The sequence below is a fragment of the Rhipicephalus microplus genome, chromosome X, assembly GCF_043290135.1.
Source record: "Rhipicephalus microplus isolate Deutch F79 chromosome X, USDA_Rmic, whole genome shotgun sequence".
Classification (NCBI taxonomy): Eukaryota; Metazoa; Arthropoda; class Arachnida; order Ixodida; family Ixodidae; genus Rhipicephalus; species Rhipicephalus microplus.
In genome coordinates, this window is record NC_134710.1 from 69,292,096 (window position 1) to 69,436,274 (window position 144,179).

The window sequence follows — 144,179 nt, forward strand, 5'->3', positions numbered from 1 at the left end:
AACCGGATGTTCTAATTTTGCAGGAAACCCATGGTTTAGCTAAGCTACCGGGATATCAGGCGATCGGCCCCTCAACAGGTGATATTAGAACACTAACCACTCAAGTAAGGAAAGGACTCGTAGTAATCTGCCACGACACCCGCATCACAGAAATTGAGCATATACTTGTACAACTTGCCCCTACAAGAAAAAAATCTCTGAGCATATTTATTCTGAATTTGTACAGCAATCCCACACACATACGACAACGCTTCCTTCTTCTCTTAAAGAAGGCCGTAGAAATAGCGCGACTCAATCCACTCGTCATAGGTGGAGACTTTAACGCTCCACACAGTGCTTGGGGATACGGATACACAAGAGCCAAAGGAAAAACGCTATGACAGGATATTCAAAAAACAGGCTTAACTCTCATCACTGACCCCGACTCCCCTACGCGTATGGGAACTGGGCTTGCAAGAGACACCACTCCAGACTTAACGTTAGTTCGTAACGCGGGGACCGCTAAATGGAAAAACACATTCGATGATCTGGGGAGTGACCATCGAATATTAGAAATCAGGATAGAAACCATGGCTGCCGCAAAAATTCAGAGACAGATTAGATGGACTGAGTGGGGTAAGTTTCGGAAAGTCAAAAACGCGAAAAAACAAGACCCTATCAGCAATATAGAAGATTGGATCAAATATGTCAATAACGACGTCAGCGAGGCAACTAGAAGTATCACTTCAAGTCCACCCCTAGAGCAGATTGATAGCCGTCTCGCACACATGTGGGAGGCCAAGCAATCACTGCAGAATAGATGGCGGGGACAGAGGCACAACAGGCCCTTGCGCAAGCGCATAGCCAAGCTGAACAAACATATCGAAGAACATTGTAAGCAGCTAAGCAAACAGCAATGGGACCACGTTTGTAATAGTCTCGAGGGCCAAATGAATGCTGGTAAGACATGGCGCATGCTCAAACACCTGCTAGACCCAGATAACACCAAATCAGCACACAAGCAAACCTTGCGTAAACTGGTGCACCGGTATAACGGCAGTGAGGAGGACTTTATCGCTGAGGCTAGCAACACGTACATTCCCGCCATGCCTGTCATAGAGCACGGACCATATTCCGGAGGCCCGAACGAGCTCTTAGATGAGGAGTTCACTGTGGCTGAAATCAGGGCTGCGCTACAGAAGCTAAACACCAAATCTGCGCCGGGACCAGACGGGATCACTAACAGAACACTATGGAACCTTGACAACCAAGCCATAGAGAACATCACGCAATATATGAACGAGTGCTTGACCGAGGGCACTATACCGAAACAATGAAAAAAAGCGAAAGTAATCCTCATCCCCAAGCCCGGGAAACCCCCCATTCTATCGAATTTACGCCCCATATCACTAACATCTTGTGCTGGGAAGCTGATGGAACACGCTTTTCTAGACAGAATCAACACTTATCTAGAGGAGAACAAAAGCTACCCAGAGTCCATGTTGGGGTTCTGCACACGGCTCTCCATGCAAGACGCCATGCTGCAAATTAAGCAGCAGATTCTAGACAACAAAACAAAAGCTACCCGGGCGATCTTAAGATTAGACCTTAAAAAGCCTTCGACAAAGCATCGCATACGGCTATCTTACATCAGATCTGCCAATTAAGCTTAGGATCAAAAGCGTATAACTATGTCAAGGACTTCCTAGCAGACAGAATGGCATCCACCGTAATGGGAGAACTGAGATCTGAGGAAAGGCTTATGGGCAGTGCTGGTACCCCGCAGGGTTCGGTCATATCGCCAATGCTGTTTAATCTCATAATGATAGGACTCCCGGCGCGGCTGAACTCAATATACGGAATACATCATTCTATACATGCAGATGATATCCCCATCTGGGCGTGTGAAGGTAGTGACGGAGAGATAGAGGAGAGACTACAGGAGGCCGTCACCACTATTGAGGATTATCTTGAAGGTACTGGCCTCGAGTGCTCGCCAGATAAATCCGAACTCCTCCTCTATCGCCCCACACTTAAAGGCAGACCACCCAAGGGATACAACCGGGACCGTGCTTACGAAGAGATCCAAATTAACACCAAAAACGGCAGGACTATTCCTATAGTGCAACAAATCAGAGTCCTTGGACTCATCATCGAGTCTAATAGCACAAAAGGTGAAACCGTCAAGAGGTTAGTAACCAAAGTCACCAACGCAATACGGCTAATCAAGAGAGTCACCAACAAACACCACGGCATAAAAGAGGCTAACGTCATCAGGCTTATTTATTCATTCGTCATAAGTCACATTATATACATAGCGGCATATCTAAACTGGTATACAGCCGAAAAACTCAAAATCAACGCACTCATACGAAAGGCGTACAAACAAGCTTTGGGCCTTCCAGATAGCACTAGCAACAAAAAACTGTTTCAACTGGGCTTACATAACATTTTACAGGAGCCGATAGAAGCGCAACAGATTGCCCAGTTAGAGAAACTAGCCAGCACGTGCACAGGACGGTGTATCCTTGACAAGTTGGAGATAAATTACCATAGGCAACAAGAAAGCAAAGTGTCGGTTCTAAAGGTGATCAGGGAAAAGATCCAGGTCCCCAATCTGCCCAAAAACATGCACCCCGAATTTAACCAGGGCAGAAGAGAAAGCCACGCTAGAACTCTACTTAAGGCCTACGGCAGAGACAAGGAGGCGTTGTTCGTAGATGCAGCGGAGTACCCTAGTCACAAATCTTACGTTGCAGCAGTAATAAACACCGACCGCAAATGCGTAAACGCGTGCTCCATACGCTCGGATAATTCAGAAATCGCGGAAGAGGTGGCTATTGCACAGGCCATAATTTCCCCAAAGTGTAGGTATGTCATCAGCGACTCGCAGTCGGCAATCCGTAACTATGCACGAGGAAGAATATCTTCCGAGGCAGCCAACATACTCCTCCGCAAGGCAAATCTCACGTCATCCGAGGAATTCGAAGAAAGGTATATTATATGGTTCCCAGCCCACACCCCGTGTGCGTCCTTCATTCCCAACCTCAACAAGGAGGCTCACCGCGTAGCGCGAGGTCTCACTTACCGCACTCGCAATGGAGCTTCACATGAGGTACTGGGAGGAGATGAGTGGTGGAAGAGGGACAACATGTTTAGGTTCTGCGACATTATCCAATTCTACCAAAAGTCGAGGCGCAGATTTACACCACCTAGCTCCACAATAGACAGATCTCAGGAGGTTGACTGGAGGCGACTTCAAACTAGAACATTTCCCAACCCGAAGCACCTAAATCGCATCTACCCCGAACTATACCCAGATGACTCGTGTAAACTAGGTAGCATGAGACGCGCCACCCTAGAGCATATGTTATGGGAATGCACACAGATAAAGGACGCCAATGCAGTCTCCCCAGAACAGCTTGAGGCGCGGTGGAGAGCCGCGCTGATCAGCTCAGATCGGGCAGATCAAATATGGGCCATCCAGCGAGCACGAGAGGCAGCTGAGAGACAGGGTCTCTCCACCGCCCCTGGCGCGGCTCAGGCCCACGCCTCAATCCGCTAGTTAAATAAAGTTTGCTCACTCACTCACTACCCGTGATGCTACCGCTTGTCTCCCCCACTCCGCGCAGCGCTTCCGGATTGGACGCTGCCACGGTCGCCAGGGTGACGAAAACACGCTCCCTCCTTCCAAGGTCTCCCCGACTCCCTCCCTACTGTACCCTCTCTTCTCTTCCGCAATGTTTGACTTTTTGCGGCGGTCTCCACGTGCGCCCTCCCGCTCACACTCCCAACGTTCCGGCGCTCCGGGAACGCCGCCGGGAAACCGTGCTGACCGTGCTCCGTTCGCCGATTTTATGGTCGCGCGCCTAAAAACTCCGCGCTATAACCGGTATTCTTCTTCCCGCGCCTACGCAATAAACGGTAAGCCTATACAATGAGTTCTATGGGTGACATATCGGTGGTAAATAAAAACCAACGTTATAACCGGTCCCGCGCAAAAAGCGGTTACGTTATAAGTGGTCTGCACTTACTAGAAATTTTAAAAGCACAAATACAGCATCTGTAGAAAATAATAAGGCCCGTCGAGTCCCCACAACTCTTAACACAGGGTAAATAAGCGATTATTGCATAGCTGGTAAAATCACATTTATGGAGTGAAGTAGCCAGCTGCACTACAAAGCTCTTATGTTTTATGCTCATAATCTGCCAGCAGGGATAAAAGTGATCATAATTCAACAATGTCTAATTCGGCATGGTAAATAATTCAATATTCTGGCACACCCTTAGAATATTTCCAGTGTAGGAATTTTCATGATGCATATAACTTTTCCTGTTGGCTTTGCACGTTTTCTGCAAAAAGCTTCTGTGCCATGATCATAAAATGTTTTAACAAAGCCTTCATAGAAACTGTTCTACTCGTTCTAGACTAGTTTTTTTTACAAAGCAATTATAATGTTCATATATATTATTTTTCTACAAGCATATTTGTGTAACTAAGTGATTGATATATTAACCCCCATTCGGCCTATGACCACTTGGAGTGTAGAGACGGGTTGTTAAAAGTGAACTTACATGCTGTAGAGAGTGGACGGGAAAATCTGGGTTATTTTTGCTAAGTGCCAGAGCATGTCAGTTGATAACGAATATGAGATACGTATTGCAGGCTGGGGTTGTGACAAAAAGGCATGTAAACATGCCTTTTTGCCAGTACTAAAGCATCTCGTGTTGAGAAAAGAGTGATGCGTGTATTATTGACAAATCTGTTAAAACTTCCAAAGGTAGAAATGTTTTTTGAGCGATGTTTTGTGATGCTGCTTGATGTTAAAGGACCGTGACATAGCACATTGCCATACTGTGCAAGCATCCGATTTCTTACATATTTGCTGGCAAAGCAACAAATACAGATAGATGGAAGTTAACACGTCATATGTTTGTTGTCTTATGTGAATCTCAATTATTCCCTCACTGAAGCTATGCACCATCTTGCCAAGTTATATAACAAAGTTGAACTGTTGCAATGTATGTGGCATCATTGACACAAGCAAAAACAGGAATTATACTAAAGCTCTTGTGAAATCGCAGCCTGAAGATGACAACCAATTTACCTCTGTTGGGAAAACAAGTGCTGAAATTCGGGATGTCACTATTTGCATATGTTGTAAGTGCTTCAGTGGAGTCTTATGAACTTAAAATTGTAATGCTCCCATAAAAAAATTTTTCTCTCTCTACTGTGACCAATCTGGAAAAAAACTATGCAGATTAGTATAACTAAAATAGATCACAGTTGGGAAAAGTGATGTCTTGCCTGATATTATAAGTGAATGACACTATAAGTGAATTATATTATCATTGACTTGGAGGTGAAATATTGTATTCAATATGAACTTCAGCATGCTCTGCAGTGGTGTTGCTGTAGGGTGCACACCTCCGTACTGCTGTGGCAGCATTTGCCTGAACTAAAGCCTCTTGTATAAGGTCACCACAATATTGTACAGGAGTCCGACAGGTATGAACCAGTGCAGGGAACGCAAGCTGAAGTAGTCACTGGTCCTAAGCATGCACACCAGGTTTTAATTCCAGTGTGTCTGATAGCTCCAGTAGAGTACACATCACGACGCCTGGAGCCATCCCTGCGTGGCACCAGCTAGATCGACTGTGACAAGCGGTATACTTTTCCTTAAGACAACTGCATGGCGATTAGAAAAAGAAACTGTGCAAGTAACTATTTTCAAATAAATGTTAGGACTTAAGGTTGGGGGATTATAAAAATGTCTGATGGGCCATCTTGCAATGAACAAGCAACTTTTGTACATAGTCTCTCATCTGTTAGTGGAGTCTAAAAACATTGGCAGTACAAACTCATGGCTATGGAAATATGATGGCCAGGAAATGCCCGACTGAAATTTTGACCTACACCCTTCTTTCATGTCCTTCCTGGTGCTCTGGAGGTTTCGCACCGTAGGTACCAAGTCCTTGAGTGGGTACACCTGAAGGGCTTATGATTGAGCTCACTCTTACATCTGCTTTACCTAATGGCCAAACCTAGTGCTAGAGCTTGTTTGCCCAATAAAAATTGTTAAAAGAAAAGAGACTTCAAGTATTACACAAACAAATCTAGAGACTGAAAGATTGCCATGACATATCCTGTACAAAGACCTCACCTATACAGTCCGCTAATGAGCCCTAAATGGCCTTTGCAGTGTGCCTGATTAAACAAAAAAGCATGTAGTTCAATTGATGTTATTTTTTTAATCAGGAAGTTCAGCTTGGAGAAACTAGGTTGTCATCAATGACACTACATACACAGTGCATGAAACCAGTGAATATAAACTGCAATGCTGGCACCAGAAGCGTCAGCTGCATAATGGAATTCACCCTCCTGGAAGCCTCATTTGGCATCACTATTTACGCATTATAAACAAAGTATTTTGATAACTTCATGGCTTCTAATTCCTCAATTCACAAAATCCTACCTCATTCATGGCTTGCTGCAAACCCAATAATTATTCACCTATGAGATATGTTACGAAAAGTGACCAGCTCATTAAAGATATCTACTAGCCTTAGGGCTAACTTAATTAAATAGAGGCTTTATAGCACTGGGTTTATTAAGTACCCATTCTGTCAATAAAGTTCAAGCTTGACAACTTTACAGCCATCTTTTTAAGACTTTTGATGACTGGGAATGCAATGCATCTCGACACCTGATGACAGCCACTTGCCTAATTACCACCCCATATAACCCACAAGCCGCCCCTGTAAGATGCTTGAACATGTGCCATCATCTTAGGTTGCCATGAGTTTGCTGAAACCATGTTGCTCTTAGTTCTGGCACATCGGGCTTCTCAGAAATTAATTTATTTGCAAAGGTCAGCTTATTGTTTCATTTACAAACTGCACGTTTAATTTTCGACCATTCTTCAGGAGGTACTTCCTTTGATTACTGGAAAGAACTTAGTAAAGCGAACCACGAGTTACTACTTGTGAAATAATGTTTATGAAACAGGGATGGTCATCTCACATACTTAGCTCGAGTGCATATTTGCTTAATAATAATTTTCTATTTGGTCTTATATGCGACGGCAGGAAATGTGGAGTACCATTAGAGTCGGCTTAGACATTTAGCTCTTTTTTAGAGATGCCGTGCCACAATCTTGAATAGATTTTGCAATAAACTAGAAGTTCATTTTTTTGCAAACTGCTTGTCGCAAAATTATTTTCCAGGGTAAATTGATATGGACTTGTTACAAAGGCTGAAACCACGGCGATGCTATCCACCGTATTGCCATTAACGAGAAAGACCATGGTGCGTGTATACTTAGGGCACACACACGAGGGCTAATAAATGTGCTAAATTATCAGGACACCCAAGATTACTGCTCCACATCACTTCCGGTCAAGGATGCCAACTGGATGCCACCATTCATCTCCCTCGCTTGATTGGCGTCATCGCCTTCTGCTAGAATCCCCTCTGAGTCTCGTCGATACGTGGGAACTCGGCAGAGCATATCGTGCACTGGGTCCAGTTGAGCGTCACGTATGGCATATGGTTCTGAAAGAATACCCGGAGGTCATAGCTGTCGGTAACCACGTATCGAAATGCAGGCAGGGCTTCGACAAGGAACTGCAAAGCTTTTACTGTCAGACAGAGCACCTTCAGTGTGTGCTCGGTGCGGAGCACTAGGCGTTCAAGCCGCGGCAGCAAGCCATGTGAACAGCGGTTGACAAATGATGTCACAAGAAGGTCCGCATCGAGGCAGAGCGAAATGAGCCGCCTTGACGCCCCGAGCAGCGATTCTAATGTGGGAATCGCGATGTCCGCTCCCAGTCGCAGATTTACCAGTCCTGCGAACGATCCGGGAATGAGGTCGTCGGCGTCATTCTCGATGACTGAGCATTCGGGCATCGACAGGGTCTCCAGGCTTGGCCAGTGCTTGGCGACAGCGGCAAGACTGACATCCTTGAAGAACTTGAGTGACAGGTGCTTCAGTGGGACGTTTTTGAGTGTGTCCTCGACAGGCCCTTGGAACGAGCACATATGCAGCGTGCCTTGTGCGATAAACATCAGGGAGAGGTCGGTGAGCTGGTCAAAAACCCCGATTGCAGCGATAGTCTGACTGTGAGTTGTGGTAACCTGCGAGTAAGAAACGTACCAAGTCGAACTTGTTATAAGTTGATCACTATGTTTGGTAAACATGTTATTCTAGGCGCAATGCGTGACACACGAAGAAAGGACAGAAAAGATAAAAATGACGTGCCTCGGTCTCTTTGTCCTTTTCTCACGTTTCAAACATCATGCCAGAAATACAATGTTTAAGAAATGCACTAAGTAAAGCCCTCTTCTTCTAAAGAAAGTGTCATAAGTGCTTTAACAGAGCCATTCTCACATAAGTCAAGCATCAGTTGTACGGCACTATATATCTTCTGCTATTCAGAGCAGTAGTGACTCTTAAGTGAGATTTGGAAATTATGACAAACCGAAAAAACGAAGGGGACAGAACAAGCGCATGTCATTTTTTCTTTCGTTTGCCTTATAATTTGCACACCTAATTTTATAGTCACCTTTCACTAACTCTTCCCACAAGGGCTACATTTAAGAATGCACCAGTATTGTCCTTGTGCACGACTAATGGAAGCATTGCCCAGAGCTTTTTTTGGTGACAACAGGTGAAAGACGTTACCTTTGGTTCAAAGTACAACAAAATTTGCACAGACAGAGAAGTGGGAAGAGCACTGCATGCTGGCATCACATCGTGCTTTTTACAGTCAGTAACAACTTGAAGAAAAATGAAAGCTCTGCCCATACAACTGCAGGGTGACTGCGCTTCACCAGTGAAAGACAGTTGTGTTGGCTGGTTTCTGCTTCAACCATCAGTACATTTTCTTGGTTAATTTAACTACTATGCATATTAAGAGTTAAAGGTTTGTTTTTACTACCTAAAGCCTTATGTTTGCCTAAGCAGCGATGTCAGAATCTGTGATGTAATTTACAAGCACAGTCAAGCTTTTTACTTACAACAATCACTACCAATGAGTTTTTGTATGGCAAATTCAAGAATCTGTAACACTCAAGGAACGCTTGACATCACGAAAATCAGTAAGCGCTGTAAGAAGCAGCAATCGTGCTGTGGAGGTATTGTAATGGCTGTGGACGAAGCTGACATTTTTTCTTGAAGTGGTAACTTAGCATAAATGATGAGAATATCGAACAGGTGAACAAACAAGTCCAAATGGAAACACTGCTACACTAGAATGTAAACATTCGACAGAAGTCTGTCTGGTTGAGTATGAAACTGGGAGATGATTTAGGATCCAACCAAAAGTTTTGCAGAAAACCCGACGTTTCGAAACCGACTTGGTTCCTTCCTCAGGGGTGACTGCGGAGGCTACGTTGCAGCGGCGTCTTCAAAGCACTTGCGGGGTGGATAATGACCCCCCCCCTCTCTCTCTCTCTCTTGTTTCGCTGTGGAGCGAAGTCCGTGTGTATACACTGGGGGAAAGGTTCCGAGAGAGTGGTTGATGTTATGGGCTGTCCTGTGTATGTGCCACGACTCGAGTAACAACCTTCCCCTCCAGTTCGGCTCGCTTTCAACGATGGCCGTCGCTTCGAAATTTATCTGGTGATCCAACGTCTTGGCATGTTCGGTGACTGCGCTGCGCTCTCTGTAGAACTTCCACACATCGTTGGCGTGTTGCTTCAATCGTTCCGGTAAGTTTTTCGTCTCTCAGATATACGAAGAGGGGCACTCGGTGCACTGAATGTAGTAAACGACAACGGGGTTCCGGTCCGTTGTTGGCCGGTATTTCGGGTGGGGGAGGAGGGGGACCAGGGAACACGAAGGCACGTGCGCGATACGAACCCCTTCCTTCTTGAAGATCCGCACCAACACTGGCTGGTTTTCTGAACTAGCTGGTTCCCTGAACTAGCTGGTTCCCTGAACATATGGAACCGGTACGCATTACGGGGGGGGGGGGCTGCCCATTAAGGTTGATTGGGGTTTTCGTATCCCCTGTTGCTATGCGTGCCGGGTGGCGGCTTGAATGAAGTTTTTTGGGTATCCGTTTTTTCTGAGGTCCGCAATTACGCGGGCCTCTTCTTTCTTTCAGTCTGTGTCTTTCGAGCATAGGTTCCTAGCTCTCTCGAGCAGCGTGGTCACAACCGAGGCCTTGTGGCAGGCGGGGTGATAGAATCAAATTGAAAGTAGCGGCCAGTGTGCGTTGACTTCCCATGAATGAAGAACTCCAGGCCGTTGCGCTTTCTTGCCACCTGGACGTCGAGAAAGGGCAGGCAATGGTCGCTGTCACACTGGGTCGTCAATTGTATGGCTGGGTGCACGAAATTTAGGTGTAGTCTGAAGTTTTCAACTTGAGACGTCTTAATGACGCAAAAGCAATCGTCCATATAACGCAGAAAAAGCTTGGGTCACGGCGAGGAGGAGCTGGGTGCTTTCTCTTTTATGTACTCCATGATCAGGTTTGCCATCGTGACGGAGATGGAAGCTCCCACCGCGGTTCCACTATTCTGCCTGAAAATAGTTCCTTTGTAGGAGAAGTACTCCAGTAGACGGCAGAGCTCGTCAACCGCCAAAAATGTCCTTTCACTACGGCTTGCGTCTTCCTCAAGTGCAGAACGGGCAGCAGAGACAGCTAAGGAAACTGGCACGTTGGTAAACAATGAGGACGTAAAATAAGACCATGCTCTCGTCATCGTCGATGCTAACATCTGACGCTAGCTGCACGAAGTGGCTGGAGTCACGGACATGAGTTGGTGTCTTCCGGGTTAGTGGGGCAAAGATTCGGTGTAGAAGATTGGTAAGGGCTCGGCATGGGGACGAAGTAAAGTCTACAATAGGTCGCAGAGGCACGTCAGGGTTGTGAATTTTTGGTAGTCCATGAAAACTCGCTGCGAATCCGTTACGGCAGATTAGTAGCAGGTAAAGTGTTGTGAGATCCAGGTAATGCTTGAAAATGTCCACGAGTAGCTTGTTTAGATGCGTCTCGGTTTGCTTCATTGGGTCCTTTACTAGTTGTGTGTATGCGTTCCCTTCTAAAAGAGCTGGCACCTTCCGATCGTAGTCCCGCCGTCCAACACCACCGTCGAATTGCCCTTGTCGGCGAGCAAGATGACAATGCTTCGATCCAATCAGAGTTCCCGAAGTACCTGGTTCCCCTCCGTGGTCGATTTCTTTTTCCATTGTAACTGCAATTTTGAAAGGATCTTATTTCATTTAAGCCTAATTTCTCCTCTGGCGCCCGGCCTCACGCTTTGGATGGCTTTCTCAACAGCTGCGACAAGTTTCCGTAGACGGGGTGTCGTTGACATGTTATAGACATGTCCCTTTGCCAGGACAGAAGTTTGCCGATCAGTGAGTGGTCGAGATGAAATATTGGTGACAAACCTGGAATTTTGGATGCTTTGGGTGGAAGTCCGGTGGAACAGGTAGGAAAGTTTCCTATCCTGAGTGGTCTGGTGCTCTTTTTGCCGTCGATGCCGCAACGGAGCCCGCGAACGCTTCGACCTCAGACATCAACTCAGGGATGCGGTACTCAAGTTGACGCTTAGCGGAGAAAATGTCCAATTCTTTTTTCCGTAGAGAGGCGTTCATTTCATGAAGGCGGGCGTTGATCAGTCGTTGTTCCGTTCTCGTGACGACTTCCAAGCCTTCAGGGGTCGACGGGCTTCTTCAAACTTTTGGTTGGAGTCTAAATCATGTTACACTACTGTGAAGTTGATGCTGAAGCATCTAAATAACGTAACGAAACCTTAAGAAAGAAAATCATGGGAAGTGTCACCTCCATGCGCCGCAAGCTGGGGAAGAACTTCTTGGTTTGGAACACGTGCTCCGGCGTTATGTCCCAGACGGCACCAGTTGTGCCGTCGTATCGCTCTACGTCTGCCCCAAGTATGAGGCTCCACGACGTGTGCAGAGAGGGGCGTGCCGCCAGTAGCATGCTCGCCAGCGAATTGGCTGGGCTCAGGATCTCGTGCAAAGATGTCTGCAGCTCACACAGCTGTAGCAAAAAAAACAAAAAAAAACATGGGCAAGCGTTACGAACAACTGACTTTTACAGCAGAGATGTCTCAGTCATCCAAGTGCCACCACCGTTAAAGTAGTAGCCTTGCAAATCACAGACCGAAGGGAGGAGTGAATACGAAAATACAAAAAATTATAACTACAATAGTTATGACACTTGAGATTACTAAATTCCAGCCTGGGCTACACTCCTGGCACACAGCATGCAGAAAACCCTCATCGCTATCATAGAGGCTGCTTGATGGATCACTAATGCATTCGCCTTTATTTTCTTATATTCTCTTAGAGTGCAGTGTGCACATGTGGACGCGACTTGTTCTTTCGCAATAATTTGTACTATTTGTCAAAAAATAGGAAGATGCATTATGCGCAGGATGAACAGGACGTCCTGCATAGTTGATGCTTCTTTTGACCTCAACGTGTCATAATTACCACAGCTGTACATATTGGTGAAGTCACTACAATGTCCAACTTTGGCAAAGGGAGGTATTGAACTAGTTTTGCATAATTAAAATATAATGCAAGAGCTACTGGAACATAAAAAGTTAAAGAGGACACACGTTACAAAGTAGGCACTACAGGGGCAACATCCCACTTTGTAATGCTGCATTTTGCTTCGTAATGCTCAATAATAGTCGACTTGTCATTCAATATGCTGTGTTTCGAGATATGTTCCACAACTATAAAAGAATTGCAAATGCACATTTCACTTAAATTTCATTCTTCTTATGCATTACTGAAACATGACTGACAGCAGAATCATGATGTACTTAATTAGATGCTAATTACAATTATTGAAACTTGCACAACAGAATGCACTGCCTGCTTTCTTTTTTTCCCTGAAATGTAACAAATGCCTTGCAATATTGTTCTGTGAGTTTTACACACTTGCAGGTGAATGCATCTTAACTAGAACCTAAAGACATGTACCCTTATATACACTCTTACAGATGTGCTAACTTACTTGTGCTACCTGAAATCCCATGATAATGTTAATGCTACACTTGTCCAGTGTACCCCTTTCGATGCAATTGAAAAGCTACAGATGCATCGCAATGAAGGTGCCTTTCAAAAATTGACAATGTTCAAATGTGCAAACTCACGTAGGGACAATCGCCAAGCAGGCCACGAATAGTCGCCGCACTTAAAAACAAGTTGCGCGACCCCAACGCTGGCGTGCTACTGATGAGCCGGTTCAGTTGCGGATGAGCACCGCCAATGTCACGCCAGGCATCTCCCAGCATCTGTAGTCGCAGGTCATGATGCAGGACGAGCGTTTCCACAGAACGGAACAGATTGATCAGGGTGCTGACGAAGTCACGGTTACGGACGACCACGAGCGCCTTGACGTTGTACAGTAGAAGTCGCGCTGCTGCGCCCAACGGCAGGCACTCGTCGAACGAAGCACAGCCGAAAACAGGGCAGACACCACACGGTGGCCACTGAGGAAGCCACGGTTCTCGATGAATGCGTTGGCGGTAGTGGCGACGAGGTGGCCTTTGTCGCCGAGAGACAGGCCCTGCGGGAGTTTCGGTGTCGAAGATGCAGACGAGGAGGACAATGACGGTAGCCACCGTTTTTCCAGCTTGAGCACGACGTGGTCCTGGTGTCCGCAAACCTTGTCAAGGTCTTCCCCCAGGTCGCGGATTATCTCTCTGACAATCATGTTGAAGAAACTGCAGTAGAACACAGAGGCATGCAGGTGACATCAAAGAAAATGGTGATTAAAGGTACGCTCATTCTCCGGCAAGATCGAAAAGCATCTTTACTTTTGAATCGGCACTCAAAATAATAGAAAACACTCGAGTAGAAAGAACACAGGATTTGTCATGCGGCCTTCCTGCACAAGTTTCTTCTGTGATTTTTCCCCTCCGATTCAAATCTATGCATCAACTACATTTGGCCAGCTTTCTACTTTATTAGAGAAATTTCTTTATCATTATGAACCAAGTTAAATAGGTAGAGCATGCATAAAATGGGAAACATGTTACTTATGCTAAAATAGAAGCTCCATATGTATGAAAACAGGGCACGCATAAAACAAACACATGTGGTGATGCAGTCTTCAAACCTGCCAAGCATTTTTCTGCACCTGTGAAAGTCATGGTAACAACTAAGCGTGGCAAGTTGAATGCGGTCAGGTGTTCATTGCAGTAAAAAAAATTTTTTGGAGATTTACGTGTTACACCCCACACATAATCACGAGATGCATCGTTGTAATGAACTCTGCATGACTTTGACTGCCTGACGTTCTTCAACATGAACATAAATATAAGAACATCGGCGTTCTTGTGTGCCGAAATCTGGTCGGGAATCCAATCATCAGCCTTATCAAGAATCTCACTGCAAGCCATAGTTTATGGCCATATTTGCAGAATTCTACAATACGACGAAACTGAGCAATGACCAATACATGTTCTTCAGTTCCTGCCATCAGCGCCCCTATGGCTTCAGGCACAGAAGCAGAGAAACTGCCAGAACTTGCAAAACTATACAAATATAGAGCTTTTACAAAGATTCATAATTACGAAACGTCGGAAAAGAAGAAGAGCGAAAATCACATTAGTGAGGCAGCCTTCTTGCTTTTCTATGTCTACAACCACTAGCTGAATTTCATGCGTTTTTATATAATGACGCATGCGTTCTTGAGCTGCAGCTAACGAACAAAATGAAACAACCTAGAAGAAAAAGCTGCCCGCACCTTCCCGTTGGGGAAACTTGAGTAAATGCATCGCCGAGTGGGGGGGAGGGGGGTATCACGTGAATCTTGCGGGATCGGGTATGGTTTGAGTATGCTTAATTGTTCTTTCGTCTTTATTATTCTTATTTATTGAATGAAGGAGAAACGTTGCCTTCAACATGTGGCGAGATGCTGACGTTGGGTTGCGCCCACTGCTGGTTGAAGGTAATGTTGCTTCCATTGCATCTACTAGAGTCAAGCGAAAGCCAAGAAAAGACGCCCTTGACTTAATACAGAAGGCGCGACCCAGTGCCTACTGATACGTGGTGGCCAGTGAACGGTTGTGCAGCGTGAGCAGTCACTTTGTACAAGCAGACGCTGCCTGCGTCAGATTAGCGAGGCGCGGGGGGGGGGGGGGGCAGCAGCTGGCACGAGACGTGAGCATGCACAATGGGGGTGTTGACAACACTGCCGGCGCCGGATTTGCGACTAGGTGTGACTATGAAATGCCCTGCATTAGGAAGGATGACCAAAGAACAAACCTAAAGGTCGCGCGCTAAAGGGCGTACATTTCACATCCCGTAGTGAGAGGCTACTAGCGTAGTGAGAGGCTACTAGCGAAATTAAGCACCTGTGTGTGCGGTGTAGGCGGCAGCTTCTAACAGTTGTTGAGGTAGGAGAGTTAACAGAGGCGGCTGGATAGCGGGATTAGGGCTGAACTTAGGGCTGTTGGGTGCTCAGTCCGATAGTCGGCGGGAGATGACTAAGGAAGCTAGGAAAACCACGGGCGAGAGTGAGCTGGTGCAGTGCGAAGAATGCAAGTGCTGGTGCTACTTGGACGAGACGGAATTCTCGAGTTTGGCCGACGCGCAGAAGGCGAGCTTCGTGTGCATGCTGTGCGAGGCACTGAAGGCAGCCGTGCAGCGCATGGAGGCTAGCATCGACGGGCTTCAGGGGGAGCTTAAGGCGGAACGGGAGCAGAGGATAGAACTCTAAGAACAGCTAGGAGCATCGTGTGAGTGGGAGGAGGTTACCGCCAGCCTATTAGAGCAAATTAAGGGCGACCTTCGAAAGGAACGGGAAGGGCGGACCGACCTCGAGCAGCGGCTAAAGGACGGCCCCGAGCGGCGTAAGACGGAAGGCGTGGGTAGCGAAGAAGGCGACAGGCGGTAAGAAAGGTCAGGGGGTCGCAGTGTCTGGCCACAGCATGGAGGCTCCGAGAACAAACAGCTCGGTGGCACGGCAGTCATCGAGCAAGGAAGGAACACAGGACACGCGGCAGAGAGAGAAACAGGTTAAGCGAACAGGGGCGCCATCACAAACAGGAAGCCAGCGATTGGAGTGTAGAAGGGTCCTAGTGGTGGGAATTCAAACGTGGCTGGGGTTAGGGATGGCGTCCTCACGACAGTGAAGGAAGATGGGAGAGTGAAGGTGGAGGCCCAGTCAGAGAAGAGCATGATGTATGCACTGTCCAAAGCTCAGGAGGTTGTAGAGGACGGCATGGAGGGCGAAAATCTCGTCATTGTTCATGCTGGGCTCAATGATATGTTGAAGGGCAAGGATCAGAACCTTCAGAGACAGTTAGAGGATGGAATGCGCAAGCACCGAGAAGCCTCTGGGATTGTGCATGCGACCATATGCACAGTCCCAGAGGTCTGGGGGCAGTATCGTGGTATTGAAAGGAGGGTAGTGGAGGCCAACTGTGTGATCAAGGGTATGAGCCGGCAACTTAGATACAGCGTAATGGATGTGAACCAAGATGTGTACGAGCCTGGCGCTCGCCTGTTTGCACAGGATGTCATTTACTACAGTGGTGCGACGGGCAGGAGGGCCAGTAATAGGATGGGTCGTCAAGCCACAGCTTTTTTAGGAGGACCCAGAGCCCTGAGGCCAACACAGAGTAGCAAAAGACGGCTATAAAGGGGCACAAATATTCAAGCCACACGGAGTCCGTGGGAGAAGAAATCACCGTAAGCAGAAGGGCAGAGCTAAGTCAGATATAGGCTATATTACCATGCAGGGTGGCAGGAAATAGTTAAAGTGGGAAGAGATAGAAAAGCAGTTGAGGCAGGAGGAGCTGATGGTATATGGGGTTGTGGAGACACATCTTCGGGACATGGAGCAACCACCTTGCATTCCGGACTAAGTATGGGAAGATTGCAATAGAACAGAAGGCAGAAAAAATGGGAAGTGGAATTGGTGCATTAATACATAAACGTATGGGTTGGCAAAGAGTCAAGCAGGGATGCATGGAACATTTATGGTCAAGAGGGAAAGTAGCTCGGCAGATGACACTCCTTGATGAACAAAGCATTTCCTCGGAAAACTGAATAGAGTCGCAGCAGGCGGTGCGCTTTCATTTCCTGACCGTGTACGCGATGAAATATTTCAGAAGTAACTCTCTGCACAGCTAATCGTGCCACGTCGACCACGCCTGACGACGGGGACGCTTCGCTTCCCCTAGCTGTGTCAGTGCAATACATATCGTTTGGACTCTATTCAGTATCCCCAGATAACGCGTCGTTGTGCGCAGTCGACTAGGTACGCACCACTACAGAGATATTCCGTGCTTCGGCGGCACGAGTAACTGAGTCCGAACGATATGTCTTTTGCTGATACAGCTAGGGGAAGCGTAGCGTCCCCGTCGTCACACGTGGTCGACGAGGCACGATCAGCTGTGCAGAGAGCCTACTTTTTTCTTCGTTCAGCGAACTGGGAGCGCAGAGAAAACACAAAGGACGAAGCGAGGAACCACACAACACGAGCGCTCAACTAACAACTGATTTATTTTCCACATCGGAAGGACATATATAAACACAAAACGAACGTGCGTCTCAGGGAACACAGAAGCTCGTTGAAAAGTACACCTTACTCCCATTTAGCGTCACATTGCGTTTCGTGCAAGTGCCAACCTCTGTTTGAGAATACAATTGTTCTGTTCCGGCATCCTCATCAAACTACGCGCGAAATTTCTGAAGCCTATCACATTTCCAGAAATACGGACCAATGTATAAGTCATCCTTCCCTCTCACTACTTGACTGTGAATTCAGCTACCTAGATAACCCTTAGACATGTGCCTTGATTACACGCTTCGCATGCTGCCCTTGATTTCGTCATAATCTTTTTTTGACATGCGCATTTTGTGTTTATATATGTCCTTCCGATGTGGAAAATAAATCAGTTGTTAGTTGAGCGCTCGTGTTGTGTGGTTCCTCGCTTCGTCCTTTGTGTTTTCTCTGCGCTCCCAGTTCGCTGAACGAAGAAAATGAATTACCAACTGGCCCACATTTTGATCCTTTTGCAGAGAGCCTACTTCTGAGATATGATCGTAGGACACGATCAGAAAAGGGAAGCGCGCCACCTGCTGCGACTCTATTCAGTTTCTCCAGAAAATGCTTTCTTGTGCGCATTCGACTAGGTACGCACCGCTACAGAGATATTCCGGGCTTCGGCGACACGAGTGTGACGTATATTGAAGCGCGGCTCACAAATTCGCTTCCCCTTAAGCATTGATACGCGTCGTCCCTAATCCTGAGACACGATCTGTTTTTGAACAGCTGTGCACACAGCAACAGAAGGCTTGCAGACTTCTGCAACGACCAACAGATGGTCAAAATTTCGGGAGCCCTCCACTGAGACGTCCCGCATAACCATATCGGGACAACGATGGATGGATGGATGGATAGATGGATGGATGAATTGATGTGGATGTACCCTTTAGATCGGGCGGCGGCTGACGCCACCTAGCCGTAATACTTAGTGAACTAACTATTAGATTTATCTTTTTTTTCCTTTAAATAGTAAGGTTGAGGATTCGTACTTTGCAGTGAAGGGTTTCATTTTCACTCGTGCCTTGACTTTAGCCACCAATCAGATAACCTCTTTCTAGTTAATTCTACTTGCTTAAAGCCTATTTTGCCCTCCCTGTCTCTAAACCCCAGTGCTTTGAAAAACTCTGCGCCATCATCCTGAACTATAGGGTGGAGCCCTTTACAGAACATTATGAAGTGTTCAGCAGTTTCCTCCTCTTCTCCGCATGCACTGCATACCGTGTCTACCCCTTCGTAATTGGCCTGATATGTCTCGGTTCGCAATACTCCTGTCCTGGCCTCAAACAGTAGAGAACTACCCCGAGTATTATCATAGATCTTTCCCTTAGCAATTTCCTGCTTAAAAGTTCGATAGATCTTTAGTGCGGACTTCTTAATCATGCCAATTCTCCACATGTCAGTCTCAGTTTCCTTCACCTTCTTCTTAACAGATAGTTCTTTTTGGTTTGGCCCCCTACTGTTTTCTAAGTAGTTACCCATCAATTTTCTAGTTCGCTTCCTCCATTTTATATCGACATTATTCATGTACAAGTAGCTGAAAACCTTCCTAGCTCAACACGCCTCCCCCATTTCTCTCGAATCGCTTCTCAAATTTTATCTTGCTGCTAGCTTCCCTGCCCTCAAATCATGTCTATCCCATATCACCTTGTACTCCCTGATTTGGTGTATTCCCATGAGCTCGTAAAGCGAGCCTACCTATTCCACGTTGCTTAATATCTAATCTTGCTTGAACTTCTCATCTCATGCACAAGACCGCATTGCCAAACGTTAGCCCAGGAACCATGACCCCTTTCCATATTCCTCTCACAACATCATACCTATTGTAATTCCACAGTGCCCTATTTTTCATCACTGCTGCATTCCTCTTACCTTTAGTCGTCCCGCATATTTCGTGTTCCCTTATAGGTAATTGGTCCCATTGCTTATCTATGCGCCCAGATATTTGTATTTATTTGTTATCTCTAGCGTGACTTCCTGTATTCTAAGCTCACTACCTTCGCTATCATTAAAAATCATGACTGCTGATTTTTCCTTACTGCATCTAAAATCTAACTTATCTCCCTCATTACTGCAGATGTCCATCAATCTCTGCAAATTTTTCTTGTCGGCCATTAGCACTATATCATCTGCGTACATCAATGCTGGTAGTGCCTGTTCAATGAGTTTTCGTTGTTTGATGAAAGAGAGGTTGAAGCAAAGTCCACTTCCCTCTAATTTGTCCGCTAATCCTTGTAGGTACATCATGAATAACAAGGGTGACAGAGGACACCCCTGCCTAAGGCCCCGTTTTACCTCTGTGGGCTTGGATATCTGTTTTTCCCACTTTATAACTACCTTGCTACTTTTACAGATATCCTTTAAAAGATTACTGACTCCATCTTCCACACCTAGTGTGTCCAGTATTCCCCACAAGTCCTTTTGAACCACGCTATTGTACGCTTCCTTGATATCCAAAAATGCTCTCCAAAGGGGCCTGTGTTCATTTTCTGCTTTTTCGATGCACAGCGTCAGTGAGAACAGATTGTCTTGCAACCTCCTGTGTTTCCGAAACCCATTCTGCAGCTTCCCCAGCACCCCCTCATCTTCTATCCATGCCTGCAGTCTGCATCGCCAGCCTGTAGACCACTGATGTCACTGTTATAGGACGGTAGTGTTTTATGTCAGCTTTGTCCCCCTTTCCTTTATAGATCATGCTCATCCTGGTAAGTTTCTATCCATCGGGGACTTCACCATCGATTATTGTTTTGCTCACTGCCTCTCTCAAAGTCTGTTTAGATTTCAGACCCAATGTCTTTATCTGCATAATTGGAATGCCATCTGGGCCTGTGGATGTACTACTAGGAATCCTCTTCTCAGCACTTTCCCACTCTCATTGTGAAAATAGAGCCATTGCGCCACTTGATCCATCCTTGTCTATTGTGATGCCTAAGGCAATTCTTTGTTAAATTTTTTCTGTCACCCTTGTTCTTATATATTCAATAGCTTTGTCCCCTTCTAGCCTGGCACCTTGAGCTGTAGTTATAAACCTCTGCTCTAGCCTTGTCTCATTTTTTAGGGAGTTTAGATGTTTCCTAAATTTTCGCAGCTGCCTTTCTATCCTTTTTATGTACTTCTGCCAGCCACTGAGCTCCCTTTCTTCTAATCTTTTCCTTGATCAGAAGGGATTAGAAAGACGTCCCATTTTCTTTCAAACATCATCTGTCGGTTCACCCCGCTGCTTAGCATGTCTGTGTTCCCAAGAGGCTTCCTGACGTTTTGCTATGGCTCTCTTAACTTTCTCATCCCACCAACTCTTTGGTTTGTGTCTTCTTTTCCGGGGTGACTTGTCACGTGCCTTAGCAAGCTCTAGCTCAAGCAGTCTAATTAGATTCATGTATGTCCACACTGTTTTAATATCCTCAGTGATTACTTTCTCAATTTGTTTAGTAGCTATTTCTATTTGCCTTTCTGAATAAAAATTTTCCCGTAGTTGCTCATCTTGTCTCCTCCCCACTTTCACTGTTCTTCCAAAACTTAGCTCGACACGTTTGTGACCACTACCCTGACTTCTGGAGCCACATTCCTCTAAGTGCATTCTCCTGAGCCTATCATACATCTTATGTCACATCAGTGCATAATCTATCGTCGACTGCAGCCTTCCTACCTCCCATGTTATTTGCCCTTCACACTTCTCAGTACTGTTGCAAATGATGAAATCATGCCTTTCACACATATTCATGATCATTTTGCCTTTGGGTCAGTATACCCTTCTAGATCTTCTATATGCGCATTCATATCTTCTTGTATAATTATCTCGCACTCTCCTCCTAATTCCTCAATGTCCTTTGATATACACTCCACCTTTGCCTGGTTTTCCTCTCTGGGCTTTGCTCCGGTCCACAAGTACACCAATCCAAGAAGTGTCATCTGCCCAGCTACTTTCCCTCTTGACCATAAATGTTCCATGCATCCCTGCTTGCCTCTCTGCCAACCCATACTTTTATGTATGAATGCACCAATACCACCCCCCAATTTTTCTGCCTTCTGTTTTATTGCAATCTTCCCATACGTAGTCCGGATAGCAAGGTGGTGTCTCCATGTCCCGAAGATGTGTCTCCACAACCCCACATACCATCAGCTCCTCCTGCCTCAACTGCACTTCCATCTCTTCCCACTTTAACCTATTTTGCCCCCCTGCATGGTAATATAGCCTATGTCTGACTTAGCTCGGCCCTTGTGCTTACGTCGATTTGTTCTCCCACGGACTCCATGTGGCTTGAATATTTGTGCCCCTTTATAGCCGTCTTTGGCTACTCTGTGGTGTTTTAAGGGCTCTGGGTCCTCCTAAAAAGCTGTGGCTCGACGACCCATCCTATTACTGACCCTCCTGCCCGTCGCACCACTGTAGTGAATGCCATCCTGTGCAAAGGGGCGAGCGCCTGGCTTGTACACATCTTGGTTCACTTCCATTACGCATTATTCGAGTTGCCGGTTCAAACCCTTGATCACACAATTGGCCTACACTACCCTCCTTTCAATCCCACGAGACTGCACCCAGACCTCTGGGACTGCGCATATCGTCACATGCACAATCCTAGAAGCTTCTCGGAGCTTACGCATCCCATCCTCTGTCTCTGAAGGTTCTGATCCTTGCCCTTCAATACATCATTGAGTCCAGCATGAATAATGACAAGATTTTTCCCCTCCATGCTGTCCTCTACAACCTCTTGAGCTTTGGACAGTGGATCCACCATGCTCTTCACTGACTGGGCCTCCACCCTCACTCTCCCATCCTCCTTCACTCTTGTGAAGACGCCATCCCTAACCCTGGCCACGTTTGAGTTCCCACCACTAGGAACCTTCTACACTCCAATCGCTGGCTTCCTGTTTGTGATGGCGCCCCTGTTCACTTCACCTGTTTCTCTCTCTGCCGTGTGTCCTGTGTTCCTTCCTTGCTCGATGACTGCCGTGCCACCGAGCTGTTTGTTCTCGGAGCCTCCATGCTGTGGCCAGACACTGCGGCCCCCTGACCTCTCTTTCCGCCTGTCGCCTTCTTCGCTACCGACGCCTTCCGTCTCATGCCGCTGTGTGATGCCTTCCATCTCACGCCAAATATGTCAATATCTTAGTTTCCTGAGAAAACTGGTATCACAAGGACACGTATCAAGCAGCGTATATACATAATTTTTTTCGTATTTGACTTGTGGGGACATAGAATAAAACCCCCTTTTTATTCTCTAAACGCCAATGTAGCTAAGCGTCTACGTTTTCTCCAAACCCTACCAATATAGAGGCCGCCATCTTTAGGTCACTTTGGTGGGTGCCGTGCGTACGGCTTCACTCTTGGTGCACATCAACGTTTGCGCATTCGCACCCTCTGCCTCACAAAGTCATTTACCTGTGAAGTTATATTTTCGTTGAACAATTAAAACAATACTTTATGTGGTTTAAATGTTACTTTATTTTCTTTATGAGTTTATGACCTCAAATCGGGGATCTCGCAAGCAGTGCGTGCTGTGTGCAGCCACATGCTAATGAGAACAAAGAGGGGTGCAGAATGATCGAGCATTATTTTCATCGTGTAGCCCCTTCAAGTTACTGAGAAAATTATTTCCTACAGTTGCTTTTAATTGAATTAGATATGACTTCATGATTTCTAATATTATTTCCTTAAAAGACTCCTCATCAGCTCATTGTCACTGGGATTACTGTTCTGCTGTATAAATATTTCTAATCGAATCAAGGCAGTTTTGATTGAAAGTCTCCAACGTAGTAAAATTTAATTGCTTCTCGCCATTTTATAATTAGATTTACAATTATATTTGATCCTTATCAAATTCGTTTCTTGGCTAATCGCCCAGAGTGGGTGTGAGCCATACATTTAGGCCATCATCATCAAGTGTGGCTGTTGACGGGCGGTGGTCAAGAAGAAGAAAAAGAACTACTGCCACGGGTTTCAAGAAACTACTCACGATGAAGACGCGTGTCATCCTCTACGGCGTCGCGATTGGTATCATGCTGTGGGCTGTAACTCTTGCGATGTTGATCTTGCTCTTCGACAACTCCAACGTCCTAATACAGCGACTCCGAGGTAGGACGCGGCCTGGTTAATGACCAGGTGCCTAAAATACGTCCGCGTGCCGCCAGCTCGCCATCCAGCGTATCCAAGGCCGCAGCAGCGTTCTGTTCAATTGCCGTGCTTAAAAGATTGCTCGTGTTCCGGCTCACGTCTGAAGCAACAACGGCTGCTGTGAGGTCGAAGGACTTTGCGAGTGTGAGCAACGTCTCTCATCGGTCGAGCGATCCGGCTGCTGCTGATGTGGACAGCATACCGTTGGCTCTTTGCGCTAGGGATCGTGTCGCGGTGGCGCGAAGTGTTGGAGAAGGCAGTGTTTCTGATCATTTGACGATCAAGCCATCAAAGCCGCAATGTATCTTCGAATGGCATGCAGTGTGCGTCGCATGACGGCCACCATTTGCGAGGCGATGCTGATGTCGAACAGTATTCAAATTTCAGCGCTGATGCAACGAGAGTTACGAGACTGCTAGTGTTCAGACCTTCCAGTTTTGTTGCACGAATTAGAGTGTACTAGAATGACACGAATGCTTTCATTCCATAGTGTTTTGACAAGTGATCGCGTACTTCCATGGCTGCGTCGCTCACTGTTTTTGTAGTGAACTAACACTTCACAGCAAGAAAAGGTAGAACTTGACAGCAGGCTCGATTAGCTTTAGAAGTAATAAAGCTGATATGGTTCGTATGCCCATGTCGAAAATCACTGGTGAGGTGGCAAGCATGTGGTCGATAGCTCATGCCATACTCAGACGCGCCCCACATGGGCGCTCTCAATCTTATTGGTAGTTAAATAACGTTGTTTCTTTGTATTCCTTGCGTGCCAGAGCATAATAAATATGTATTGTTCAGTTAGGTCGTAAATTCTTTGCCGGAGCCCAAGATGCAGCAGACTTGTGCGTAGGCTTAGATTGCAAAAACATGCGCACACAAATATCTGATACTCATTCATAAATAACTGTTACGTTGCCCAAGGAGGCATTTGGTACTTAGTCTCATGGTGGTTTTCTCTTACGTCTTTCTAATGCGTGCGTAGATCCACAGATTCCCCCTCACTTCGCGACCACGGGCACCGTATCACCAGTGTACTTTGAATTCGCGCTGTTTGTGCGTAGACTCATCATCATCATCATCATGCTATTTATTCGGTAGTGTATAGGTACTGTTTCAACTCTGTTAAATCCAAGCCAATCCGCAGCTTGGTGTGTGCAGTGCGTATGTAATCTGCGTGTCGCGCTCCGAGCTTTTTTCGGGTGTTATTATTTCGGACAATTGCGTGTGAAGCGTGAATAGTTTAAAAATATTATTTCGGACAATTGCGTGTGAAGCGTGAATAGTTTAAAAGTAAGAAGGAATGCCGATAAGCTCACGCATTGTATCTACAAGTAGAAGTCTTCTTACTGCGCTCAGTGTCAACGAAGGAGGGCTGTAAGCGCTGAAGGGAGCAAGGTGAAGGGTTGGTGGCGTTGCAAATCTCAGTTGCCAGACTTTGGTAAGTACACATTTTGAGTAAAGTCAAGCGGCTAAGTTATCCCTGAAGGCGTGACACTTCAGAGCCCACACATTTGAGACTCTATGCCGTGAAAGCTCACGTTTGAATCCTGAGCCCACGGAGCAACAGCCAACGTTTCTAGACTAGGTAAGTTGCAAAACTCCCTGCGTCAGACTACTCGGCACACGGCGCTGGGACAGCTTCCGGTTTGGTGGCACTGGCGGCGCAACAAGCTTTCGCTAGCAGACGAAAACGCGTATTCGTCGTGGCAAGACGCCGTGGCAGCCGTTCTGAAAGAGTTTTGCCAACAGTATATTATCGAGATTTGTTCTGCTGCCGCAGAAACATAATACTGCGTAATACTTAGCGGTGTAAGGCAAAAATAGTATAATTATGGCTTTCTGAATAGCCCACAATAAACAATGCTTGATATATATAGCATAACATACACGAGTCTTTCGGTTAGTTGCTAGTTGGTGTACGTTCGCAATAGATTTTTACACGCGAACAACCCAATTACAATGTCTTGCATCGTCTCCTGTGGCTGTGTTTTTCGTGCTTGAAAATAAATTACAACTATATGGCACAATCCCGTGGCTTTTGTCTGGTTATGTAAACAGCTTTTCTTTTCATGTCAGTCACATCCTTTAGCAACTTAGACAGTCGAAAAGCTACGCGTGCGGCCATTATCTTGAGCATGTCTTCCCTCTGCTTTTTCTTGAGTTCCTCTAATGAAACCTGTTAACACAGCTTCAGGAAAAGCTTCGAGCAGAGACCGCACTTTGGGGTATGGGTGAGCCCTTCGTAGTCATTACTAACGAGTCTGCCTGCTGACGCACTGGGACAACATGAACACACTTTTAGCTTTTCTATGTCCCCCAGAAGTTCGGCCAATTGGGTGATGGTATCTGCATTGCCCGGCGACTTGGCCAAGCGATGGTGACGGCTGTTAATGGTGACTGTCATGTCTTCTGCGACGACAACACATTTCTCACACAAATGGTGCTTTTTTTTAGCACTAGAAGCACCACAAGACGGCTTGTCTCGTCATTCTCAACAACTTTCCACTAGCATGCAAACAAACGTTTTCTATGTCTTGAAGCAAAATGACGCCACTAGTTGACGGCATGTCGGGACTTATTTCACTGTCTTCGAACTCAGTGCTCGGAGATGGTCTATTCTTTTTCGCCGATGATATCCTGGAAAATACTCCACTTCTATCGGGCAGCTTTCGCTTCTTTGTCGCGGGCCCCGCGACAAAGGTAAGCGGGCAAATTCGGGAATATTCGTGGAACGCATCCTTCGACGAGGTCCCACTTTTCTCTTGCGATTTGTACCTTCTTACCATATGACGTGAGTCTTCAGGATGTCCTTTTCATGAAAGTGCATATCACACACACGTGAGGTGCTGAGGCAGTTTCTTATCCGCACGAGGAATAGCGTGGTCCCATACCTCTCGCTGCTCAGGTACACAGGGGCACAAAAGAAATGTCGTGGTCTCTTATTTCCTGTAGCTACTCTACAGCCGAAAACGCAACATCCGGGCATGATGAAAACACGCAACACATACAAAGCAGAACAGGGCGCTCTGAAGCACAAAACTGTTCACGCAGGAAGAAGCCTCCACAGATATCGACGCACTGCAACATGCACAGGCAATGGAGGTTACGGGAATGACACGAGCGATTATGCAGTGAGCGAATCCGGATGCGACAGTAGCGCCACATTTGTCGCTGGCAGCGGCGGCGCCGCGCAACACCGCTCAGTTTTTTAACTTACCTTGTTCTAGAAACGTTGGCAACAGCAAGGTGGCATTGCATATCTCAGTTGCCAGACTTTGCGGTGGTAGTGTCCAAACTGCCGCCAGATGTGGCATAGAAATTTGCCCCTGTAGTTGTGGCTTCCCCGTGAGAAACGGCCAACGTGGCACACGCGAACAAGTTCATCGCACATGCATTCGCGATATGCACGGCAGGCGACATGCACCACGGACGATACAAAGTTCTCACGGGGAAGTCACAACTACAGGGGCAAATTTCTATGCCACATCTGGCAGCAGTTTAGAAACCACCACCCCAAAGTCTGGCAACTGAGATATGCAACGCCACCCTGCTGTTGCTCCGTGGGCTCAGGATTCAAACGTGAGCTTTCGCGGCATACAGTCTCAAGTGTGTGGGTTCTTAAGTGCCACGCCTTCTGGGATGACTTAGCCGCTTGATTTTACTCAAAATGTGTATTTACCAAAGTCTGGCAACTGAGATTTGCAACGCCACCAACCCTTCACCTTGCTCCCTTCAGCGCTTACAGCCCTCCTTCGTTGACACTGAGCGCAGTAAGAAGACTTCTACTTGTAGATACAATGCGTGAGCTTAGCGGCATTCCTTCTTACTTTTAAACTATTCACGCTTCACATGCAATTGTCCGAAATAATAACACCCGAAAAAATATCGGAGCGCGACACGCAGATTACATACGCACTGCACACACCAAGCTGTGGATTGGCTTGGATTCGACAGAGTTGAAACAGTACCTATACACTACCGAATACACCTTTCCTTCTTCCGTGACCGAATAAATAACATCGTGATGATGATGAGTCTACGCACAAACATCGCGAATTCAAAGTACACTGGTGATACGGTGCCCGTGGTCGCGAAGTGAGGGGGAATCTGTGGATCTACGCACGCATTAGAAAGACGTAAGAGAAAACCACCATGAGACTAAGTACCAAATGCCTCCTTGGGCAACGTAACAGTTATTTATGAATGAGTATCAGATATTTGTGTGCGCATGTTTTTGCACTCTAAGCCTACGCACAAGTGTGCTGCATCTTGGGCTCCGGCAAAGAATTTACGACCTAACTGAACAATACATATTTATTATGCTCTGGCACGCAAGGAATAAAAAGAAACTACGTTATTTAACTACCAATAAGATTGAGAGCGCCCATGTGGGGCGCGTCTGAGTATGGCATGAGCTATCGACCACATGCTTGCCACCTCACCAGCGATTTTCGACATGGGCATACGTACCATATATCAGCTTTATTACTTCTAAAGCTAATCGAGCCTGCTGTCAAGTTCTACCTTTTGTTGCTGTGAAGTGTTAGTTCACTACAAAAACAGTGAGCGACGCAGACATGGAAGTACGCGATCACTTGTCAAAACACTGTGGAATGAAAGCATTTGTGTTATTCTCGTACACTCTAATTCGTGCAACAAAACTGGAAGGTCTGAACACTAGCAGTCTCGTAACTCTCGTTGCATCAGCGCTGAAATTTGAATACTGTTCGACATAAGCATCGCCTCGCAAATGGTGGCCGTTATGCGACGCACACTGCATGCCATTCGAAGATACATTGCGGCTTTGATGGCTTGATCGTCAAATGATCAGAAACACTGCCTTCTCCAATGCTTCGCGCCACCGCGACACGATCCCTAGCGCAAAGAGCCAACGGTATGCTGTCCACATCAGCAGCAGCCGGATTGCTCGACCGATGAGAGACGTTGCTCACACTCGCAGAGTCCTTCGACCTCACAGCAGCCGTTGTTGCTTCAGACGTGAGCCGCAACACGAGCAACGTTTTAAGCACGGCAATTGAACAGAACGCTGCTGCGGCCTTGGATACGCTGGATGGCGAGCTGGCGGCACGCGGAAGTATTTTAGGCACCTGGTCATTAACCAGGCCGCGTCCTACTTCGGAGTCGCTGTATTAGGATGCTGGAGTTGTCGAAGAGCAAGATGAACGTCGCAAGAGTTACAGCCCACAGCATGATACCAATCGCGACGCCGTAGAGGATGACACGCGTCTTCATCGTGAGTAATTTCTTGAAACCCGTAGCAGTAGTTCTTTTTCTTCTTCTTGACCACAGCACGTCAACAGCCACACTTGATGATGATGGCCTGAATGTATGGCTCACACCCACTCTGGGCGATTAGCCAAGAAACAAATTAGATAAGGATCAAATATAATTGTAAATCTAATTATAAAATGGCGAGAAGCAATTAAATTTTACTAAGTTGGAGACTTTCAATCAAAACTGCCTTGATTCGATTAGAAATATTTATACAGCAGAACAGTAATCCCAGTGACGATGAGCTAATGAGGAGTATTTTAAGAAAAGAATATTAGAAATCATGAAGTCCAATCTAATTCAATTAAAAGCCACTGTAGGAAATAATTTTCTCAGTAACTTGAAGGGGCTACATGATAAAAAATAATGCTCGATCATTCTGCACCCCTCTTTGTTCTCATTAGCATGTGGCTGCACACAGCACGCACTGCTTGCGAGATCCCTGATTCTTTTCAAGTTTCAAGTTTTATTATTTCCAAAAACAAGGTACAAACTCCAAGATATACAGACGAGGGTCCCAGAGCCAGAGACTTTAGTGGGACCCTCGGTTTGTCGATACAAATCGACGGTAAAATTTATACAGAGCAACAGAAAATTCATAGAATTGCCATGTTTCATTTCCCAAGTTTTCGTTATCGTCTCAAAACACCACACGATTCTCAGCGCAAAGCGCGCCTGCAGTTTTCGAGAAGGTTCCGGACTGTAGTAGATCATTTCGATAAGTTCACGCCCACTGTGCGAACGGTACAGATTGTTCTGGAACCTACGCCACCGCCAGCGATAACGCTAGAACATTCGACAGCAAGAGTATTAATGCCGACGCGCTTCGCCGCTTGTCAGTAGTTGATCGAAGGCCGACGCTCCGTTCGCCGCTATCAGTCCAAGACTGCTATCTGTGCAAGACTGCTGCTGTAATTGGACTTTCCGTTTACCGGGCACAGGTTCGCCCAAATAAACAGTTAAATCCCAACACGAAGTCTCCTGTCTTCGGCCACGTCACGACCCCGTGACACAATATACGGACATCAAAATGCACTTTTATATCACAAATCAGGTCATAAACTCCTAAAGAAAATAATGTAACATTTAAACCACATAATTTATTGTTTTAATTGTTCGACGAAAATATATCTTCACAGGCAAATGACTTTGTGAGGCAGCAGGTGCGAATGCGCAAACGTTGATGCGCACCAAGAGTGAAGCCGTACGCACGGCACCCACCAAAGTGACCCCAGGATGGCGGCCTTTATATTGGTAGGGTTTGGAGAAAACGTAAACGTTTAGCAACATTGGCGTTTAGAGAATAGAAAGGGCGCTTCATTCTATGTCCCCACAAGTCAAATACGGAAAGAAATATGTATATATGCTGCTTAATACGTGTCCTTGTGATACCAGTTTTCTCAGGAAACTTCAAGATATTGACATATTTTATGGGAGATCAAGTAATCAATACTCACGTCAATCATTAATCTTACTTTCATTGAGATCAGTGATTTCCTATTTTATAATTACGCTACCGTTTCTATTCACAGAGCGAAACGATACATTTAAGCAGACTTGAGTATATTTACATGCACACACATGCACCATACACAATGTATGCTTGAACTTCACCCTGAAAAACATTTCTGGCTACATAGATATGAACAATCCCTCGTTTATTGTTTTCGAAATAAAGGTTGTGTGTTTGTCGGCTCACTCTAGCCAGTGAGACGACTTTGCTAGAGCTTGCACTACAGCGTTCTTTCATTAAAAAGATAGTAAAAATATCCTCCTTGGTTGGGAGTACACAGGCAGACCATGAGGCAACGGAGGGGTCGAATGGAATGTGCCGATTGAAGAGCGATTGTGAGGTCCTCTCAGAAGCATGCCCCTTGTCCCCTACTCAAAAAAATCCTGCATCATTGACTCCTGTCGAAGCCAGATGTTATATATCAGATCTTCTAGAAAAAAGTCACTGGAACCGTGTTGCCAAAATACAGAAAAAATTGATATCCATGACGTCACACTTGGAACTTTTCCCAAGGGCTTGTTCTTTCTTAGACACATCCCAAGAGACAATTAGGCAATCAAAAGCACCACAGATATTACTTGTTTTTTTTATCTGTAGTGCAGTAGTTATGAAGCAAACTGAAATAAATTAAATTGAGCGAAAAACTCCCCTTCCCGTCGGTGGCATTCAAACGCAGGATGCTCAGGTCCGGTGCTCCACCAATTCAGCTACGAGGGAATGTATTTTTTTGTCAACTACATTAGCTGTCACAGATCATCAATTGTTCAAGTTAGCAAAGAAACATACCCTTCGAACGATTCTCTTTGTTTCATTCATATATACCAGGCATTGGGTGCACGTTAAAGAACCCCAGGTGGTCTAAATTTCCGGAGCCCTCCACTACGGCGTCTCTCATAATCATATAGTGGTTTTGGGACGTTAAACCCCACATATCAATCATCAATCATATATACCAGGCACTTCACCCAAGCAAACACGAAAGCGTGTTTGCGCATGGCCATTCAATGTGCAAACCAATTAATCTGGCATGCATGGGGGTCCACTGTCAAGGCAATCGATTTCATTTTACGAGTTAATCGACAGCGGGCTCAAGCATATGCTGCCAAGTGGTCGTGCCTTCTTTCCGTACCATTGTTGTGAGCACCTTCAGTTGTTAGTAGGCGTTTGTGGTGTTCCGACCTCCCTCTTGTGTCTTTGTTTGCGCATCTTGTTTTTTTTAGAGTGTATGCATACTAACTAGGTCAGCTATGTTATGGTAATGACTTAGATTAGCAAGCGATTCTTTACTGGTCAGCTGCCGCCTCTCGCAAAAATCGTGCGCCAAATGATGTCCACTGGGAAGAAGTATTCCACACTCGCCACCTGCGCTACAAACAGTGCAGACCTATACTTCCAAAGATTACATTATCAAAAGTACCAGGCAAAGTAAATAGAGAAGTGTTCGGATGTGTAATTTGAAGGTCATGGGTTCGGACTACTATAGCAACGGAAAGGGCAATTTTTCATCCACTATATTTCATTTTAGTTTAAGTCACAATCACTACACTACAACCAAAAGACTGCCTCTGCACTTCTCCTGGCCTAAATGTATGTTATATTCATTTGGTTACGACATTGAGGGATTCAGTATTGGCACAAAAACTGAAAATGACTCTTCGACAACATTTTTTTCTGCAAAAATCAATTTGCGATGGCGAATTGGGTGGAAATGCCGCTCTTGAGAAGGAGTTTGTTATTTGGGATGTATTTTGTCACAGAAAAGTAATTGTAGGAGTTCACCTAGTCACTGTGGCTCACATGCACGGTGGAGAATAGGCCAAAAACTAGGTGGTTTTATATATTTACAAGAACAATGTCATAGAATAGAAGCTGAGGTGCGAGATTTATGTAGAAATTCAAAGGTTGATTAGAAGAAATGAAATTGAAACGAAAATACAAACAAAAACACATTTTACATAGATATACAGTAAAAGCTTATTTATTCAGAAAATCAAATAATTTTGTTGTGTTTAATGGTCCTGAACAGCATGTGTATTGCTTTAATGGCATTAAGCTCTTGTTGATTTGGTTAGAAGTGGCCACAATCTCGTTGATTCAGAAGATTTCGAGGTTGCGTTGTGTGCTCGATATGTGAGACATTAAGGAATAAAAATCGGTTCTCTGGACAGCGGAAACAGCCGCGAGTTTCGAAGAAGCCTTGGTCCCCACCCACAACCATGTTGTTTGTACACAATGAGATATCGACTCACAGCAAGTTGCAGAATAAGACGCAGTATCCTGTCATGTTTACATTGGGAACAATATTGCAAATGACAGAAATTGGGGCATTTGCACTGCTCCTATGCAAACTAATCACTGAATTTATACATTCCTCAAGAAAATGAATGTTTATGTCATATAAGTTTAACGATTATTTTGTATACTTTATATAATTCGGTATTACGATAATTCAGACCATTTTTCTGGTCTTGTGAAGTATGAATAAACGAACTTTTACTGTATGCTCTTACAAGAAAGAGGTTGAGTATCTTGTCGTTTGTAACGGAGTTCACTTAAAAAAAAAAACAGACTTACCAAATTTCCCGTCATGAATGTTATGCCACAGTAATAGAGCACAAGGTTTTTATAACCTGGAAGTGCTAAGCACGTGGCCACTGATAACGCAATGAATTGAAAGCAAGGCAAGAGACTTGTCTTTTTTTAATTTTATAATTAAAGCAAACTTTTAACAAAATCATACTGTTCAGTGAAACCAGTACAAAGAGTATGGCTTGCCAGCAGTTAGAATGCTGACGATAACAAGGCGATGATGATAAAAAAAGTAACCTAAAAGCCACACTTGAGAGCAAGGGAACGAATTGTTTAACTTGCACGAGCAGGCTTTCTTCTGGCAACGCCTCACAGCGCGAACTTTGGTGGCAATGTTGATGGTAATGCAGAAATGTTTTGACAAAGCTACTACCAAAAAAAAAAAACACCAGTCAAACATATTGCATTAGGATTTCACAGAATAGTACATCCAAGATCAGGCATCATAGCATAAGCGGTGAAGCAGGAGCCTAGGCAATAGTTTGCCTTGAGGGAGGCCTGATCTTCCAATATGTACATATACTCGTGTACTAATTCCAACACCTCTCCCCCCCTCCTGACTGCGTTACGCCGTCAAGCAATGCAGCAGCATTTCAGTTAAATGGGCAAAACGTTGAGTGCGATAAGCCACAGCAAGTACCAAGAGCGTAGCGTTTGCTTGCTTATGTATATAAGCACATACAAATGCACACAGAAACATACATAAACTATGGTTAAAACACTCCCAAAAAAATTTCTGGCTAAGCCCCTGAAAAGAGCTGACTTAGCCTGCAGTTAGACTGGCTGGACAGTCCGATTTCGAATATCGGTAACTTCATAACATATGCATTATATTTGTAAAATAGCAATAACATCATAGCTTGAAAAAAAGCAGTAACAAGGCGCCCTTGCAACCATCATTTGAGATTTATGATGAGAGTTTATAAATGCCGAGAATCGTGACATGTTGGCAACACAGACACACTATCACTTATATTGGCACACAAAATTTTTAACAAGAAGACTCTCGCAAAGTCACAGTGCGGGCATTTCTAGCACAGCATCACAAACATAGGGTCAAGTTTCCCAATCCGTTGTCTGTGCTTAGAAGATGTCTAGCAGTATGCACCATCAGCAGTTTACGACAAGGTTCTTATGACTATGGTGAAACACACAAAAGCTTTCAATGTAAATGAACAAAAATGTATTGATTCTCGTTAACTGTAAGCAATGCTTGACGTCATTTTCGTTCAGCACCAAGAACCTGTGCAAGATCAAGAAAGTGTTACTATAATGGTCAGCAATGCTACCATAATACTGTGACTATGAAATGGTTCTAAAAACCTCTTTTGACCCACTGCGCTCAAGATCAACTAGAGAAACACAAAGTGTGGCCTGTGCAACCCCTTGCAAACAGGCAGACAATCTTAGAATGCGAAGCTTTGCCCTGGCCCCTCAGAAAGTTGAAGAGGAAGAGCACACCTGGTAATACAGCAGCAACTTTCTCGGAACGCGAATCCTGGAACGCATGGCACGTGGTGCGGCTAGTGCTGCAGCCGTGTACCGCCGTAGCAGATGACACAGCTCAACACTAAACCCCTCCTCAGGTGTGTGTGCATGCGCAGGCTCCTACTGGCGCGCTGTACGAAAATGACGTCGAGCATTGCTTACAGTTAACGAGAATCAATACATTTTTGTTCATTTACATGGAAAGCTTTCGTGTGTTTCACCATAGTCATAAGAACCTTGTCGTAAGCTGCTGACGGTGCATACTGCTAGACATCTTCTAAGCACAGACTCCGGATTGGGGAACTTGACCCTATGTTTGTGATGCTGTGCTAGAAATGCCCGCACTGTGATCATTTTTGAGGCAGCGGCTGTGGCAAGTGGTTCTTGGATCCCATTCTGATTGCTTCCTACTTGCTCTGCAGCTATCTGGATACAGCTGTCTTTAGGGCACGTGTGCGGCTCATCAACTGTCAAGTCCAGTGGCCTGTGAATCGCCTACATCTACGACGTCATCATTCGAAAGAGGGCGCCTACTACCGTGACGTCACAAGGATAAATAACGACGCTTCCCGTGGAAGTGCATCATTTTTGAAACAGCGGCTGTGGCAAGTGGTTCTTGGATCCCATTCTGATTGCTTCCTACTTGCTCTGCAGGTTGGTGTCCTTCTTTCTGCTCATGTTAGTGTGTTCTCTTTTACCGCAGCTGCTGCCTCCCACTGCGTGTTTATCTTAGTTTGTGTAATTGCTGTCATGCCAACCAACGCAGAATTGGCCAAAAAAAAATTGAAGCACTTGTCTTTGGTTCGCTCTAGTCTTGATACCCTTGCAAATGAACTAACAGCTAAAATTAAAGAAAAGCTAGCACAGGAAGGACTCGGGGAACATGCGTTCCTCAGTGATAGTGTTCAATTTCAGTGTGACAGTTTCGACTCTATCAAAACAAAGCAGGATGAATTGAAACTAGCTAACAAGGAACTAGTTGCGCAAAATGAGGCACTGACTAGAAGGGTTGCGGAGTTGGAGCAATACTCGAGGCTCAATAATGTTGAAATCAAGGGCGTTCCGGTCCCTCAGGGTGAGTGAGGACTGTGCGGCCATTGTGATGCAGATTGGCGAAGCTATTCAGTGTCCTGTCACGCCCAGCGACTTTGACACAGTTCATCGCATTTCAACGAAATCAGATGAACAGAACATTGTTGCACGGTTCTGCTGCCGTGAAAAGAAAAACGACTTCGTTCGTAAAGCGCGTAAGACCCGTCCGAACACTTCTGATGTTGGCTTCTCCGGTAGCTCAAGTAGGGGCAATCTATGCCAATGATCACCTGTCTCCAGAGAACGAAAGATTGTTTGCTAAGGCCCTAACTCTGAAAAAAGCGCACAAATGGCAATTTCTGTTGATAGACAATTGCCAGATCAAGGTGCAGAAGTGTGGTGATGGCAGAGTATATCGCATTATCACAGACAGTGATCTTAGCATCTTTTCATAGCCACTGAGTGCTACGCCCATTTTTGTGCTGAACACTCGTTCACTTTCATCTTATCATCATGGCTTTGCTATCCCCTGACGAGGCTAAACATATGCTAGATGATAGTAATCGCTCCTTGGTTCATTTCAACGCGCGTAGCCTTCCCAAAAATTCGGATAATATTTATAACTTTATAGATTCACTCGTGCATTCTTTCTCCATCATTTGCATCTCTGAAACATGGCTCTGCACTTATGACGTCAATCTGTTTGGCCCGTCATCGTACGCAGCTGAGTACTGTCACCGTTGTTCAGACAGCTATGGTGGTTCAGCAATATTTATCGCCCCAGATCTGTCCTACACCCGCCGACAAGATTTTTCCTTAGGCATCTCGCATTGCGAATCCGTGTGGATTGAATTAGATCATTCTTTTTTAAACGATAACAACGTTATTCTGGGGTGTATTTACCGTTCGCCTTCTTCGAATATGAGGAATGCCATTTCTCGCCTGGATACCATTCTGCATCAGTTATCATCTGAAGGCAAGCGCGTTGTCTTAGTTGGAGACATCAACATCAACTCGCTTAACACAGACAATTGTGCATGCACAGAATATAATGACTGCTTCAGAGGATACGGTTTTGAGTCTCTCATTTTATCTCCTACTAGATGTCCTATTTCTGGTGCTGCTTCATTGCTTGATCATGCCATCTGTAATTTCTCGCCCTCTCTCTCTGCAGGAGTAATTGATGTGAACATCACTGATCATTATCCCATATTGCTTGCTTTCAACGTCGTGAAGCCATTTGACCCACCCACGCGTGTTACTTCCGTACTTGACCAGGAATTGTTTTTCAATGCCATTATCAAAACTGGTTGGTCCAGTGTTACGTCCTTATGCAATGTAGACCAGGCATTCAACAAGTTTTCTTCCCTTTTCCTTAAAGCCGTAGAAGAATGTACTAAAACAGTCAAATGTAAAAAGAGGTACAAATATTCTAAGAACCCATGGTTATCTCAGCGACTGCTAAGAAGTATGCGCAAAAAAGATAACCTGTACAGAAAAGTCAAAACACAACCATTTAATACTGCTTTAGTTTCACGCTATAAAAAATATTCGAATGTTCTTTCGTGTCTCTTGAAAAAGGCCAAGAAAAAATATTATGACGACCAAATATCTAGAGAAAAACATTTAACACTGCTTTAGTTTCACGCTATAAAAATATTCGAATGTTCTTTCGTGTCTCTTGAAAAATGCCAAGAAAAAATATTATGACGACCAAATATCTAGAGAAAAAAACAACCCTAAAAGACAATGGCAACTTTTAAACGATTTTCTAAATGGATCAATACATAGTTCACCTTTGCAGAAAGTCATATATAAAGGCGTTACACATGATAACCCTGAAAGTGTTGCTGATGCTTTTAGTAATTATTTTTCCGAAATTTTTAGTGAAAAACATAGCAGTTCTTGCTGTAATCTACAATGTTCTAATAATTTTTTTCTTTTTCCCGTGAGCCCTGATGATGTTTCTTCAGCAATCAAGTCTCAAAGAAACCAGCCCTGGTATAGATAAAATCTCAGAACGACACTTAAAACTTGCAGTAGACATTATTTCTGAACCACTTTCTATAATTATAAACCTTGCGTTCAAGCATGGCAGTTTCCCTACTTCTCTAAAAATAGCTAAAGTCCTTCCGACTTTTAAAAAGGGTGACAAGCAATCTACTTCTAACTATCGCCCCATCTGTATTCTTTCTTCACCGAGCAAAGTCATCGAAAAACTATTAATAACTCGGCTAAACAAGTACCTTAATAAATTTAATATACTGAATCCCTGTCAATTTGGCTTTCACGCTGGAAGTTCTACAAACCTTGCTATTCTTTCCCTATAAGACTTCATCAAGCACTCCATAGACGCAAGATTTGTGGTGGGGTCAGTTTTTTTAGACTTCACAAAGGCATTCGATACCATTAATCATCTCATTTTATCCAAAAAACTCGAATCATACGGTATTACAGGTCCATCCCTCAAATTTTTAAACAGTTATCTCCTTAACAGAAAGTATACTGTTTACATATCGGGCTCATTTTCTTCTATTAAAACAACAAATCAAGGGGTTCCTCAAGGGTCATTACGGGGATCGTTACTTTTTTTACTTTACACTAATGACCTTCCTGACATTATACACATGGCTCACTGCATTTTATATGCTGATGATACTACTATTTCCATTGCTGATAGATGTATTGACGTCACACATAAATTAAATGCTGTACTTTGTAGCGTGTCAAAATGGTGCCAGGAAAATTTCTTAATTATTAATCTAAATAAATCTAAGTTTATGGTTTTTAGATCAGCTCAACGCAAGTTAACTTCCTCACCACAGCTCACAGTTTACTCTCATTTGATTAATATCGGCGACAGTGTATCTTTTCTGGGCGTTCACCTCGACGCTAACCTTAACTTCGCTCTACATATTGCTCACATTAGAAAAACGGCAGCATTCAGCATTCGTGCATTCCTCAAAGCTCGCTCATATTTTTCTCATAAAGCACTCCTTTCACTTTACTTCGTATTCAATAATTCTCATATCACTTATGGCATTCCATCATGGGAGAATACTTACCAGTGTCATCTTTCATCAGTACAACATCTACAAAATCGAGCTATTCGCGCTAATTTTAACTGTTCTCGCGCAGAAGCGCCGCTACCCTTCTTCAATGCAATAAAATCTTAAATGTTAGCTATCCATTCAGGTTTAATCTAATTATGTTGCTGCATAAACAAATAAGAAATCAACTTTCTGCTAATTTCATTGATCCTAAGATTTTAGTTAATACTAACACAAGCAGGTTTGCGGCTATAATAACATTTTACTTCCTATCATCTTCTGTTTTCTTTACTATCACCATATGGAATAATTTGCCCACTTCACTAAAATGCAAAGTTTCTTTAATTTCATTTAAAAACTCATTAAAAGAGCACCTGTTAAGTATTTGATCTATCTTCTTTGTGTTGTTTTATGCTGTATTATTTGTTTTTTGATTTCATGACTTTTTGTTTTCATTCTGCTTTGTATATTTTTGTTTCTACGATTCTAACAGCTGCTTGTGCTTTTATTATTTGTAATCCTCACCTAGGGTCGGTCCCGTTGCAGGCGTGTACTTCGGGACCCTCGTCTGTATATTTTACTCCCTGTAACATCCTTTTATGACATGATAATAAACTGATTGATTGATTGATTGACTACAGTCTAAATCACAATGTCACACGCTCTGACATTTCTCCGTAAGCGTGAAACAGGCTACATTGTGTGTGGAGCTGTTTCAATAATGACCAGCAGTGCCTCCACAACATTGTTGCTTATGCTCAATTGACAAAGATTATGTTTCTACCGTCCCCAATGAAGAAGAGGTAAAGATGCTTTTTCAGCTATGTGTTCTTTTTTCGTCGTCTCGATCCAGGGCATTGACAATGCGCCAAACCTCGTGCTGTGCAAAGTTCATCTTCAGGAATTCCGCCGCGCAGGTCGTGCACGAAGTCCACGTCAGTGCCACATGCGGGAAGTAGTTCTGCACGCACAATCTAATGCCGTAGCTGTCCGTGCTCAGGCGTTTGAGCCTCGGCATCCACCCGATCAGCCTGCGAACTTCCTCGGGTACTATGAACAGCGCCAACACCGACAAGTCCGTGAGGATGGTGAGCTGCTCCATGGCCGGATGGATCGGCCGCTGGTACGCGGGGGTCCTCGGCCCTCCGATGTATGCCGATGCGATCCACTCGGCGTCAAGGTAGAGGTCGGTGAGGCCCTTTGCAACGTTGAGGGGGGTGAAGAACGCTTCTTCCATGATGGAGTCACTCAGGGCAAGAGATTTCAGTTTCGCAAACGAGCCGGGTCAGATCGTCTCGTCGCCGATGTCGCAGCCCAAGAGAGAGGCATTCGATGTTTGGGCAGTGATTGTTGATGGTCGACAGACGCACGCCTTCGAAGTATTTGATCGTCAGGTGCGTCAGTGACAGTATTCGCAGTACATTGCTGAGGTGAGGGTCGAAGGGGCACCATCCATTTTGGGGGCCGTACATTATGGAAAGGCGCTTGAGCTGGGAGAACCTCGTTATGCAGGCGAGAACCTTCTGGGATGAAGTCGTCAGCTGCACCAGGTGTTAAACAAAAGATTGCATAGTTGAATATCTCCGAAGTACACATCGGGCTTATGAGTGGTGACAAAGAGCGAGGCTTTGGATTGATCTGCAGCCCTCGATCGTTAACTGACAACTGCCCTGTAGGATTCAATCCTGGTCGTGATGGTTGCATTCTGACAAAGAAAAAATGCTATATGAATGAACACTTAAATTTGAGAGCACGTTGAAGGACCCCTGGCATTAAAAATTTTTATTAGGACTTTTTTAATGTAATATGTAGTTTGTTGTCTGGTGATCCTTAAAATTGACTCGTAAATCTACTTGTGTATAGTATTATAGCTAGCAATATTAAAAAAAGACTAAAAAAGAAAAGTTTCTGTCAGCATTTGTCAATGTTTAAGAAAGTTTAAAACGCCCATATTATCAAGAGCAGTACTCTACTAACCGAATTATTCAGGAAAATACCGTATTTACTCTTGAATGAAAGCACTTTGTTTCTAAAAAAAATCAAAACAAAGTTGGGGGTGCGTTTAATATGCGCGGCAAATTTTATGATAACTTTTTCGAGATGACCAAAAAATGTAATAAAAAAGTTAGGTCGCCTAGCCTTTTGCAACTGACATACACGTACACTGTTTGGAAACAGCTTCTTTAAGACTTCACTGATCTTCAGTCGTTCATGGCGCTATCTTCTGCAAGTTGTACTTGCGTCACCCGCGCACACCATAAAATCGTTTTGTAGCTATCTTTACTCCCTTAGTTTAACCACAACAGTGGTATCTGCTGTGACCTCGAGGGACGCCCAGAAGCGTGCACTACAATGCACTTTGCCAACTTCGTGGCGACCTCGCATGACGACCGTGACGACCTTATTGACATTCTAGCAAGTAGCCAACATTGCAGCAAGCTAGCCCCGAAACATCAAAACAAACTGCCGATTACCAGATTAATAACAAAGTACGGCTGCCCCCTCGCTGTCCACATGAAAAGTTACAGAAGAAAAGGTAGCCTATATCTTGCGTTTCTTGAAGTATGCGCATATAATAAGCATGAAGAGCAAATTGCAACAGAAGGGAGGAATGGGGGGGGGGATACTACGATGTTGCGGAAATACAGTAAAAGCTCGTTATAATGAAGCAGGATATAATGAATTAATGAATATAACGAAGCAATTGTAACTCCCCTTGAAATTCCCATAGACACCAATGTATTTAAAACATCGTTTTAACGAAGCAAAACTTTTCCCACAATAGATTTACTACAATAGCTTTTCCCACAATAGATTTACTGATTGTTTTGGTATACATCAATTCAGTATCTTATAGTGCACAACGGTTTACGTCTCACCACGGCTGCGGTAATTAAAAACTCGCGTCTTGCGCTTTTCTAGAGCCGCCTGCAAACGCGTGTGGGAGTGAGTCTTCCTACCTCCCCTTTCCTCTGGAACTAATGAACTCGCCTGCGCAGCAACTCGCGCGATCGTGCGCGTGAGCCAGCCTCTCCTCTCCTGTAGAACTCGTTGACCCGCTCGCGCATCTGACCTTCTTCTATCCTTCATAGAGTTTCCTAAAATTATCTAGAAGGGACTCTGGCACTGCGATTGTTCACCGACCATGGGAATGATGGGTAGTACACACGTTTGCCTAGTCTTCGTACTTGCGGGCGGCAAATGGTATTTGCGGCTTCGTTTATTGCTGGTTACGGTTTTGTTTTGAAGGAAAGAACAAACCCTTTTGAGCTTTGTGACCCGATTCGAAATGGTAAGACTAAAGGAATAAGGTTGTGAAGCGCAAACGCTGAACATTTGCTAAAGTTTTTTTTTTTTTTTTGTGAAAAAACATCTTTAAGCCATATGAACACACACGAAGCCAGAAGCAGGCCAGAAGTACGAAAATTAGACAAATGTGTGTACTACCCACCATTCCCATGCTCGCTGAAGCTCCGCGCGTTGCAGCTCCCATAGACACTAGCACCAGAGTTCCCTCGAGTGTATATTAGGAAATTCTATGCTCTCCTTCAGCTACACGCTGAGGCCTCGCGTGCCGCCGGGGCATCGAAGCTTGTGGCTTTCTTCCTTGGCGTTCGCTATGTAAGAGCAACACCACCTCTATCAGTGACTGCCGCCAGACACGAGATGGACAACGGCAGCGGCAAACGTCAGCACAAAAATGTAACCATCGAGCAGAAGTCGGCAATGTTGAAAACCGTTGAATCTGGAGTCAAGAAAAAAAAGTGAACGAAGATTTTGGCGCTGTCGCCAGTGGGTGCCGCGGCCGACCAGGCTATGGACCAGACGCCGTGGGACGCTCTCTTTGAAAGGCGTTGTGCCTCACTGCGTCACTTTCTGCATGCACAACGGTGCCGATACTGACGTGGTTGTAACCGAAGAGTTATCATATGCGAAAATTGTGCCCGCGGTGACGGGCGTGCATGACGACAGTGACGAATGTGTGAACACCTTGAAGCCGAATGTTAGCGAACCCGACACCCACGCAAGCGCTGCATGCGACAGACCTGCTGGCCGCTTCTTTCGTGCAGACGATGTTGGCGAGGGTGGACTCGAAATAGCAGCTGAAAACGCAGTCATCCGCATCAGGAAGAGCCGGCAAAAGTCTGTGAAGGATTATGTTTCTTCGAAGTAATCTTCCAGCTGGTGTCCTCAATTTGGCAGAAATAAAGTGCATTGTTCTTTATTATATTGCTACTTTCTTGCCTTCCGATGGCCGTTTTTCTCTGTGCAGTGGGCTACTGTGGTATTTGTTGGTGAGTATACTTTTGCTTGCTGGCTAATTGTCGGTAGATATCGATATTGGCTATAACGAACTAATGCAGTGATCCCACTGAGGTCTGCCGATTTGGAGCAATTTTCGGAGCAGTCAAATTTTAGTTTTGGAGCCCTTTGGAGCTAATAATCAGGCAATTAGGAGCACCTTGAAGCAGGAAAATTTTACCTTTGGAGCATTTTGGAACAGGTAATCTTACTATTAGAAGCATTTTACAGCAGTAAAATTTTAGTTTTAGAGCAGGTAATCTTATTATTAGGAGCACTTTGGCATAGGTATATATTGATAATGGAGCACTTCTGAGAAGAAAGTACCTCAAACACTTCAACACTTTCGTGACCGCGAGAAATTTAGCTGTTCTAGAGTAGTCCAGCAAACTTTATTTTTTTTATGGCACGCAAAGTTACTGATGTTAATGTTTATGGTGTCAAATTGTACAGCTAGGAGTTATCTTTCAAACACGGTCAGTTTGAAACCACAAATCTATTAACAATAGTACGAAAAAAATCATCAAACGAAAAACATTGTAAATATGAACAGATAAATTTCCTAGAACCATCAACACTACTCCGAACAGCCTAAGCATTAAAAAATCAAAATATACATTTTAAGCACAAGGAGCACGCACAAATATCCTGTTAATATAAGTGCTGTAAATACAAAAGTTTTTGTGTACATAAAATAACACTACACGTAGTGTCTTTCATGCCAACATGCTAAGCAGTTTCGCGATGCGGTAAAATACAGGTTAGCTACGCATATTTAACAGAACACTTGCTTTTTGTTCAACTTTTTTTTGTTCATAGCATACTTTACAGTTCCTTTTTTTTTTTTTGAAGGCGCCGTTAGCCTTGAGGAGCGTTTCGTGTAGGAGCATCAAGATAGACTGTGGGACCTCCAACAACCGTCTCTCTCGCTCTACGTCGACTTCTGAAAAATATGCGTCAGACATATTTATTTGTGCTTTTCCATAGCTCTCCAATAACTTGGACAGTAAAAAACAAAAAGTCGACAACGCTCACGGAGCGCCGCGTGGCACTACGTAACGCAGTTCCAAGGTTCACTCCTAGCTGCCTACACGTTTGAAACTGCACTCTCTGCGCTGCCGCCGGCAAGTAGTTTCGCCCAAAGAAAGTGGACGCCCTGCAAACAAGAGCCCTAACCTTCAGAACACATCGAATCAGCTTACACTGACGCACATCGGCAATAACGCGACCCGAGCACAAAGGTAAACTCACCGGTGGACGACCACTGATGTTCCAAGGCGGTTTGACGAACTCTCGTCGTCCGCGCTGAAATCGGAAGTGTCAATGTCGTCCTCCGAGCCTGTGCTGTTGTCATCATTTGAATATTTCAGCCCAAATTCACGAGAATCCTCCGAAATTCGCCGTTTGAATCAAGCGGTCACAGGTGCACGGAAAGCCTTTTTAAATCACTACATGGTGAAAAAAAGAGAAACACAAAAACGAAACTGATAAACTGCTTTATCTTTTACACGTTGGATAGCGCAAGGGGTCCAAAAGCGTTCGAAACAGGGAAAATATTGAAATTGTAAACATCAAAAACATACCATCGATGAAGATAGGTGCGTTCACTAAAGTGCTAATATTACATGAATGCTGACCTAGAACAAAGGATCTTTTTAGATTGAAAAAGGCTTCAAAACTTACACGTCGTCCTTTTTACCATCTCAAGTTTATTAACAGCGGAGAAAATATTGGTAATACATTTATAAATTACATATTACTGAATTTTGTGCTGAAATCTCTGCACATGATGCCACAAATTTAACGCGCATTTTTTTTTTTTTTTTTTGCTCTAGCGATATTCGCTCAAAGTAATTTCCCGAGACTTAGTACGTTAAGTCTAGAGCAATCTCAGAAGTGAGTTTACATTGTTTTTAAAACTTAAGAGCTATGTAGGACCTAGTAAAAAAACGTCAAAATTTATAATGTCATGGGAACCGATCCATTATTGCAACTATGTGAAGCCACTCGAATTTTTTTTGCACGTTTTCTTGCTTACCGAGAGAGTTCTCGTGACAAACATGATGATGGTGGAATTATGAAAGCGCAATTTACTAATCTCGAGTCTCATTAATTCGAACACGCTTAATTTGAACTTTTGGTTAATTAGAACTGACGCTGTGGTCCCGTCAAACCTGTAATTGGCCCTGTATTTTGAAAACTCCCTGTAATCTGAATGCGCAAGCACTTGCGACGGTTAATTCGAACATACCACGCCCCGAAAATGTTCTCAGCGCCACGCCCAATCCAACGGAGGCACCTCCGACATCTAAACGCTGCGTGCGAAAAAGGAAAATAGGAAAAGGAAAGGCTGGAGCGGAATGTTGATGCGGGCAGTTTCGTGATCTTCGCTAGCTGTGTGCTTATCAGCTGTGATGTCTCTACACTCGCATCGTTAGTGAACCTTGCTGTGGCACATAGATAATTAAAACGAGTGGGGACGTGCCCTCCGCAGATAGAAAAAAAAAACCATACGGCACGCGGAAGTGGGCGAAAGGGGGGAGGAAGCGAGTTGAGGTGGCCGAGATGGGGCAAGCGTATTAATAACAAACGGAAGAGATTCAACGGGCAAGGAGGCGTCATGTGTCAGTTAGCAGGACTGCAGCGGATGAATGTAGAAGGTGCGCTTATTGTGCGTAAAGAAAGAATGCACATTTTGACGACTGAAGTTGGGGGTGCATTCCTCGTGCGGGTAAATACAATATAGAAGACGATCTTCCTCAGCTGCGGGGCATTTTGGTATAAGTTTGATGTTAAGAGCCTCAGGTACAGCAAGTTCACTAGTACTCAAACTACTAAAAAAAATACGCTTCAAAAGAAGAGAATGTCTGGGTGTGCTGCTTGTTCATCGTTTTTCATAACGGTGAAAACGTATGGTAAAAATTGAAATAAGGTGGGTCCTCTGGTATGTGTTTTTAGGGCATGACGTACAAAAAAATATGTGACATGAGTGCTAACGACAAAATGTTTATAGAAAAAAATGGCTGGTGTTAATAACAATAAGAATAATATGTGGGTTTTGACTTCCCAAAATCACGATATGACGACGAGAGATGTCATAGTGGAGGGCTCCGGAAATTTTTACTGCCTGGTGTTTTTCAACGTTCACTGCCATAGCACAGTACACATAATAAAAACGGGAAAGACCAACGAGCAAGGAGGCGCCACGTGTTCGTATGTGGGACTGCAGCAGATGGATGCAGAGGGTGTGTTTGGTACATGATAGAAAAAAGAATTCCAAATTTTGATGACTGAAATCGGGGGTGCATTTATTATGTGAGTGCGTTTATTATGCGAGTAGACACAGTAAACTAAAGATAGTATCAATAGCTCTGCATCACTAGAAGACGTACAAATTAACATTATAGAACTACCTTAGCTTTTTTACGACAAAGTGCTCAGCGCTTTGTAATGATTTATCAGACAATTGGCTGCAGTCATGAGTAGATAATTAACACGTTTATATGTAACTGATGCTCTGAGTACAGGTTGTGCAACTGAGGCACGATTTACCTGCAACCACTCCAGCTTCGGATTCCATTCGATCGCCTTCTCCATGCATGGCAGGGTGGTGCTGTGCATCGTGATGACATTTCGGCATGGTCGCCGTAGGTACGAGCCCAGTGTCAGCTCCCGACGGTCGCCGAACAGGGGTGGGAAATGCGGCGACCGCCTTTTAAAATCCTCCGCAACCCTCAGCATCTCATCCAGGGGTGCGTGGACTTCAGACAGGTGTGTGAGAGTATGATGCAATAAATAATTATGAAAAGGCTTTGGTATACACACGAATAGAGACAGCATCAACATGACCAAGTCAACAAGAATGATGCCCCATCTTCTCCAAATTACGCAGCAGCGGAGGGGACGAAGGAAACCCTGCTTAGGCCAATTTTGTAGCAGAAATTAATTTACGCAGCTCATGAACTGACTGATGGTATTCATTTACCATCACCAAGTCAGCTCTATTCATAAATATCAATTTGATGCCCAGGCCCTACTGGCACTGTGTGTACCTGAACAATACTATAATTGTTCTGGGTGATATCATACCTGTACTGCTGCTGATTGTTTGAAGACACTCCCATAAAAGCCGTAAACTGTAGACTGTGAATACAGTAGACTCTGAGTAAACAGAAATCTGTTAAATGAAAGGGCTGCTTGAATGGAACAACTTCCTCTGATATGATTGGTTTCCCACTTGATTGCTGCAACCCACTTCACCTCTCAGTAAATGGAACTGCTGTTAAATAGAACACATTTTCCCAGTCCCTTTAGGTTCCGTTTAATGAGTCTACTGTAGTTTGATTTGTTGTGCAGTCATGGTGATGGCACTGCGCGTTACTCAGTGGATGAAGATTCAATGTCACTATGTCATTGTCAGTAATGCTTTAAGCAAATCCTTCCAGATATGCGTGCTTGTGTACAACTCATTCACTCCGAGTGCGGCTCCCTAATAAGAGCTTTAAATTTTTGTTTTCACGCCACACAGCCGTTTCATACTTCGCTGGCACAGATGCCAAGAAGCGATCAACATGCCTCGCCTATTTCTTAGCAATGACCAAGCTTGGTGACGACTGTTTTAGTAGAGTAAAACTTCGTTAATTTAGAGTCTGTGGGACCATGAGAAATCTTTGAATGAAGCGGGTTTTCGTATTAACAGAACATAGAAAAAGTGGCATGCAAGGAACTTGAAATTATTCGAAGTAATCAGGGCTGGTTGTTAACTGTGCTGGCTAGTTCGCGGCCCCAAGGGATATGTTTTCCAGCAATACCTGGTCTAAATTTCGCTTCAAACACATGGAAGCAGTGGGCCTCACTGCTGCCACCGAAAAAAAAAGAGACGCTGACGTGATCAGCTAAAATGTGTGTCTGCAGAAAACAAGATATCTTTACTGCAACAAGGTAGTGAAACGAGGGCAGAATGTCACCAAGGCCAGCACGTCATGATGCAATTTTCAGCATATTCTTTATGGTAAAATAAATTAATATAGTAATGGCCAGTGTGGCGAAATTTGCGATGTGTTTTGGCTGGAAAACATAACCATTGAAACTTTCGTACCGAATGTACGAAGTGGACGTTGCAGGCAAGAACTGCATCAGCAGTGCAAGGGTGTAAATTGCTGGAGCAACCAGAAATTGGAGGTTCGCATACATCACGACTTACGTCAGAATGTCTTTTATTAATTTCGTTATATTCCCAGAGAGAATGGGTAAATTGGTTCCCCTTTAAAAAGTTGTCAGTTTTAAAGCACCCACATGGCTCATTATCGATACCGGGGCTTGGGTGGACCAGCCCATGTTTCGTAGAAGGCGTCAATGTGAAAGGTTGCTCTTATGCCAGGACAGTTTGTGAGCAGCATAAGCAGCGTGACGGGGCAGAAAAAGAACTCCTCGGCGCCGATGGCTGGTGTGGAGCCCCAGACCTGGACGAGGTGCGATGTGAGAGGCATGTGCGGAACTTGAGTCGTACTCTCCGTCTGCAGCACCAGGTCGTGGTACAGGATGAGCCGGGTGACCTTGGAGAACCAGTACACGAGGTCTACCAACCGGTCCCTGCGTGGCCCGAGTTTCTTTAAAAGGCGTAGCACTGGGCTGGATGCACAGCTGGGCCCTGGGGGCCAAAACTGGCTGCACTCTCTCGGTGCATGTAAAACACTGAGACGCTCTCACTGCAAGGTTGAACCCAATTTATTGACATTTGTAGTCCTTGAAGGCACACTAGCACCATTTAGAGACATCAAAAAAGCATCATTTTTATGTTTTGCTATGCATTATCCACACTCTCCGCACAATGAAGTCCGACAAAACGTCCGACAACACTGATTTTAAGGTTTTCATCGCTGAGCATCCGCAGGGCAGCTCCACTGCGATGGAAATCATCCCGATGTCCACATAATGAAATTTATTGTCTCGTGACCTATTATTATTTTACACAATTAGCAAAATAATTTCAATGTCAATAAACAGGTAAATATGACACTCAAGTCATCAAAGTTAATTGCGGTAACTGAATAATTAGCACCTGAAGAGCTTCACAATGACAAAAGGCCTCTTTTCGTCAGCGATCTATGAGCAATGCACGAGTCACCTTCGCTGGTCATTTTCAAAACAGATGCTGCGAAAAATTTGAAATGGCTGCCTAACTAAAAGAAATTGCCAAGCACGTGCCGTTATCCGTTAAGCAATACATGAACTTGCCTGAAAGCGAGTGAGCCTTTAAAATGTACAAGGGGGGATATTATCTCAAGTGGATAAGCCAGACTAATACGAAAAGGATACGGGTTAAAAGGTCACTAAAGCGAAACAAAGGATCAGTTTATATGGATAAACCACACTCTAAAATCACTAATGACATTATTTACCCATCATAGGCTTACCTAATAGTGAAGAAAACCGACGTGAAAGTTTGCTTATTAAATTTGCCACTAAAATTCTCATGTACGCCTGACTCCTGGATTTAAAAATATATATTTTATACTTTTGAGACAATGGCGTAAGGATTTTTCATAAAATTAAATGTGTTATGCCTCTAGCCCCCTGAGCAGATAATGTAGTATGGGGGGAAAGGTCGAAAGTTCCCAGCCCACTAACCCATGCATTTCTATGGAAGCGTGGCTTCGGAACTTTTGAACAGGACTGCACATTTTGACAGATTAGAAACTGAACTACGTAGGCCCTAGGAGAGGCCACCAAATCTATGACGGCGAGGTGATCGATGCGGGAATTCCAAGGTGGTGCTTCCACTGGCATTTTCATTTTAGCATTTTCTCGCTTACAAAACGTCTTCTTGCTGCAAGCATTGTATTTTAATATAGTGAAAGAATAACTTGCTAATACTTTAAAACAGTTCTTTTTAGTGTCCCTTCAAAAGAGGAAGTTGAACTTTACAAACAATTGAGAGTTTTAACATATCTAGTATGCACAACGGCGATAGTATATCACAGATACCGAGTGCTGGCAGCTATACCTTACAGTGCTTCAAAGAATCACAATGTTCTACAGACATATTCTATACTTCTGCAAGTGCTCCTAAAGAAAACACCCTTTACAAAGGCAACGTGTTCACGGTTGCACGATGGCCCAAAATGTCGACTGTGACATGACGCTGCTGAAAACAGCCAGAGCACACCACCTGGCCCAACCTGTATGAGGAACGGAAAAACTTCCCGTAATTTGCTGGCAGTTAGCTACGGGGCCAAAATGATGCTCACTCATTGACATGCACAAGTACAGATATTTCACCTCGCGAACCTATTTATCCGCATTCGCCTTTCTTTCCTCTCAATCATGTAGCGTTTTTCTTCCGGCCAGTTGGACCAATAAACCGAAACAACTGCTACAGTGATAACGCTGCCTTGCCCCCGCCTTCTATTTCTCACAGTTTCGCAATCTAAAACGTTATTTGCTGACCTGAAAGGACTTCGCACTGAATGTTGAATATTCACAGCATATGCCATCCTTACCATGGTTACCTATGAGACACAACAACGGGATTATGTGCACAGCACTAAAGTTGACATAGGACGGAGATTGAAGCAAAACCTGCTGATTAAACTTTACTATCTTAAAGGGGCCTTGAAACACCTTTTCAATTAACCATGGAATGAACTCTCTGGAAGAGCTTATTGTCTCACGAATTAAACGGCTCAAAAATTTAAAAAATCCATCTAGTGCGAGTAGAGTTAGAAAGATTCGTCACATGTAGCGATTGCATTCGCTTCTCTCGTCCCGACGGAAGCGCTGGAAGCTAAGCAGGAAGGCATGGCAGGCGCAAAAAAAAAAAAAAAAAAACTTCACGAGCACTTCTTGACCTTGAGTACTTTTTTCTTTTTCTTCGAATGCGCGGCTTTTTCAATGTGATCGTGCGCGCACGCGTGGACAAGTCGCGGCCTCCCGCGGCAATCGCTGTAACGACCGAGCGCGCCATGTTGAAATCAGCCAATGGTTGATAGATGGGCTTACAACGAGTGATTTTTGGGCTTATTCCGTCATTTGTCGAAAGAAGAAGGAGCAATGTTTAGCTGATAATTTATCGTGAATTCCAGGCCGGTGCTGCGCTGTAATATTTGGCTCGGGTATTGTCAGGAGCCTCTACTACCGATCGGCAGCGCTTTCTTACCATGCTCAAAAAGTGTTGCTGGGCCCCTTTAAGCACACGAACATATCCCCTTCGAGTGCAAATTATGATGCACTGTCTATTAATGAATCAAATTCACGTACACTGAAACCTCGTTATAACAAAGTTAGTTTTTACGCGAAATTATGTTTGCTATATCCAAAAACTCCTTATGAAGGTTTATTCGTAATACTATATCTATTGCAAGACTATTTTTCATTTACTTCTTCATAACCGATATTTCGTTGTATCCGCATTCGTTATATCGAGGTTTAAGTGTAGGATAATTCCAAGGCACACAGCATTAGATTCCAAGAAAGGAAATGAAGCAATGTGTTGTTTTGTATAAGTTCCCATAAATATTTGTAATTAGCATTTAATTAAATATTTATATATACTAGCAGTCAGGTTCTATTCTGACATAAAACAGTGAAAGGCTGTGTTGAAAATGTGTGCGCGGATATTTTGTGGCTGTGTTAATTTTGTGAAAGTAATACTTTTGATGTTGGTTCCGGAAGGTAGCACATTGAGCAACCATGGGAACATTGTAGTGCCTTCACCAAAACAATCGGTTAGTCACACAGAGCACACTGAGATCAAGTCAAGACATGTTGACTATAGAGGTTAGGTTGTCTAATGAGCAATGTATCTTGATCCCTTTTCGCCCCAAGTCGACACAACTAACGTAAACAAGATGGGTACACAGACGTAGCCACCGCTGCTAAAGGGCCTATACATACGCCCAAGTGAGTGAGCACTAGCACAACAGCCACACACGTTTATAATGATAACATGGGCCTACATTGTGAGACCGTAGTAAATCTGGCAAAGTTTCGCTGACAGTCGGCGCTTGTCTCTGTGATTTGTTTCTGACCACTTTTTCACTCCAACAGTTCCACATCTTGCTCCAATAATAACGTCCCACTGTGATAGGAGGACGACACCATGCACTGGCAATCCCAACTAAAGGGCTACAAAGTTTTGCGGCCGAGATAGCCTGTGAGATCGATTCCCGTGAACATGCGTATATCATCAGCAAACATCAACTGCGAATATAGCTTGGAAGGTATTTTGAATCAATTTTGAACTTTGTGTGAGCGATCGACTTCATCGCTCTACTGACATTCTCAAAGGGGGACCCTTGGGAACCCCCCAGTTCTCTCACGTTACCGCGCCATAGCAAGTTATGAAGGCCGCGGCGCACGAGTTGAACATTTTGTGTTTGATGACATTGCTGCCCCGTTTACTCTTTGAAAAGCATTCATGATGCGAACCGTGCAAAAGTGGGTCACAGTTCTGCGTGCTGACATGGTAGAGCATTTCACAAGCTAGGTGGTGAGTTTCACCCGGTGGCTCGTTGTACTTGAAACAGAAACTGGTAAGTGATAACAAGCCTGTAATTATTTATCTGTCATGTGCTGCAGAAAAAGAAGTGTATGACTAACAGGTTCCTAGGAACACTAGCAGCAAAAAAACGCTAGGCAAAAATTTTTGTGTCAGTATCCCTTAGGTACGACGATTGGGATCAAGTTTCTCAGCCATCGTTAACTCTCTTCTGCGGTTTGTGTACAGGAGCCAATCACAATAAAAAAATTCAGTCCGAACCAGGCCTGATCACGACGAAAAGTTCCTGTGTAACACCAATGTAAGAAGCCCGCACCACAGTGAGTGCAAGCTTACCTATTGTGCACGATAATCAGCTCCGGTGACTTGAAGACGACATCCCTCGCAGCAGCAAGGAATCCCTTTGTCGACTTCAGCTCAGGCAAACCGGAGAATAGCACCGTGGAATAGCACTGCTTGGCGAGGAAGCCTCGGCAGTTTGTAAGATCTTTTTGACACATTGTGAGTACAGATCGGCCGGTGTCCACCGTAAGAGGCTTAGGGACAGAGTGGCCGTTTGGCAGTGGCTCCTTCAGCTTCAAGACGATGAGATCCTCGCCATTAGTGAGCTTGTCAGGCTCACCGATGTTCTAGATGGCTTGGATCATGTCTTCCCCATAGCTCATGGCTGATAAGTTGGTGTCAAGTCTTTGTTGAGGGGCAGCTCTAGTTTTCTATTTGCTATGAGGAAAAAGAAAACATGCATAACGTTACATGAGTTATAGTACAAATTTTTTAAATGGGCAAAAAGTCTGTCCACGCTTCTTGCGAGACACAGCCTAACACTTATCAATCAACACATATCAATATGGTGCTAATGTTGCTCTCTAGATGTTGTAGCTCATATTTCTCAAAATGGCAAGAAAGTTTTGAACATTTAAATCTTGAACTTGGAGTAACATGTTCAAGGTGTTACAGAAACGCTGCTACTCGGTGCGCCACTGGCGAAACTGTATTGTCATATTGGGATCAAGTGGAATCGCTTCGACAGCACGGAGCCTTTGTGGTACAGTAGCCTGGTCATAGCACAAAAGTTCTTCGTGTAGAAATTTACAGTAATAGGTGATCTGAGGTCAGAACCCTTTCACCCCCCTATTTACGGACATACCGTCACGTGCAAAGCCACACAGTCATCAATGGCCAGCACTAGCAGAAGCGTAACCTGGGGCTACAACCTTAGTCGTTAAAATTGCTTCTTAGCTAAGTCTAGCTTGACCGACTTGTCCAACAAAAAGTCTTACTCCCAGAAAGACAAGCTGCACAATTATTTGGAGTGCGTCCCTATCGAGAAAATGGGGCCAAGCAACGCTTGATTTGTGTGAGACAGGCCAACTACTTTCTTTTTTTTTCTATTGCATTGCACAATGCCCCCTCCAATCTTGCTCTTATTGGAACGTCATTCCCGTGCTTAGCAGCACAACACTTCCGTTGCTACGGACTAGATAGATATGCGAGGTTTAACGTCCCAAAACCACCATATGATTATGAGAGACGCCGTAGTGGAGGGCTCCGGAAATTTCGACCACCTGGGGTTCTTTAACGTGCACCCAAATCTGGGCACACGGGCCTACAACATTTCCGCCTCCATCGGAAATGCAGCCGCCGCACCGTTGCTACGGACTACAGCGATGGTCATGCGTGAAACAATGAATTGCAATGATCAAATGTGGTAACGCGACAATACAAGTGACTCCCATATAACATTAGATTGCCACATCAGAAGGACTCGCTCACTGAATTTAGTGCCGACCGGTTGTGCCCCCGCGATCTCCGACGACAGCGCAGCTCTGGCTGAGCGACTCGCCCTCCACCATCTCCCGACGCCGTGAAGCTCTCGCTGAGTGGTGGCCCGTCCTCGCACTCCAGCGAGCGTGTCCATCTTTCATATCTTCTCCTTATTTCTGTATGTGGGTCTCTCTGTCCCAAACTCTATCCCTATCCCTTTTAATCTCTCCTGACCCCCATCCCTCGTGAGCCACTGTTGAGGTGTCGCATATGATGGAGACAGTTACGGGGCTCACTTTTATCTTCTTTTCTCTCTTTTAGGAATCACTTACACACATCAGAAAGGACAAATGGCCAGAAAGTCCACGACTAAGAAGGCCTCAATAGGATCTCGTAGCAAGTTACAGAAATACGGTACGCAAATACGGTAGGGCAGTACGGCAGCGCTCTTACTTTCACAATGCGTCCCCCGAACGACAGGTTCCTCGTAACCAATGCGTAGGCTGACAAGCTACAACGAGGCGTGACAACCCCATAGTAACTTTTTGAAAAGCTGTTGTGCTGTTGAGGTGCCTTCACTGTCAAAAGATCGATGACCGGAAAAGAAGGAACGGTAATACCGCTTCTGCTTTTTTGTAATACCGTACCGTATTTCCGTAGCTTGTTAAAGGGCCCTTAAAATTGGAAACGGCCCATACAACTGCACGTGATCAGCGAACCATCGAGGGCCTCATTTTTTAGTACTCCCACGTGTCCGTACACACCACGCTGCAGGGTTTTAAGCGAACCATGTCACCACCGTTACCACCAAAATCTCATAACTCATAGAAGCTTGAACTTACTCAGGCAAGGTTCCTTTTGGCGTTGCATAAGTTTCGCGTTGCAACAGGCCATGATGAGTGCGCGCGCGCGCATTGGATTGGCGATCGGCTAGTGGCCTCACCTCATAGAGCTAAAATTCAGACTCTTGGCTAGAAGGCACCATACTATAACCATATGACTATAACCACCATAACGCTGACTTTTTGGAAAGCTTGCTTTGTTTCCATCACTTTTCAAGAGGCGCTAAATATTTTAATTGAAAATATTCATAATATTGCAATATAAATCATACGCCAGTGTGTTCACCCGGTATAAACAAAGCAAAAGTGTGATGTTTATAATAAGGATACATTGATCATTTATGTGAATTGCTGCGTGCAAAAAAAAGGCGTTTTTAGTTTCATTACTAGATGACGCGACAATCGTCGTACAGTAGTAAATTGACGGGTAAATACTTGGAAAACAGCAGGGGGTCAAATCAAAAAGAACTATCGGTTAAGAAGAAGGTGAAGGAAACGAAGACTGACATGTGGAGAATTATGATTAAGAAGTCCGCACTAGAGATTTATCGAACTTTTGAGCAGGAAATCGCCAAGGAAAGGATCTATGATAATACACGGGGTAGTTCGCTACTGTTTGGGGCCAGGACGGGTCTACTGCGAACCAATACAAATCGGGCCAAATACGAAGGGGTAGACACAGTATGCAGTGTGTGTGGAGAGGGAGAGGAAACTGCCGAACACTTGATAATGTTCTGTAAAGGGCTTCACCCTATAGTTCAGGATGATGGCGCAGAGTTTTTCAAAGCACTGGGGTTTAGAAACAGGGAGGGCAAAATAGACTTTAAGTGGCTAGGACTAACTAGAAGGAGGTGATCTGACTAGTGGCTAAAGTCAAGACGCGAGTGAAAATTAAACCCTTCACTGAAACGTACCAGTTCTCAAGTTCACTATTTAAAGGAGAAAAAAAAGATAAATCTAGTTTTTGGTTCGCTAAGTATTACGGCTAGGTAGCGTTAGCCGCCGCCCGATCTAACGGGTACATCCCACGGAGCCTTCCTCCATGGGAGAGGCCATAACGCACGGAGGGGCCTCTCCTATATTTTTCCTTCCTCCATGCAATAATAGGTTGGCAAACTAGGATGGGTCGTCAAGCCACAGCGTTTCTAGGACGACCCTGAGGCCACACAGTGTAGCCAAAGACAGTTATGAAGGGGCACAAATATTCAAGCCACACGGAGTCCGTGGGAGAAGAAATCGACGTAAGCACAAGGGCCGAGCTAAGTCAGACATAGGCTATATCAACATGCGGGGTGGCAGGACTAGAGTAAAGTGGGAAGAGATAGAAGAGCAGTTGAGGCAGGAGGAGCTGATGGTATATGGGGTTGTGGAGACACACCTTCGGGACATGGAGCAACCACCTTGCAATCTGGACTACGTATGGGAATATTGCAATAGAATAGCAGGCAGCAAAAAGGGGGGTGGAATTGGTGCATTTATACATAAAAGTATTGGTTGGCGCAGAGTCAAGCAGGGATGCATGGAACATTTATGGTTAAGAGGGGAAGTAGCTGGGCAGATGACGCCGCTTGGTTTGGTGTGCTTGTGGATGGGAGAAAACATTAGAGGGGAAACCCAGGCAATGGTGGAGTGTATATCAAAGGACATTCAGGAATTAGGAGGAGAGTGGGAGATAATAATACTAGGAGATATGAATGTGCACATAGAAGATATAGATGGGTATACTGACCCAACCGGCAAAATGATCATGGATATGTGTGAAAGGCATGATTTCATCATGTGCAACAATACTATGAAGTGTGAAGGGCAAATAACATGAGAAGTAAGAAGGCTGCAGTCAACGATAGATTATGCCCTGATGTCACAAAGGATGTATGATAGGCTCAGGGGAATGCACATAGATGAATGTGGCTCCAGAAGTCTGGGTAGTGATCACAAACGTATCAAGCTAAGTTTTGGAAGAACAGTGAAAGTGGGAAGGAGACAAGATGAGCAACTACAGGAAAATTTTTATTCAGGAAGGCAAATAGAAATAGCTACTAAACAAATTGAGAAAGTAATCACTGAGGATACTAAAACAGTGTGGACATACAGGAATCTAATTAGACTGTTTGAGCTAGAGCTTGCTAAGGCACGTGACAAGTCACCCCAGAAAAGAAGACACAAACCAAAGAGTTGGTGGGTCGAGAATGTCAAGAGAGCCATAGCAAAACGTCAGGAAGCCTCTTGGGAACACAGACATGCTAAGCAGCGGGGTGAACCGACAGATGATGTTGAAAGAAAATGGGACATCTTTCTAAGCTCTAGAAGGGAAGCATCCCTCCTGATCAATGAAAAAATTAGAAAAAAGGGGGTCAGTGGCTGGCAGAAGTACATAAAAAAGATAAAAAGGCAGCTGCGAAATTTTGGAACCATCTAATCTCCCTAAGAAATGAGACTAGCCAAGAAAGCACCTTTTGTCCAGTGCCTACGAACAAACCTTAAAAATATGCGTTTTGCCCAACTCGGCACTTTAGTGGTCCCCCTCAACCCATCATATAAGGGCTCAATAGAGCACTACTTTGGGTTAGTTGGTACAAGCTTCATATATGTAGCAGAAACAAGGGGACACTCATGAAGGCACAAAAGTTGCACCTACCCGTTTCGAGAGATTTCTTTTTTTTTCTTTGACTTCCACAGCATACATCAAGCACCATAAAGGCACAGAGACCTCTGAAAAAACATTGTAGGTCTTACAGCTTGTGACTTGGTTCAAGACTGACTGTGCATTGACAGTTGATTCAAGGCGATTTGATACCATGGTAGATGAATGATTTCGTTGGAAAGGGCCGGATAATGGTATACATAACTTGTCAAAAAGAACCAAACATGCACCCTTATAATGAGGAAATATTGACATCAGTGCGACATTTGTTTATGTATGCCAGGCTCACTTGTGGTTGGATTGTAATTGTAGAATATGCAAATTTAGTTGTTTTGTGTTATAAAATATGTCATACGAAGATGTGCACTGCATTTTTCACTAGTTTGATGATACGTATGGCTTTTCCAGAATTGTAAGTTTGTCCCGTAGGAGTTGATCATAGTCCAAAATTTTTGAACAAGAAATGTGAAGGAAGTTTGCTTAAAAATTTAAAGTTCTTTAGCAACATTACGTCTAAATGCATACTTATAAGCATTCAACTAGTGTTTTGTGGAGTGATACAGGCATTTTTTTTTACAGTTGGATATCCAATTCAGATGGGCACTGTGCTTAGAAGCATCAAAATTCGAGATAATACAGCAATATAAACTGCAACTTTTCATTATATTTCTGGAGCTTTGGTGGTGAAAGGTCTATATTCTTCTGAAGCAAACAGTTTTCAATATCCAGTGTAAAAACATGCAGTTAGTTTGCTACATATGTAAGTGAAGTTTATTATTATTTTTATAAACCTGTGCAATTTCTTTGAAGCATCTGCTCTGGGGGTAGAAATAATCAAGGAGTAGCCCAAGGCTATGTCCTCAGGCTGCTCTTTCACAGACATATGAAAGACTTTCCACTTAATGTGTTGTCCAGTACAATATATGTCTTTTTGCAGATGGTGTCGCACCAATAACATTCAAAAGACAGCTCTACTCTCTAGCACGACCTCCTCCTAATACAAGAATGGAGCGGCAAATTGTGCCTGAATGTAAATAAGATGCTCCCCTGAGTTTTTTCATCAGTGTCATAATAATGTAGTGCATTCCTACCCCTAACTAAAAGTCACATTTTAGCTCAGTACAAGGCATCTGAATATCTAGGAGGGCATGCATCTAGTGACATGCCTTGGACTCATCATATTAATTAGTTAATGAATTCCTCCAATCGGTTATTTGGTAATTATCTATGCCAAAACTTGTCTTCAGCATCATCTTTATCCAAACTAGCTACATATTAGACCTCAATTAAATTCAAGCAAAAAATGACTGTACAATTGATAATAACCATCAAAGTAACGTAATTATTTCTCTGAAATAGAGGTCTAGAAAAAATGTATTAGATTCATTCTTGTGGAAGACATATGAAGTCTTTCATCTCTAATACCTAGATTGTCTTTTCTCTCGCACACCTCTCACTGCATATGTGCTCGACAACCGTTTCACTGCAGATTTTTAAATTCGTTACCCCAGAAAACTCTATCAATATTCCAGAGAATGCTTTTCTCGCCACATGCATGAATAAAATCGCTGCGAATCTGCCATGTGTCTATCAGTGTTCCATTTTTTGGCATAGTTCCCAACAATGTCATGTCCTTCTATCTGATAATGCCCTCATTACTAATATATTTCACATTTCAAATTTAGCTTTGAAGACCATCTGTAAATCAGCAAAATCTAACTCAACAAGCCATTCGTTCAGTGTGCCTGCCCCTCATGTAATGTTCCACATCAGAGTCTATGAGGTATCATGAATAAATAGGTGAATAAATGAACCGATATGCAGGTATGCAGGCACCACTTATATTAGGCAGGTACATATTATCCAACCTTGTGCCAGGGTAGGATGGCAAAACAAGATCAAGGTTGGGTGTACAGAATTTGATACAATGTCAGTTGTATTACCAGCTGTAATAATCAGACAGCAGTATGAATTGATGCCATTAGACCTTTTTAGAATAACTCTGCACCTTCCCATAAATCATAGTTCCTTACAAAATTTCCTCTAACGGAGACGTGCATGGCAACATATGGGAGGACAGATATGCCGGCCTCTCAAATCACTTGAACACCGGGCACATCAATCTTCGTTTGCAGCACATGCTGCATGTGTCTTACCCATAGTATTCTTTGTTCATGCTGCTTCATTTACGCATCTTTGAATGAACCCTAAACTACATACCTCCGATATTTTTTAACGATACGAGTAATAAACATGCAGATTGTGTGCAGGATACTCTCGCGATCAACGATTCTGCATGTGGCAGTGCTACGAGCCACTGGCGCGCCACAAATTCCAAGAAACAATTCCTCTTCCTCTCCTGCTGCCATTTGGGCCTCCGGGTGACGCTGATAACTTGATTATTTGATGCGCAGAACATTGATGGTGTGATTGGTCGAACAATTATAAGAGCCTACGACTTCCGTTTGGTTTGCAAGCAGCTCTCCGCGCTGCTTGCTGTTGTTCGTCGTGTTACCCACGTGCGTGCGCGCACTTCAGACTGCTGCCCGTAACACAGGGTCCATACCGGCACGATTCATATTAGCACCGTGGGCCAGCATGGCAGCAGTGACTAGCCAACAAGCATGCAGCTAGTTGACGGAGTCGACCGAGGGACGGAGTCTTGGCTACCGGCAGTGCGTCGGCAATGGCGTATGCCACGCGAGATTGAGAGAGACACTCGGCGAGAGAATACCAACGTAGGGTAGCGAAGGAAAGGGGAAGGAGTGACATCGCCGCGTTTCTACTATCAAATGCGTCTAACTCTGTCATTACGGCACCGTTTCGGAAAATTCTCACGGCTCCCGTGTTCGTGATACACTCATGCAGAACTTCCCCACTGCAACTGAATTTCGACCTCTGGGTGGTTTAGGGACTATTTAAAGCAACGCTTGTATTGGTGCACAAACGTTGAATAGGCTGGCATTTGGTGTACAACAAAAATCATCATAAAGAAAGTGCAAGAGCTCCCATTCTTCTCTTGTGCATGCTAATAAAAAAATGTGAACATGAAAACTCACGATCGAGCCTTATGAATCCAGATTGATTCCTATACAAGGAAAAAAGGAAACAAAAAAGTCGGAAGTTAAGATAGACAGAAAGAAAAGATATGCACTGAAGAGAGAGAGAGAGGGAAAAATAAACAGAAAGAGAGATACAGAGAAAGGGACAGGGAAAGAAGAAGACTCATTTTCAGAACCAACAGGCAGCACATACAACAGACTAGGCAGAGTTTCGGATATCTGTAGCACATTGTAATTGCTTGTCTTCTCGTCTTGACGACAAAGTCCGAAGCTAAGTCAGCGGCTGACTTATCTATATGCAGCTCACGATGCAGATTAGCCAGTGGTTGTGAAATGGGGTATATGGCGTCATTTGTAGAAAGAAAAGAGAGTCGATTTGTATGTATCTGAATTGTAATTTTAAGGCCGCATGCTGTACTATAATGCTCGTGTGTTCTCAAGACTCTCGAGTATACCGATCGACAGCATTTTCTGACTATGCTGAAAAGTGTCACAGGCCCCTTTAAATCTTTTCTTTCACTCAACACACTTTTCCCCTCAGGACACACCTGCGTATCATATATGGTTATTTGTGCGAAACCCTAAGTGCGGCAAATAAAATGAACATTGTGCCTAACCCAGAAAATGTGCGTGCACCTCATTAGGAAACACAACGACATAAAACCTATATGTTTTTGTTTAGAACAAATTATGGAATATATTTTGCTTGAAACATTATATACACATTCCAGCTGCACCTCTACATATGGTTGTCACTCACTGCTACTGATCGGATTCATAGGACTTTGTCTTCCACATAGAAGCTATGCCTAGCACATTCAGCTAATTCTGTACCATGCTCGTTGTCTGGTGATCGTTGTATATATGCACGTCTTGCGCTTCAAAGTTCTTGCTGCTCTTCCTGCACTTGGCAGTCACCTGATCATGACAGCTCCCTGGCACTTACTACTCACTCAGCAATTTCAATGAATTATTTGCATTAAGCATCCATGAAATCAAATGACACGACACACTTCCCACTTGGAGGAGATTCAATCAATTGTTTGAGGCATGTTTGAGAGCCCCTGAGAATTCACAACGTACTGCCCTCGCACACTTAGATGACATATATCTGTGCAACACATCTGCACACAATCTCAAACTTTCACATGGCTTAGATTACATTACTGGACATTGAAAAAAAGTTAGCGCCTCTTTCACGCATAAGGCGCATAATGAGTCACTGCAGAGTTGGTGAGCTTGGCTATATAGCTTTTACTCTTTCACCTCCCAACTGAATATTTGCTTGCTCCCTTTTTTTTTGCATCTGTTTCTTTTTAATTGCTAGCTCTCTCTTTTTTAATTATTTTATTATTTTTTCTCTATTTCTCTCCCTCTTTCAACTTTTTCAATCTCTACTTCTCCTCCATACTTTTCTTTACAGCCCTCCTGTTAAAATATGGTAATGATCCCAAACCCAGTTGGACTTCGAGGAAGCAGCCCGGAACCACGAGCAGTCGAACCAACTGAGCTCACGCCAGTACATCAGCGCTCCAGCTGTCTGCGTGGTGAGCTGCCGGAATTTCCCCTGCCAACAGAGCCTAGAGTGTCTCCAGCTGCCTCTGGAGAGAGTACCGAATGTCGTCTCCAACCGCTGCCGCACACGTCGTTTCGTCTCCAGTCGCTGCCACGCATGTCGTTGCGATGAGCCACGGATGTCCGACCCTTTTCATGGCGATCCTCATGAAGACACCGAGGATTGGCTGGAGGGTTTTGAGCGCGTAGCCAACTGCAACGGATGAACCGAAGAACGGAAGCTCCGACGTGTTTATTTCGCGTTGCAGGACAGCGCACGAACGTGGTTCGAAAACTATGAAGGTGCCATTCGGTCGTGGGATGATTTCCGATGGGCCCGGAGCTGCTGGCCATATACCCGAGTACAGACTGCAAAGAAAGAGCTGAAGCTGCCTTGCAAGCAAGAAACCAGCGCAACAATGAAAGCGTCGCAATGTATGTGGAAGACATGTGCCGGTTATTTCGCCGGTCTGATCAAAATATGAGCTAGGACAAGAAACTTCAGCACCTGATGCGTGGGGTGAAGCAGGAGATTTTCGCTGGTTTGTTCCGATGCCGCCCGCGGAACGTCGCTGAATTTCGCACCGAGGAGACAACGGTTGAAAAGAGTCTGCAACAGCGAGCGAGGCACGACAATCGAGATGTTAACGTCGCATCCGTAGACGCGGTGCCAGCAGTCTTCGGGAATGGCATCGACGTATTAATAGAGCTCATTCGATCGGTGGTTCGAGAAGAGCTCTAGAAGCTAAACGGCCACCCCTAAACGGTCTCGTCATTAGCGGAAGTTGTTCGGAAGGAGGTGAGACAGGCAGTCCGTGAGCAGCAGCCACAAAGCCAGCCTGTTCAAGCGTCGGTTCCGATGCAGCCCGCAGTCTCGTACGCCGAGGTGCTGAGAGGCGCCCCTGTACCTCCTTTCGTCGCCCCTGGACCTTATTTCACCGCAGCAAGCACGTATCTGCCAAAACCTCGAGTCACGCCGTCCCCAGCCGAGACGAGGATCCGAAAAGCTTATATACGGCGCACACCTGATCGAATTCCGCTTTGTTATCACTGCGGCGAAGCTGGCCATCTTTACCGGATGTGTGAATATCGCCGAGCTGGACTTCGTGGTTTTCCCGTAAACTCTGCCTGACCACGGAATGGGGAACGACGTTTTGAAATCGAGGAGTACTTGTCAATGTGTCAAGGTGCTCGCTTCTCACAGCAGCATCAGTCTCGGTCGACAGCGCCACTGAGGTATCGGTCACCAAGTCCGCGCCCATCTTCAAACTCTCCGAGGTAACTTACCCAAAGCCCGCTTCGGGAAAAATAGAAACGGCAACCTGGGGAGGTAAGTCCGCTGCCGACGCAAGAAAATAACCTCCAGTGCCGATTTCAAAATGTGATGATGGACACGAGAGTACGTGCGGAAACGGTAACGTTGCTTCTGATTTGTTGGTAATTATAGACGGCTACGAAACGACTGCTTTGGTAGACACAGGCGCAGACTATTCCGTCATGAGCAGGGGACTTGCCAGAATGCTGAAAATAGTGCTGACCCCTTGGATAGGACCACAAGTGCGAACCGCCGGGGTACACCTTATCGATCCGGCAGGCATGTGTACCTCTAGTGTCGGGATACGCGGCTTCACCTACGTCGTCAGCTTCATTTTCCTGTCGGAGTGTTCAAGAGATGCACTTATCGAAATGGACTTTTTGCAGGCCAATGGCGCAGTGATGAACTTACAGAAAACGTGCGTCTCGCTCTTGACGAAACACGCCATCGCGACATTCGAAAGTGAAAAACGATTCAATGCGCTCCAGATTGCAGGTGATGATGTAACAGTACCTGCAAGATCCATCTTAGTTGTCACCGTAAAAAAATATGTGTACAACGATTATGAAGGAATGGCAGAAAACAATACTGGGCTATTACTCGAGAAAAGGATCTGTGGAGCAAGAGGTATTGTACGACTGCGTGATGGGTGTACGAGTGTCTTCCTGACAAATTTCCGAAATGAGGTGCAGCATCTTGCGAAGGGAACTGTTGTTGGTCACTTGCACGATTACGTTCTGATTATGGATTTGAATTCTTCCGAGACTGCACCACTACACTCTGACGGTATAGATTCCATACTCCCATCTATCCACATTGAAGCAGCCCTATCACCGAACCAGAAACAAAAATCGAGAGCCTTATACGGGAATACGCCTCGTGTTTTTCCACGTCATCGAAAGTGCAAAGAACATCCATCACCAAACACCGCATCATAATCGATGAATCTGTTAGACCTATTTGCCAGCACCCGTGTCGAGTGTCACGAAAGAGCTAGAGAGAAGTCATCAGAGGACATGTTGAAGAAATGCTCAGGGACGACGTAATTCAACCGTCGGCCAGCCTATGGGCCTCACCTGTAGTGCTGGTGAAGAAAAAGGACCAGACCTTGCGCTTTTGCGTTGACTACCGAAAATTGAACGTCGTCACAAAGCGGGATGTCAATCCCCTTCCCAGGATCAATGACACCCTTGACAGACTACGAGACGTGAAATTTTTCTCCTCTCTAGACCTCAAGAGCGAATACTGGCAGATAGAGGTGGACGAACGAGATTGCGAGAAAACTGCTTTCGACACCCCAGAAGGGTTATACGAGTTCAAGGTACTCCCATTTGGCCTTTGTTCCGCACCCGCCACATTTCAGCGGATGATGGATACTGTGCTGTCCGGATTAAAATGGCAGTCCTGCCTTGTTTATATCGATGACGTCGTGATCTTTTTGGCCACCTTCGATCAGCATGTGGAACGACTACGGACTGTGCTCGAAGCGATTAGTTCAGCAGGGCTGACGATAAAACCCCAAAAGTGCCATTTTAGTTTTCATGAACTGCTTTTCCTCGGTCATGTGTTTAGCTCTTAAGGCATTCGACCTGACCCCGAAAAGACAGCAGCTGTAGAAAAGTTTCCTAGACCGACGGATAAAAGGGCTGTGAGATGATTCTTAGGACTTTGTGCCTATTACAGAAGATTCATCAAAGATTTTTCGAAAATTACGGAACCAATAACCCGACTGACTAAAGAAGACATGCATTTCACCTGGACAAACGAGCAAGAAGATGCGTTCAATGACCTACGACAGCGACTCCTAAACCACCCCGTCCTGGCACATTTCCACGAGGAAGCCGAAACAGAGATTTACACGTACGCAAGCAATTTGGGACTAGGCGCCGTCCTTGTGCAGCTCCAAAATGGAGAGGAAAGAGTGGTCGCATATGCTAGTCGCACTTTTTCGAGAGCTGAAATAAATTATTCGGCGACGGAAAAAGAATATCTGGTGGTAATATGGGCCATACAGAAATTCCGACCGTACTTATATGATAGACCATTTCGAGCAGTGAGCGACCATCACTCACTGTGCTGGCTCGCAGGCCTAAGGACCCTTCTGGGCGACTTCCTAGATGGAGCCTCAGGTTACAAAAATAGAATCTGCACCATTGGAAGATGGAGACGACTTTCCGTTTCTTGGAGTCGTCAGCACAGCAGACATGACTGAACATCAACAATCTGACACGCAGTTGCTTAAACTGATCAAGCATCTGGAAGGGCAACCCGTGCGCATTCCTCGAGTTTTCGTCCAGGGATTGTCCTCGTACCTGATGAGAAACAATGTTTTATACAAGAGAAACTTCGAGCACAGCAGTGAGAAATTCCTACTCATCATTCCTTCGGCCTTGCGACCCGAAATCCTGGTAGCCTGCCACGATGACCCAGCAGCAGGACACCTCGGAGTGAGTAGAACGTTGGCTCGCATCCGCACCAAGTACTACTGGCCAAAGTTACTGGATGCTGTACAGCATTATGTAAGGACATGTAGAGATTTCCAGAGACGCAAAACGCCTCCATTAAAACCTGCAGGATTTCTCCAACCAATCGAACCACCCGAATCTCTGTTTTAACAAGTAGGAATGGATCTACTTGGTTCATTTCCTACGTCATCAAAGGGCAACCGATGGATAGTAGTGGCGACCGACTACTTAACCCGGTATGCCGAGACAGCCTCTCTCACAAGGGGCACGGCTGTAGAAGTCGCTGAATTTTTCGTCACTAACATTGTACTACGGCATGGTGCCCCAAAGGTGGCTACCACGGATCGAGGAACATCATTCACAGCCAATCTGACGCAGTCCATTATTAAACTTACCCACACATGCCATAGGAAAACAATGGCTTACCACCCCCCAACGAATGGGCTGACCGAGCGACTCAACAGAACTCTAACCAATATGTTGTCCATTTACGTCGACTTGGAGCACCGTACGTGGGACAAGATACTGCCGTACGCCACTTTTGCTAATAATATTGCTATGCAGGAGACGACTAAAGTGACGCCATTCCAGCTAGTCTATGGTCGAATAGTTACCACACCATTAGATGCAATGCTGCCTGTAGGCGACAATACAGAGCACAAGCCTGACATCAGCGAATTCATTCAGCGAGCCGAAGAAGCACGGCAGTGTGCGCAACATCACATAAAACCACAACAACGCGTGGATGCAAACCGTTACAACCTTCGGCGGAGAGGAGTCGACTGCGCACCAGGCGACCGAGTTTGGATTTGGACTCCTGTGCGGACGCATGGCCTCTCCGAAAAGCTCATGCGCCGCTATTTCGGCCTTTACCGAGTCCTTCGTCGCGTCAGCTCCTTGAACTACGAGGTGTCACCGGAAGGACAAGTGAGCTCATCACCATGCCGAAGGAGCACAGAAATCGTGCATGTATTCAGAATGAAGCCATACTATGCCAGGCAATGAACATCGAACTATACACATCCAATCATGAGGAATACCTATTTGTCCAATGGAAACCACGTATTCAGACCATCTCAGCAATACTGCTTTTACGCATCGGGACGATGCGTTCTTTGAGGAGGGATAATGACGCAAGGCAGACGCAGTATTCAAACTACACGCGCTAGTTTGTGCGCCCCTTAAGAGAACAGCGTCCCTAAGATGAAACAAGAAAATTCCGTGACGGCGCGCGCCTCCTCAGCACGGGATTTTGATGAAAAAGAAGTGAAACCCTCGGAGATTCATCGCTTTTGCTGATCGCCTGTTAGAAACGCCGCTACATTTTCCTTTACTTTTCGAGCACAAGTTAGCCCCAATAAACAGTTATTCGTACACCATTTAGATTGTGCGCAACAATATATGCTATACTATAAAAGGCTAGGTTGTCTGCTAGCATTATTGAATAGCAGAGTGGTAACCTTTGCATTTGAATGTCCCAGCTCAAAAAAATTTTCTTGCCGAGAATTTCACTTTTTTTCTTACTTTCTGTCTGTTTCTTTCTTTTTTTTCTGTCTCACCTCTTCCCAGAGGGATAAAAACACCGCCATGATGGGCTGCGCGCGGGAGTACGAACACTAAGGGCACAGCCTTGTCAATGTATTTTTGAGGGGAGACGCCAATTTGCACAGCCCAAAGAGGACTATGGCGGCGCCCAGGGAGGCGTTTTTGAAAAGGTCTATTCTACCCATTCTCCTGCTCATCAGAATTATGACATGCTGCACTGGATGAATTGGCATGCCTGTTATGGGAGCGAAGCTGGAGAGGAAGAAGATGATAAAGGGACCATCGGCTGGTTGATGGTGATAGTTTTTTATCTCCAACACATGGCGAACTTCTAGCATAACAGATCTATAAAAGCTCTACTGTGCTGTAAAAAGAAATAACTCTCAAGCAGATACTTTGCTATTCTCTTGACATAGGCGAGGGCACAATGCATTTTCTCGACCTATCAGCATAGCAAAGTATCTCATATTACAGATCTGCATAGTAAATCTACCTGCATATTAAAGTACCTAAAGTGGCGTAGCTATCTGCAGGATAAAGTATCTGCACAGCGGGACATAGTAATAGTGTAGATAGCTAGGCCAGTTGGCTTTCACGCTGCTTGCTACCATGGGCATAATGTAGCTTATGCCATGCTGTGATAAGCGTCTCAGTGGGAGTGGCAACTGTGCAAAGTACCTTGAAGGTATGTTAAATGTTCCAAACAAAAGAGTATTTAATTTCACTATGGTTCTATTTTTACAACCTATTGGGCTCTGAAAAAAAGGTAGCCCTCACACGTAAGGTTAAAAACCACATATCTGTGATGAAATAAAAGTGCAATGTACATAGAGCCACAGAGATATGTTACATGTTCCGCCTGTAGTTTGCACATACTGCTATAGCAATCACTTTTATATTGGCATAAAGAGAAAGTAAAAATGTTTATTCATCTGCTTTTTTAAGGTGCAAAATATATGTCTCATGCAGAGGCTGCACTGACAAAATGGTGACAAAAAATATGGTAAAAAATTATTGCACATACACAGAAAATAGAAAAAAAAGAAAAAACTGCAAATGCGGAATGTTCTAAAGCACTACTGCCGCAACCAACATCATGTCTGACAACAAAATGTGCCCAACGAAATGGGGAGAGTCAAGATGGGTGGTGGCGTGGTGTATGATGAACCACTCACACCTAGCTCGATCATTTTTCGTTCACTCAGTATGCAAGAAAGTTTAAATAGAATAATGTATGGTTGATTGAATGTCAACTTTTTAGTCTATGCCAAAATACACTTGTATGATGTCAATATCTCTAGGTAATTGTTAGACTGACAAACGTATTGATTTTTACATTTATATTTACTAAGGAGACTGACAACTAACAAGCCAGAACGTGTATATGGATCTTTATGTATGCTGGGATACCCAGAATTGAATAAAATGCACTTTGAGATTAAAAATCGTAGCAGCTGCCCTGTGGTGCCGCTTGGTGGTGAAGCCTTAGTATTGAGTTTTGGAGTCATTAAATTGCCGTTGTTGCTTGCTGATGTGCATAAAACGAGGCCTAAAATTACAGTAGGTGTATAAAAGACATCCTCACCTTCTTTGCCTATTGCATTGTAAAAGGAGTTGATACTGAGAAGTGTTTTCTTCACGACATCCTAAAATTAGCATTTCACCATGGTGCGCATGCATACAGCATCACAAGTAATTTGGCGCATGCACTCCACCATGGCAGAACCCGGTGCAGGTACACTTAACAGCTGTTGGCCACTGTACGCAACATGTGCAGCATATATTAAGACTGCATCGGCAACAAACTTTGATTAAAGATGTTTCATTGCTTTTCCCTGTTTCAATTGCGTGATTAGACACTCTCACACTCTCAGTTGTAAGCTCTGAATCGCAACAAAATAAACAAGTACATTAAACATTGTTGATAGTCTTTTCAAGGTATGGGACTTCTAGAAATTTAAAAAGCACAAATACAGCATTTGTAGGAAATAATAAGGCCCGTAGAGTCCACACAACTCTTAACACAGAGTAAATAAGCGATAATTGCATAGCTGGTAAAATCACATTTATGGAGTGAAGTAGCCAGCTGCACTACATAAGCTCTCATGTTTTGTGCTCATAATCTGCCAGCAGGGATAGAAACGATCATACTTCAACAATATTTAATTTGGTATGGTAAATAATTCAATATTTTTGCACACCCTTAGAATATTTGCAGTGTAGGAATCTTCATGATGCATATAACTTTTCGTGTTGGCTTTACAAGTTTTCTGCAAAAAGCTTGTGTGCCATGATGATAAAATGTTTTAACAAAGCCTTCATAGAAACTGTTCTAATTGTTCTAGACTAGTTTTTTACAAAGTAATTGTAATATTCATATATATTCATTTTCTACAAGCATATTTGTGTAGCTATTTGATTGATATATTAACCCCTATTCGGCCTATGACCACTTGGAGTGTGGAGACAGGTTGTTAAAAGTGAACTTACAGGCTGTACAGAGTAGACGAAAAAATCTGGATTATTTTTGCGCGAGTGCCAGAGCATGTCAGTTGAAAATAAATATGAGATACATATTGCAGGCTGGGGCTGTGACTAAAGGCATGTGAACATGCCTTTTTGCCAGAACATGCCTTTTTGCCAGTACTAAAGCATTTCATGTTGAGAAAAGAGTGATGTATGTATTATTGACACATCTGTTAGAACTTCCAAAGGTAGAAATGTTTCTTGAACAATGTTTTGTGATGCTGCTTGATGTTAAAGGACTGTGACATAGCACATTGCCATACTGTGCAAGCGTCCGATTTCTTACATATTTGTTGGCAAAGCGACAAAAACAGATAGATGCAAATTAACACGTCATGTGTTTGTTGTCTTATGCGAGTCTCAATCATTCCCTCACCGAAGCTATGCACCATCTTGCCAAGTTATATACCAAAGTTAAACTATTGCAATGTATGTGGCATCATTGACACAAGCAACAACAGGAATTATGCTAAAGCTCTTGTAAAATCGCAGCCTGAAGATGACAACCAATTTACCTCTGTTGGGAAAAAAGTGCTAAAATTCGGGATGTCACTATTTGCATATGTTGTGAGTGCTTCAGTGGAGTCTTATGAACTTGAAATGGTGGTGCTCCCAAAAAGAAACTTTTCTCTCTCTACTGCGACCAACGTGGAAAAAGAACTATGCAGATTAGTATAAGTAAAATAGATCACAGTTGGGAAAAGTTATGTCGTGCCTGACACTATAAGTGAATGCAAGAGTACTTATATTAGCAGTGCTTTGGAAGTGAAATATTATATTCAATAGGAACTTCAGCTTGCTCTGCAGTGGTGTTGCTGTAGGGTGCACACCTCCGTACTGCTGTGGCAGCATTTGCTAGAACTAAAGCCTCTTCTATAGGGTCACCACATTCTTGTACAGGAGTCCGACAGGTAAGAACTATTGCAGGTAACGCGAGCTGAAGTGGTCACTGTTCCTAAGCGTGCACACCAGGTTTTAATTCCAGTGTGTCTGATAGCTCCAGTAGAGTACACATCACGACGCCTGGAGCCATCCCTGCGTGGCCCCAGCTAGATCGACTGTGACAAGCGGTATACTTTTATTGAGACAACTGCATGGGGATGAGAAAAGGACATTGTGCAAGGAAATATTTTCAAGTAAATGTTAGGACTTGCGGTGAGGGGATTATGCAAATGTCTGATAGGCCATCTTGGAATGAACAAGCAACTTTTGTACCTAGTCTCTCCTCTGTTAGTGGAGTCTGAAAAACATTTGCAGTACAAGTTCATGGCTACGGAAAGATGATGGCCAGGAGATGCCCTACTGAAATTTTGACCTACACCCTTTTTTCGTGCCCTTCCTGGTGCGCTGGAGGTTTTGCACCATAGGTACCAGATCCTTGAGTGGGTACACCTGAAGGGCTTATGATTGAGCTCACTCTTATGTCTGCTTTACCTAATGGCCAAACCTGGTGCTGGAGCTTGTTTGCCCAATAAAAATTGTTATAAGAAAAGAGGCTTCATGTATTACAAAAACAAAGCTAGAGACTGAAAGATTACCATGACATATCCTGTACAAAGACCTCACCTATGCAGTCCGCTAATGAGCCCCAAATGGCCTTTGTGGTGTGCCTTATTGAACAATAAAAAAGCATGTAGCTCAATTGATGTTATCTTTTTTTTTTAATTCAGGAAGTTCAGCTTGAAAAAACTGGGTTGTCATCAGTGATACTACATACACAGTGCATAAAACCAGTGAATATAAACTGCAATGATGGCACCAAAAGTGTCAGCTTCATAATGGAATTCACCCTCCTGGAAGCCTCATTTGGCATTACTCTCTATGCATTATAAACAAAGTATTTTGATAACTTCATTGCTTCTTATTCCTCAATTCATAAAATCCTACCTCATTCATGGCTTGCTGCGAACCCAGTAATTATTCACCTATGAGATATGTTACGAAAAGTGACCAGCTCATTTAAGATATCTACTAGCCTTAGGGTTAACTTAATTAAATAGAGGCTTTAATAAGCACTGGCTTTATTAAGTGCCCATCCTGTCAATAAAGTTCGAGCTTGACAACTTTATAGCCATCTTTTTAAGACTTTTGATGACTGGGAATGCAATGCATCTCGACACCTGATGACAGCCACTTGCCTAATTACCACCCCATCTAACCCACAAGCAGCCTCTGTAAGATGCTTGAACATGTACCATCATCTTGGGTTGCCATGAGTTTGCTGAAACCCTCTTGTTCTTAGTTCTGGCAGAGCGGGCTTCTCAGAAATCAATTTTTTTTTTTTGCAAAGGTCAGCTTATTGTTTCATTTACAAACTGCACGTTTAATTTTTAACCATTCTTCAGTGGGTATTTCTTTTGATTACTGGAAAGAACTTCATAAAGCAAACCACGAATTCCTACTTTTGAAATAATATTTATGTAACATGGATGGTCATCACACATACTTAGCTCGAGTGCATATTTGCTTAATAATCATTTTCTATTTGGAGCATATATGCATTGGCAAGCAATGTGGAGTACCATTAGAGTCGGCTTAGACATTAAGCTCTTTTCGAGAGATGCCATGCCACAATCTCGAATCGATTTTGCAATAAACTAGAAGTTCATTTTTTTGCAAACTGCTTGTCGCAAGATAATTTTCCAGGGTAAATTCACATGGAATCGTTGCAAAGGCTGAAGCCACGGCGATGCTATCCACTGTATCACCATTAATGAGACAGAAGATGGTGCATGTATAATTAAGGCACACTCAAGGACTAATGAACGTACTTAATTTCCATTTTGCACACACGCACGTGTTGTGCATTACCTCACTACACTGCATGCACTTCGCCGCATAACACGCCTGCGTTGCAGCAATGTTGACCAATTTTAGAAAATACGTTAAGGGGTCGGACATTTAAGCTAGACAATGCTCCCAGCAATGAATTTTCCTTTTCTTTTTTTATTTGTATACACCTACCTAAACAGACACTGCTTAGAAGACCGATTGCCATCATCGGCGACAACATAGGACGATGGCGTCGGGTGGACGCCTGATAATATCCCGTCGCCTCCACCTTGCACATACCGTATCTACCTCGCACAATTACGCAAAAGGAAGCTTCAAAGTAATTCACCCAAATGACAGTCCAACCGATACCGATCGACCCTCAGCAACACAAACAGCACACGTCCACGTACGCCGCAATACTACAGTTGTGCATGAAACAGGTATTCACAAATATCGCCTTTAATTCGCGCTCGTACGGCTCGTTATTATTGCTTACAGATTTGGCGGCAAACAGAGATATTTGGTGTTATCTACTGAGAACAGCGGTGAAGTTCTATTCGCCCATCAGTGTTTAAACACTGCGACTTCACAGTAACTACCAAAAGCGGCAGCAACTTGCACTTGAATCACTTTCTATACCACTCTCTTATGCAACGCGACTACGTTCCCTCGGGCAGAGGCGGTTCTCGCTATTGCAAACAGCTCATGGTCACAACCAACACCCACCACGGAGAAAAAAACAAACACGGCATACTGTTACTATACAGCTGTAACCACCATAGTGTTTCTAGCAAGCTAGTGAGAAACTGCACAACTTGAACCGTCGAAGAAGATCTTTAAGCTAAACCTTTCTACCGCTACCTATTATTACACTTCAAGCCAAGTCGGTTTTAAGCGGCTATATGGGTGACTGGAGCGCAACATGGAGGGAGGATCATGGTTTTCTACGTTGTTGCTTATGTAAATGTTCTTTTTTTTTCTTTTCCAGTAGAACATGCAACATTTCATTTATCAGTGTTTTCTATTGTATTTCTTCCGAACTCGTATTTTTTTGTATACTTAGAAGTTGTACATAGTTTTTTATAATTCATACTGTGTTTTAAGTCGTTGAGCAACACGCATTGTTTTGATGATTGCCAGAGTGCTGTTTCATTTTTTTGTGTGTGTATGTGCCCTGCCGATTTCTAGGTAAACCTGAAACTCTGATGTAATGTGCTAATTGGTATTATTTATTTCCTGAAGTTTGAAAATCGATGTCCAATTGTTTTCGTATTTGTGTTTTGTGGTTCTCTGATGCGGTGTACAAGGGGTAGGAGCCTCGTCAAGCTGCTAACATAGCAGCTTTTTGCTCCTATCCTTGCATTTTCTTTCCGCTATTTTGTAAATAAAATGCTCAATAAAGCTGAATCTGAAAGCTTTAGACATATCGCAACCTACATCTAAGCACACGTCCCGCCATTTCGTAGTGTGCAATGCAGCGCTGAATTTTACACTGCATCCTGCTACCAGTTCCGAGTCTACCATGGTCAGAACCTCGCAGGAGAGACCGGATTTATAGGCAAATGCCTGTTTTGTTCCTTGCGTTCCCATCGTGCCATTTTTATATATGAGCCTGAATTATAGGTTCAGATGGGCTTTTATGGTGTTTTCATAGTACCTATAAATGCCTTTTTTGGATATTTGTGCATAAATGCTTATAAGGGCCTATAAATGCCTATTTTGGATGTTTGTGCATAAATGCTTATAAGTGCCTATAAATGCCTATTCTCCAAATGAGCGCGTATATGAGCGCTATTCAAGCCCAAGTTTTGTTTTCGAGCATGGTGTGAAGCTGTTATTCATGTAAAAAAGGCAACATTGATATTTCTAAACACTATAAGGTTCAACAAAGACAAAGCTGACATGCTGCGAAGGATTGGAGGAGGAGCATGAGGAGTGCAAAAGACGCTATTTCAGCATCCCTAGGTGGAAGATCGTCTCGGTGTCTACAGGGGAAGGAGGAGAGAGAATTAAGGATGTGGTGAGAAAATAAAAGTGAGGTCTATGGCCGAGGACGTGGCGACCACCTTCTTCAAAAAGCTGTCATGTGCCCTGAAGGAACTGAAGAACCCCCTAAAAACCTGGGTGTTGCGGTGATAAAGGAAGAGCAGGTTTTTCTGGGCAGCCGCGGGTAGCTGGAGAACAAATGAAAAACCATGGAGGACCACTCATAGAATGCTCTTGATTAAATGGGGGCGAAGTTCGCCAAATTGTTACACTTTATACAGCGAAGCCTGAGACAGGCGCTGGCATGTTTACAATCAATGGTGTATTTAGCATGAATTCACCATAAGCTTGAATATGCTTGTTCTCTATGAGATCCCTTATTATATGTCCTTAAGTGACAAACATGAAAAACTACAGAACAGCACTTCAAGGTCTGTCCTATGCCATTACTCAAATATATATTATTATTATAAAAGCATTAAAAATTAAGCAATATAAGAAACTATAAGCAATATAAAAAATTAAGTTGAATGGGAATTACTATCATCGCGTCTAATTAGACTGCACTTAAAACTTATATGTCAAGGATTTCATGCTAAACTCACATTCGAAAGCGAATGTACCTAAACAGTCCTCTTCGCTCAATGGTAATTAAAATTTTAAAATGTCGTGACAGAATGAAATGGCTTATAAAGAAAATGAAGTGTGTTGTGTCAATGAAGGTGTATATTAAAAGGATACTTCTAGATTTCATGGCCAATCCCCCATAGTGGGTATGTGCCAGTGCGAAGGGGCAACAACAACAACAACAACAATGAAGGTGTGTTTTCTTTGACACTGTAACCCATCTTCTGCAGCGCCTTCAGGTAAAAAATGTGATGTGCATGCGGCTTTTGTTTTGTTTGTAATTTATTTTTTAAGTGTCTCTCTCTAGATGACATAATAGGTGGTAGTTATACACTATAAGTTCTTGCATGCCCAATGAAAAACATTCTACCATGGTGATTTTTCAAATTGCTTCGCTACGAGCCACAGAAGCATGATGCGAAGATGCAAACTTAAATTCCTTGCCTCTCGTCCCATGTAGCCATCGTGAGCCTTATTCCTTCCCTGTTTTCTTCGGTATCGGGGCTGGAGAATCACATGACACATACACACCAAGAACAACATGCATAAGCAAGGTCACGCACGCATGACGTGCCCCAGCCTACTCGTACGCGTACGACATCGATGTTGTGTCGTTTCGGCGTTCTCTGTTGTGTAGTTCCAGTTCCTGTGGGATGGATCAGTCAGTGCGTGTACTTTAGGAGAGGCTCGCAAAGATCGTGTATGCGTGGGAACTCGGCGGCGCATGTCGTGCACTGGGTCCAGTCGAGCGTCACGTATGGCATATGGTTCTGAAAGAATACCCGGAGGTCATAGCTGTCGGTAACCACGTATCGAAGTGCAGGCAGGGCTTCGACCAGGAACTGCAAAGCGTTTACTGTCAGATCGAGCACCTTCAGTGTTTTTCTTTCTTTCGTTTGCCTTATAATTTGCACACCTAACTTTAAAGTCACATTTCACTAACTCTAACCACAAGGGCTACTTTTAAGAACGAACCAGTATTGTCCTTGTGCACAACTAATGGCAGTATTGCCGAGAGCTTTTTTGGTGACAACAGGTGAAAGACGTTACCTTTGGTTCAAAGTACAACAAAATTTGCACAGACAGAGAAGTGGGAAGAGCACTGCATGCTGGCATCACATCGTGCTTTTTACAGTCAGTAACAACTTGAAGAAAAATGAAAGCTCTGCCCATACAACTGCAGGGTGACTGCGCTTCACCAGTGAAAGACAGTTGTGTTGGCTGGTTTCTGCTTCAACCATCAGTACATTTTCTTGGTTAATTTAACTACTATGCATATTAAGAGTTAAAGGTTTGTTTTTACTACCTAAAGCCTTATGTTTGCCTAAGCAGCGATGTCAGAATCTGTGATGTAATTTACAAGCACAGTCAAGCTTTTTACTTACAACAATCACTACCAATGAGTTTCTGTATGGCAAATTCAAGAATCTGTAACACTCAAGGAGCGCTTGACATCACGAAAATCAGTAAGCGCTGTAAGAAGCAGCAATCGTGCTGTGGAGGTATTGTAATGGCTGTGGACGAAGCTGACATTTTAGGGGCGAAGCTCCTTATAGCGGCACCCGTTCGTCCCCCGTAGTATGTAACATGTATAACATTTTGACCTCCAAGGTAGTGCCAGTGAGAGACTTCTTCTGTGCGTTGTTGAACAATAAAAAATAGTGCTCAATGTACATGTCAATGGCTGCTAATGGGGAATGAGAGACAGGCGTATTCGGCTTTTAGTTAACGCGCAGGCTGCGATCACCATTAGCAGCCATTGGCATGTACATTGAGCACTATCTGACAAGAAAGGGTTGCTACGTTATACTCGCTGGGTGTAACTTCCTTAGCTTTAGAAAGGTTTAGCGAGCGTTGAGCCGTAGTGCCATGAATACAATGAACTTGTATATACCATGAATGAACTCGAGGTGGTTAAAGGTGGGAAGTGGACCCGAAGCGCAAGCCCTAAGAAAGTGTGCGTGTGCCACCTCTCGTTTATTCCTTGCAATGTCCGCTGGATGGCGGTGCTTCTATATGGGGAATGTATGATGAAAAGATGCGAGATGGTGGTACTTAGAGTGTTGAATAGATGGACGAAAGGACACATAGACAGATGCATGGATGGACGCATGAACGGACGCAGGGGCGGCTGCATGGACGAACGCAGGGACGGACGCACGAACAGACGCATGCACGGACGGGCTGATGGACGCATAGACGGTCACACTGACGGACGCATGGACGGACGGAAACAAGAACGAATGGACGGACGAATTCTTCGCCCCACTCTCCATCATTCACTCCGTGGATATGCTGCCATTTTTTTTTCTTGAAGTTGTAACTTAGCATAAATGATGTGAATATCGAACAGGTGAACAAACAAGTTCAAATATAAACACTGCTACACTAGAATGTAAACATACGACAGAAGTCTGTCTGGTTGGGTATGAAACTGGGAGATGATTTAGACTCCAACCAAAAGTTTTGCAGAAAACCCGACGTTTCAAAACAGACTTGGTTCCTTTTTCAGGGGTGACTGCAGAGGCTACGTAGCAGCGGTGTCTTCAAAGCACTTGCGGGGTGGATAATGACCCCCCCCCCCTTTCTCTCTTGTTTTGCCGTGGAGCACAGTCCGTGTGTATACACTGGGGCAAGGGTTCCGAGAGAGCGGTTGATGTTACGGGCTGTCCTCTGTATGTGCCACAACTCGAGTACCAAACCTTCCCCTCCAGCTCGGCTGGCTTTCAAGGATGGCCGTCGCTTCGAAATTTATATGGTGATCCAACGTCTTGGCATGTTCGGCGACTGCGCTGCGCTCTCTGTAGAACTTCCGCACATAGTTGGCGTGTTGCTTCAGTCGTTCCGGTTTTTTGTCTCTCCGATATACTAAGAGGGGCACACGGCGCACGGAATTTCGAAAAATGATAACGGGGGTCCTGTCTATTGTTGGCCATTCCAGAGGAGGAGGCGGCCCAGTGTACACGAAGGCACGTGCGCAATACGAACCCCTTCCTTCTTGAAGATCCGCACAAACATCTCGCTGGTTCCCTGAACGTATGAAACCGATACGCGTTTCGGGGGGCTGCCCATTAAGGTTGATTGGGGTTTTTGTATCCTCTGTTGCTATGGGTGGCGGTTGGCGGCTCGAATGAAGTTTTTTGGGTATCCGTTTTTCCTGAGGTCCGCAATTACGCGGGCCTCTTCTTTCTTTCGCTCTGTGTCATTGGAGCATAAGTTCCTAGCTCTCTCGAGTAGCCTGGTCACAACTGAGGCCTTGTGGCAGGCGGGGTGAGAAGAATCAAATTGAAAGTAGCGGCCAGTGTGCGTTGGCTTCCTATGAACGGAGAACTCCAAGCCGTTGCGCTTTCTTGCCACCTGGACGTTGAGAAAGGGCAGGCAGTGGTCGCTTTCACACTCGTTCGTCAATTGTATGGCTGGGTGCACGGAATTTAGGGGTAGCCTGAAGTTTTCAACTTTAGACGTCCTAATGTCGCAAAAGCAATCGTCCATATAACGCAGAAAAAGCCTAGGTCACGGCGAGGAGCTGGGTGCTTTCTCGTCTATGTACTCCATGATCAGGTTTGCCATCGTGACGTAGATGGAAGCTCCCACAGCGGTTCCCCTGAAAATAGTTTCTTTGTAGGAGAAGTACGTACTGGACAGGCAGAACTCTAGTAGACGGCAGAGCTTGTCAACCGCCAAAGAAGTCCTTTCACTACGGCTCGCGTCCTCCTCAAGTGCAGAGTGGGCAGCGGAGACAGCTAAGGAAACTGGCACGTTGGTGAACAATGACGACGTCGAATAAGACCATGCTCTCGTCATGGTCGATGCTCACATCTGACGCTAGCTGCACGAAGTGGCTGGAGTCACGGACATGAGTTGGTGTCTTCCGGGTTAGTGGGGCGAAGATTCGGTGTAGAAAATTTGAAAGGGCTCGGCATGGGGAGGAAGTAAAGAAGTAGTCTACAATCGGTCGGAGGGGGACGTTAGGCTTGTGAATTTTCGGTAGTCCATAAAAACTCGGTGCAGATCCGTTACGGCAGATTAGTAGCAGGTAAACTGTTCTGAGATCCAGGTAATGCTTGAAAATGTCCGCGAGCGAGTAGCTTGTTCAGCTGTGTCTGTTTAACACTGTAATTTTGAAAAGATCCCAATTGAGTTAAGCCTAATTTCTTCTCTGGCGCCCGGCCTCATGCTTTGGACGGCTTTCTCTACAGCTGCGACAAGTTTCCGTAGACGGGGCGTCGTTGACATGTTATAGACATGTCCCTTTGCCAGGACAGAAGTTTCCCGATAAGTGAGTGGACGAGATGAAAGATTGGTGACAAACCAGGAATTTTGGACGCTTTGGGTGGAACTCTGGTGGAACAGGTAGAAGAGTTTCCTATCCTGAGTGGTTCGGTGCTTTTTTGCCGTTGATGCCGCAACGGAGCCCGCGAACGCTTTGACCTCAGACATCAACTCAGGGATGCGGTGCTCAAGTTGACGCTTAGCGAAGAAAAGGTCCAATTCTTTTTTCCGTAGAGAGGCATTAATTTCATGAAGGCGGGCGTTGATCAGTTGTTGTTCCGCTCTCGTGACAACTTCCAAGCCTTTAGGGGTCGACGGGCTTCTTCAAACTTTTGGTTGGAGTCTAAATCATGTTACACTACTGTGAAGTTGATGCTCAAGCATCTAAATAACGTAACGAGACCTTAAGAAAGAAAATCATGGGAAGTGTCACCTCCATGCGCTGCAAGCTGGGGAAGAACTTCTTGGTTTCGAACACGTGCTCCGGCGTTATGTCCCAGACGGCACCAGTTTTGCCGTCGTATCGCTCCACGTCTGCCCCAAGTATGAGGCTCCACGACGTGTGCAGAGAGGGGCGTGCCGCCAGTAGCATGCTCGCCAGCGAATTGGCTGGGCTCAGGATCTCGTGCAAAGATGTCTGAAGCTCACACAGCTGTAGCAAAAAAAAAACAAAAAACAAAAAAACATGGGCAAGCGTTACTAGCAACTGACTTTTACAGCAGAGATGTCTCAGTCTTCCAAGTGCCCCCACCGTTAAAGTAGTAGCCTTGCAAATCACAGACCGAAGGGAGGAGTGAATAGGAAAATACAAAGAAATTATAATTACAATAGTCATGACACTTGAGATTACTAAATTCCAGCCTGGGCTACACTCCTGGCACACAGCATGCAGAAAACCCTCATCGCTATCATAAAGGCTGCTTGATAGATCACTAATGCATTCGCCTTTATTTTCTTATATTCTCTTAGAGTGCAGTGTCCACATGTGGACGCGACTTCTGCTGTGGACGTCCTGTTCACACGTGGACAGGACGTCCTGCATAGTTGATGCTTCTTTTGACCTCAACGTGCCATAATTAATACAGCTGTACATATTGGTGAAGTCACTACAATGTGCAACTTTGGCAAAGGGAGGTATTGGGCTAGTTTTGCGTAATTAAAATATCATGCAAGAGTTACTGGAACATAAAAAGTTAAAGAGGACACACGTTACAAAGTAGGCACTACAAGGGCAACACCACACTTTGTAATGCTGCATTTTGCTTCATAATGCTCAATAATAATCGACTTGTCATTCAATATACTGTATTTCGAGATATGTTCCACAACTATAAATGAATTGCAAATGCACATTTCACTTAAATTTCATTCTTCTTATGCATTACTGAAACATGACTGACAGCACAATCATGATGTACTTAATTAGATGCTAATTACAATTATTGACACTTACACAACAGAATATACTGCCTGCTTTCTTTTTTTTCCTGAAATGTAACAAGTGCCTTGCAATATTGTTCTGCAAGTTTTACACACTTGCAGGTGAATGCATCATAACTAGAACCTAAAGACATGTACCCTTATATACACTCTTACAGATGTGCTAACTTACTTGTGCAACTTGAAATCCCATGATAATGTTAATGCTACACTTTGTACCCCATTCGATGCAATTCAAAACCTACAGATGCATCGCAATGAAGGTGCCTTTCAAAAATTGACAATGTGCAAATGTGGCAACTCACGTAGGGACAATCTACAAGCAGGCCACAAATAGTCGCGGCACATAAAAACAAGTTGCGCGACCCCAACGCTGGCGTGCTGCCGATGAGCCGCTTCAGTTGCGGATAAGTCCCGCCAATGTCACGCCAGGCAGCTCCCGGCATCTGTAGTCGCAGGTCATGATGCAGGACGAGCGTTTCCACAGAACGGAACAGATCGATCAGGGTGCGGACGAAGTCGCGGTTATGGACGACCACGAGCGTCTTGGCGTTGTACAGTACAAGTCCCGCAGCTGCGCCCAACGGCCGGCACTCGTCAAACGAAGCACAGCCGGAAAACAGGGCAGCCACCACACGGTGGTCACTGAGGAAGCCGTGGTTCTCGACGAATGCGTTGGCGGTAGTGGTGATGAGGTGGCCTTTGTCGTCGAGAGACAGACCCTGCGGGAGTTTTGTTGTCGAAGATGCAGACGAGGAGGACACTGACGGTAGCCACGGTTTTTCCAGCTTGAGCACAACGTGGTCCTTGCGTCTGCAAACCTTGTCAGGGTCTTCCCCCAGGTCGCGGATTACCTCTCTGGCAATCATGTTGAAGAAACTGCAGCAGAACAGAGAGGCATGGAGGTGACATCAAAGAAAATGCTGATCAAAGTTAGGCTCATTCTGCGGCAAGATCGAAAAGCATCTTTACTTTTGAATCGGCACTCGAAATAATAGAAAAACTTGAGTAGAAAGAACACAGGATTTGTCATGCGGCCTTCCTGCACAGGTTTCTTCTGTGATTTTTCCCCGCCAATTCAAATCTATGCATCAACTACTTTGGCCAGCTTTCTACTTTACTAGAGAAATATCTTTATCATTATGAGCCAAGTAAAGTTGATAGAGCATGCATAAAATGGGAAACATGTTACTTAAGCTAAAATAGAAGCTCCATATGTATGAAAAGAGGGCACGCATAAAACAAACACATGTGGTGATGCAGTCTTCAAACCTGCCAAGCATTTTTCTAAACAGTGAAAGTCATGGTAACAACTAAGCGTGGCAAGTTGAATGTGGTCAGATGTTCATAACAGTAAAAAAAATTTTTTTTTTGAGATTTACGTGTTACAACCCAAACATAATCACGAGATGCATCGTTGTAATGGACTCCGCATGACTTAGACTGCCTGACGTTCTTCAACATGAACATAAATATGAGAACATTGGCGCTCTTGTGTGCCGAAATCTGGTTGCGAATCCAATCATCAGCCTTATGAGGAATCTCACTGCAAGCGATAGTTTATGACCATATTTGTAGGATTCTACAATAAGACGAAACTGAGCAATGACCAATACATGTTCTTCAGTTCCTGCCATCAGCGCCAATATGGCTTCAGGCACAGAAGCAGAGAAACTGCCAGAACTTGAAAAACTATACAAATATAGAGCTTTTACAAAGATTCATAATTACGAAACGTCGGAAAAGAAGAAGAGCGAAAATCACATTAGTGAGGCAGCCTTCTTGCTTTTCTATGTCTACAACCACTAGCTGAATTTCATGCGTTTTTTATATGATGAAGCATGCGTTCTTGTGCTACAGCTAACGAACAAAATGGAACAACTAGAAGAAAAAGCTGCCCCCACCTTCCCAATGTGGAAACTTGAGTAAATGCAACGCCGAGTGGGGGGGTCGGGGGGGGTATCACGTGAATGTTGCGTGATCGGGTATGGTTTGAGTATGCTTAATTGTTCTTTCGTCTTAATTATTATTTATTGAATGAAGGAGAAGCGTTGCCTTCAACATGTGGTGGGATGCTGACATTGGGTTGCGCCCACTACTGGTTGAAGGTACTGTTGCTTCCATCGCATCTACTCGAGTCAAGCAAAGCGTCAAGTCAAGCAAAAGCCAAGAGGGGACGCTCTTGACTGAATACAGAAGGCGTGACCCAGTGCCTACAGATACAGGGTAGCCAGTGAACGGTTGTGCAGCGCGAGCAGTCGGTTTTTACAAGCAGACGCTGCCTGCGTAAGCTTAGCGAGGGGTGGGGGGGCAGCAGCTGGCACAAGACACGAGCACGCACAATGGGGGTGTTCACAACACCGCCACAACGCCAGAGTTGCGACTAGGTGCGACTATAAAATTCTCTGCATTAAAAACGATGACCAAAGAACAAACCTAAAGGTTGCGCCCTAGGGGGCATATATTTCACATCCCGTAGTGAGAGGCTACTAGCGAAATTGAGCACATGTGTGTGCGGTGTAGGCGGCAGCTTCTAACAGTTGTTGAGGTAGGAGAGTTAGCGGAGGGGGCTGGATAGCGGTATTAGGGCTGAACTTAGGGCTGTTGGCTGCTCGGTCCGATGGTCAGGCGGGAGATGGCTAAGGAGGCTAGGAAAACCACGGGCAAGAGTGAGCTGGTGCAGTGCGAAGAATGCAGGCACTGGTGCTACTTGACGAGACGGAATTCTCGAGTTTCGTTGACGCGCAGAAGGCGAGCGTCGTGTGCAGGCTGTGCGAGGCACTGAAGGAGGCCGTGCAGCGCATGGAGGCTAGCATCGACGGGCTTCAGGGGGAGCTTAGGGCGGAATGGGAGCAGAGGATGGAACTCTAAAAACAGCGGAGCGTCGTGTGAGCGGGAGGAGGTTACCACCAGCCTATTGAAGCAAATGAAGGGTGACCTTCGAAAAGGGCGGACCGTGCTCGAGCAGCAGGTAAATGACGGCCCCGAGCGGCATGAGACGGAAGGCGTGGGTAGCAGAGAAGGCGACAGGCGGGAAGAGAAGTCAGGGGGCTGCAGTGTCTGGCCACAGCATGGAGGCTCCAAGAACAAACAGCTCGGTGGCACGGCAGTCATGGAGCAAGGAAGGAACACAGGACCCACGGCAGAGAGCGAAACAGGTGAAGTGAACAGGGGCGCCATCACAAACAGGAAGCCAGTGATTGGAGCATAGAAGGTTCCTAGTGGTGGGAACTCAAACGTGGCCAGGGTTAGGGATGGCGTCTTCGCAAGAGTGAAGGAGGATGGGAGAGTGATGGTGGAGGCCCAGTCAGTGAAGAGCATGGTGGATCCACTGTCCAAAGCTCAGGAGGTTGTAGAGGACAGCATGGAGGGGAGAAATCTTGTCATTATTCATGCTGGACTCAATGATGTATTGAAGGGCAAGGATCAGAACCTTCAGAGACAGAGGATGGGATGCGTAAGCTCCGAGAAGCTTCTAGGAATGTGCATGTGACGATATGCGCAGTCCCAGAGGTCTGGGTGCAGTCTCGTGGGATTGAAAGGAGGGTAGTGGAGGCCAACTGTGTGATCAAGGGTATGAGCCGGCAACTCGGACACAGCGTAATGGAAGTGAACGAAGACGCGTACGAGCCTGGCGCTCGCCCCTTTGAACAGGATGGCATTCACTACAGTGGTGCGACGGGCAGGAGGGTTGGTAATAGGATGGGTCATCAAGCCACAGCTTTTTTAGGGGGACCCAGAGCCCTGAGGCCAACAGTGTAGCCAAAGACGGTTCTAAAGGGGCACAAATATTCAAGCCACACGGAGTCCGTGGGAGAAGAATTCGACGTAAGCACAAGGGCCGAGCTAAGTCAGACATAGGCTATATTAACATTCAGGGTGGCAGGAATAGGCTGAAGTGAGAAGAGATAGAAGAGCAGTTAAGGCAAGAGCAACTGATGGTATATGGGGTCGTGGAGACGCATCTTCGGGACATGAAGCAACCACCTTGAAATCAAGACTACGTATGGGAAGATTGCAATAGAGCAGAAAACAGCAAAAAGGGGGGTGGAATTGGTGCATTCATACATAAAAGTATGGGTTGGCAAAGAGTCAAGCAGGGATGCATGGAACATTAAAGGTTAAGAGGGAAAGTAGCTGGGCAGATGACACTCCGTTTTTTGAAGAACTTGCACATGAATGCGCACATAGAAGATATAGATGGGTATACCGACCCAACAGGCAAAATGATCATGCATATGTGTGAAAGGCATGATTTCATCATGTGCAACAATACTATAAAGTGTGAAGGGCAAATAACATGGGAGAGAGGAAGGCTGCAGTTGACAATAGATTATGCACTGATGTCACATAGAATTTATGATACGCTCAGGGGAATGCACATAGATAATGTGGCTCCAGAAGTCTGGGTAGTGATCACAAACGTATGAAGCTAAGTTTTGGAAGAGCAGTGAAAGTAGGAAGGAGACAAGATGAGCAACTACAGGAAAATTTTTATTCAGAAGGGCAAATAGAAATAGCTACTAAACAAATTGAGAAAGTAATCACTGAAGATACTAAAACAGTGTGGACATACATGAATCTAATTTGACTGCTTGAGCTAGAGCTTGCTAAGGCACGTGGCAAATCACCCCGCAAAAGAAGACACAAACCAAAGAGTTGGTGGCATGAGAAAGTTAAAAGAGCCATAGCAAAACATCAGGAAGACTCTAGGGAACACAGACATGCTAAGCAGCGGTGGTGAACCGACAGATGATGTTGAAAGAAAATGGGACATCTTTCTAAGCTGTAGAAGGGAAGCGTCCCTTCTGATCAATGAAAAGATTAGAAGAAAGGGGGCTCAGTGGCTCGCAGAAGTACATAGAAAAGATAGAAAGGCAGCTGCGAAATTTTGGAACCATCTAAACTCTCTAAGAAATTAGACAAGCCTAGAACAGAGGTTTATAACTACAGCTCAGGGTGCTAGGCTAGAAGGGGACGAAACTATTGAATATATAAGAACAAGGGTGATAAAAAAATTTGAACAAAGAAGTGCCTAATGCACTACAATAGACAAGGATGGATCAAGTGGCGCAATGGCTCCATTTTCACAACGAGAGTGGGAGGGAAGGGCTGAGAAGAGGGTTCCTAGTAGTACATCCACAGGCCCAGATGGCATTCCGATTAGGCTGATAAAGACATTGGGTCCGAAGTCTAAACAGACTTTGAGAGAGGCAGTGAGCAAAACAATAATTGATGGTGAAGACCCCGATAGATAGAAACTAGGCAGAATGAGCATGATCTATGAAGGAAAGGGGGACAAAGCTGACATAAAACACTACCGTCCTGGAACAGTGACATCAGTGGTCCACAGGCTGGCGATGCAGATTATAAAGGAAAGACTGCACGCATGGATAGAGGATGGGGGGGGGGGTGCTGGGAAAGCTGCAGAATGGGTTTTGAAACATAGGAGGTTGAAAGACAATCTTTTCTCACTGACTCAGTGCATCGAAATAGCAAAAAGGAAAACAGGCCCCTGTGGTTAGCATTTTTGGATATCAAGGGAGTGTACGATAGCGTGGTTCATGAGGACTTGTGGGAAATATTGGACACACTAGGTGTGGAAGATGGAGCCAGTAATCTTTTAAAAGATATCTATAAAAATAGCAAGGTAAGGAAAAACAGATGTCTAAGCCCACAGAGGTAAAACGGGGGCTTAGACTGGGGTCTCCTCTGTTCATGATGTACCTACAAGGATTAGGGGCTAAATTAGAGGGAAGTGGACTTGGCTTTAACCTCTCTTTTGTCAAACAAGGAAAACTCATTAAACAGGCACTACCAGCATTGATGTACGCAGATGATATAGTGCTAATGGCGGGCAACAACTAAGATTCGCAAAGATTGATAGACATCTGCGGTAATTATGGAGATAGGTTAGATATCAGATTCAGTAAGGAAAAAATCAGCAGTCATGATTTCTAATGATAATGAAGGTAGTGAGCTTAGGATACAAGTCACGCTAGAAATAACAGATAAATAAAAATATCTGGCCATATGGATAAGCAATGGGACTGAGTACCTGATGATTCGTGGGGTTTAACGTCCCAAAACCACTATATGATTATGAGAGACGCCGTAGTGGAGGGCTCCGGAAATTTCGACCACCTGGGGTTCTTTAATGTGCACCCAAATCTGAGTACACGTGCCTACAACATTTACGCCTCCATCGGAAATGCAGCCGCCACAGCCGGGATTTGATCCCGCGACCTGCGGGTCAGCAGCCGAGTACTTTAGCTACTAGGCCACCGTGGCGGGGCAGGGCACCGAGTACCTAAGGGAACACGAAATATACGTAACGGCTAAAGGTAACAGGAATGCAGCAGTGATGAAAAATATGGCACTGTGGAATTACAATATTCCTGGTCTGACGTTCGGCAATGCGGTCTTGTGCATGAGATCAGAAGTTCAAGCAAGATTAGAAATTAAGCAACGTGGAATAGGTAGGCTCGCTTTAGGAGCTCACGAGAATACACGAAATCAGGGAGCACAAGCTGATATGGGACGGACATAATTTGAGGGCAGGGAAGCTAGCAGCAAGATAAAATTTGAGAAGCGATTTGAGAGAAATGGGGGAGGAGTGGTGGGCTACACTGTAAACCAAATTACACCCATATAGGTGTTTTATAGTGTCTATAACTCACACCCCAACACCCCACGAAATAGGTGTATCAAGCAGGACCTACACCTATACCGTGGGCGGATTTCCGAATTTACACCCTATGGCACAAACATTTTGGGGGTGTAAAAGCGAATGTACACCCAAGTGGCCTTAAGGGAGTGAGGGTGTAGAAGCGAATGTACACCCAAGTAATCTTAAGGGCGTAAGGGTGTAATATCGCTATGACATCCTAACACCCTTAAAAAACAAAAGTAGTGTAGGGGTGTAATTCACCCAAACAGCGAAAAGGGTGTGGGGGTGTTCATGCTGAATAATGCCCCAACACCCATGCGAAAAATACCTTACTTCGAGTGTTACCCCTTCCCAGTAGGCCCCTGTAGAAGCACGTAAAAGCTTACCCTTTAGCTAGACCTTTCATGTGCAGATGTCCTATTGTAGTGGCTCCTGCCACCGTGTGGTAATCCTGGCCCTAGCGCAGCTTTTATGGTGCATATATGAAGCACGGCATATAAGGCTCTCACATTAAACATGTAATCGTAGCTGAATGCGAAGGCATCACTCAAAATGAGCTGTCACACATAACAGAACGTTCACAAAGTCATGCCATAGTGCAAAATGAAATCAAGCTTTATTTTATTAGACACAGAGCACATATAGGCTTCAGAGACAAATTGTACCTTAATCAAAAGCCTTTTTCAATTGTGCAGAGCAGAATGCCATTTGCTACAAAAGAAGACCGAAAATCAGACGTCAATGGTACGGCATGAAGCTCTACCGACCGATGCATGCATATCAAAGTACAACAGAAGAGCCTTTATTTGCACTTAAAAATAAAGAACTAATTTTAACACGCTTCAAGAAGCACAAAAGCACAGTGCAGTGAAGCATACAAACAGTAGAAGGAGTAGTGCAATGCAGCATGCCTTATTTCTCCAATATACTGAAATAATATATCAATGCACACTACAATTGCCTCCTTGATACACCACAGTTTGCATGTGTTGTGGCATGCCTTATGTATATTATGCAAGGCTAGTGGTATTCTAATGAATGCAATGACAAAACAGTCTTAAAATGGCATTTTCATTTCACAATAACCCTTGTGTGTTCAGACATTCACAATACTGGAGAAACAATAATACAGGAGTGAAAACAATAGGCAAAACTATAATAGCTTAACAGTGTCACTAGATACTAACCATGCAGAATAATTGATTTAAAGCTGTAAAATATGAAGCGCATCACATAATGTGTCCCCCTGAAACAATGCAACATCAAGGAACACAAAATGGACACACAAAAGCAGGGTGAAAGATTAACCACTTACAGCTAGCAGAGGTGGAGCAGCCAAGCTATCATCTGAAGCAATATTTTGGAGCATCATATCTTGCTTTTCCATAGAGAAAATTTAAATTTGGAGCAAGTTTCAGGAAAAACAAAACACAGCATTTTTTAGCCTGAAGTTCCAAATTTACAGCATTGATTGATATGAGCAGTTTAGCGTCCCAAAACCACCATATGGTTATGAGAAACGTCGTAGTGGAGGGCTCCAGAAATTTTGACCACCTGGGGTTCTTTAACGTGCATCAAAATCTGAGCACACGGGCCTACAGCATTTCTGCCTCCATCGGAAGTGCAGCCACAGCAGCCGTGATTCGATCCCGCGACCAGGGGGTCAGCAGCTGAGTACCATAGCCCCTAGACCACCACGGTGGGGCTCCAAATTTACGGTAGTACAACAAATTAGACTGAATCACACAAACGGAAAAAATATATGTAGAAATTATTTGATATCCGCTAAGTCATTCAAATTATACGAGAGCGCAGCTATTTCAATAAAAGCCCACAATGCGAACAATGCTAATCTTCCTATTTACGAACGCTCTTCGACTCGAATCTCGTCCTTCACTTGAACTAGCCGAGCACAGCGCTACCGCTTGTCTAAAAATGACGCTGCGTTTCTCGAGAATCGCTGCAGATTATCCCTGATATTGATTCACTTGCTCTGCCTAGAGACTGCACTGGAATCAATTTTCTCAAGTCAAGGTGAAGCATTTAGTGAAGGGACGTTCTAAAATTCGGGGGTAAAACTCACAGTAGTACTTGCCGAGCTTGTCAAACTGTTTGACAGGCTTCCCAGAAATTCCAGATATTCGTAAAGGAGGAGCTCAAGGGGGTGGCGAAATGAAGAAAGTGGCATACGATTTTATCGTCGCTTAAGGCTGCAAAAAACTCATAAATCACTCTGAAAGACGGCCAGCACTCATACTAGTACTCGTTGTTGAATGGCATCTGCATGGCAGAGTAATATAGGGAAAAAATATTTTGTGTCCTGTGACAGCGAGTATTAGTAGCCACTTCCAAATCATAAAGCACTTTTCCGCAGAGCGAAAGCGCACTCTGCCAAAAGCGACCTAAAAAGCGTTATGGTTGTCATAGAAAGGGGGGGAGAACTTTCTTTTAAACTGTTCTACTCTTTTCTTTTACTGTGAGGTTAGAATATAGTCAATTAAAAGTTATAATTACGGTTGGCGCATCTGTATTTGATTGTATGATGATGACCCCGCCTCGATGGTTTAGTCGCCAAGGTACTCAGCTGCATTTTTCATGCAGGCGGAAATGCTGTGGGCCCATTCCCTTAGATTTGGGTGCACAAGAACCCCAGTCGGCCGAAATATCTGGAGCCCTCCCCTAAAGCGCCTCATAATCAAATGGTGGCTTTAGGACATTAAACTGCACACATCAATCAATTGGATAATGACGCACAAACTTAAGTTGATTAATGAATTTTATGTTTCTTGATAAAATTAACAATACTAAGGAATAATTGAGGCTGCTTGGGCAATTCATAATGATTTTGTGCAAAATTAGGAAATTGTATCCAATTGACACAATTGGCGCGGCTGCTGTTCTCTTAAACATGCAAATATGAATACGAAAATAGGATGTGATATTGTGCTACACACATTAAACATGTGCTGTAAATAGACATGAATGCCTGAATTGAATAGTCAATTTCGCGATCAAACAACGACCGCACAAAGAAAACACATGGACAGGACAGGTCCTCACTAGCCACTGTTTGTACCATATATTCATAATATACCATATATTCATACACACAACCTTAAAAAGGTGGCGAGTCGGCATGAAGTACTGATGGAGTTTGTGCCCCTAACAAACTAGCAAAGTTGCGCCGGTGCATCGCTGGAAATCATGCTGAGCAGCTGAAAGGCTGTAAAAAGAAGCATGCGTGGCCATTCACGAAGTCTGCCACTGAAGTGGTTTACAAAATACCCCTATCCTGCAGAAAGAGACATGTTAGCCAGACGACGAGGCGCTGCGTCAATGATCGAACGAGGGAACACGCCCTTACGGCAAAGAATAACGACGGTGCCCGTTCAAGAGCGCAAGTCACTTCATCTGGATTCACACCCAGAGCAATTCCGAAGGGCTTTCACAAAAGAGACGGGGTATCAATTGCGTTAGCAAAACTTCACTCATCATGTATGAGCTGGAAGCACGGTATCTAGCGATCATGTGTCCTATAGCGCGATTAGGTAAGGGACGGCCCGAGTAGGTTGCACATGCGTTGACGAAAAGTGGGCTTATATCAGCCTGTTTCCTCAAGAAATAAACAATTGCAAATGAGTGCCCATCCCGTTTATGTGTTTTCTTTGTGTGGTCGTCATTTTGGGGCAATATTGACTAATATTTATTGCAAACATGCACCAACTATCCCAACAGCGAGTTCTACTAGATATGAATGCCGCTGCTGCACATGTAAACAACAATAGCACGTGCAGCCGCCTTAGCACTCCGAAAAAAAAGCAGCGTTATACAGTGCTTCAGATGAGGCACTTTCAATATATTTCTTGGTAAATAAGGAGCTTAATAAGCACAGGACCTTTTTCTGTGTTCATGACATGCTGTTAGGGTGATTTCATGCCAAATGCCCAGCCATTTTGACGACCATCTCAAATGCATTCGAAAAATATTGTGCTGATTAACTGTATTGAAAGCAGTGAAACAGTAGGATATTTCGGAGAGAAAAATGTTTGGTCACGTGGTTGCCTTCAGAACATTCCGGAATGTCATTTGGGTGTTGTTTGTGAAAAAAGTTATTTTAAAAGTACGTTCTATACCAAACTTGGTCTACATGTTGAGTAAAGGTTCTTGTGTAAGGTGTTTGAAGCTCAGTAATATTATTGCAATTATACTGACACATATGCTTCTAAAAATTAATCCAAAATGTGTTATGTTTGCAATTTTTTTATTGCAATACTGCAATTTGTATGAATATCTGAGTAGTGAATACTTACTCCACGCAAGGTATATCTTGAGAAAAAAATATTTGAGACCTCTCAAGCTGGTAAACTTTATGAGAAAAAAACATAAATTCTACAAAATCGTAATTTTTGTCCATATTGAGATGCGATTTACGCCATGTGGTGGCTAAACTAAAAATTACCTTTGTACATAAATTGAAAACAAATAAACAGTTCTTTTCATATACCATCATTACATTTTTTGTTTTAAGGAAGAAAATATGTTTTTAGAATTCCCATTGGCGCCTACCTTCCCATTTGGTCATATGACAGCTGCCGCCTTGAAACTCCCTATTTTCATCAATGGGAAAGTTCAAAACTTATTTTCTTCCTTAAAACAAAAATATGTGATAACAATTGGCATATGAAAATACCTTTTTTTTCCTTTTGATTTAGGTTTGAAGGTCATGTTTATTTGGACCACTCGACAGTGCAAATCGCGTCTCAACACAGACAAAAATGACGATTCTGCGAAATTTGTAATTTTTCTTGTAATGTTTAGCAGCTTAAGAGGTCTCAATATTATTTCCTCAAAATATATCTTTTGTGTAGTTGCACATACATGCACCATACGGCCTACCTTATCAACAACCGGTCATATAAGTGGACCCCAGATAACTAACTTGACAGCAGTTAAGAAAAATTGAGGGTACGCTAACACAGGAAGCACCAAGTTGTTGAATATAGAAGGCTTCACTAATCTCGTGCTCGCGCCGATTTTTCTATCTCCCGTGATCAAACACTTGTCAAGAATTGGCTGACAACAAGACTTATTACAATAGACTTATTACAACAAGACTTATCACAATAAATGATCAGTTGAGAGAGCATGCTAACTCTCTAAAAGGTTTTCTTCCTAGCCACTTGGCAGACCATTGTGATAAGTCTTGTTGTCAGCCAATTTTTGAAAAGTGTTTGATCATGGGGGGGATATAAAAATCGGTGCGATCACGAGATTAGTGAAGCCTTCCACATTCAACACCTTGTGCTTACTGTGTTAGCGTACCCTCAATTTTTCTTAACTGCTGTGAAGTTAGTTATCTGGGGTCCACTTATATGACCGGTTGTTGATAAGGTAGCCTGTATGGTGCATGTATGTGCGATTCTGCTTATGGTGCGTCGTTATACGCAGATTCTGTTTTCTATATATTGCAGTTGGTTTGCAATAAACTCTGGTTGTTTCTTCAGGGCTCAACTCGTTTCTTCTTTCTCTTCTTGTCGTTTGCGCTGTTAAGTACTTTCTTTGTCTACCATACAGCACTAACCAGCCGTATATAGCACTTTGTTAGTCTTGGAGGCGTATGTGCCAGTGAAATTGCACTAATATTACTGCGCTTCAAACACTTTACACATGAACTTGTACTTAACATGTAGACAAATTTAGGTATAGAAGCAAGGAGCAGTACTTTTAAAATAAAATTTTGCACAAACAAGAATAAAACGACATTCCGGTAAGTTCATAAGGCAACTACGTGACCAAAAATTTTTTCTTTCAGAAATATTTATTGTTTCACTGTTTCCAATGCAGTAAATCATCACAATTTTTTCGAATACATTTGAGATCATCGCTAAAATAGCTGGGATGTTTGGCGGGAAATGACCCATAAGTGAATCAACCTTTAAGCTGGAGACATCTAGGCTGTCTGCAGTTTATCATACAACTCTAACATTATGCATTATACACAGTTTTCTACACGCAGTGCTGTTAAGCTGATGGCAAACTGATACTCATATTGGAAAAATAAATAAGTATATAGGACACATAGCTTGAGATGAAGCCTTCCCATCAGAGGAATGTTCCTAAAATGTACAAGATAATTGGTGCACCCTATGAGTAGCGTCCACCACTGCTGAAACCCTTTGAGTGAGGTCGTGAGCCCGGAACAGCTGCTTTCATGTTGTGATGAAGAGTGCACTGCATTGTCAGCACCCAGTCCATCGTAGAAGATGTAGTGTGCTTTCCTTTCAACATTCTGCATGTAAGAGATGCACAACATTCAACTAAGCATTTAAAAAATACTGGGAACAATCAGAACCTCATTATGATGTATCATATAATAAAAAGCTACAGCTTCCCCCCTTTCAGCTTTACCACTATTCACTTTTACGTTTACAAGCATCTGTGCATATTAGTGTACGAATGCAAGTGCCATGTTTAAGTCTACACCATGGTGGTGGTGAAAAAGTGCTTCTCTCTTAAATCATGCACCTACCAAGAAGTCTGAAATATACTGGGATGCTCAAATTTCAGCGTTTTTACCAAGTTTTCTTGCTTAGCTAGAATACCTTAACCAATAGGCCACTACAATGGGTGATACAAAAAATTATATAAACCCTTTCAGACAGAAAAGTAGCAATATTTATCATTTACTTTGAAGGATCGTTTTGTAGACATGTACACATCACAGATGTACAATCTACTGTGTGAAACTAGTGTAAAACATCGAGCAAGCCCCAATCTGAAAGGATCAACTGCACTTATTAAATGACAACTGCTGCTGGAAACACAGCACTGTGTATTTGTGGAAGCTCACCTCTAAATATCTTCTCCAGTTACATAAATTTGTTGTACTGGATAATTTTATAATATGTCTTTCACAGGTTGCTTATTGGTCAACAAAATGATTACTTTAGGCCTTGAGTAAAACTGACTTCTCTCAAAATCAAAAAGACGTGCTAATCTTATTCTTCGAGTGCATGCGTAAGCAGCTCATTCGCAGTTGAATTTTTGTTAATTCATAAAAACAGCCATGCAACAGATAATGTATCACAAGTAAGTTAAATATATGCTAAATAAGCTCTGAACTGCTGGACTATAAATATGTATAATTAAAAAAAATGCACGACTTATTGGAGAAGTAGCTAACAGGTATATATGCATGGAGGGCTTATTAGTTAGATCAGTGTGTTTGCATTCGTAAGGATGAAACCTGCACAGACAAAATGCATGAAACAGACAAAAACTGTTAGGTCTGCCTGCTTTCATTTACAGCCACCTGTGTCGCCATCATTTCGTTTTTCGCGAGCGTGTTCTTCATTGGCTAACTATGCCTACACCATTATCATCTGTGCTGTATCAGCTTAACTGAAAGTTCTGTGTGGGTGTTTGTTGGTACACTTTGGCTAAGCTTTGATATGTAACCACAGCACCAAAACCCTACACCAAAATATACAGAAATATTCTATTCTACAATATTCTATGTGCCGCACTACAACGGTGCAAAAATGCAAAAAGATGTGTGCAATTGAGTGTGGCTGTGCAATCCCTTATTAAAGCACATCAATATTTATATATCCTGATTATCTACGATATACTAGTATAAATATAAACAAACCTAACAAGGCATAAAAAGCGCAAATCGCTGAACAAACAAGGTACATATAAATTCTTTGGTTAGCTGCACGATTTTTAACAAAACACATGTCACGCCACTGCAAAGCGCAGGCATCAAAGGGGTACTGATACAAATTTTAAGTATTTTTGAATTGTTGCTGTAAATAGCGTATTTACTCGCATTAAAAACGCACCCCTATCTTCAGTGATTGAAATCTGGATTTTTTTTCTCCCGCGTACTAAACGCGCCCCATTTGTCCGCTGCAGTCCCGCTAACTGACAACTGGCGCCTCCTTTACCGTTTATCTGCTTCGTTTTTTTTATTATTATTATTATGCCATTTCTTTCGCCCACCTCGGCTCGCTCACCCCCCCCCCCCCCTTTTTTTTTCCTCACCCGCTGCCGCATGCCGTAAGGTTTATCTGCGCGCCGCGGCACACCCCCCCCCCCCCGTTTTCTTTAACCATGCCCCACAGCGAGGTTCACGAACACTGCGACTGTTGAGACATCGCGGCTGATAAGCACCCAGCGAGCGAAGGTCACGAAGCTACCAAGAGACGGTCGCTTCCTGCAATTACGAGTATCGCGGGCAAATCGGGAGTTGGCAGGCAGGCACGCACTTCTGCACTTCGTTGTTCGCATGCACGAAAGCTTACCTTTTCAGCAATAGCACGAAATCCAAAAGCGTTCTCCATGTAGCTCCCTGCGTACACTCCGTTGATCGCTTGATCGGAAACACTCTGCTTGCGGCGTGCACAAGCTTCAACGAAAGCCGTTGACAGAGGACACGCACTCCGCCGCACCGAAGTTGTTCTGTACTTGCCGACACGCCACAGATTGCAGTGACACGTACTGCATCTACTGTAAGCGCGAGTTAAACTGTGCAAGCCGTGTATGTACGCGTCCTGGACAAAGCAAGTGAATAGTAAAATAATAAACCACCGGCAGCCTGCAGCAAACGCGCACACGACATGTTACCACGCAATTCAAAGTCTGCCTGTTGACGATGGCGATGCGCAGTTGCCCCGAGACCTCAAAAACGAAACCGAAACTCATAGCAGTATCGTTTTATGATATAATTTCTAAGCTATGTCAAGCCTCCAAGATATAGTGTAATCTTGTAATTACACGATATCTCGATATATCTTGACACTATAACTTAATCTTGATATAGTGTAATTTCATGCTTGACAACGTATTTGTTTGCTAACAGAGCTTCAAAGTCTTTTTTTTGCCACTGACGTGTTCAGGCGGCAAATGCGTAGCCTTCGTGATGTACATTTTTCTTTTCCCGGGTGAGGCGTTATTGCGGTGTTGTTTCGACATTTTAGAGTCAAAATTTGTTACTTGTGGAACATAGATATAAATAAAAAGTTAGGGAAGGGTGGCAATGAGGTTGTTCCATATTTGACACATCTCCCACCCTTTTTTATGTTCGTTAGAGGAGCTTTTTTTTAATTCAAAATTGGGCAAATCTAGAACCGAAACAAGCTCAACTAACGCTGCCTTGACATATACATGCTATCAACGTTCTTCTAGAACAGTAACTATTATAAATAATGTTTTAATATTACTATTTTACAGGAAAGGTGAACGTATGTATGAGCCAATTGAGTGTCATTGGAGCTACATTCGGGTCAGGGTTTGGCCCATTTCGCACAAAAAAAAATGAAAGCACCCAATTTGGTTTCTCAAGTATGCAACCACAGGCAAAAATGTACATGCGAATGGGTCAGGCCCTCTTTTTTTTTTCTTTTTCTATCCCCCTGCAGACATAAACCTTAGCAACACGCCCGCTGTGCTATTAGCTTCTTTTAAATAACACTCTGCCATTCAGCAAGAACCTGGGGACTATGCTTTTTTTCACCGACAAAGTATGAATGACGCTTGCTTTTATTTCAAGTCTTAAATTGTGTGTGAGCATAGCAATGTGCGATTATCAGTGCATTGTAACGCCACAGTAACAACTATCAATTACAATGCTGCAACTAAACAACTCTTCTCCATTCTTGTGGCACGGGTACATTGCGCTAGTGTTGTCTACGATCGTTCATGTGTATGTTAAGTGACACGCAAGCGTTCATATCAAGGAAATAAAAAAGAACAGTAAGTGCCCACAGAGTGGCACATCCGCTAAGCACGAGTTCACCCGTGCTTAGCGGATGTTCGCTCAGCTTGTCCTGCGGCGCTGCATGCGTGCACAGCAGCTGCACTAGAGTAAGCTTAGCCTGTTATTTGTAAACATGCCTAGTTCCACGGCAATGCGGATGCTGCAAACATTCAATTTGAACTCATCCATGTTCATAGATCTAAATATAACTCACTGAATAAATCAGGGACTTGTGTATTGATGCGAAATACTTCAGTGTAAGGAAATATGTGGACCCCCAAATAAAAAAATTGGCCCCGTATCTGCATGTTTCTGCAAATGTCGTCGAAAGACGACAGTCTTGCGTGTGGAGAGAGTGAACATGACATTTATTTGGTGTTCTGCGCAAGAAAATCGGTGAGTGGTATTCTGGAGGCACTGCGTTTGAGTGCCTCGAGCGTGCAGCGGAGGCGAACGAGCGCATCAAGTCACGTCACACATGAGACATGAGCGTCATCTGGTAGTTTTCTGAAAAAAACAAAGCGTATGGCTCTGATACGGGCGTGCGCGCCCGTCTCAGAGGTGATAAGGTGTAGAACGCAAGGCGACGGGTAGGTGAGACCATCATCTCGTCTTAGCAAAGCGTTGGAAACACTCCCCGTTCCGTGCAAGCGTTGCATGGTCGGCGCAGCGTGATAATCGCTACGGTCCTTCAAATTACTTATGTATGCTTTTTCTAGTAAAATACGCACATGCAGAATATATACGTGTTGTTATGGTGTCGCAGACATGCGCAATAATTGTTTTTATTTGACGATTGCACAAGCATGAACGCTCAATCTTGAGCAACATTGATGGGCGCTGCGGATGGGGTCGGCCGTTTCAAGTACCAGATGCCGTATAGAGTGAACAAACAGACAAATGCGCAGGCGGACAGACAGACAGACCAAAATGTTTGCGTCGAAGGTCCACAAGAAAGACTATCGTTTTGAATAAACCAGGAGCTCTGGTACGAAATACTTAGTGTGATTTCAAATGAGAAAGCGTGCACGATAGCCTGTCGAAAACTGTGTGTAATCGTTTCATGTTATGTTTAAGCGCAACATAATCTCTTTTACCGATGTCTCTGTGAGAATTAGGGAAGAATGGACATCAGCGGCAGCAAAATATTTTTAGTAAGAATCCCAAAAACGTAACTCATGAATTAAGTCGTTGAACATGTGAGAATTGTTCTGAATAATGTAAATAGGGGATGGTATAATAAATATAATACATAGCACGATATATTTTGGTGAATGACACGGGAAATGAAAACAAAGGCCGAAACATCGATATTTTCACCAGAACTTTGGCATGCGGTTTGATTGAATCCGTTGAGATGTGATATGTATTGATGCTCTAAACTATATGCATATATGATAGGTGTAACATTCAAGAAAACACCGTTGGGTGTAATTTGCGAACATACACCTATAGTACACCTAATTATGACAAATGGGTGTACAAAAGGTGGAATAGCAGAAGTTACACCCGTGCGGATAAGTTTGGCAGAAATAATAGGTGTAAGATGGGTGATTTATTGAAAAATCCACCCCTAAGGGTGTGAAATGATTTGCAGTGTAGGAAGGTTTTCGGGAACTTGTGTATGAAGAATGTCGATAGAAAATGAAGGAAGCGAACCAGAAAATTGATGGGTAAATACTTAGAAAACATTAGGGGGCCAAACCAAAAAGAATATCGGTTAAGAAGAAGGTGAAGGAAACTGAGATTGACATGTGGAGAATACGCATGTGAAGGAAACTGAGATTGACATGTGGAGAATTGGCATGATTAAGAAGTCCGCACTAAAGATCTATCGTACTTTTAAGAAGAAAATGGCCAAGGAAAGGCTCTATGATACTACTCGGGGTAGTTCTCTAGTGTTTGAGGCCAGGACAGAAGTATTGCGAACCAAGACATATCGGACCAAATACGAAGAGGTAGACACGGTATGCAGTGCATGCGGAGAGGAGGAGGAAACTGCCGAACACTTGATAATGTTCTGTAAAGGGCTTCACCCTATAGTTCAGGATGATCGCGCAGAGTTTTTCAAAGCACTGGGGTTTTGAGACATGGAGGACAAAATAGGCTTTAAGCGGGTAGAATCAACTACAAGGAGGTTATGTGATTGGTGGCTTGAGTCAAGGCACGAGTGAAAATTAAACCATTCACTGCAAAGTACCAGTCCTATAACTCACTATTTAAAGAAAAAAAAGAAGATAAATCTAGATAGTTCACTAAGTATCACGGCTAGGTGGCGTTGCCCGCCGCCCGATCTAACGGGTACAGCCCCATCAATCCATCCATCCATCCATCGTAGTCCCGATATGGTTATGCGGGACGCCGTAGTGGAGGGCTCCCGAAGTTGCGACCATTTGGCGGTCGTTGCAGAAGTCGGGAAGCCTTCTCTTGCTGTGTGCACAGCTGTGAAACTAAGAGATCGTGTCTCAGTATTAGGGACGACGCGTATCAATGCTTAAGGGGAAGCGAATAGGTGAGCTCCATTTCAGTATACCTCACACTCGTGTTGCCGAAGCACGGAATATCTCTGTAGCGGTGTATACCTAGTCCAATGCGCACAACAAAGTATTTTCTGGGGAAACTGAATAGAGTCGCAGCAGGCTGTGCGCTTCCCTTTTCTGATCGTGTCCAACGATCATATCTCAGAAGTAGGCTCTGTGCACAGCTGATCGTCCATGCGTGACGACTGGAACGCTACGCTTCCCCTAGCTGTGTCAGCACAAGACATATCGTTCGGACTCTATTCAGTTACTGGAGTCGCCAAAGCACGAAATATCTCTAGCGGTGCGTACCGAGTGGACTTTGCACAACGATGCATTCTCTGGGGAAATTGAATGGCTTCTTAGATAAGTCTAGCTTGACCGACTCGTCCAACAACAAGTCTTACTCAGAGAAAGGAAAGGTGCACAATTAATTAGTAGAACGTCCTTATTGAGAAAATGGGGCCATTCAACGCTTGATGTGTGTGTGACAGGCCTACTACTTTCTTTTTTTTTCTATTGCATTGCGCAATGACCCCTCCAATCTTGCTCCTAATGGACCGTCTTTCCCTTGCTTAGCAGCACAACACTTCCGTTGCTACGGACCACAGCGATGGTCATGCGTGAAACAATGAATCACAATGATCAAATGTGGAAACGCAACAATATAAGTGACTCCCATATAACATTAGGTTGCCACATCAGAAGGTCTCGCTCGCTGGATTCCGTGCCGACCGATTGTGTCCCCGCGATCTCCAACGACAGCTCAGCTCTGGCTGAGCGACTCGCCCACCACCATCTCCTGACGCCGTGAAGCTCTCGCTGAGTGGTGGCCCGTCCTCGCACTCCAGCGAGCGTGTCCATCTTTCATATCTTCTCCTTATTTCTGTATGTGGGTCTCTCTGTCCCAAACTCTATCCCTATCCCTTTTAATCTCTTCTGACCCCCATCCCTCGTGAGCCACTGTTGAGGTGTCGCATATGATGGAGACAGTTACGGGGACCACTTTTATCTTCTTTTCTCTCTTTTAAGAATCACTTACACACATCAGAAACGACAAATGGCCGGAAAGTCCACGACTAAGAAGGCCTCAATAGGATCTCGTAGCAAGTTACAGAAATACGGTACGCAAATACGGTAGGGCAGTACGCCAGCGCTCTTCCTTTCACAATGCGTCCCCCGGACGACAAGTTCCTCGTAACCAATTCGTAGGCTGACAAGCCACAACGAGGCGTGACAACCCCATAGTAACTTTTTGAAAAGCTTTTGTGCTGTGGAAGTGCTTTCACTGTCAAAAGATCGATGGCCAGAAAAGAAGGAAAGGTAATACCGCTTCTGCTTTTTTGAAATAACGTACTGTATTTCCGTAGCTTGTTAACAGGCCCTTAAACTTGGAAAACGGCCCATGCAACTGCACATGTGATCGGCGAACCATCGAGGGCCTCATTTTTCAGTACTCCCACGAGTCCGTGCACACCACGCTGCAGGGTTTTCAGCGAACTATACCACCACTGTTTCTACCAAAATCTCATAACTCATAGAAGCTTGAACTTACTCAGTGCTGACCCCGCGACCTCCTGAATAAACGTGGCTGATAATGTGTCGGCCTTGCCTTAGATTGCGACAAGCAACTCTAGCTTTTGAAAGCCGCGTTGACGCTTTCCGTCATACATTGGGAAACAGCAGGTTTTCATTCCACCTCTGCCACACCAACAACGTTATTATTCGAGGGATAAATTGAGACGGTCCTGTACGCTATTCCACACACAGCAAAACACGGAGGAAGTGCAGCAAAATCACACCGCTAGCGCGCCAAAATGAGTGCGCGTGCTTTGGATTGGCGATCGGCTAGTGGCCTCTGCTCATAGAGCTAAAATGCACTCTTGGCTAGAAAGCACCCTACTATAACCACCATAACGCTGACTTTTTGGAAAGCTTTCTTTGTTTCCGTCACTTTTGAAAGAGGCACTAAATATTTTAATATAAAATATTCATAATATTGCAACATAAATCACATGCAAGTGTGTTCACGTGTTATAAATAAATCAAAACTTGGAATTTTTTAATCATTTTTAAGAAAGATTATTGATCAGTTATAAAGTTTTCTACGGGAAGAAAAAAAGGCAGAGACTGCTGCGTCGCGTGGCTATGCAAAGTGAATATCAAATCGAATCATGCAAAGTGAATATGAGTGTTGTTCTTTCAATAAAAATAGCATTTTCTTTAATCAGCCCCTCTGCGAACATTCATGAGGTCCACATTAGAATTCGCCATTCTTTGACAGAGCCTGAGAATTAAAATGTGGATCTTCAAAGATGGTGCCCATGAGATTCGTAAAACTTGAAAAACTAAAAACTGGTGCATAGTTTTCTTTGATTTTTTACGGCTGAAGAAAGGTGATACAATACTCCAAATCTTTTTGCTAGTAACTTTGTCAGATGTGAGCGATCCTTTTAGTACTCACAGTTATGAAGCGTATACATCATCATCATCATCAGCCTGACTACATCCACTGCAAGACAAAGGCCTCTCCTATGTTCCGCCAGTTAACCCGGTCCTGTGCTTGCTGCTGCCAATTTATACCCGCAAACTTCTTAATTTCATCTGCCCACCTAACCTTCTGTCTCCCCCTCACCCGCTTGCCTTCTCTGGGAATCCAATTAGTCACCCTTAATGACCAGCAGTTATCTTGTCTACGTGCTACATGCTTACCCCATGTACATTTTTTCTTCTTGATTTCAGCTATGATATCCAAAACCCCCGTTTGTTCCCTAATCCACTCTGCTCTCTTCTTGTCTCTTAAGGTTACACCTACCATATTTCTTTCCATTGCTCCCTGCATCGTCCTCAATTTAAGTTGAACCCTCCTTGTAAGTCTCAAGGTTTCTGCTTCATAGCTAAGTACCGGCAAGTTACAGCTGTTATATACCTTCCTCTTGAGGGATAGTGGGTATCTACCTGTCATAATTTGAGAGTGCTTGCCAAATGTGCTCCACCCCATTCTTATTCTTCTAGTTACTTCAATCTCGTGGTTCCGCTCCGTGGTTATTACCTGCCCTAAGTAGACAGTCTTTTCCAAGCGTATACACACATTAATAATTGAACAAACTGTGCAGTGTCTAGAAACTACTACTATAAGCCCCTTCCAAATCTTTAAACACTTTTTTGGAGGCCAGCCATGTACTATGGCAAACGCGACTTATGCGGTGTTCCGGAAAGGGTTAGAACAAGACAAAAAATTTTCGAACCACTACGCCCCCCCCCCCCCCCTCGTTTTTTTTTTCATGAAACGGTTTGGTGTAGGTGACAACTTCGCGGCTCGCTTGCAAGGCGAATTCGACCACATATAGTAACGACGACACACACCCGATGGCCTGGCGACGGAACCGTATCGCACGCAGCGTTGAGCAGGTGACGTGGTCATTGCATGAACTAATGCTGAAAGCGAACAATTCGACATACTGTGAGTTTGCACGCTTCAAGCTTTAGTTCCTAATTGTTCATAACAGGACATGGCTGCGTTTGCTGACAAGGAAATCCATATTTCTCGTGTTGCTGGCTACTGCAACACTATTTTATCTTGAAAATGTTCCGCTAGCTATTCGCTGCGGTCAGCGAACTGACGGGCACGCAGCGTTGTTACTTCATCTGGTAAAACACAATTCGAGAGTTTCTAAACCTAATGACGTACTATCTTATACTGTGGTTTAGGGTCTGCCCACTTGAATTGACTGATGACACAGGCGGCCAAAGTGGCATCCTTTTCTACCTTAAATTAGGCCAACTGAGAAAAGTTTGAGGCTGGTTGGGCATTTTGGGGCAATTTTCATGAATTTTATGGTTTTCACACAGTTTGGTACACAAATAAATAATTGTATCAAATTGGCACAGCTGTCGCTCCCTTGCAGTATCAAATATTGACTAGAACCATCAATCCTTTACGTGCAAGCTTGCCTGCCCTGTTTTTCGAATTACTCTAACAAAGTGTTTCCTTGCAGTAGTTTACCACCTAGAGGCAAAGTGGTATTGGGAGAAAGACAAATTAACAAGGTGTCAATGAACAAAGTACAACAACAAGACAGAGAAACCATTCACCCGCTAATTACATCCAGAAGCACAGTGTCTGGTTACATAGTTTTAAGAGGGTTAATCATGCACAAACATAGATGCCGCATTTCTAAGGCTGCTGTCATGGGGTGTGTCCCACTTACTGTCAGTAGACCTTCTGTAAGCAATGACAGCACCAACTTGCTTGCACATAACCTAAGTTCACAGAGTAAAATGTCGCTGTACCTTCTTGTACTAACGAATCCCCACTGCAACCTGTTTCATAACAACCCTTATTACAAGTGATAACCATGTCTAAATATTTATTTGTCGAATATCATTGCCCCCACAAGACATTTCCATGAACTGCCCTGATAGGCTGCAAGTGTTTCTTTCAACTCGACTGTCACCAGCCCAGTGCCCCTTTGCAATTGGGAACCTGAAACCCACCAAGCTCTAGAAAGTTTGCGTTCACAGAACATCACTCCAAGTTACAGCCATATTTCTGTACATAATTACCCCCGTGGTCATTGCAGTAATTTTGCGCTTGAGAGAAGATTGTGGAGCAGAAAAAATGGTGCTTTCGAGCAGCCTTAAGTGTCTTCAGAGCAGAAAGAAACGCTATAGCTTAAAGTTGCTATTGGTGTTTTCGGAGCACATGCATGTACCTAACGACTCCTGAAGTCTAAAACATCACTTAAGCATCTAATAAATATTTATAATTACTATTAAACATGCCGTATGCAGCAATATAGTTGGCATAAATCATGGGCCAGGGAGGGGGGGGGGGGTCAAGAAAGTTTGGACTTTTCTGGTGTTCAGGCTGAGGAGGGCACCCCTTGCAAGTGTCCCACTTGAGATATAGTTTTAGCATCAATATAATTGAGTTAACAGTCAAGTATAGTGCAATGAACTTTTCAAAAAGGTTTTTTTTTTTACTTCTACTGTGCACCTTGGTAAAATGCCCCTCAGTGCTGTGAACTGTGGAAATAGAAAAATTGTGAAGAAAGAGACACTGAATAGAGCAATACAATCGCTGGAGCTCAAACCCCATGCTTGTTTTTTAATTTTTTTGAAACTATAACTTAATCTTGTATAACTAAAATTTCAAAGCATATTAAAAATACGAACTGGACACCATGGCCTGATATGCGTCAGCCCTTGAGATTTTTGTGGATTCACGCCATTGAGTAGCACACTAGGATGGTAGTGTTATACAGCTTGCTTTTGGTTTCGCTTAGGCTTACGGGATGGTCCCATGGTTCAACTTCATTCTTTTTAGTTTGCCAACATGCTTTCGGAGCAGGTTTGGAGCAGTAACTAGCAAATATTGCAATTGGAAGCAGCATGAAGCAGCATTTTTTTTTGCAGCAGTTTCGAGCAATTGGAGCACCACTTCCATCACTGCCAATGTAATCAGGACATGCTGTTAGCTATTCATGGATTGAATCCCCGAGAAAACTCTGCCCATCTATCATATTCCTCCTGTGTTATCTTCCTTGACAGCTTGTGAGGCTCATATCGCCCTTTACAAATTGATTTGAAGTGAGCGTCTGAGGCAGTCTCCCGCAGTCATTGAGCCATGTCCTGTCCCGATTAAACCACTGACACAAGACTTAGTTTCAAATCACACCTTCCCGCAAACCGTAACTCCACAATGTTCTGCAGCATTCCCGTTTTTGTCATGCCTTTTTCCTGTACAGAGCTTTTACGCTGTTCCTTGTGTCTAGTCTTTTCCCTTTAGTGCTCGAGACACTCCTCACCTAAAAAAGAACAGCCATTTCCTGTTTCAATGTGGCACCGGCACCTCTCTACTCATATTCTTAAAGGAAATCCGTGGCCCTTTATTGATACTGCCCGATTACTGCTATCATTGAATACTATCAATCTCCATATTTTTCTACATATGGAGCGCTCGAGTTGGATAACTGCAGCTGGGAGGCTCAGTAAGTTCCTTGCAGGAAAATCTGACCTGCCCAGTTGGCCAATACTGCAGCTTCATGTGGTTATCAAGAGTCAACAAAAGCACTCGTGGTGCCAAAAATTGTTACACTATCAAGTGCCCAATTATTGACACTCATATATTGGCCTGCATGAACTACAGGCACAGGGGCGCTTGGAGTTTACGGGGCAGCGTGCCCACCGCCTTGTCTTGGAAACAGCAAACAACAAAAAGTAAGCAAGTGATTTCAAAGCAATAAACTGCAGCAGGCTGTGCATTGCCTGGTCATAAAAAGGTTAATTTTACTAGAAATCCGCAAAATGGATATGCGTGTCGTTCACACAGAAGTTGCGCACACCAATTCAAAGATGCAGACATTAGATACTTCTTGTTTCACTCGAAGAACCGAGCCATGCGCGAGATGGCAACTATGCAATCTGCCAGAAATCACCATGGTACAACAGCTCAACGCTCATAGCCAACAGAATGAATTTTTTCAACAATTTCACCAGTAATCAACACTGTAGAACGTGCCTCTCAACACAAGCACCACGACGCTTTCCGGCTCAAGAAGGGCAATTTCGAAATGACTCCGCGAACCGAATATGGATTAGTACAATGATTGCTGTAGATTGTCATTTTTTCCAAGATCCCAGAAAGCATGCCCTACACTTGTTTTACTTGAGAAAAAAAACAGCGTATTCGAATGAATACATTCGTGTTGTAGGCAGCAAATAATAGGCCATCGAAAAACCTGCCAAAACGTACTTCCACTCTCTTTAACGGCTAATATAAATTACAAAGCGCACGTAGCATTAACAAGAATATGTTTTACAATACCCACAATTTTGAACAACTGGGTTTCCAAGCCTTTCGAGCGTAAATGGACATCATTGGACTCACTTCGTGGAGTTGCCGAGGCGCGCAGTCAGTGGTGAATGTGGTAGTAGTTGGAACAGGAGGAAGGCACCTAATTTCTGCAGCGCCGTAGCGTGTTTCTGTATCATATCCCAAGAGATGTATGGAAAAATTGTGGAGTTGCTATTGGCTGAAAGCGGCCACGTGGTCTAAATGCGGTTCCGGCATTTTTAAATTTTTATTTCTTTCAAGCAAGATGGCAGCACGCATCTATGCTAGATTCACAATGCGCCGGTGAAGCTTGCTGAAGCCAAATGCCGTAAAAATTACGCCGAAACGTGTGGGCTTTTCACCGACAGTAAACGGGTTGTGTTCTAACGCAGCTGGTGTGCTCCAATTTTTCTTGTTTATTACGCGTTCGTTTGGGCTGCTGACTGGAAAAGAAGATGCGCCACTTGAACTACTTCAGATGTCAGCTGTTTTAAGGAGTGTGGGTTGTTTCACCTGTCGAATTTGCGCTGCGGTCTTCTGTTCAACGCGTAAGACTTTTGTTTCAATCTTGGACGTAGACGGGGTGATTTTTCTCGCTACACCGTGCGTTTGCCCAAAGTTCCTTTGGCTTCTTTTTTCTGTTTATACCACGCAACGCATTGCCTCGCAGCTGGCACTTTGTTAACGCGCCAAGTGCTCATGAAAATCGTGAGAGCGCAACTAAACATAACTCACAGGAAGAAACAAACGAGGAAAGGCGCATGTAGTTGAGTAGAGCGGTTAGAGCCTAAGCGCTTGCAGGCTGTTTTCACAACGGTGTCTTCATTGAAGCTACCACGAAGATGGTGCTTCTGCTGAAAGCAAGCCTGGAGGCCAGAAATATTCGAACCTCTCCAAGCCGTTGGAAGGGGAGCCAACTATGCAGTGGTGTGCTTTGTGTCCTGTAGGTTTTGTGTTTTCTTGCCCTATGTGCCGAGTGCGGAATAAGTGAACTGGGGCCAACGATACTGAGTCATCAATAGCATCTCTAAAAGCAGACATTTGGGCTGCGGAACAGTGACCCTTTGGACAGTGGCTGCACACCCTTTTCCATCAGGTCATGCCACCGCGACGAAGATGCTGTTACTAACTCACTATGCACTGGGCAGTGCTCTCTCACCTCTCTTGCTAGGGTTCCCCTAGAGACACTGACGCATGGTTCACGGACAGCAGAGGCATTTGTCAGACAGCTGCGCGAATCAAAGAGCGGGCAGTGCCCTCCTCCTTGAGTGTCTTGGTGCCAATAAAAGACCGGCAAATTTAGCATCGGAGGTTTTCTTGTCCACGTTCTGTCCATACGCGTTTAATATAACCGTTTTGTTTCCTTCTGGCTGCCTTTTGCCTTGGCTCTGCCTAAATGCTCCCTGCCCGGCGTTGGCTCCCCCGACTTGCTACCCAAGAAGACCGGCGAGGCCTCCCTCTTCGCAACAATATTTAATGTTAATAAAATTGGGTAGGCAGCAATGAAACCACAACTCACGTTTACCAAGATGATTGTCTATTTGCAAGGTTCTGAGACCTGGTGCACCTCTGTGGTAAAATGCTTCATTTCCACGCAGAATGCTTGGGTTTAAGACAGCAGACACACGGCACAAAGCAAACTCCTTTTCAGAAGCGGTCTTTTTCGTAAACGGCGTTCGTCGATCTCTTTTACGGCTCCGAATGAGTAGCCTCAAAACCAGTGGGCACTAGCAATTTTCGAGTGGTGGGAAAAAAAGAGCGAATGCTTATTTTTCTGTCACCAAAACTCTTTGTAAAAACAAATTTCATATCCCGCAGAAGGTGTAATGAACTCTTTTAATGGTTATTTCCTTTTCTACTCTCGTAAGCAGCTACATCGCGTCGGCAATATCACGTGGTGACGCTCGGTCTTGCGCTGCTTTATCCTCTCCTTGGCGGCTTTTGCAGCGTCTGCCTCGCTTTCCAGAGCGAGAAGGCAGGCCGTGAGGCTTGCGATCCTCGCTTTTTCTCCCGTACGGTCGCCCATAACGTGCCGAGAGCAGTCGAGAGCAGCGAAAAACAAATACTAAAGCTTCTAGTACACTCTACAAATACGGTAAATAAAAGCACAGTGGTGCCAGACGGACTTGTGCACGTCGCTAGTTGTGGGAGTGCTTCCTTATCTAGTGCAAAAAACTTTCACATTGGTGTTTCTTCATCTCTTATTCTTAAATTTATTTGAAAAAACGAGCAGTGCAAGAAGTCTTTAATTTGTACATCGTGATACATCGTTTAATTTTCATTGCTTCTCTTTTAACTGCTAGCGCCACGCTTTCGCTAGCGTCTTCGAACGACAACACTAACAGGAGATCGTTGCTGCCGTGTGTCTGCGCCGCTAACATCTCTTTGTTAAAAGTCTTTCAACTTCGTAAAAGACTGCTTACTTAAAAAACTTTTAGCGCCCGTGTGACACAGGTATTATTCAAGCTGGGACCCTGCCATTTATTCTTTTCATTCGTCGGGTCGACGCTACCGGTGTCGATTTCTTAACGCTCGCCCGTTAAAATTGTTCGTGTGTTCTTTTTTCCTGGTTGGATACTAAGCGTTAATCACCTGTGGCTTATACCCGCCCGTGGGTATGTGCCACTGTCTGGCGGGAAGTGTTCGACGACTTACACGACAGGAATCTTACCCTCCATGCCATTTTGGTTCATGCCAAGTTGAGGGGGTGACCAAGAGAGCACCCAAACAAAAGTTGATAGATAGATAGATAGATAGATAGATAGATAGATAGATAGATAGATAGATAGATAGATAGATAGATAGATAGATAGATAGATAGATAGATAGATAGATAGATAGATAGATAGATAGATAGATAGATAGATAGATAGATAGATAGATAGATAGATAGATAGATAGATAGATAGATAGATAGATAGATAGATAGATAGATAGATAGATAGATAGATAGATAGATAGATAGATAGATAGATAGATAGATAGATAGATAGATAGATAGATAGATAGATAGATAGATAGATAGATAGATAGATAGATAGATAGATAGATAGATAGATAGATAGATAGATAGATAGATAGATAGATAGATAGATAGATAGATAGATAGATAGATAGATAGATAGATAGATAGATAGATAGATAGATAGATAGATAGATAGATAGATAGATAGATAGATAGATAGATAGATAGATAGATAGATAGATAGATAGATAGATAGATAGATAGATAGATAGATAGATAGATAGATAGATAGATAGATAGATAGATAGATAGATAGATAGATAGATAGATAGATAGATAGATAGATAGATAGATAGATAGATAGATAGATAGATAGATAGATAGATAGATAGATAGATAGATAGAGTTTTGGGACGTTAAACCCCACATATCAATCAATTAGATAGATAGATAGATAGATAGATAGATAGATAGATAGATAGATAGATAGATAGATAGATAGATAGATAGATAGATAGATAGATAGATAGATAGATAGATAGATAGATAGATAGATAGATAGATAGATAGATAGATAGATAGATAGATAGATAGATAGATAGATAGATAGATAGATAGATAGATAGATACGCTGAAAGTCGCCAAAGTTTTTTCAGAAATGCTTTGCGTTTAAAAAAACCCTGTTGTGATAAACTGAACTGTGCACTTGCTGAAAACAAGACTTCTTCACTGGAACACAGGAGTAACACGCAGGCAGTATATCGCCTGCTCCTTGCTTCGTCAGGACGTCATCATGCTACCATAAAACATTCTCTCTGGTACAAATAGAAATTTGATAATAGCCAGTATGACAAAACTCGCGACATGTTTTGACTGGCAAAAAAGTATCTTTGAAACTTTCGAACTTGGTTTTCAAAGTAGGTGTTGCTGGCAAGAACTCCGCCAACAATGCGAAGGCGCGAATTGCCGGAGAAACCGACAATCGCCGGTTTGAATACTTGGCGAATTTTGCCAAATATTCTTTGTTGATTTCTTTACAGTTCCAGACAAGATGAGCCAGCGCACCATCGTTTGCCCATTCTTTCTGGAAATATAAGGAAAGTAATTAGGGACCTTTTAGAGAAATCCACGACTAATGCAAACTTCAGAGTGCCGGTTGCTTCAGCTATTCCCGCACTTGCACAGCTGGCTGAGTGCTTGCCTGCAATGCCTACTTTGAAAACTGGTAGAAAGCTTTATTGGTCATGTTTCCCAGAAAAAAACACATGGCGAATTTCATCACACTGTTCATTATCAAATTCTTTTACGAACAAGAAAGGGCGAATGGTCGCATCAAGACCAGCCGACAAAGCAAAGAGCAGGCAACATGCTGCCCGCGTGTCACTTCTGTGATGCAAAGATGTCTTGTTATTCTCAGACACGCATTTCAGTCGATCACCTTTTTTTTTCTGTGACAGCAGTCAGACTCGGAATTCCTCCTTGTTTGCGGCAAAACTGTAACCAGGTATTGATGGAAAACTTGACCCTTGGAGCCTCAAACTAGCCAGCAAAACAACTACCCCTTTAGTTACCATGCCACATCTTTTCCGACAGGGTTCTTATCGTATCTTGGTAAAGCAGAATGTCAACCAAGTCGTTTCGCTTCTGTGTACATGCTTCAGAGCCTCATAGCTCCCCTCCCGAGGTGTAAGCAGTGCGAACAAACAAGTAGTGCACACAGATAGTTGGGTGCAAAGCTATCTGCCTGGATTACATTGCAAGTGTCGTAATCGAGGCAGCTATAGGAGCATAGCATAGCCCTGTAAAGTAAAGTAGAGCATGGGGGAGAAAGGGAAATGAGAGGAGGAGAGATGTGATGGTGAGCAGGAAAAACAAAAGGGGGAGAGAGCAAGTAAAGAAAGAAAGAAAGACAAAAAGAAATTATCAAAAAAGGACGAAAGAGAGGAACAAAGACACAAAGACAGCATAACGAAGCCCGCCCAGCTGCGCACTGCCTTCAAGCAAGGCAGCACGAGACCAAAGCTGCTGCTTTTATTTCTTCTCTTCTAGAAGCCTCATTTCCATTTCCTTCATACAGCCTGCTAGACTTACCTAAGATCATCATATGGTGAGAGTAATTTGCGATGTTCTTAACTCACACACGAGCCCTTCCTGCTGCAACTGAAATTTTTTTCCTCTGCGTGCGAAAATCCTGGTTTTGATAGCTCAATTTGGTATTATTATTCGCAAAGCCAAAAGCTGCTCCCAACACAAACATTAAGCCAGAAAACAACTTTTTCAAAGTAGTTTAGGCCAAGATATAGCGGGATGTTACAACACCATGCTTTCTCAACAAAGTGACAGCCACTGTATAGTATGTGGCAATGTTGATCAGACCTTCCCATTGTTTAATGTTATAACTTAGGCACCATGCATAAAACATTTTAGAAGCAAACTGGAACAAACAGCATTAAATATATTGAAAAAGTAACAGCCACTGTATAGTATGTGGCAATGTTGATCAAACCTTCCCATTGTTTAATGTTATAACTTAGGCACCATGCATAAAATATTTTAGAAGCAAACTGGAACAAACAGCATTAAATATATTGAAAAATACCTTAAATAAATGGTCCATTCTATATACACATACTGAGTTACTATAAACAATACATTCAAAGAACGATGTCACCCAAGAACAACTAGGTGACTGTTACTTTTATCTGACAGCATCCACAAAAGTTTAAACTATTCTGTGGCAATCAATATACTTATCTCACAGTACAGACTATTAGTGATAGAAAACTAATGCAGCAAGTTAGTTTCACAGTATGACCAAGTTGAAATTTCTTTAAAGGCTTCCTCCCAGCAACTATCTCAACTATATACGGTAGTACTCTTCTGTCTATTGCATTGATTGCTTGAAATTACAATGGTCACCTATGAATTTAAGCTCTCTTCCATCTTGTTTTTCATGGAAAGAACGCAGGAACAACACTTTGGCGCAGGCTTGCCGAAAATTATAGAATTTTTGCCAAGATGTTGCTGCTTTCATCTGTTTGCACAGCTTGGCAAAATAGGCGCAGCTATTGCATCTCCCATTTAAGCAATAATTAATTTCTATGGCGGAAGAAAAGTATTTCCTGGAGTGTCAAAAACTGTAAAACTGTGATCATGAAGGTGTTGGCAGCGCGCAGATAGAAAAGAGCCACTGCTTACAGTGCACTGCTGTGGAAACCAAAGACCAGATGGGTGGAGCAGCAGCGGTGAGCAAGGGGCCTGGAAGGCAAGTCACGGAGTGCCGAAACCAAAACTCCAGCAGCAAGAGGAGCACTCCTGCATTGGGAACCGTGAAGCAGCATGTGAGCATCACAGGTCAGGTAACAGTTGCTTCCATCCAGTGGGTCACGCCAAAGGCACTGCCATCAGTACTTTTGGACACAGGTCAGAGGAGATGTCTCTCCCAGCTTAATGGTCTCATCCTGAATCAACATGACATCCACTGCAATCCCCACGGGACGAGTTGTGCATATGCCGAGCTCTCCCGGAAGAGCTCGGAGCACAACACAAGATAACTTCGTAACACACGCTGCCCCTTTCATTCTCCACGGTTTAACGCTCGACATTTCAAAAAGTTTTGGAGGGCAACAACACAATCTGACAAGCACTATTTCCAAAACATTTTTGCAGTATGCTTAGTTTCCACTTTTAAGAATAAAAGTCTAACAGTGGATCATGACATGCCAGGGTTTACTAATAGACGCGTTATTCGAAATGATGCTGACAAGATTATAATGTGAAGCTTCATGTGATCCTATTTACAATAAAAATTTTCTTCTCCATAATTCAAGCTAAAAAGCTGAAAGCCGATGAACAGTTTACACATTTATAATAACGATGGCTTCTCAAAGATCCAAAAAGGCCTCAATACAATGGCCACTAAATATATGGGAAGGTGTGAACTATACAAATTACTAGACTCACTAGCCCTAGAAGAGCACATATCAGTAAAATGCATTACGATAATGAAGTTCGTGGGCAATAGCAACAACTCAAAAATAGAAACTCAAGTGAAAATCTGTAAAAAAAATTCATTAAAAAGTCGCTTGTCTTGGTGAGCCTGCACACACACACAACTCGAAGCAAAAGCTTCGAATATGGAATAAAATCTGGTGTAATTATCAGTATCAGGAGTGCGACAGAAGAAATAGAATTTGGAAAAATTTTTGGAGTAGCAAAACGTTACTTTTGGAGCATTAAAATCCATATTAGGAGCAGGTTACAGGCAAAATTACAGTCATCTTTTATCACTAAAGACCAAATTCAAGCAGTTTCAGAAACAAGGCTTAGATTAGAAAAAACTATATATGTACAAGACATTCAACATTCCCTAAATCGCTCAAAGTGAATATGAGTGTTCCTATTTCAATAAAAATAGCATTTTCTTTAATCAGCCCCTCTGCGAACATTCATGAGGTCCACATTTGAATTCGCCATTCTTTGACAGAGCCTGAGGATTAAAATGTGGATCTTCCAAGATGGTGCCCATGAGATTCGTAAAACTGGAAAAACAAAAACTGGTCCATAGTTTTGTTTGATTTTTTACGGCTGAAGAAAGGTCATACAATACTCCAAATCTTTTTGCTAGTAACTTTGTCAGATGTGAGCGATCCTTTTAGTACTCACAGTTATGAAGCGTATACATCATCATCATCAGCCTGACTACATCCACTGCAGGACAAAGGCCTCTCCCATGTTCCGCCAGTTAACCCGGTCCTGTGCTTGCTGCTGCCAATTTATACCCGCAAACTTCTTAATCTCATCTGCCCACCTAACCTTCTGTCTCCCCCTCACCCGCTTGCCTTCTCTGGGAATCCAATTAGTCACCCTTAATGACCAGCAGTTATCCTGTCTACGTGCTACATGCTTAGCCCATGTACATTTTTTCTTCTTGATTTCAGCTATGATATCCAAAACCCCCATTTGTTCCCTAATCCACTCTGCTCTCTTCTTGTCTCTTAAGGTTACACCTACCATATTTCTTTCCATTGCTCCCTGCATTGTCCTCAATTTAAGTTGAACCCTCCTTCTAAGTCTCAAGGTTTCTGCTCCGTAGCTAAGTACCGGAAAGTTACAGCTGTTATATACCTTCTTCTTGAGGGATAGTGGCAATCTACCTGTCATAATTTGAGAGTGCTTGCCAAATGTGCTCCACCCCATTCTTATTCTTCCAGTTACTTCAATCTCGTGGTTCCGCTCCGCGGTTATTACCTGCCTTAAGTAGACATAGTCTTTTCCAAGCGTATACACACATTAATAATTGAACAAACTGTGCAGTGTCTAGAAACTACTACTATAAGCCCCTTCCAAATCTTTAAACACTTTTCTGGAGGCCAGCCATATACTATGGCAAAGGCGACTTATGCGGTGTTCCGCAAAGGGTTAAAACAAGACAAAAAAATTTTCGAACCACTACCCCCCCACCCCCCATCGTTCTTTTTTTTTATGAAACGGTTAGGTGTAGGTGACACCTTCTCGGCTCGCTTGCAAGGCGAATTCGACCACATATAGTAACGACGACACACACCCAATGGCCTGGCGACGGAACCGTATCGCACGTAGCGTTGAGCAGGTGACGTGGTCATTGCATGAACTAATGCTGAAAGCGAACAATTCCACATACTGTGAGTTTGTACGCTTCAAGCTTTAGTTCCTAATGGTTCATAACAGGCCGTGGCTGCGTTTGCTGACAAGTAAATCCATATTTCTCGTGTTGCTGGCTACTGGAACACTATTTTATCTTGAAGCTGTTCCGCTAGCTATTCGCTGCGGTCAGCGAACTGACGGGCGCGCAGCGTTGTTACTTCATCTGGTAAAACACAATTCGAGAGTTTCTAAACCTAATGAGGTACTATCTTATACTGTGGTTTAGGGTCTGCCCACTTGCATTGACTGAGGACACAGGTGCCCTAAGTGGCATCCTTTTCTACCTTAAATTAGGCCAACTGAGAAAAGTTTGAGGCTGGTTGGCCATTTTGGGGCAATTTTCGTGAATTTTATGGTTTTCACACAGTTTGGTACACAAATCAATAATTCTATCAAATCGGCACAGCTGTCGCTCCCTTGCAGTATCAAATATTGACTAGAACCATCAATCCTTTACGTGCAACCTTGCCTGCCCCGTTTTTCGAATTACTCTAACAAAGTGTTTCCTTGCAGTAGTTTACCACCTAGAGGCAAAGTGGTATTAGGAGAAAGACAAATTGACAAGATGTTAATGAACAAAGTACAACAACAAGACAGAGAAACCATTCACCCGCTAATTACATCCAGAAGCACAGTGTCTGGCTACATAGTTTTAAGAGGGTTAATCATGCACAAACATAGATGCCGCATTTCTAAGGCTGCTTTCATGGGGTGTGTCCCACTTACTGTCAATAGACCTTCTGTAAGCAATGACAGCACCAACTTGCTTGCACATAACCTAAGTTCACAGAGTAAAATGTCGCTGTAACTTTTTGTACTATTGAATCCCCACTGCAACCTATTTCAAAACAACCCTTATTACAAGTGATAACCATGTCTAAATATTTATTTGTCGAACATCATTGCCCCCACAAGCAACATTTCCATGAACTGCTCTGATAGGCTGCAAGTGTTCCTTTCAACTCGACTGTCACCAGCCCAGTGCCCCTTTGCAATTGGGAACCTGAAACCCACCAAGCTCTAGAAAGTTTGCGTTCACAGAACATCACTCCAAGTTACAGCCATATTTCTGGACATAATTACCTCCGTGGTCATTGCAGTAATTTTGTGCTTGAGAGAAGATTGTGAACCAGAAAAAATGGTGCTTTCGAGCAGCCTTAAATGTCTTCAGAGCAGAAAGAAACGCTATAGCTTAAAGTTTCTATTGGTGTTTTCGGAGCACATGCATGTTCCTAACGACTTCTGAAGTCTGAAACATCACTTAAGCATCTAATAAATATTTATATTTACTATATTATACACGCCGTATGCACCAATATAGTTGGCGTAAATCATGGGCCGGGGAGGTGGGGGTCAAGAAAGTTTGACTTTTCTGGTGTTCAGGCTGAGGAGGGCACCCCTTGCAAGTGTCCCACTTGAGATATAGTTTTAGCATCAATATAATTGAGTTAACAGTCAAGTATAGTGCAATGAACTTTTCAAAAAGGTTTTTTTAACTTCTACTGTGCACCTTGGTAAAATGCCCCTCAGTGCTGTGAACTGTGGAAATTGAAAAATTGTGAAGAAAGAGAGACTGAATGGAGCAATACAATTGCTGGAGCTCAAACCCCATGCTCGTTTTTTTAATTTTTTGAAAGCATAACTTAATCTTGTATAACTAAAATTTCAAAGCATATTAAAAATACGAGTTGGACACCACGGCCTGATACGCGTCAGCCCTTAGAGATTTTTCTGGATTCTGGCCATTGCATAGCACACTACGATGATAGTGTATACAGCTTGCTTTTGGTTTCACTTAGGCCTACGGGATGGTCCCATGGTTACACTTCATTCGGAGCAGGTTTGGAGCAGTAATAGCAAATATTGTACTTGGAAGCAGCATGGAGCAGCATTTTTTGGAGCAGCTTCGAGCAATTGGAGCACCACTTCCATCACTGCCAATGTTATCAGGCCATGCTGTTAGCTATTCATGGGTTGAATCACCGAGAAAACTCTGCCCATCTTTCATATTCCTCCTGTGGTATCTTCCTTCACAGCTTGTGAGGCTCATATCGCCCTTTACAGCTTCATTTGATGCGAACGTCTAAGGCAGTTTCCCACAGTTCCTTAAGCTATGTCTTGTCCTGATTACACCACTGACACACGACGGAGTTGGCAAATCACACCTTCCCGCAAACCCGTAACTCATCAATGTTGTGCAGCATTCCCATTTTTGTCATGGCTTTTTCTTGTACAGAGTTTCACGCTTCTCCTTGATTCTAGTCTTTTCCTATTTAGTGCTCGAGACTGCTCCTCACCTGAAAAAGAACAGCCACTTCCTCTTTCAAAGTGGCACCGTCACCTATCTACTCATATACTTAAGGAATTCCGTGGCCCTTTATTGATACTGCCAGATTACTGGTGCCATTGAATACTATCGATCTCCATTTTTTTCTATGTATGGAGCACTCAAGTTGGATAACTGCAGCTGGGAGGCTCAGTAAGGACCTTGCAGGAAGATCTGACCTGCCCAGTTGGTGAATACCGCAGCTTTATGTGGTTATCACGAGTCAACAAAAGCACTCATGGTGCCAAATTATTCTTACATAAATATTGGCCTGCGTGAACTATAGGCACAGAGGCGCTTGGGGTTTATGGGGCAGCGTGCCAACCACCTTGTCTTGGAAACAGCAAAAGAGAGAAAATAAGCAAGCAATTTCAAAGCAATAAAGTGCAGCAGATTTCTGTGCATTGTCTGCTCACGAGGTTAGTTTACTCGAAATGCGCAAAATAGATATGCCTGCCCTTTACGCAGTAGTTGCGGACCACAATAGGAGGACGCAGACATATTATACTCCTTGTTTCACTTGAAGAACCGACTCCTGCACGAGATGGCAACTATGCGATCGGCGAGAAATCACCTTGGTACAACAGCCCAACGCTCATAGCCAACTGACTGAATTTTTTGAACAACTTGACTAGTAATCAACACTATTGGACGCGCCTCTCAACACAAGCACCACGATGTTTTCTGGCTCAAGAAAGGCAATTTTTAAATGGCTCCGCGATCCGGGAATGGATTAATATGATAATTGCTCTAGATTGTGATTCTTTCCAACATCCACAAAGACGCCTGCACTTGTTTTACTAAAAAAATACCATATTCGGATGAATACACTCGTGCTCTGAGCACCACACAATAAGCCATCGACATAACCCGCCAAAACGTATTTCCACCGTTTTCAACGGCTAATATAAATGACAAAACTCGCGTGGCATTAACACGAATATGTTTTACAATAACCGCAATATCGGACAACTGGATTTCCAAACCTTTCGAAGATAAATGGGCGTTATCGGCCTCACTTCGTGGACCCGATGCACATTGTAAGTGCAGGAGCGGGCAGTTTTTGAACCGAACAAAGAACGGAGTTGGCCAGAGACTTTTCACGGACTCATCCGTTTTAAAGACCAAGTATTCACGTGAAATAGGCGCGAACGGTTTCGGCAGAGCGTGCGAAAAAAGATTTAACAGCGGGATTCTTACCTTACGCCAGATATCGGAAAACATGCATTCAGGAGTGAACCACAGAACATGTATGAGCGAAAAAAACCACAAACAAAACGAGCTAGAAGATAATTGTTAGACAAACCGACTTACGTAGCAATTGGAGTAATAATAGCGGGTCTGTTCTCTCGCGGCAAACAACCAAACCACTGAAAATTTTTCGTAGTTCAGTGCTTTCTCCGCAAGGAGCGCTCGACGCTGACACCTATATTCAAGGCACGAGTGAAAACTAAGCCCTTCACTGCGGAAATCCAATCCTCAACTGCACTATATAAAAAGAAAAAAATCTAGTTTTTGCTTCACTAATTAATATGGCTAGGGGCCTTATCCGCCGGCAGAATATGGTGTCTAAAAGGAGCGGAACGTATGGAGGAAGAAAATGCCATGACGTCATATTTGTCAAGGCGTCGCACATGATGGAAGTTGGAACGCCGCCGCATGGATGGATGGTCGAATGGATTGATATATGGCTGTATATTTTAGATGAGGCGGTCGCTCGCGCCACGAAGCCGTAATACTAAGTGAATCAAAAATTAGACTTTTTTTCCCCTTTAAATAGTGAGGTTGCGGGCTGGTACTTTGCAGTGAAGGGTTTAATCTTCTTCGTGCCTTGACTTTAGCCATCAATCCTATATGACATTGTACTCCCTGATTTGGTGTATTCCCCTGAGCTCCTAAGGCAAAGACTGATAGTTAGGCTAGTTAGTGATATATTATGGGCAGTAAAAGCGCACAAACTCACGGGACGAAGACAAGAGACACAAACAAGCGCTGACTCTCAACTGAAAAATTTATTGAATTATACAAATTATCTGAACACATAGGATAAAACACACAGAACATGCGCAGAGGGGCCGGCGAAGAAACGTGTCGACGTCATTAATAATTTTGCACTACGCGTACAATCGTCCTCGCACAGTTCTCATTGACCTCAGTACTTACTGAGGACGACACAAGCTGGTTTGACCCGGAAACGTCTTTTCGAGGGCTTTTTGAGGACAACAATTGGTCCGGAAAAGGTCCTGTCAAGGATCTTTTGGGGATGACAAAAATATTGCACTGAGCACTTAAATATGATTCCTCAAAATCTTTGCGCACCAAGTAGATGTATTTCATATGTAAAAACTTTCTGCACACGTTCGTTTCATACAGTCATAAAGTCAATATATATTTTCGCCTCGTTTGTTTCTTTCTTTTTGGCAGAAAATTTTCAAATTATGCGTTCTGCTTGATGAGACTAGCGTAATCAATTGTCTTTGGTATCGAACCTGGTATTGCAAAATGTCCATTCGAAAGAGTGTGTTCCTAAATGCCACAGCCTTAAATTAGTCATTATACGCCGCTGTACCGCGTAATAACAAACTAACAGCTGGCAACCACTAATCATTCTGAGTAGTCAAGTAGGCAAGCCATTCCAAGCCAACTGACTGTCAAAATGGGGTCTGTCAGAAAAGGTGCTGTGTACTAGTGAAGGCTCGTGTCCTTTGTTGTTTGTGTGCATGGTTGAAAGTGAGATATGTGTGAGAGTTTAAGTCGTAGGTGATGACAGGAGGTGAATTGCCGTGTTGATGGGTGCACTGGGCTGCTCAACGTTCAGACTGATCATGGATGTATTGTCACCAGCCGACATCGGCGAGGTGTGGTACGAAGCAGCCAGGAACACCAGTGAATCGCGATCAATTGTGCTTCGAAGCAGCTGGTTCCAACGTGAAAGGATCGACTTCTGCATCTGGCACATGGCCCGACCTTGGGCAAGTCAAGTCAAAGCCCATGTATAGTGTACTGGTAGGCTGTCATAGCAGAGTCTGTAACACTAGTGAGTGCATTGGGCATGATTCACGTGGTGATGAGGACACTGTGTCAAACTTTTGAGGAAGGTTACAAACGTGGTTGATTGGGCTGTGTTGACCGCCTTAATACTGCTTTTCTTTTTTCAGACTATATGTGGACTCGAATGCCTGACAAAGGTGTCAGTTGTGATTAATTACTGTTAAATAAATTTCAGTCAACAAGCTTTGCTTGTTTTGTCACTTCTCTTGATTGATACAGTATATATACACGAGACCTCGCTGGTGTTTTTCTTTTGCCGTATGGAAATATCATGAAAACAAGTAAATCCTAAGTAGTATCACTGCCCACAGTACCGAACCGGCCACGCAATCGTTGTTCTGAAAAGATACTGAGAAAGTCCTGAAGTGCTGTTTTGAGGATGTGCTGAGGTTGTTATGTGAATGGACAAGGGTACGGGATTAGTGCCTTTCTAGTACCATGAAAGGACATTCTGAGGGTGTCATATTGTCCTCACGGAGGCATACTGAGGACGTCCTGAGGTTGTGTTTGTGTTGTTACGGGTTACTGCGCAGGCGCGACATATTCGATTCAAACAAACATGCTACTGATTAGGATTTCATCTTTCCATGTAAAGATATTGATGTCTGACTAACGCAGGACTCCCCTTCTTTTTTGATATAGAATGCTTCCACTAGTTCTCTTGAGATCTGATCACTATAGTGATCAGATCTCAAGTGATCAGATCTCAAGTGATCAGATCTCAATGAAACGACAGTGCTCTTCAAACATATATGTTTGAAGAGCACTGTCGTTTCATTGAACAAGGGCCTGCACCCACACGTGTGGCAGTGCGAAGATATATTCGCGTACGTGCTGGTCTTGAAGGTTCCGAAGTGTTCTTTTAATCGTACATAGAGACAATGGCCTGTTTGCCAAATATAAATCCTTCCACATGTTAAGGCAATTATAAACACCACCCCTAGTACACAGAGTAGTGAGGCGTCGCTGTGCTTTTCACGGCATTCATTTTGGCTAGAGCTCTTTTCGTCATGCTTTTTGTTCACCATAGGTCACAATTTTCTTAATTTGGTTTTTGCTGAGAATAGAACCATCGGGGAGATGATAAAGACTCTAGCCAAAGTTTTGAAGAAACCCGACAATTCAGAACTGACTTGGTTCCTTCCTCAGGGATGACTGCGTTGGCTACGTAACAGCAGCGTCTTCAAAGAACTCGAGGGGTGGCTAATGACCCCCCCCTCTCTCTCTCTCGTTTTGCCGTGGAGCGCAGTCTGTGTGTGTACACTGGCAGAAGGGTTCCGAGAGAGTGGTTGATGTTATGGGCTGTTCTCTGTATGTGCCACGAATCAAGTAACAACCTTCTGCTCCAGTTCGGCTCGTTTTCGAGGATGGCCGTCGCTTCGAAATTTATCTGGTGGTCCAATGTCTCGGCATGTTCGGCGACTGCGCTGCGCTCTTTGTAGAACTTCCGCACATCGTTGGCGTGTTGCTTCAGTCATTCCGATAAGTTTTTCGTCTCGCCGATATACGACGCGGGGCACTCGGCGCACGGAATTTTGTAAACGACACCGGGGCTCCTGTCCATTGTTGGCTGGTCTTTCGGACGGGGGAGGAGGCGGCCCAGCGTACAGGAAGGCACGTGGGCGATGCGAACCCCTTCTTTCCTGAAGATCCTCGCCAACATCTCGCTGTTTCCGCGAACGTATGGCACTGGTACCGGTACGTGTTTTAGGGGGCTGCCAATTAAGGTTGACTGAGGTTTCTGTATCCTCTGTTGCTATGCGCGGGGTGGGGGGTGGGGGCTTGAATGAAGTTTTTGGGTATCCATTTTTTCTGAGGTCTGCAATTACGCGGGCCTCTTTTTTCTTTTGCTCTGTGTCATTAGAGTATAAGTTCCTGGCTCTCTCGAGTAGCGTGGTCACAACCGAGGCCTTGTGGCAGGTGGGGTGGGAAGAATCGAATGGAAGGTAGCGGCCAGTGTGCGTTGGCTTCCTATGAACGGAGAACTCCAGGCCGTTGCGCTTTCTTGCCACCTGGACGTCAAGAAAGGGCAGGCAGTGGTCGCTTTCCCACTCGTTCGTGAATTGTATGGCTGGGTGCATGGAATTCAGGTGTTGTCTGAAGCTTTCAACTTCAGACGTCCTAATGACGCAAAGACAATCATTCATATAAGGCAGAAAAAGCTTGGGTCACAGCGAGGAGGAGCTGAGTGCTTTCTCTTCTATGTATTCCATGGTCAGATTTGCCATCGTGACGGAGGTGGAAGCTCCCATCGCGGTGCCACTGTTCTGCCTGAAAATAGTTCCTTTGTAGGAAAAGTACGTACTGGAGAGGCAGAACTCCAGTAGACGACAGAGCTCGTCAACTGCCAAAGGAGTCCTTTCACCCAGGCTTGCGTCCTCCTGCACAGAACGGGCAGCGGAGACAGCTAAGGGAACTGACACGTTGGTTAACAATAAAACGACGTCCAATGAGGCCATGCTCTCGTCATCACCGATGCTCACATCTGATGCTAGCTGCACGAAGTGGCTGGTGTCACGGACATGAGTTGGTGTCTTCCGGGTTAGTGGGGCGAAGATTTGGCGTAGAAAATTTGAAAGGGCTCGGCATGGGGAGGAAGTGAAGTCTACAATCGGTTCGAGGGGGTCGTCAGGCTTGTGAATTTTTGGTAGTCCATAAAAACTTGGTGCGGATCCGTTACGGCAGATTAGTCGCAGGTAAAGTGTTCAGAGATCCTGGTAATGCTTGAAAATTTCTTCGAGTAGCTTGTTTAGCTGTGTCTGGGTTTGCTTCATTGTGCCCTTTACTAGCTGCGTGTATGCGTCCCCTTCTAAAAGAGCTGAAACCTTCCGATCGTAGTCCCCGCTGTCCAACACCACCGTTGAATTGCCCTTGTCGGCGGGCAAGATGATATGCAGGAAAGATTATCAGTAATTGGGAGTGAAGGAGGACTATGGAAAGAATATGAAGAAAAAATAGTACATTGTGAGGAATCTTGTATATCTACAGAAGCACAAATCAAGCTTCTAGAATCAAAGGTTCACGACTTGGAAAATAGATGTAGCCAAAATCACCTAGTCATTTACGGATTAAATGAGGCCTCTGACGGAGATGCCAAAACGCTCAAAGGAAAAGTGCGAGATGATTTATTGAAAAATATTCTAGGATTTCAAGTTGCCTCAATACAACGAGTTCACAGAATCGGCCACAAGCAAAGCAATAGGACACAGCCCGTTATCCCTAGACTACTTAACTTTGCCGAGAAAAATAAAATTTTGTCGAGTTGCTTCAAGCTGAAAAACACCCCGATTTCAATATCCCAGGCTTTTTCAAAGAAGGTATGCGATAGACGTGCTAAACTATGGCATTCCATAGTGAACGACAGAGCAAAGGGGGCTAAAGTATCATTGGCATTTGGTAAACTGAAAAAAAAAACAAAAAACGGCACAACGTTTATCTGGAGTGAACACAAGGGTCGAAGATAAACAAAAACCAACACCTTCCCCACGTGTTGATCCGACAACTGATAACAACAGGTGACAACAATGTGCCCAAACTATCAGAGCTTTATGGATGAATGATCACAGTGTAGTAAATAAGCTCAGCCTGCTAGAATGCACTGTTGCAGCCCATCAACCTCGCGTTATAGTTATCACCGGAACTTAGCTTCATGAAGTTATCCAGAATTGAGAAGTATTACCGTCGTATTATTGGCTGATCCGCAAAGACGGAGAATCACGTGGTGAAGGAGTGCTTGTTGCAAATAAAGCGAACCCTAAATTCACCATTGCAGATGGCATACCTAGTCATGAAAGTGTCTAGTGTAAACTTACCTTTCACGGAACAAGTATAATGCTGGGCGGAGTGCACCGACCTCCAAATGCTACGGCCAGGTACCTTTATGTCATGCACCATTACATTACAGAGCACACCAATTCACATTCTAATATTACCATCACGGGTGATTTCAATTCACCCGAAATTAACTGGACTAACCGTTCGCCCGATAATACCGACACAAAGTGCTGAACTATTGTATATGTCACTTACTTTCTCTCTAGATCAATTTTGAAACGACCAGAATAGTTGGCCCCTCATGTTCTCATCTCGATCTGATATTTGTTAGCAGTCTATTTCATAATGATACTGTGACAGTGGTATTTCAGACCACAAAATGATCGTATTCTGCTGCCATATTTCAGGCAACAGTGAACACGTAAAGCCGTCAATAACTGTCATCAAAGATTACTCTCGATCAAATAAAAATGCCATCTCGTATTATTTAGGTGCCTGTTTTCCACAGTTTTCGTTGACACAAGATGTAAATACGTTATGGTTACGTTTTAAGCAAACTGTATATTTTTGGGAAGAAAACTACATTTCCTCCCGGAAAAAATGTGCTAATAGAGATAATGAGATAAGCCATGATATAGCTGAATGACAAAAGCCAAATCGATGCAATTTGTTTATATTCCTCAAGAGAATTTGATTTTGCCCCACATGCAGGCCTAGTCACTAAATTAAATACCAGTGGTATACACGAAAAAGCAGTTTCATGAATAAAGAGCTACATCGAAAACAGGATGCAGTGCACACCAGGGAATAATTGTGTGTCTGATTACCTTGACGTTTATTCTGGTGTGCCGCAGGGTTCAGTGCTTGTGCCACTACTATTCTTGATCTACATCAATGATATTCAATCATGCATTTATCCACTTGTTCCAATACAAATATTTACTTATGATTGCATAGTTTACAGAACAACAAATAGCAGGGACGACCAAATAGAATTAAACTAGACCGTGGCTTCCATACAAAACTGGTTCAACAACTGGGGAATGAAACTAAATTCAACTAAAGCAGCTGGTATTCCCTTTACGCACAAGCGAAAACCTCTTCAATATCAGTAATTGATTGATATGTGGAGGTTTAACGTCCCAAAACCACCATATGATTATGAGAGATGCTCTTCAGTATCAGTATACCATATCAACAAGGTGCCGCTGAAGAAACGCGACGAAGTCAAATATCTCTGCGCAACGATGAAATTAAACTGGGAATGTCATATAAATAACGTATATCAAAAGGCTCAAAACAAGCTGCATTTGTTGAGAAAAAAACTACAATCACACCTCCCAGCATTAAACTAAGTGCGTATAAAACACTCATTAGACCAGCTTTAGAGGATGCGGACATAGTATAGGCTCCACACCAAAAATATTTAACCAATAAATTGGCACGCATGCAGAACCTGGAATTGCGGTTTATATATTCAAAGTATTCATGACAAACATCCATTACGAACTTGAGGGTCAGGGCTGATATCTAACCACTTGTACAACGCAGACTGGTTTCTACACTAAGATTTTTATACCTCCTTTATCAGGGATCTTATCGAATACCCAAAGCGACATACATTCGTACGCCATTCAGACATTCAACTTGGACAAATCATAATAAAACAATACGCCAACAACCTTGTCATACTAACACGTTCAAACATTCTTTATTTCCACTAAATTTCCCATTGGAATGCGCTGCCTGCTGATGCTGTAAACTGCTCAACTGTCGATGAATTCATTAGCAGCATTCATTATTTAATTTCAAATTATACAATAATTGGTATCATTAGTATTTCACATTCTACCTCTTCAACATAGACAGTTATAATACTGATTGCTGTTTGTATATACACCTTGTTTACTGCATTATTTTCATATTCCTTGTCATTTATATGGGTTCATACTTATTGCTCTGTATAGATGACTTTTTTTTTCAACCCACTCCTGCATCGGCCCGAGGACGGCCTGCAGCATTGTGAAATAATAATAATATTATATTATTATTAATTCATTTCATTCATTTATTGATACTGTCAGCCCTTTGCAGGCTATTACAGGAGTGGAGTTGACTCATATAAGACAGAAATGTGCATAAGAGAAACATAAGAAAAAGAACCTTCACTACTGGAACACATCATTTCAGAGCACATACAACAAATATATCATAATGGCTAAGCATATAGTTTAAACAGAGAAGTTAGTGAAAAATAAGAAAAGAGAGCATCACTGCCGAAATATATATCATATTTTGCACATAACACACATAATAAATATCATAGCCAAGTTACAAAGCACGTAATTCACACATATTCACAATCTTAGCGCATGGTATCAGAGTGCACTGTATGTTTTATTGCTTCTAAAAAGTCAGTAAGCGATTTGATTTTCACAACCGAATCTGGTAATGAATTTCACTGCTGAATCGCCCTGGAGAAGAAGCTATTCCTGAAACAGTCATTATGAACTTTGGGGGGTGGTATGTACTTACTGTGTCTGTGTCTTGACGTTTCTTGTGTTTTGATTTCAAAGTACCTGTCGTAGCTTATTTTAACGTGATTATGGACTATTAAAAAAAGGAATTTCAGCCTTTCATATTCGGTGCATTTTTGTAGAGGTAAGAGCTCTGCAAGTTTGCATAATTCGGCAGGTGAATGGAAACGACGGTATTTATTAAATATAAACCTAGAACTGAGTCGCTGTATTTTGTCGAGTTTCAAACAGTTAGTTTGGGTATAGGGATCCCACACTACTTCAGCATATTCAATTATGGGTCTTAGCAAAGTTTTATAACTAAAGTTTTAACTTCGGGAGAGGCACAGTAGAGGTTACGTCTCAGGCCCCATAACACCTTTTTAGCTTTGGAAACAAAGTTCCTCAACATGAAGATTCCAATGCAAGTCGGGTGTAAATATGAAACCTAGGTATTTATATTGCTTAGCCTGAGCAAGTTAGTGACCGTTAATACTGTACGGATAACTAAGAATGTTCTTTTTTCTAGAAATGGACATAAAAACAGTTTTTGTTGGTTTAAGCTGCATTTGCCACTAATCGCACCAGTTTTTAATTCTCTCTAAGTTAAGATTAAGTTCAGCCTGGTCGCTCGGTGACTGTACATTTTTGTATAGTATGCAATCGTCAGCAAACATCCTTATTTGGGTAGTAATATTTTTTGGCAAATCGTTTATAAACACCAGGAACAAGAGGGGCCCCAAGACACTACCCTGGGGCACCCCAGATACCACAGACCACAGGCGATAAACCAGATCGGTGGTGCCCTAGTCGGACATATTGTTCTCGGCGTGCAAGATAGGAACTGAACCACTGGGTGAGGGCAGAATTTTTAAAGGTACTATCGATTTTAAGTAAGAGCTTATTGTGCGACACCTTATCGAAAGCCTTTGCGAAGTCTAAAAGTATTATGTCAGTTTGACCACGGGTACTAACTGTGCTAGATAAGTCATGTACAAGCTCAATAAGCTGAGTAACGGTGGATAACCCTTTCCTAAAACCATGCTGACTGGAAACAATTCAATTATGTTCATCGAGATAGGTTATCCATTGCTTTGATACAATGTGCTCTAATATTTTTGAACAGGTGCTTGTAAGCGATATAGGTCGGTAGTGGCTAACGTGAGATGCGGAACTGCCTTTGTGTATGGGCACGATTTTTGCACGTTTTTAAGCACTGGGAGAAGAGCCACTATTAACGGATTATTGAAAAATTAATGTTAGAAATTTCGATTACCATTCGGCATATATATAAAGAAATTCATTGGGAATATTGTCAGGACCAGGGCTTTTTTTGGTATTTATATGAAGCAAGATGTTTAGAACGCCCTCTTCAGTGATGCTTATATCCTGGATAGAAATCAAATCTAAGAAATCGCTGATGTTGGGTACAGTACCATCATCGATTGTAAAAACTGACGAGAAGAAGGAATCAAAGGACTCTGCCCGATCCTTGCTACATCTATAATTAGACATACTACTCGGTCTGGTCGAAGAATTCACGTACTTCCAAAATTTGTCTGGAGATTCTTTCAGAAATTGTTTCAATGTTGAGTTATAAAAGTTATTTTTAGAAGTCTTCACACTTTGCCAGAGGCTTTTAGTTAAAACCTGGATGTTCTTCTTTTTTCAATGCTTGGATTGACAGAGCAAGCCTTTCGCTTGCGTTTAAGCTTTCTTTTAGCGTGTATTATATCGCGCGTAATCCAATGGTTTCGTTTTCTGACATTTTTACGACGTTGGGGAATGAATTGTTGGATGCAAAACATTATCGTAGAATGAAAAAACCGCCACAGTTCTTCTGTTGAACCAGATGTTCGGTACATTTTCAGAAGTGAATAATGTGACTGCTCCAGATGTTCTAGTATTGCTAAGTTGTTTGCTGCACTAAAATTTGGGATAATAAATTTTTCATCATTGTGCATGACATTGACATACAGATCTAAAGACAATAAAACCATTTTATGATCAGAAAGACCGTCCTCAATTTCACACATACCAAGAACGGGAGCAGTGATCCAGATAAGAACATCAAATCAAGCACTGAAGAAGCGGTTGGACCCACACGCGTACAAGATGAGACGACCTGAGTCAGATTGTAGCAGAAAGCGAGCTCTAGCAGCTGATCACCTTTGCCTCCCTCTGAAGTGAGTGTCGACCAATTAATTCCAGGGAGATTAAAGTCTCCTATAAGGATAATATCATCATGCTTCAGGTGGGAATCCATAAAGCTTCTTAAGTTATCAAGTGCATTCACTAGGGAGTTCGGAGGTCTATACATAGCACCAATGTATACCGAACGATTACAGAGCGTGGTTTCAATCCAAAGAGCTTCGACATCAATATCATGCAGAAGAACACTAATATGTTATTTTTAATTAAAGTTGCCACACCTCCTCCTTTTGTTTCACGGTCTCTTCGCACGATTTTGTATCAGGGAGGAGTAACCTCGGCATCCAGTACATCTTTCTTCAACCATGTTTCGGTCATTACTAAAAAGTCGGGATCGTGTTCTAGTACCACAGCCTCATGAGGCTGTGGTACTAGAACACTAAACTACTAGAACACTAAAATGGCAGATTCTGCAGAATCTGCCATTTTATTCATAATACTTCTGACATTAATATTTACTAACTTTAACCGGTTAAAACTATTTTGACACCATCAGTCGCCATCACGACGCCTGTCAGTTGTTTCAGGAGGTGTTTTACATATGTACCTCATATTAGTATCCCCGTTCCAATCGTACACCACATCAATTATTTTCATTTTGTCAAAATTAAGCTTAACCTAATAATGATAATAATAATAAAGTGGGGGAGGCGAGAATAGAAGGCTCCAGCCCACTCGTGCCGCTCCTGGCTGGCGTGTTGCTGTTCCGCTATGAATGGCTTGGTAGGCTAGCCGGTAATGCATCACGGAACGCTACACAGCACACATTGCTGGAGACGAAGGAAGAATACACAAGGCATGTGCATAGCACCATGTCTTCTGTATTATTTTTTTTATTCCCGTCTATCTGTTGCTTCATGCTCTTGCAATATTTTTTCCTCCTTTCTTCATTTTTCTATGTCCTTTGGGTATGTCTTTTTGTATCTGCTAAATTGCATTGTATTCTTTTTTGCTCTCTCTCTAGTACTTCTTTGTGACAGTCTTTCTTTTTTTTCCTCTTTCTCTAAACTTCTCACATCCTCTTAATATCTCTTTCTGCAGCTCTCTTTTTAGACTTTCATTGTATTTTTCTTTTTATACTAAATGTTTTTACTCTCTCCCATTCTCAACATCAATTGCCTTTTACGCACCTTTCCATAGTACTTCATTATACAAAGCTCTACGGCGAAGAAATTTTGTCAATATGTCTTTTTGCGCTAATTGGTTATATATGCTTAAAAATGCGTGTGGCATAGCGCTAATACAAGACAGGGCTAGACAAGTAAAAGATCCCCCCACCGTCCTAAAACTTTTTTCCTCTGCGCCGCTGATATGTTAAATAATTATTCATTACTTCATATAAATGTACTTTTGTCATGTTTACGTCTTTGTAATTTGTTTCAATAAACTTTTTTAAAATAAGAACCATGTTTCTTAAACTTCGTATAACACTGGTAATTAAGAAAGAAAGTGCATGAGGTAACCATATCGAGCAGCCGTCTTTACAACCAATTAAGACAGTAGAACTAAGCCCTCAAGGCATATAAGCGGCAGTATCAGAAAAGACAGGGCTTTCGCACTTTTGTCTCCCTTATAAGGAACACGGCTATGTGCCCAAAGCTGGTTCAGTGGAAAATTCCAACCCACAAAAGCAAGGGGCTCTCATAGCACAATGTGTTGCAACCTTGTGCCGGCATGCCACGGGAACATGAGTCTAAGGGAACATCATCATCATCATCATCAGCCTGACCATGTCCACTTCAGGACAAAGGCCTCTCCCATGTTCCGCCAGTTAACCCGGTCCTGTGCTTGCTGCTGCCAATTTATACCCGCAAACTTCTTAATCTCATCTGCCCACCTAACCTTCTGTCTCCCCCTAACCCGCTTGCTTTCTCTGGGAATCCAGTTAGTTACCCTTAATGACCAGCGGTTATCCTGTCTACGCGCTACATGCCCGGCCCATGTCCAATTCTTCTTGATTTCAGCTATGATATCCTTAACTCCCGTTTGTTCCCGAATCCACTCTGCTCTCTTCTTGTCTCTTAAGGTTACACCTACCATTTTTTCTTTCCATTGCTCGCTGCGTCGTCCTCAATTTAAGCTGAACCCTTTTTGTAAGTCTCCAGGTTTCTGCTCCGTAGCTAAGTACCGGCAAGTTACAGCTGTTATATACCTTCCTCTTGAGGAATAGTGGCATTCTACCTGTCATAATTTGAGAGTGCTTGCAAAATGTGCTCCACCCAATTCTTATTCTTCTAGTTACTTCAGTCTCGTGGTTAGGCTCCGCGGTTATTACCTGCCCTAAGTATACATAGTCTTTTACAACTTGAAGTGCACTATTACCTATCTTGAAGCTCTGCTCTTTTCCGAGGTTGTTGTACATTACTTTCGTTTTCTGCAGGTTAATTTTAAGACCCACCTTTCTGCTCTCCTTGTCTAACTCCGTAATCATGTGTTGAAATTCGTCCCCTGATTTACTCAGCAATGCAATGTCATCGGCGAAGCGCAGGTTACTAAGGTACTCTCCATTAACTCTTATCCCTAACTGTTCCCATTCTAGGCTTCTGAAAACCTCCTGTAAGCACGCGGTAAGTAGCATTGGAGAAATTGTGTCCCCCTGCCTTACACCCTTCTTGATTGGTATTCTGTTGCTTTCTTTATGAAGCACTATGGTAGCAGTTGATCCCCTGTAGATTTTTTCCAGGATGTTTATATATGCTTCATCGACACCCTGATTCCGCAGTGTCTGCATGACGGCTGATATTTCTACTGAATCAAAGGCCTTATCGTAATCTATGAATGCCATGTATAGTGGTTGGTTATATTCTGAGCATTTCTCTATGACCTGATTGATAGTATGAATGTGGTCGATTGTTGAGTAGCCTGTTCGAAATCCTGCTTGTTCCTTTGGTTGATTGAATTCTAATGTTTTCTTTACTCTGTTAGCAATTACCTTTGTAAATAGCTTGTATACTAAGAGAGCAAGTTGATCGGCCTGTAATTCTTCAAGTCCTTGTCATCGCCTTTCTTATGTATTAAGATGATGTTAGCATTCTTCCAAGACTCTGGCACTCTTCCCGTCAGGAGACACCTCGTAAACAAGGTGGCTAGTTTTTCTAACACAATCTCTCCTCCATCTTTCAGCAGATCTGATGTTACCTGATCCTCAAAAGCAGCTTTGCCTCTTTGCATGCTCTCCAAAGCTTTTCTGACTTCTTCTATCATTACTGGTGGGGTGTCATTTGGGTTACTGCTAGTTCTTATAGTATTAAAGTCGTGGTTGTCCCGGCTACTGTACAGATCTCTGTAGAACTCCTCTGCTATTTTAACTATCCTATCCATATTGGTAGTTATTTTTCCTTCTTTGTCCCTTAGTGCATACATCCGATTTTTGCCTATCCCAAGTTTCCTCTTCACTGTTTTGACGCTTCCTCTGTTGTTCAGAGCATGTTCAATTCTCTCCATGTTATACCTTCTTACATCAGATATTTTACGCCTAATAATCAACTTCGAAAGCTCTGCCAGTTCTATGTTGTCTGTTGTGCTTGAGACTTTCATGATTTCATGCTTCTTAAAGAGATTCTTCGTTTCCTGAGAAAGCTTGCCAGTGTCCTGTCTAACTACCCTGCCTCCAACTTCCACTGCACACTCCGTAATGATACTCCTCAGATTATCATTCATTGTATCTACGCTAAGGTCTGTTTCCTCACTAAGAGCCGAGTACCTGTTCTGAAGCGAGACTCTGAATTCCTGTACTTTCCCTCTCAGTGCTAGCTCATTGATTGGCTTCTTGCGTAACATTTTCTGCCGTTCCTTTCTCAAGTCTAGGTGAATTCGAGACCGTACCATTCTATGGTCACTGCATCGTACCTTGCCAACCACTTCCACATCCTGCACGATGCCCGGGTGTGCACTCATTATAAAGTCTATTTCGTTCTTATTTTCGCCATTAGGGCTCCTTCATGTCCACTTGCGGTTTCCTCGTTTTCGGTAGAAGGTATTCAAAATCCGTAAATTATTGCGTTCTGCGAATTCTACTAGTAGCTCTCCTCTGGCGTTTCTAGGGCCGATGCCATAATCTCCTACTGCCTGGTCTCCAGCCTGCTTCTTCTCTACCTTTGCATTGAAGTCTCCCATCAGTACAGTATACTGTGTTTTCACCTTACTCATTGCCGATTCCACGTCTTCACAGAAGCTTTCAACTGAAGCATCATCATGACTGGATGTAGACGCGTAAGCCTGTACCACCTTCATCTTGTATCTTTTATTCAGTTTAATTACGATATCTACCACTCTTTTATTAATGATATAGTATTCCTCTATGTTGCCAGCTATGTTTCTGTGAATTAGGAACCCCACTCCCAGTTCTTTTCTGTCATCCAAGCCCCTATAGCAAAGGACGTGCCCATTCCATAGCACCGTATAGGCCTAATCTGTCCTCCTAACCTCACTGAGCCCTATTATATCCCATTTAATGCCCTCTAGCTCCTCGAATAGTACAGCTAGACTTCTCTCACTAGATAAGGTTCTAGCGTTAAACGTTGCCAAGTTCAGGTTGCAATGGCGGCCTGTCCGGATCCAGAGATTCTTAGCACCCTCTGCTGCGTTGCAGATCTGACCGCCGCCGGGGTCAGTTGCTTCACAGCTGCTGGGGACTGAGGGCCGTGGGTTATTTGACGTATGCATGTGGGAGGTAGTGGCCAGATACTGCACCAGGGTGGCCAATCCTTCTCTGGTGAGGGAGTGCGTTCCCAGCGGTGTTTTACCGGTGAGGCCGCACCCCAGGCCTCTTAATGCAGTTCCATCACCACGCGGATTTTTTTTTAATCCGGTTGGGAACTGCACGGCACCGGGATTTGAACCACGGACCTTTTGTATGCAAGGGAACAAGGCTCAGGTTATTTCACAACTGCACTAGAGTGCTGATCTTAGCCGGTTGGGACAAGTCTATAGAAAATGAGGAACAGCACAAACAGAACAAAACTGAGACAATAGCACTTTGTCTGCCCCTGCCCTGTTCATGCTGTCTCTTCATTTCACACCATTTTGGAAGCAAAAAATGAAAAACAGAATCCAAAGCCATACCCTAGTGCATGCCTACTAAGTGTTCTATCTAACCACGCACACAGCTGCATAACTTCATACACAAAGCAATAAAGCATATGCCACATTTACCATGCAAGTGCAGAACCATTGTACAAATTGGGACTTTTCAGTTGTAAAACTGCAGAGGTTCGAACAGGTTGAATTTCTGAGGACAACCTGCGGTCATCAAAAGTTCATGCTTGAGCCACAATATTGAAGCATCCTTTGTAAAAACCAAAGTAATTGATAGAGTAACAAATGCATTAATTAATAAAAACATCTGTTATAATGACTCACAATAAAACTTTGCATTTTGAAAACAAAACAAATGCAAACAATCTAAATATCAACAGAACTTTGCTCGAAATCCTGTTTTCCATGAAAGGTAACTTGACTACTATGACATAAATTGAATGCTGGGAAAATACGATCTGCTTAGATCAATTCTCGCATCATAATTAAACGAATGAACACTTGGAAAAAAGAACAAAAGTGAGTTCAAATAGAGATTGCACATTTGACAAAGGTGCTCATAATGGCTCTTGTTTGACAGCAGGCGGCCTTACTAGCTGAACAACAGGGTTCAGACTCGGAACACTTGCAGACTGGCTGTACAGCACTCGTGCACCACCCAGTCGGATGAAGACAATGTTAGCGATGGCTGAGGCTTTAAATTTTTTTTATTTCATCTGCTTCAAATGCAACACTAGCTTACTGTTCGAGTGCTTGAACTGTGCATGACCCCTGGGACTCTACTTGACTTTCCTGATGATGTTGGCAATGGATGAAATGTTTCGCAGTTTCCAGTTACCTTGCAAACTTATTTTGCCGGTACTGTCAACGTCCCTGCATGGCTGGATTCCTCCAAGGATCGATCAATGCCATTGTCACTGAGATCGTCCAATGCTGATGGAGGTTCATGCAGTGGCTTGTCTGGAAAAGATGGACTACAAGGGTTTCTTGTACACAAGTTGTCAACTATGGGTTCTGCACAACGCATTGGAGTCTCTGCAGTTGTACTTTGGTCGTCTGTATTGGAGGATGTGGTGCTTCCTTGTTGCTGCTCCACTTCATTCGAAAGAACAGTAGAGCTCACATTATGAATGGCAATTTTCAGATTTTTTATCATGGTTTTACCTCTCTTTTGAAGCTTTGCACGATTGGTCCGCTTGAGATAATTCTGAGCTTCACATGCCCGTGATGGTGCAACAAGCTTGGAGACATCAATAATTTTCCATCCTCAAATTTGAACACCAAAAATGGGAGCCCCTGATGATGATAACCAACATGCGTAAGCAGATACCTTGTCCCCTTGTACGGCTTCAAGCAATGTCCACAAAAAAATGCCACGGAGTGTTCCGTAGTGATGTGATGACAGTAGGAAAGCTTTGTGTCCCACTGCGTATAACAAGTGCGACAAAGATATTTTGAAGTGCGGTCTTCTGCAATATTAGCGTTCCCACATCTGTTCGAAGCGTGTCTGGGTTCTTATTAATTTTGCAACTTGTATCGACACTTTCTCCATTTTTTCTTGCAATAGTGCATCACCACCACCAGCAGCTTCTGATCTCCGTTCTGTTGCTTCAGATGAACATGTTTCAATTTCAAATGATGTGGGCGTTGATGATTGTCGCAAGGGCACAGCTGGACGCCTAGGTTCTCCCTCAACACTTTCCAGAACCATCTCAACAGTTGGCATGACGGCATCTGGAGCCACAAACATCACCTGCAAATAGACATTTAGCAGCTGTATTTGACCTGCCTGAAGACTTACTTCTGTGCCATGCCTCTAGGACACCACTCAAGAGCAGAGGGCAATATCAAATTTTGATCAGATTCACTTGACCCTATTGAGTCATCAAATTAAAAAAAAACCTTTTACCAGACAATCTACTAAGAAGATGCCAACACAGCAGGCTCTAGAAATGTCTGCTAGTCATATCCCACTCCACACAGCATGAATACGTATTCTATGCGTGTCTCGCATCAGTGACAATGCTCCTTGTCTTATGTGGCGAATAGCATTGACAGTGAATGCAATCTCTTTTCAAGATACCTTGGACTCAATCTCGACAGCTGAGGACGCTGCTGCCCTCACCTCATTTCAGAATACTACAGAGCGTTATAATACTGAACTCAAATGAAGCCATGCTATATCTCCTGAAAAAAAGCATAAATCCCCAACCGAAGCACAGGAACCTGAATCACTTTCAATGAGTGAAACTATTTCTACTGAGTTAACTGCTCATCCAACAAATTTTAAACATTTGTAGCTGCCCAACCTTCAAAAGCAACTTGCACCAACCCAACACACCACTGCAGAATCTATAAAACCTTGTGGGTGTTTTGTGAAAGCAACTACCCCTTCAAATGCCATGCCACATCTTTTCCGACAGGGTTCACATCCCATCTTGGCAAAGCAGAATGTCAACCAAGTGGCCTCGCTTCTGTGTAGATGCTCCAGAACTCAAAGTTCCCCTCCCGAGGTTTGGCCAGTGCAAACAAACAAGCAGTGCACACAGTTGGGTACAAAGCTGCCTGGATTACAATGCAAGCTTCATAACCGAGGCACACTATAAGAGCATAGCATAGCCCTGTAGAGTATAGTACAGCATGGGGAAAAGGAAAAGGAATGTGAGGAGGAGAAATGTGATGGTGAGGAGGAAAAGCAGGAGGGGGATATATAAATCCTGGAATATATATGGAATGGATATATAAACATCCTGGAATAAATCTACAGGGGATCAACTGCTGCCATAATGCTTCATAAAGAAAGCAACATAATATCAATCAAGAAAGGTGTTAGGCAGGGGGATACAATCTCCCCAATGCTATTTACCACGTGCTTACAAGAGCCAGGTTTTCAGAGGCCTAGAATGGGAACAGTTAGGAATAAGAGTTCATAGAGAATACCTTAGTAACCTGCGCTTTGCCGATGACATTTCATTGCTGAGTAACTCAGGAGACTAATTGAGTGGGTCCGGCGGCAGCATGGAAAGCACTCACTTCAAATTATTGTGCTCTGTCTTGCAGATTGCTGCATGCACCGGAATCTACAGTGTTCTGGACGGACCATCTTTTTCAAGCAACGTACCTTCTGGGCCGGTCAACGAATGTTTCGTCTATTCCTCGTGCGGTGAAGTAGCTTGTTCGGTTACGGCGAAGAAACTTTTTGGCAACCGAATCAGCTGGACTGAAAGTGAGTGCGCATGGTGCGATATCAGGAACAAGGCGACATCTGTGACGACACCGGAACGTATAAAGGCATCGCATCGCCCGCTGCTCTTCAGTGGGTCCGGCGGCAGCATACAAAGCACTCGCTTCAAATTCTTATGCTCTGTCTTGCAGATTGCTGCATGCACCAGAATCTACAGTGTTCTGGACGGACCATCTTTTTCAAGCAACGTACCTTCTGGGCCGGTCAACGAATGTTTCGTCTATTCCTCGTGCGGTGAAGTAGCTTGCTCGGTTACGGCGAAGAAACTTTTTGGCAACCGTATCAGCTGGACTGAAAGTGAGTGCGCATGGTGCGATATCAGGAACAAGGCGACATCTGTGACGACACCGGAACGTATAAAGGCATCGCATCGCCCGCTGCTCTTCAGTGGGTCCGGCGGCAGCATGGAAAGCACTCGCTTCACATTCTTATGCTCTGTCTTGCAGGTAAGCTTAAAGTACAATTTCAAAAGCTATAGAAGTGGCAACTATTTCTTACTGCTGCTGCCGGACCCCCCTGCAGACCTCATGAATATGTCTTTTGTGCTGATGAATTTCTTGAGAATGCTGTTGCTTGTGTGTGGTGATGTGGAGAGTAACCCTGGTCCTGAGGTCGAAGACATGTTGCGAGAGTTGCTCTCGGGGCAGACTAAAATTGCACAGGAGATAACAGGTCTTTCCTCTAGGGTTGCATCCTTCGAAGAACGATTAACTAAAATTGAGCTGTCCATTGCGTCAATTACTGATGTTGCACCACGCGTGTCTGAACTCGAGAAAGCCGTAGCTGACATTCGAGAGATTGTTAGTAAACTGGACCACAAAAACGACGATTTAGAGAATAGGTCCCGTAGAAATAACCTGCTCATCTATGGCTTAACCGAAAACTCTGGGGAAACTTCAGACGAGTTGCTGGAAACAGTAACTGGACTGATTACATCAAAACCAGATGTTAAGTGTGGCGATATCGAACGATGCCATAGGCTGGGAGTGCGTAAGAGCAGTAGCACTAGCCCAAGACCTGTTATTATTAAGTTGCTGGATTTTAGAACTAAGGTTGCTATTTTAAGCAATGAAAGCAAGTTGAAGGGCACGAAAATATTTATAAATGAAGACTTCTCTGAGCGCGTGAGGCAGATACGCAGGGAACTGTGGCAGAATTCAGCCGAGATAAGGGATGCGAAAAAAGCCAGGCTGCACTACGATCATTTGATGGTGGACAACGTTCGGTATTCTTGGGATGAGAAGAAAAAAGTTATCGTTAACGAAAGCCGTCGGCTGTCTGCTACAAACAATGAATGACGGCTTAGTGCGAAGTCAGTCAGTCAGTCAGTCAAGAACTTTAATATATGGTCCTGAGGAGTTTAAGCCACCAGGGTGCCCACGTGGGACATCCTAGCAGCCGCTACCGTAGGCGACACCCGAGTCGGGGCGGGAACGTGGTGGCGTTCCGCCAGTTCTTGGGCCCTCTGGACTGCCTTAAGTTGGTTTCGGAGATTGGGGCTCCTGAGTGCCTCCTCCCAGTCGGACTCACTGGTGAGAGGTCCCTGAGGTAACGCGGGACATTGCCAGAGCATGTGCGCGAGTGAACAGTACACTTCTGTGCAATCTGGGCACTGTGAATTTATGTCTGAGTTATAATGGCTGAGTCGGCCCCGTGATGGGTACGATCTCGTTTGTAACATTCTAAAGGCTACTTCTTGCGCGCGTTCGAGTTTTGAATGGGGTAAAGGGTATCGGCTTCTGTTGTGTCGGTAGTGGGAGGTAATTTCATGGAAGGTGAGTAGTGGGTCATTAAACTGCACGTCTGGGCCCAGCTCTTCGGTGGCTGATTGATCGTCACGGCGGGTCAGTTCTCGTGCTCGATCATGAGCCATTTCGTTGAGGTTGGGTTGTTGTGGGTGAACGTCTTTGCCCATGTGGGCAGGGAACCAAGAGAGGTAGTGCGAGCCCGTATATTTCCGTGTTTGTAAAATGCGGGCTGCTTCTGGAGCGATGTTGCCGGTTTCGTAAGCCCGAATGGCGGCGCGAGAGTCTGTGAAGACATTAGTGAGTGAGGGGTCGGTCATCGCTAAAGCTATAGCAACTTGTTCGGCTATGGCGCTTGTTGATAGCCTAACCGAGGCGGCTGAGCGTAGGGCTCCGTCGCCATCTACTACCGCGAGTGCGAAAGAGGAGGAGTTACCGTATTGCGCTGCGTCGACGAATGCGGTAGAGTAGGAAGTCCTTTGCGCTTTTGAATTTAAATGCGAGAAGCCTAGTTAATAAAATTGCAAACTTTAACTGGCTCATTGAGTGTCATAGTTCATCAGCTATCTGTGTGACCGAGACTTGGTTAAATGAATCTATCCTTGATCATGAATTCTTGCCTCCTGGTTACACGGTTCTAGGAAAAGATAGGCCTTCTGGTCGTGGTGGCGGAGTGGCACTTTTTATTAAAAGTGGTATTGAATTTTCTTTACTGCCAGAACTCCCAAATACTGAATCTATATGGTGCAAACTAATCCTTGATGGTCTCGCTATTGTTGTTGGTGCTCTCTATCGTCTTCCTAACTCTGCCTCAGACGTTTTTTTGACTATCAGTGACTATATTGTCACAGGTAATGGGTATGAGCCATCAACTGTAGGTGCAATCCTTGGGAAGTGAAGAAAGAAGAGGGCTTTTCGCGTCCTGGTCTGAGGGCAAGCAAGACGTCGTTTCGTCGCTGTCTGTAATTACGTTCGTGGCACTGGTGGAGGCGCTGGGTAAATGCGCCTCGGCTGCAGATTTTCAGCCGACACACCGAGCTACTTGGAGACAGCTACAGCTCCCACGGCAAGAAGCAGTCGCCGCCTGCGAGGACTATCTCCCGAGTACGGTCCCCTCTCTCAAGGCGAGATGGCAACTTCAACTAACAACCAGGCGAGTCAAACCAACGACGCCTATTCTTTTCTCCCGCATGTTTTTCATGTGCCGCAAACACCACGCTCATTTCATGGAGACATTTATGAAGATGTTGACGACTGGCTTGACCACTTCAATCGAGTTGCCAACATCAACGAATGGGATGAAGCTCGCAAGCTGCGGAGAGTTTACTTTGCGTTAGAAGACTCTGCCTAAACGTGGTACGAGAATCACGAGGGTTCCTTTGTGACGTGGCATGAGTTCAGCCGACAGTTTCGTGATGTGTACCGCAGCACTGAAAGGAAAGAGAGAGCGGAGCAGGCAATCTCGTCTCGAAACCAACGACCCAACGAGAGAGTTTCGATGTTTTTCGAGGACATGCTTCGACTCTTCAAGCGTGCTGACCCTGCAATGTCCGAGGAAAAGAAGGTGCGGCATTTAATGCGTGGGGTAAAAGAGCAGCTCTTCGCCGGACTCGTGCGCAATCCACCGACGACTGTGGCAGAGTTCATGAATGAGGCAACCACAATAGAGCGTACTCTCCAGTATAGGTCGTCACAGTATGAACACCACGACGTGACCCCTGCTGCATGCTTTATCGGGGCTGACAGCGAGAGGCATGCCCTCGCTGAGTTCATAAGAAGCGTCGTGCGGGACGAGCTGCGCCAACTCCAAGCAGCGGGACCCCAACCACCCGTAAGTGATCTCAGACACTTAATCCGAAATGAGATCCGACAGGTGGTCACCCCACTCGCGCCAACAAGGCCTGAGGCCCCTGTGCTGACTTATGCGGCGGCTCTGCGATCTCCTGCACCACATGGCCCTGATCCCACCATGGGGAGAATGGATCAGGCTAGCCATCGATTCCAGGGCACCTCTTCGACTCCACCACCCGCCTCAAGGTTTCCGAGTGCACCAACTTATCGTCCGTCTGGATCGCGGCAGAACGCCACAAAGGCCAGCGTGTGGCGTACGTCCGATAACCGTCCACTCTGCTACCACTGTGGCGAAGCGGGTCACGTCTACCGTAACTGCCAGTACCGCCAACTTGGTCTCCGTGGCTTTCACCCTGATGCTCGGTGCCCGCGTTACGGTGAGCGTCCTCGCGACATCGAAGCGTACCTTACAGGCCAGCAAGCGCCTCGCCTTGGTCAACGCCCCCAATCACGATCACCATCACCTCGCCGCCCCACGTCACCTAGCATTCCCTTGTCATCTCATGCTCCTTTCAGATGCCGGTCACCGAGTCCCCACAGGGGAAACTAGAAACCGCGGCTCCTAGGTTTGAAGCCGCGTCCCAACGAACTGTCAAAGAGCCTCCTTCGACGCAAAGACCCGACGAAGACCGTTCTGACTTTCCAGTCGTTTCCGAAAGTCATAAGACTGTTTCCGCCGACATCACCGTACACGTCGATAATCACGTCGTCACTGCCCTCATCGACACCGGCGCCGATTATTCGGTTATGAGCAGCGCCCTAGCATCCCAACTGAGGAAGGTAACTACCCCTTGGCAAGGACCGCCGTTGCGCACGGCAGGGGGCCACCTCGTCACGCCGACTGGAATGTGCACAGCCCGTGTTCGATTCCGTGCTTCGACGTTCATAGGGTCTTTCCTCGTATTACCTGTGTGCTCCCGTCCACTCATTCTGGGGCTGGACTTTCTTCGCGAACACGGCGCAATTATTGACCTACGAGACTTGCAGGTGTCGTTAGAGGACCCGTTTCATACTGAACCGGAAAACGCCCGTTCATCGAAGCCTGCCCTACGTGTATCCTCCGAATCTGTTACTCTTCCTCCTCGCTGCAGCCTTTTTATCAACGTTGAATGTGACCGAGATGTCCCCGATGCTGTAATTGCAGAAGGAAATTTGTCCCTACTTTTTGCACAACAAATTTGCGTTGCCCGGGGTATTGTTCAGCCCAGTAGAAAGCAGTCTTGCCTATTAGTCACGAATTTCAGCGAGGAGTATCGCCATCTTACCAAATACACTGCGATCGCATACCTTGAGGATATTGCCGACGTCCCTGGTCCCTCAACATTATCTGCTCTTTCGTCGTGCGACGATTTCACCATGACATTTGCAAGCACTCTCGACGTAAACCAGGGTCTACCGTCTGCACAACGGGAACGTCTTTTGAAGCTACTCGGCTCATTTCGGGACTGCTTCGCTACGACTTCGAAAGTTAACCAAACACCGCTTGCCAAGCATCGTATCATCACCGAGCCTACCGAGAGACCCATTCGACAGCATGCCTACAGAGTCTCGCAAAAAGAACAAGACGTTATACGCCAACAGGTCCAGCAGATGCTCAAGGACGATGTCATCCAGCCATCGACCAGTCCCTGGGCGTCCCCTGTTGTGTTAGTAAAGAAAAAAGATGGTACTCTACGATTTTGCGTCGACTACCGAAAGTTGAATAAGATCACGAAGAAAGACGTGTATCCTTTACCAAGAATAGACGACTCGCTGGACCGCATTCGCAATGCTCGTTACTTTTTTTCCATGGATCTACGCAGTGGCTATTGGCAAATATCTGTTGATGAGCGCGACCGCGAAAAGACCGCCTTCATTACTCCTGACGGACTCTACGAGTTTAAGGTCCTTCCCTTCGGCTTATGCTCGGCACCAGCTACTTTTCAAAGAATGATGGACACTGTTCTTTCTGGGCTAAAATGGCAATCGTGTCTTGTCTACCTTGACGATGTGGTCGTCTTCTCGAACACGTTTGACCAGCACGTCCAGCGCTTACAGGCAGTTCTTCAGGCGATTCGAACAGCTGGAGTTTCTCTCAAACCTGAGAAATGCCACTTTGCATTCGAGGAACTGAAGTTTCTTGGTCACGTCGTCAGCCACGCCGGTATACATCCAGACCCTGAGAAAACGAAAGCTGTTGCCGCATTTCCTGTCCCAACAAACAAGCGCGACCTCCGCCGATTTCTGGGACTCTGCGCATATTACAGACGCTTCGTCGAAGGCTTCTCTAAAATCGCTGAACCGCTAAATGAACTTACGAAACACGGCGTACCGTTTGTTTGGGGCCATGATCAGCATCACGCATTTGACACGCTACGAAACCATCTCCAAGCCCCACCTGTACTCGGTCACTTTGACAATAACGCTGCCACAGAGCTACACATGCACGGATGCCAGCAACGTCGGACTTGGAGCTGTACTGGTTCAATGGCAAAATGGCGTAGAGCGCGTAATTGCCTATGCAAGTCGAACACTATCATTTACAGAGAAAAACTACTCTGCAACAGAAAAGGAATGCTTAGCCGTTGTTTGGGCTATAACAAAGTTTCGGCCTTATTTATACAGTCGACCATTCAGGGTAGTTAGCGACCACCATTCTTTATGCTGGCTCGCCAACCTCAAAGACCCTTCCGGTCGTCTAGCACGCTGGAGCCTTCGGCTGCAAGAATTTGACGTTACAGTCATTCACAGTCAGGACGCAAACACACTGATGCTGACTGTCTCTCACGTG

General features: G+C 44.1%; 3 protein-coding genes and 1 long non-coding RNA gene across 8 annotated transcripts; 1 reads left to right on the forward strand and 3 right to left on the reverse strand.

Annotated features, from left to right (window-relative positions):
- Positions 1 to 2,234: 2,234 nt before the first annotated feature.
- Positions 2,235 to 13,390, reverse strand: LOC119183332 (uncharacterized). Its single transcript, XM_037433655.2, has 3 exons — positions 13,121 to 13,390; positions 11,776 to 11,994; positions 2,235 to 8,116 (listed from the first exon to the last, which is right to left on the reverse strand). Exons 1-3 carry the CDS (start codon positions 13,259 to 13,261, stop codon positions 7,442 to 7,444), a joined length of 1,035 nt encoding a protein of 344 aa, XP_037289552.2. The 5' UTR covers positions 13,262 to 13,390; the 3' UTR covers positions 2,235 to 7,441.
- Positions 13,318 to 48,204, reverse strand: LOC142775599 (uncharacterized). Of its 2 annotated transcripts, XM_075877087.1 has the most exons (4): positions 46,454 to 48,197; positions 44,153 to 44,289; positions 43,993 to 44,057; positions 33,111 to 40,140 (listed from the first exon to the last, which is right to left on the reverse strand). In XM_075877087.1, exons 1-4 carry the CDS (start codon positions 46,745 to 46,747, stop codon positions 39,863 to 39,865), a joined length of 774 nt encoding a protein of 257 aa, XP_075733202.1. In that variant the 5' UTR covers positions 46,748 to 48,197; the 3' UTR covers positions 33,111 to 39,862. The 2 variants fall into 2 exon arrangements, with proteins under 2 accessions (XP_075733201.1, XP_075733202.1); XM_075877086.1 differs by lacking the exons at positions 33,111 to 40,140; positions 43,993 to 44,057 and adding an exon at positions 13,318 to 13,693 and having other exon boundaries at positions 46,454 to 48,204.
- On the forward strand, positions 35,061 to 45,269 carry LOC142775600 (uncharacterized). The gene is made up of 2 exons (XR_012886812.1): positions 35,061 to 35,171; positions 43,754 to 45,269. It is a non-coding gene; the product is annotated as an uncharacterized LOC142775600 (long non-coding RNA).
- A 298-nt stretch (positions 48,205 to 48,502) lies between the features above and the next one.
- Positions 48,503 to 119,289, reverse strand: LOC142775598 (uncharacterized). 4 transcript variants are annotated; one of them, XR_012886810.1, is made up of 7 exons: positions 119,181 to 119,289; positions 113,168 to 113,284; positions 81,523 to 82,096; positions 80,211 to 80,429; positions 57,645 to 57,718; positions 52,737 to 53,120; positions 48,503 to 48,609 (listed from the first exon to the last, which is right to left on the reverse strand). XR_012886810.1 is itself a non-coding variant. In XM_075877085.1 (5 exons), exons 1-5 carry the CDS (start codon positions 119,228 to 119,230, stop codon positions 76,168 to 76,170), a joined length of 1,068 nt encoding a protein of 355 aa, XP_075733200.1. In that variant the 5' UTR covers positions 119,231 to 119,289; the 3' UTR covers positions 68,282 to 76,167. The 4 variants fall into 4 exon arrangements, 2 of the variants coding, with proteins under 2 accessions (XP_075733200.1, XP_075733199.1); XR_012886811.1 differs by lacking the exon at positions 57,645 to 57,718 and having other exon boundaries at positions 48,511 to 48,609; XM_075877085.1 differs by lacking the exons at positions 48,503 to 48,609; positions 52,737 to 53,120; positions 57,645 to 57,718 and adding an exon at positions 68,282 to 76,275.
- Positions 119,290 to 144,179: the final 24,890 nt, after the last annotated feature.

Bases quoted from the DNA above. Each gene is read 5' to 3' on its own strand.
- LOC119183332 (XM_037433655.2), bottom strand. From the start codon at position 13,261: ATGCTGGGAGATGCCTGGCGTGACATTGGCGGTGCTCATCCGCAACTG. The intron at 11,995-13,120 runs GTGAGTTTGCAC...TTTTTGCTACAG, and splicing joins TGCTTGGCGATTGTCCCTAC to CTGTGTGAGCTGCAGACATC. The intron at 8,117-11,775 runs GTGACACTTCCC...TCTTACTCGCAG, and splicing joins CCAGCTTGCGGCGCATGGAG to GTTACCACAACTCACAGTCA.
- LOC142775599 (XM_075877086.1), bottom strand. From the start codon at position 46,747: ATGTTGATGCTGTCTCTATTCGTGTGTATACCAAAGCCTTTTCATAAT. The intron at 44,290-46,453 runs GTAAATCGTGCC...CGAATTTCGGAG, and splicing joins CGAAGCTGGAGTGGTTGCAG to GATTCTCGTGAATTTGGGCT. The intron at 13,694-44,152 runs GTGAGTTTACCT...GTTCTACTGCAG, and splicing joins ACATCAGTGGTCGTCCACCG to TTTCTTCAACATGATTGTCA.
- LOC142775598 (XM_075877084.1), bottom strand. From the start codon at position 119,230: ATGTTCTGTGGTTCACTCCTGAATGCATGTTTTCCGATATCTGGCGTA. The intron at 113,285-119,180 runs GTAAGAATCCCG...TTCCCAATGCAG, and splicing joins TTTCCGATATCTGGCGTAAG to GAGTGCTCCTCTTGCTGCTG. The intron at 76,348-80,210 runs GTGACACTTCCC...AACGCTTTGCAG, and splicing joins CCAGCTTGCAGCGCATGGAG to TTCCTGGTCGAAGCCCTGCC.